Source organism: Antechinus flavipes, chromosome 3 (genome assembly GCF_016432865.1).
Source record: "Antechinus flavipes isolate AdamAnt ecotype Samford, QLD, Australia chromosome 3, AdamAnt_v2, whole genome shotgun sequence".
NCBI lineage: Eukaryota > Metazoa > Chordata > Mammalia > Dasyuromorphia > Dasyuridae > Antechinus > Antechinus flavipes.
In genome coordinates, this window is record NC_067400.1 from 632568325 (window position 1) to 632690220 (window position 121896).

The 121896-nt window shown below is 42.4% G+C and overlaps 5 protein-coding genes and 1 long non-coding RNA gene across 7 annotated transcripts in view; 3 read left to right on the forward strand and 3 right to left on the reverse strand.

Annotated features, from left to right (window-relative positions):
- Positions 1 to 2020, forward strand: part of LOC127556822 (zinc finger protein 271-like) — a 15312-nt gene extending 13292 nt beyond the window's left edge. The window contains exon 6 of the mRNA XM_051990266.1: positions 1 to 2020. This exon is cut by the window's left edge and continues 1906 nt beyond it. Coding sequence (XP_051846226.1) covers positions 1 to 593 — 593 coding nt within the window. The 3' untranslated portion in view covers positions 594 to 2020.
- A 6372-nt stretch (positions 2021 to 8392) lies between these two features.
- On the forward strand, positions 8393 to 23616 carry LOC127556823 (gastrula zinc finger protein XlCGF57.1-like). The gene is given in 7 exon segments (XM_051990267.1): positions 8393 to 8484; positions 9079 to 9160; positions 11323 to 11449; positions 11766 to 11861; positions 19960 to 20054; positions 20519 to 21859; positions 21861 to 23616. Coding segments are annotated over 7 exon segments (1992 nt in total). The 5' UTR covers positions 8393 to 8413; the 3' UTR covers positions 22041 to 23616.
- Positions 23617 to 34750: 11134 nt separating this feature from the next.
- On the reverse strand, positions 34751 to 37939 carry LOC127558236 (zinc finger protein 345-like). Its single transcript, XM_051991467.1, has one exon. The coding sequence runs from the start codon at positions 37716 to 37718 to the stop codon at positions 35145 to 35147; it is 2574 nt and encodes an 857-aa protein (XP_051847427.1). The 5' UTR covers positions 37719 to 37939; the 3' UTR covers positions 34751 to 35144.
- Positions 37940 to 60581: 22642 nt separating this feature from the next.
- LOC127556827 (zinc finger protein 664-like) lies at positions 60582 to 86845 on the reverse strand. The gene is made up of 4 exons (XM_051990279.1): positions 86217 to 86845; positions 72009 to 72135; positions 71154 to 71249; positions 60582 to 65548 (listed from the first exon to the last, which is right to left on the reverse strand). Exons 2-4 carry the CDS (start codon positions 72130 to 72132, stop codon positions 64419 to 64421), a joined length of 1350 nt encoding a protein of 449 aa, XP_051846239.1. The 5' UTR covers positions 72133 to 72135; positions 86217 to 86845; the 3' UTR covers positions 60582 to 64418.
- A 2407-nt stretch (positions 86846 to 89252) lies between these two features.
- Positions 89253 to 104594, forward strand: LOC127556828 (uncharacterized). Its single transcript, XR_007952529.1, has 2 exons — positions 89253 to 91434; positions 101120 to 104594. It is a non-coding gene; the product is annotated as an uncharacterized LOC127556828 (long non-coding RNA).
- LOC127556824 (zinc finger protein 665-like) lies at positions 104079 to 119217 on the reverse strand. 2 transcript variants are annotated; one of them, XM_051990268.1, is made up of 5 exons: positions 118463 to 119217; positions 117267 to 117385; positions 114653 to 114779; positions 113619 to 113696; positions 104079 to 106765 (listed from the first exon to the last, which is right to left on the reverse strand). In XM_051990268.1, exons 1-5 carry the CDS (start codon positions 119103 to 119105, stop codon positions 104628 to 104630), a joined length of 3105 nt encoding a protein of 1034 aa, XP_051846228.1. In that variant the 5' UTR covers positions 119106 to 119217; the 3' UTR covers positions 104079 to 104627. The 2 variants fall into 2 exon arrangements, with proteins under 2 accessions (XP_051846228.1, XP_051846229.1); XM_051990269.1 differs by lacking the exon at positions 118463 to 119217 and having other exon boundaries at positions 117267 to 117874.
- Positions 119218 to 121896: the final 2679 nt, after the last annotated feature.

A 121896-nucleotide genomic window follows, 5' to 3' on the forward strand; every position in this document is an offset into this window, starting at 1 on the left:
GAAAGAAACCCTTTGAGTGCACTGAATGTGGGAAAGCCTTCCGTTTCAAATCTCACTTTACTGTACATCAGAGAATTCATACTGGAGAGAAACCCTATGTGTGTAAAGAATGTGGGAAAAACTTCAGCCACAAGTCAATACTAATTTCTCATCAAGATATTCATAATGGAGATAAACCCTTTGAATGTAATGAATGTGGGAAAGCCTTCTACAGCAAATCTCACCTCACTGAACACCAGAGAATTCACACTGGAGCGAAACCCTTTGAGTGTAAGGAATGTGGGAAAGGTTTTCGTCAGAGAACTTCATTTATTTCACACCAGAGGATTCACACTGGAGAGAAACCCTTTGAGTGCAAAGAATGTGGGAAAAACTTTAACAGAAGGTCATCACTTATTTCACATCAGAGAATTCATACTGGAGAGAAACCCTTTGAGTGTCATGAATGTGGGAAAAACTTTAGTCATAAAGAAACACTTATTTCACATCAAAGAATTCATACTGGAGAGAAACCATTTGAATGTCATAAATGTGGGAAGATCTTTAGCCAGAGGTCATCATTTATTGCACATCAACGAATTCATACTAGTTAAACAAACAAAAAAACTTTGAAATGACATTTGGAAAGCCTTTTCTAAAAGAACCATTTTCTTCAATATCAGAAAATTCTCTTAGGGGAAAAGAAACTATTTTAATATAGAGAATATGGGGAAGCAGGAATTTCATTCAGATAACATCACTTAGCTTTCATCAGGCAATTCGTATTGGAAAGAAGTACTATGCATGTAGTAACTGTGAGAAAGCCTTCTCCTAAAGGACCAAGTTCCTACTTATATTTTTTAAATTCGTATTAGAAATCTATTAAAACTTATATTTAAAATATCTAAGACTCTAATAACCAATAAATGACATATTGCTAGAGGACCTAAATCATATCAATGTTCACATGATTGCTACTCAAAGCCAGAAGAAAGAAGTAGGTTGCAGCGGAATGAAATGATGACTTGTGATGACCGCGTTAGTACCCTGGATACTTTAGAATCAGCTGGAGTCAGGATCAGCAAAAGTCCTTGATCTTTCTTCTTTTTGGACGTGAATTGAATGGCGATACAAAGTGAGAGAGATCTCAACACAAATCCGGCCAGGAGTCACTCTGGCTTTCTCACTCCACCCCCTAAATCCTGCCTCAATCTCTCTATAGCCCAACAGATCAAAGCCTGCACAGAGTAATGGGCAGGGCCATTCTTTCTCCAAGCATATCAAGCATATGCTAATAGAGTATTGACCAATTGGTAATTAGCCTTACATGCTTGGACCTCACTGCATCTGCTCAGTTTCAGCCCATTACAATGACTTACATATGTTCCATGGAGGCAAAGCAAGGAGTTGGCAAAATGAGTTTTACTATATTCCCCCAAAGTTACAAGAAACATTATTTCATGGGACATTTGTATGTGTTACTAATAATAAAATATTTTTCCTATGTAAACCAGCATTATTAACAGTTGCTGTGAAGTGGTAGACAAATTTGATTAAGACTCTACAAATAAAATTGATACTTAGTGACTTGGATGAAAATTTAGGGAAAAGTTTGGATGAGGAGAACTATATGGATAAGTATGTCTCAGGGGAAAGAAATGTGATCAATTCTGCAGATTATACAGAAGCTTCACATAAGTATGAACATTTTCTTTAAAAAAAAGAATTAGTAGAATTAGACCTGGAGAGAACTAAACAACATCACAAAAATTCAAATAAGACTATATTTTAGCAGACAGGAAAATATATTATTGATATATTATTGATGTAAGAGTTTTCAAACCATCTGTTCATGAATGTAAAGATTGTACTTTATAATCAACCAGAACAGTAATAATGAGAAAATATATAATGTAATATTTTAAAAGATTGTACTTTATAATCAACCAGAACAGTAATAATGAGAAAATATATAATGTAATATTAAAAGATTGTACTTTATCATCAACCAGAATAGTAATAATGAGAAAATATATAATGTAATATTTTAAAAGATTTAATCGTGAGTCATTTAAGCAAGCAAATGAAAATTTTCATATGGGAAATGGAAAGCAGAAATTATACCAGCACTGACTATAATACTGATTTCCAGAAGTTAGGTCAACATCAGTTAACTGGTACAAGTGAAGAGGTTGGGGTGCCCTCGGTTCCAGTCAGGGAACCAAAAATGATGAGGTTTGGTGCAGGGCAGGGAGTTGTGGGAACCCCCGTCTGGTCGGGGCAGGTCCTTCCTAACTGAATTTCCGAACCCGAAAAGTTAAACTGGCAAAAGTTTATTATTTTCTGCAGTGGCCCTATTATGGCAGCAGCAGCCCACATCCCCCATGGTGCGCTCCCCCACCATGGCTCCAGGGACTCCTGGGACCTGCTTAGTGGGCACACGGGACCTGGCGGGAGGGAGGTGCCAGCCCCAGAAGGTCCCCGCCCCCTAACCCAGTCCTATGGGAACAGCTGGGTAGACCCGCCCTGCCACTAGCTGCCCTCCGCTGATTAGGGATTCCCTCACAGACCTGCCTTGGCTCCCTAATGCTCCCGTGCTTGGGATGCCGGGCCTGCCCTCCCGGGGCTTTGGCCCAGCTCTGCCCGTGCATCCTTGGGGCTGGGTTGGCAGGTCCCCCGGGAGAGAGCAGGGTCACTGCGGGGCCTGGAGCCGGGGGTCTGCCTGGGCCGGAACAGTTTCGGGGAGTGTGGTGGAGGACGGCATGCGCTGGGGTGGCGTTGGGCACCACGCCCGGCCTTCTGAGGGGCTCAATTCATGCCGTCTGACTGGGGGCGCTTCGTGCCAGGCTCACTTGGGCCTTTCTTTGTGGTCCTATAATCAAGGACCCCTCCCCAACCCCCTCCCCCCATTCGCTTCCAAGCCAAGGTTGATCCCTCGTGAAAGAAGCTTGGGCAATTCAGAGGAGCTGAAGGGAGCCGTGGCAGACAAGCAGCCGGCTCTCCCAGAGTTCCTCTTAATCAGGTGACTTTGGGGGGAGCCGCTGTACCACACTCCGGGGTTCAGTCTTTGCTCGGTATCCGGGCCTTCCTGTGGGAAAGAGGCTCGGAAAGAAGTTCAGCCAGTTTGCCGACCTAGTTCAATACAGCTCTTTAAGGAAGATGCTCTGGGAGATAATAAAGGCGGGCACCTGCTCACGAGACTCCTTCCTGGAGCAAAGCCGTTACAAACCCCACGGATAGCCCCAGCCCAAGGGGAAGAAGTCCTGCTTAGTCATCACATCAGACTGCATCCGGGAGAGAAGCCGTGTCCCTGCAACAGCCTGCGTGGCCAGGGATGCTTTTTGCCCGCTGAGGAGCTCCTAGGGAAGAGAAGCCTTTAGAATGGGACAAATTGGGCACGTTTGGCCAGGACAGATGCAGATCCCAGGGGTTCCAATGGAGAGAAACCGAGTGTAAGATGTGGGAAAGCTTTTAGAAGCAAGGAGGAACTTGGAGCACTCCGAGAATTCCTAACGGAGAGAAGCCTTCGCGAGCGACCAAGGCGGGAAGACCTTCCTGAACGATTCTATTACATGTGCTCCTGTTTCTGTTCACAAACTCAGGGAAGGTTGAAGCTATGGAATGCTCAGGTGCTAGCATTTGCTGAGCGTCTATAGCCTGTAATGTGAACAAAAAGCATTCACTTAGCGCTTATTATGTGAACAAAAAGCATCCTAAGCGCTTATAATGTCTTCAAAAAGCATTCACTAAGCGCTTATTATGTGTCAACCCCGCTACACTCTGGGGATACAAATACAAAAGTGATACAACTCATTGCTCTCCGGGAGTTGATTTGGACTAGGAGGGGCAAAACATGTGGGTGTCGGAACCAGGGAAGGGAGTATGATCTAGGAAATCATAAACCAGTGAATAGGGCATCAGGATAGTCAAATTACATGCTTCCAGCGGCAGGAAAATGTGGCTGGGCTCCTCTCAGGAATGGGAGTTAGGAGAGTACGTGGGGGCCAGAACTGCCTTGTTTGGTAAGGAGCCTGTGGAAAGCAGGTGCTCCTGCAGCTGGTACCCAACTCCCTCCTTAGCACCTCAGGATTCAAAATGGAAAGAAATCTTGATTCTTATCATCTGGTAAAACTTCCTCATTTTACCAGTCAAGAAGATAAGTGAGTCATGGAAGACTGAGCTATTGAAGAGGAGTCCTGACTCCTACACTGACCTTCCAACTTCCTTTGGAAACTGTTCTATTACCAACACATTCATCATACTTTCCTGCTACTCTTTAAAAAAAAAAAATCTTATTTTCAATTCCAAGTCTAGCCCTCTCTCCAGTCTCTCCTCCACCCCATTGGAAAGGCAAGAAATATAATACAAATTATATATGTGTGTGTGTGTGTGTGTGTATGTATGTATGCGTGTGTATATAAAGTCATTTCCCTATATGAAATCATTTCTCTATTACTCTTACAACCTTAAGGCATGTTAGCCCTAAAGGAGTCCAAAGACTGAGGATGTCTACCAAGAGCTGAATGGGAAGAAATTACTTATTTGCAAGGTGACTGAATTCTAATTACTGCAGTGGCCGATAATGACTTCATAATGCTGAGAGAGCTTGCCTCCCACTTCTTGGCAGAAAGCATATATGCAAAATAAGACATTCTCTGACATCCCAGTGTCTTGATTATTTTTGTTCAACTTTATTTTTGGGCCACAAGGGAGGCCTTGACTTAGTGGACTTAGGGAATAATGATAAAGAAAAGAGAAAGAAAGAAAAGCACAGAAAAATGGAAGAAAGCGAAAAGTACAGAAGCAGACACAATCTTTTAAAAAAAATTTTTATTAAAGCTTTTTATTTACAGAACATATGCATGGGTAATTTTCCAACACTGACCGCAAAACCTGTTCCAAATTTTCCCCTCTTTCCTTTTACCCCCTCCCCTAGATGGCAGGTAGTCCAATATATGTTAAATATGTTAAAAAATATTAAATGCAATATATGTATACATATTTATAGTTATCTTGTTGCACAAGAAAAATCAGCTCTAGAAAGAAAAACCTGAGAAGGAAAATAAAATGCAAGCAAACATCAACAGAAAGCATAAGAATGCTATGTTGTGTTCCACACTCAGTTCCCACAGTCCTCTCTCTGGGTGTAGATGGCTCTCTTCATCACTGAAAAACTGGAACTGGTTTGAATCACCTCATTGTTGAAGAGCCACGTCCATCAGAAATGATCACCATATAATCGTGTTCTTGCTGTGTACAATGATCTCCTGGTCCTGCTCATTTCACTCAGCATCAGTTCATGTAAATCTCTCCAAGCCTTTCTGTATTCATCCTGCTGGTCATTTCTTACAGAACAATAATATTCCATAACATTCATATACCACAATTTACCCAGCCATTCTCCAATTGATGGGCATCCATTCATTTTCCAGTTTCTAGCTACTAAAAAAAAGGGCTGCCACAAACATTTTGGCACATACAGGTCCCTTTCCCTTCTTTAAGATCTCGTTGGGGTATAAGCCCAGTAGAAACGCTGGATGATCATAGGGTATGCACAGCTTGATAACTTTTTGAGCAAAATTCCAAATTGCTCTCCAGAATGGTTGGATTTCCCGCATCCCCTCCAACATTTAGCATTATCTTTTCCTGTCTTTTTAGCCAATCTGACAGGTGTGTAGTGGTATCCCAGAGTTGTCTTAATTTGCATTTCTCTGATCAACAGTGATTTGGAGCATCTTTTTCATATGACTAGAAATGGTTTCAATTTCTTCATCTGAGCATTGTCTGTTCATATCCTTTGACCATTTATCAATTGGAGAATGGCTTATAAATTTGAATCAATTCTCTATATATTTTAGAAATGAGGTCTTTATCAGAACCTTTGAATGTAAAAATGTTTTCCCAGTTTATTGCTTCCCTTCTAATCTTGTCTGCATTTGTTTTGTTTGTACAAACACTTTTAAACTTAATACAATCAAAATTATCTATTTTGTGATCCATAATGATCTCTAGTTCTTCTTTGGTCACAGATTCCTTCCTCCTCTATAAATCTGAGATGTAAACTATCTTATTGATGCCAGTGTGGTCCCTTTAAGAATTGATTTAGTCCTTTCTGTCTGATTCCCACCCCCTCCTAGTTGATGCATTATCAGTCCAGGACCTTTTGCTTCACAAATCCTGGTCCCTTTGAATTCCAATAGAAGATTCAGGCCTGTCCCCACCCCACCAGGATCTGAGCCAACTTGGGACTCCACCCAGGGGCCCCTTTAGCTAAATCTCTCATTATAAAAGAGCAAGACTGGAATCCTCTCTTTGCAGAGGTTCCAAACATGCCAGCCTTACGCCTGACATACCAGGACCCTCTGTCCCCTGGAATCCTGTTTCTGGTGCCCTTCTCATCTCTTTATCCTCACCTATTTCCTTATTTCCTATACTTTAACCTTACTTCCAACACCATAACAAACCTTTTTTGTCAGTCTAGCTTTTCGGGCCAATAAATTCCTTTATTGGGGACTGGCACTGCCACTAGACCCCATTTAGCTCCGTATCCTTGCCCCGAATCCAAAGGGGTTGCAGGGAAGCTCCGTTTGACTCCCTATACCCCGAACCTGCCACTAGACCTCAATTAAAACCTAATTTCATTGAGGTGCCTCATCACTGTTCTTTCTGATTTGTTTATAATCTCATTCTGTCCATCTAGGTCCTGAACCCATTTTGACTTTATCTTGGTATCCAGCGTTAGGTGTAGGTCTATGTAGGAATGTCACTTGGGCTTATTTCCACCACTGAAAGACAGAAAACAACGTCCGCCCACATTCTCCAGGGAAATCCGGGGTTAGACGGATTACCGGCTGGTCTTGTAACGCGCAGAAACCGAGCAAGATAGAGATTAGAGAGTGCGTAATAATTTATTACATGGAGAGAGATACTGGGATCAATTGGAGCCATGGTTTGGTCCCAGGGCTGAAGGAGACTATGGGCTCCAAGAATCCAGCCAGTGATGGGAGTTCTCAAAGACGTCCGTGCGCTGGCTCAGACGCAGGGGGCGGGGGCTGAGAGCGGGACTCTGGCAGGGGGGGGGGGCCTCCGGAGATGGGGGAGGCACCGGACATGGGGAGGGGGATCTCGATAGGAAGGTCTCTGGGACTCTAATAGGGGAGAGAGCTTTTATCCTTATCAAGTATTCTGATAAAGAGGGAGGGGAGGCTTTGCGGAACTGCGGAGCAGGGAAACGAGGCAGCGCGGAGTCAGGACAGTGAGAGAGAACTGCGGCAAAACAACCGGAGGAGACCGGGGACAGTTCCTGACTAGCCAGAAGACTGTGAACTGCGAGACTGCAGCCCTGGAGTGAAAGGGAGCCGCCCGCTGGGCCGCTGCACAAGGCGCCAGCCTTCCCAGGAGGCTCTCCGGCGGGGGGGGGCGCCAGCCTTCCCAGGAGGCTCTCCGGCGGGGGGGGGCGCCAGCCTTCCCAGGAGGCTCTCCGGCGGGGGGGGCGCCAGCCTTCCCAGGAGGCTCTCCAAGGGCCGGCTGCTGTTTGCTGTTCGAAGTCTCGGGTCCCGGCCGTTCTCAGGCTTCGGGCTTTTCAGTCTGGACCCCACCACTGGTAACGAGCGCCAGCACGCGCACGCCCGGGGGCCCGCCTGGAGCGGAAGTGACCCTTCCCGCAGCTCCCGGAAGGCGGAGGGGGCCGTCCCTCCCACCGCGGGAAGCTGAGCCCGGGCGCGGGCGCCCCTCGGGAAGCTCCTCCCCGTTCTCTGAGCAAGGGGACAGGGGCGAGAACAACCCATTTCCCAGACCCACTTCTCGTTCTGTGCCGCCTGCGGCTAGAAGGGCTCCCGTCTGTTCTGGGGGAGCCCCGAGCCCCGAGCCGTCCTCGCTTTCTACATTCATAAGGAATGGAAATCCTGCAGCTCTGCCCGAAAACGAAGGCGCTGGGACCGTAATTTGGGGCAAGAAGCAGGTTCACGTAACCAGAGAAAAAAGCAAGGAACGTAAAGGCACCACAAGGAAAAAAGGGAGAAATGCCCTCGGTTCTTGGAGCGAGTCCACTTCTCGCGCCCTGGCCTCAGACACCTCTGGATGAGAAGAGGGCGGACTCCATTTCCCAGGATTCCTAGTAGTGTAGGCCCCAAAGGAGCGTGCGCAGGCGCAGTGGCCCGTCCTAACCTAACGTGAGGCTGTTTTACATAGGGAACAACCATGCGAGAGGGAAGGTTTGCGCACGCGCCGCTAAGGCTTGCGGCCCCTGCACAGTCTCTTACTGGCCTCCATTCTGGCGTCATCATGCCGTGGCTAGATTCTATTTCTATGAGCCCACGGCGCCACATTGCATTCTGGGTAGAGTAGTTCAGCCGTTCCTTGTGCGCAGACTCAGTGAGTGGGGTCGGGCTTCCTTTCCTCACGGTGGGCTGAGAACCCAAGGCGGAGAGTACGCATGCGTCCTGGCCTCGCGCGGCCAGAGAGCAGCCTCCGCCGGGGCCGCGGGGGTCCTGGGAGCGTAAGGAGGTGAGTGCGGACTAGCGTGGACGCGGTGCCTTCTGGGAGGGGGCTGCTGGGGGGCGGGGCTAGCGCCCGCGCGGCACCTCCCATGCTCAAGAACCTTCCCGGAGTCCCGTTGGACTGTGTCGGCGCCGAGCAGGGAGCCGGGGGAGTGGTGTCCAGCCACGCCCCTCCCTCCTGGGACTCGGGGCCGCCCCTCCAGAGAGTCTGTGGTCCTCTTGGGCAAGGCCCTACGCAGCCTTCCCGGCACCTTGTCCAGAAGGGCCGTGAGCCCCCGGCCACATCCTGCCTCACGCAGGGCCTGATGGGTCATCAGCGGTTCCTTGGTGACTCCCCCGGCGTTGCAAGGACAGCGGCTGAAACCTGTCCTGAGCATTTATGCAGCACCTACAGTATGCAGGGCTGGGTGGGGGAGGGAAAAGAAGGGGAGACTCCAGGGTCGTTCGGGTCATTATCATTGGGGCACTCCTACCCCACCTCCCATTCAAGTGAACCCCACTCATGCCAGCGTCCCTCCCCCAAGGCTCACAGTCAGTACCTGGGGCAAAGGAGGGGACAATGGTCAGTGCCCCCGCTACCGGCTTCTCCACCCTCCTGCAGCCCCGCCTTCCCCGGACACAACCTGGCCAGCATGGAGGAGATGGAGGTGAGCACAGGCCAGAGCCGGACTGCAGGGCGCCAGGTGAGGTCCCTCCACTGGGCACGCCCCCACCTCGTGGCCCCTCCCTGAGCACGCCCCCACCTCGTGGCCCCTCCTCGGACACGCCCCCACCTCATGGCCCCTCTCTGGGCACGCCCCCACATCGTGGCTCCTCCCCAGACACGCCCCTACATCGTGGCCCCTCCCCAGACACGCCCCCACCTCATGGCTCCTCCCTGAGCACACCCCCACCTCGTGGCCCCTCCTCGGACACGCCCCCACCTCATGGCCCCTCCCTGAGCACGCCCCCACCTTGTGGCCCCTCCTCGGACACGCCCCTACTCGTGGCCCCTCCTCAGACACGCCCCCACCTCGTGGCCCCTCCCTGAGCACGCCCCCACATCGTGGCTCCTCCCCAGACACGCCCCTATCTCGTGGCCCCTCCCTGAGCACGCCCTCATCTTGTGGCTCCTCAGACACACCCCCACCTCATGGCTCCTCCCCAGAGACGCCCCCACCTCATGGCCCCTCCCTGAGCACGCCCCCACCTCGTGGCTCCTCCTCAGACACGCCCCCACCTCGTGGCCCCTCCCTGAGCACGCCCTCATCTTGTGGCTCCTCAGACACACCTCCACCTCATGGCTCCTCCCCAGAGACGCCCCCACCTCATGGCCCCTCCCTGAGCACGCCCCCACCTCGTGGCCCCTCCTCGGACACGCCCCCACCTCATGGCCCCTCCCTGAGCACGCCCCCACCTCGTGGCCCCTCCTCGGACACGCCCCCACCTCGTGGCCCCTCCCTGAGCACGCCCCCACCTTGTGGTCCCTCCTCGGACACGCCCCCACCTCATGGCCCCTCCCTGAGCACGCCCCCACCTCGTGGCCCCTCCCCAGACGCGCCCCTGTCTTGTGACACACACCCCTCCTGCGCAAGCCTTCATCTTGTGTTTCCTCCCCTGGTGACGCCCAGTCCCACAGCCCCTTCCCCCCTTCATCCCTTGTGACCAGGCCTCTGGGGCTCTGACCCTGAATCCGGCCTCTTACTTCGTTCTGCCACCCCCTCCGCCTTGGGAAGGTCTGGTGGGGGGAGACTGGGAGAGAGGGGCAGCAGTTTGCCTCAGTTTCCTCATCTGTCAGTTGAGCTACAGAAGGAAGTGGGTAGGAAAACCCTCAGTGGGGTCACGGATGACCAGACCACAGAAAGTGTTAGCCACGAATAGTCTTGTTCAGCTGTGAAGGAAAAAATGGATGGATGAATTAGTGAGGGACCAGGTGGAGGAGGGGCAGAAGGCCCGCTGTTGGGGCAGAGAATCCTGCCCAGAGCGGGCAGGGATCCCGGAGTGAGCTCGGTCCCTGGTTTTACATAGAGGGAAACAGCCCTGGAGCAGGGAAGGGCCTTGCCAAGGCCATGCCAGGCGGAGGTGTGGGGGCAGGGGTCACGGGCTCTGCCACTTCCCCAGGCTTCCCCTCCGGCTTCACTGCCGGGGCATCCTTAGGGACAGCCCAGGGCGCGGGGAAGAAGAGCTGAGTTCAAATCCAGCCCCGCAGATGCCCACAAGGTGGTGAGCTGTCTGGTAAGACAGCGACTGTGAAGCGCTCCTCTTGGGCACACAGTAGGTGCTGGATAAATGCTTCTTCCTGCCCACATGATTCCAGATTCCAGACTCTTGCCCCCGGCCCTCAGTGCCTCCAGGGCTGCCCCGGGGGAGCCAGAGCCGGTGCTGGCAGCGTCTCCCATTCCTGGACCCTGCTGACCCTAACCTGCCCCTGCCTCTCCCTCGGGGGTCACTGCCCCCTGGGTCTCCCGGCTCAGCCTCAGTGTGCACCGGGGAGCTCTCCCAGAGTGTGTGTGGGAGCATGAGATGGACACACAGAAAGGCAGGCGGCCCTTTGGTGGCTGGAGCTGGCCAGCGCTTGGGCCTCAGTTTCCCCTGCTGGCTTTTTAGCCAGCCCCGCCCCCCTCCCCCAGCAGGAGGTGTCGAGTTGCTAGGCTACAGCCAAACAGAAATCCGGGCTCCACTGGGGGGCATCCCGAGTACAGGCTCCCCCGCCCCTCCAGGGGTCAGTGGGAGGGGGCTCGGCCCCAGAGCCAGGACTTGCTGGGGGGCTTCCAGGAAGGACTGTGTCCCTGGGCCCGGGCTGTCCATCGTGGGCACCCGGCCGCCCCCTGGGTCCCCGGTAAGAAGGGCCCATGGGCCGTTTCAGGACTTGGTGACCTTCCGGGACGTGGCCGTGCACTTCAGCCGGGAGGAGTGGAGCCGCCTGGGCCCCGCCCAGAGGAGCCTCTACCGGGAGGTGATGCTGGAGACCTTGGAGCACCTGGCCGCCCTGGGTGAGCGCTGCCGGCTCCCCCCCACCTTCCCCCCCACCCCCACCCCGTTCTCCTGGGCCGGGGTCTCTTCAGCCATGTTCAGCCCACACGGGCTATGGGGCGGAGCCTCACTTCTGCCCTCTGTGCCTGAGGGGCAGGGCTTGGCCCTTGGTGGGGGGGCGTCCCAGCCTTGTGTCTCCCAGTCAATCCCGGGGCAGGGAGACCCGCTCTCCTCTGGAGGGATGGATGAGTCAGGCTGATGGAGGGGCCCGGGCCCCTCCCCCCGCTCCTCCCCACCACCGTCTCCTGAGCGCCCGCCTGTCTCTCCCGTGAGCAGGGCGTCCGGTTCTGAAAGCCGAGGTCATCTCCCGACTGGAGCGAGGAGAAGCGCCCTGGACGCCGGAGGGACTGGGGCCCGGAGACCGAGGCCTGGGTGAGCGAGGGGCAAGGGATGGCGGGCGGGGGTCGGCGGCCCCTTCAGAATGTGGCCGAGGTCAGGGCGGGGGTGGGATCGGGGGAGACGCGCTTCCTGGGGAGATGTTGGGCCTTCTGCCCTGGGGAACGATCCCTCCGCCCCGGGGAACGATCCCTCCGCCCCGGGGAACGATCCCTCCGCCCCGGGGAACGATCCCTCCGCCCCGGGGAACGATCCCTCCGCCCCGGGGAACGATCCCTCCGCTCCGGGAACGATCCCTCCGCCCAGGGGAACGATCCCTCCGCCTCGGGGAACGATCCCTCCGCCCTGTTTGGGACCTCGGGGACAGGCGGCTCCCTCGCGGCCTGCTGCGGGAAACCACAGGAAGCCCAGAAGCCGCCCCTCCTCTGGGCAGTGTGGCCGGGCGCTCACCCCCGGGTGGCCGGTGCCGCGCCTCCTTGCCCTGGCTTGGCCCGCCGGTGGCCTCCAGGGGTCAGGCACAGCTGGCAGTCCCTGGGCTGAGGGCTCGGCCCTTTCCCTTCTGGGAGCCTGGCCTCGGGCAGGGCGAGGGCCTTCCTTGCAGCCTGAACCCGACTCACGTGCACCTGCCCCGCGTGCTTCCTCGCCGAGTGAGCCCGAGAATGGCCGGCTCGGCGTCGCCAGCTTTCTGGGCGCTCTCAGAGGCTGCGGGTCCTCCCCTGCGCACTCAGAATCGGCTGCTTCAGGGGCGGTCAGTCCGGGCGAGGGGGTGGGGCCGGCCTGACTCCCTGTCGGGTGGGGGAGGTGTAGACCGGGAACCCGGGAGAGACGGGGCCGGGGCACCGGGTGTGCGCCGGGAGAGCTCGGCCAGGGACGCCGGCGCTTGCTGGGGGGTGCGCAGAGGTGGGCGGGCCATTTTCTAGGGCAAGGGCTGATTTTGCCCTGGGTATCCTTCCCTGGCCGGGACACCACAGGGGCTTAATCGGAGCTTCTGAGCCAGTGGAAAAGACCTCGGGAACGGGAGGGGCCTGAGTTTGTCCGGGGCCCAAAGGCCCTGAGCCATGAAGGGTGTTCAAGGAAAGACTCAGAAGGCGAAGGACACAAAAGAGTCATTTCTTTTCACCCTCACGACACTCCTAGGAGGGAAAGGTCATTATTATACCCATTTTACAGATGAGAAACGGGGCACACAACGGTTAGTAAGCGACAGGTGAATAAGGGTCAGACGGCACTCGGGCCTTCCCGACCAGGCCCAGTCTCTGTCCCACCCTCCGCCCTCAGTGGCCCTTTCTTAGCTTCGGGCTGCCAGCAGTTCTAACCCTCCGTCCAGCGGCAGCAGCGATCAGGGACTGTTTTACCCCTGATCTGTGGGGAGCCCCACTTTGGGGGTTCTGGTCTGGCGGGGAGGAAAAGCCTTGTTCTCGAGGTAGGACTGTCAGGGACGTTCGACTCGTCAGAGCCACCGGCGGAAAAGGAGAACAGAGGGGGAGAGAGGGGGCAGATGATCAGTGGGAGCACCAGAGGGAAGCCGCAAGGGAAGCGCTCTGCGCGGGGGGCACCGCTTATCTCGCCTTTCTACCCACAAGTTTAACTGAGGCACATTGGGGGCGGCAAGGAGAGCAGCGGCGCGCAGGGACGGGGGACGGGCGGCCGCTGGCGAGGGACTGGATGAGCTGTTGGATAAGCCGTTTCCCCAGGTGTTGGGCGCCGGGGTTCGGCGGAAAGCGGCCGCTCCGGAAGCTTCGGTTCTGCCCTTCCGATGTCTCAGGGAGAACTTGGGCAGAGGTTGGTTCAGATTTCTTCCAAAGACGCGTGGACCCATTTACTGCGCGATCCCTTTAATGTATTTGTCTTTCAGAATTCAGACTTGTTTCCTTTGCCGTTGTTGTTCAGGATTTTGAGCAATCTTTACAATGGTCTTCAACAGTCCGGAGGAAAACCTTTAGAACTCCGTTTGGGGTTTGGGGTCTGTGAGAGCTCTCTCATTGGAGCCAGCTAAAGTTCTGAGCCAAAGGGCCCAAAGTAAAAAGGATAGGCCGCTGACAGCGGGCTAGTTTCCAAGGAAATGTTACAATATTTCTATATATGTATATAAAATTTTACAGGAAAGAGAAACAAAGATTAGGTTGATAAGCCAATGGGACGGCTAGAGGTACAGTGGAGTTGTGGACCAGGGGTGGACTCGCTGGCTTACCGACCAATAGATTGTTCCTTGTTTGTGGCCCTTCCCAGGCGGGAGCCTCAGGGTTGCTCACACCTCGTCATCATTAGCAGATTGATTATATTTAGCCTCCCTGCTCCCTGAGACTCTCCCTCTCAGGACAAAGTCGCCTTTTTTTTTTTTTTTTCCAGTTTGGAAACAACCCCAAGTCCTAGGATTGCGATTAAGCATGAATTCCAAGTTTAGATGAGTCTTTAGTTATCAAAAAGAACAGAACTGAATTTGTCAGAGGAGCTGACACTCAAGGCTGGAAAAAGGATCGCTGCCACAAATTGGATTAGGAGAAGGGGCTTCAGTTCTTGTCTGCTCAGTTTCCATTGCTCCCCCAGGAGACCATCCTTCTGCCCTGAACTTGTACTTAGTTTCCCTTTCTTGTTGTTGGGGGACATGGTGCCGTGACTTGCATGGATTGGATTTAAGTGAGGGATAGCTGGGCAAGGTCTCCAGCCTCCCTCTGGTCCGGAGCCATCTGGGATCCGTGGCCAGATTATCAAACAGGGAGACTGGAGATGGCCTTGAACGCAAGGGGAAGCCCTGGCCATTTCAAATGGAGGGCTTTCCCAGACCTGTTTGACTGAGACAACATTAATTAATGCTCAATTATGATTAAGGCTAATAATAATCAATAATTAATGATTAAGGCTAGGTGAGAAAAGAGGCAGGTCATGGCCTTCGGTCCAAAAAAATCCTTCTGGGAAGTGAAGACCCTCACTCAGGCTTTCAGACCAAAATGGGAACAATTGTTGATCCCTTCAGAGCCTTTGGTCCCTAAGGTGACAGAGGGAGGCTGGATTAAGACTCACTGTTGACCTTTCTGGAGTGATTGGGTTTAAGGCATTGCCCTTTAATCTAGTTTGCTCTGATTTTTCTCTTGATTTTTTTCTCTCCCAACGTGATTCATAAAGCAATCTGTATATTAAAAATAAATAAAGATGACACGGTGATTTACACATTAAAAAAAAAACATAACCTGTGAACCCCAAGATATCTTGGGAGGGTTCGTGACCAAAATTTCTATTTCTCTGGCAGAGCATCTGCAGGTAAGGATGTGATTTCCCTCATGGATAGAGGGAAATGAGGGAGAGTGAGGAAGGAGGAAGCTACGTTGGCCAATTGGCCCTGGCCATTGGGATCCCCAGAGGGGCAGCTGCGAGTACTCCCAAATGGCTCTTTGTGCTTCATTCTCAAAGAGGACCATGGATGGCATCAGGGAGGGGATGCCATGACCTGCAAGTGAATTGGATTGAAGGGAGGGAGGGCTGGGCAACGTCACCTGCCTCCCTGTCCCCTCCAGAGCCATCTGGCTCCTGTGGCAAGTATAGATTCCTTCCCTCCCTCCTATCCCACACTGGCACCTCCACCCACAAACCAGAGGCTAGAATCAGGGTCAGGGAGGTAGAATTTGCATAGAAGCAAGTTTCAGTTGAAAGGCGAGGAGAGATCCTGACCGAGAGAGCTGTCCAAAAGGGGAAACGGACTGCCTTCGGAGGCGGCGGGCTTCCCTGCTCTCAGAGCCAACGCTGCATGGGGCATTCATTGCCTATGCTACAGTGGATGTTTCTTTCTGGGGATTCTTTATCAGGTGGCCACTGAGGCCCCTTTCAGCTCTCACACTCTGTGACTAGAATTTCAATTGTAGAAAATTGAAAAGCCTTTGCATGAATGAATTGAGAATAATGAATGTGGTTTGTGGGAGTATTAGCTGTTTGGGCTGGCATATTAAATCTCTTGAGGCTGTAATCCACAAAACTCCCCAAGTATTTTTCACCAGGATTATTGTTGTGATAGTTTTTGCTGTGCTTTATGTGTGAAGTTTTTTATTTGTTTTTTTTGTTTAGCCAGAATATACGATTTTTCATTTTTTCCTATTCAATTAAATATAAAATCTATTTTATTGATCTGTGGAGACTTTTTCCTTTTAAATAGTATTTTTTTCCAATTACATGCAAAGACAATTTTTAACATTCATTTTTTAAAAAAAATCTTGAGTTCCAAATTTTCTTCCTCCTTTCTTGACCTCCCTCCTTGGAATGATAAGCAATTTGATATAGGTTATATACATTCAGTCACCTAAAACATGTCTATATTCGTCTTGTTATCTAAGAAGAAACTTTTAAAAAGAGGAAAAACATTTTAAAAAATTAAACGAAAACAATATGCTTCAGTCTGCTTTCAGAGTCCACCAATTCTTTCTCTGCATGTGGATAGCATTTTCCCTCATAAGTCCTTAGGAATTGTCTTGGATCAGTGTATTGCTGAGGAGCTAAGTCATTCATAGTTAATCATTGCTATTATCGTGTATGATGTCCTCCGGTTCTGCTATTTCGTTTTGCAACAATTCATGTAACTCTTTTCAGGTTTTTCTGAAATCTGCTCATAATTTCTTATTCAGCTATTCTACTGTTGATGGATATTCCTTTTCATTTTCCTTTAGAAAGTGATGAGGATTTTTATGAAATGGATTTCAGGGTCAGACTGTATTCCTGGGCATGTATTTGATTAATCAACAAAAGAGTCTGCTTCATATGGTTTAATTCATGGGAATGGGAAAGAATTATTCTAAACATCTTTAAACAGATGGCAGAAGTTAGTCAAGTCTGCTATTAGGATTTTATTCAGACTTTTTGACAGTTTATCCATTGGTCAATGACTAGTCCTGATATGGATGTTTTCCCTTATTTTAACTGCAGTGATTTTGTTTGTATAAAAACTTTCTAATGTCATGAAATTGGGATGGGTCTTGTTTTATTGTATCCTTTTGAATTCTTCCCCTGGCCGTCGTTGTCATTGCCCACATCCCTTCTCTTCCAGTTTTTTAGGATGTTTATATTTAAGTTCATTTAGGACTATTCAGGTATGTAGTATAAAGCTGTTCAAAACCCTTTTAAAAAATGTTTTCCCTAGAATTTGTTTTGAATAAGAACTTCTTTCCAAATAATTTATCTTCTTGGGCTTATCAAATATTGAGTTGTTGTTTTTTAGCCTTTTTTTTTCCAGCATTTTTTCAGATCTATTGATGTTAGAGTTTGGAGGGGATACATGCATTATCTCCTTATATTTGAATACAGGTAGTTTATCCATCTTTAGTCACTTTTCATTCATTCTATTTTTTTTTCTGTTTCTCTTCATTCCTGTGTTTTGGGTTTTATGTTTCCAATACATGTAAAGATAGTTTTCCGCATTTATTTTTGTAAGATTTTCTGTTCTAAATTTCTTCTCCCTTCCTTATCCTCTTCTCTCCCCAAGACAGATATAGATTACATATTTCCAATCTCTTTAAACATATTTCCATGTTAGTCATGGAATGAAAGAAGAATCAGGACAAAAGGGAAAAAAGCACAAGAAAGAAAAAGACCAAAAAAGGTGAAAATAGGATGCTTTAATTTGTATTCAGTCCCCTTCATTCTCCCTTTGTATGCAATTGGCATTTTCCATCCCATCTCTATTGGAATTTTCTTGAATCACCCCTTTCTGAGAAAAGCTAAGTATTATAGTTGATCATCACATTATCTTGTTATTACTATGTACAGTGGTTTTTTTCTGGTTCTTTTCTCTTCACTCAGCATCAGTTCATGTAAGTCTTGCCAGGATTTTCTGAAATCAGCCTGTTCATCATTTTTATAGAACAATAATATTCCATGACATTCATATGTCATAACTTATTTAGCCATTCCCTCAATTGATGGGCATCTACTCCCTTTCCAACTCTTTGCCTCTACAAAAAGAGCTACTATAAATATTTTTGCATATACGGGTCCTTTTACTTTTTTTATGACCTTTTTGGGACACAGAATCAGTAGTGAGGATACTGGCTCAAAGGATATGATAGTTTGACAGCCTCTTGGACATAGTTCCAAATTACTCTCCATAATGATTAGATCATTTCATCGCTCCACCAACAATGCCTTAACGTCCAGTTTTTTGACATCCCCTCCAACATTTCTCACTTCAGCTAATATGAAAGATGTGAGATGATACTTCACAGTTTTTAAATTTGCATTTCTATTGTTAACAGTGATTTAAAGCACTTTTTCATGTGACTATAAATGGCTTTGATTTCTACATCTGAAAATTCTCTGCTCATATCCTTTGGCCATTTAATAATTGAGGGATAATTATATTCTTATGAATTTGACTCAGTTCTCTCTATATTTTAGAAATGAGACCTTTATCAGAAACACTGACTATAAAAATTATTTCACAGCTTTCTGCTTCCCTTATAATCTTGGCTTCATTGGTTTTGTTTGTGCAAAAACTTTTTAATACAATGTCATCAAGATTATCCATCTTGCATTCCATAATGGTTCCTGTGTTTGAAGTTCAAAAAATCTCCTCAGCTCTACTCTTTTTACCAGGAATGCTAGGAAGATCTCTCTCTTATTAAAGTTTCATTTATTTTTTTCCACTGTAAGATTAGATACAGTTTTGCTGGGTAAGTTATTCTTGGTTAAATGAAAAACCAGAACTTTACAGGATTTACTGAGAGGTTAGTTCATTGATCTCTAAGAATCCATCAAATCAAAATCCATCAAAAGCAAAGTGCGAGTAAAGATTGATTCTTGAAGTGGGATTCTTGGCTCATTAAGAAAGCAGATGAAATTCAGTTTTATGCTGATAGGAGCAATCTAGAGCATTTTTATGATGCCCTGAAGCCCGTTTATGGGCTAAAGATATATCAATCAAAGACATCGCAGTTACTCAGTGCTGATGGAAACACATTAATTAGTGATAAGAACATAATCCTGGAGAGATGGACTGAATCCTTTCCTGGTGTTCTCAACAGTCCATCATTATTTAATGCTGAAGCCACTGACTATACACTTCATGTGAGTCAGTCCCCCTTGGGCCAAGTTTCCAGTTGAAGAAGATGCATCATTAGGCTCCTCTTGTGGTTGATTCTTGTGCAATTGAGGTTAATAATAATAATAAAGATAATAAGGGTTACTGTTTCTATAAAGGCTGACTGAAATTTTCTGGTTTATATGGTAAAAGGGAGATTATCCCTCAGGATTTCAAGAATGCTTCTATTATCTGTCCCTATAAAAGAATAGGAAGTAGATTGCTCTGTGACTATCATAGGGAAGTCTTTGTCCTAGTCATTGGAAAGATTCTTGTTAGTCCTTCTTACTAGGCTGGTTCTTTATCTAGAAAACAGTCACCTGAGAGTCCGAAAGGACTGAGGAATGGTTGACATAGTGTTTGCTGCCTGAAAACTACAGGACAAATGCCAGGAGCAGAAAAGAAAGTCTATGCAAATGTTCATTCATCAGACCAAAGCCTTTGATACCATCAGTCATGAGAGCTTGTTGAAGATCATGGCAAAATTTGGTTGCCCAAAAACGTCCATCAGTATTGTGCTTCAGTTTCATGTTTGCATGCTTGCCTAGGTTCTGGATAATGGACAACAATGGGGGTGGAAGCTGAGAGACTTGCCAAGCCTCAGAGAGCCATAGGTGTTGGAGGCTGGTTTTGAATTCAGGTCTTCCTGACTCCAGACCCAGTGCCTTGACTTGATGCCTTTTGTCCACTGAAAGCTGTCCAGACCCAGTGACTTGATGTCTTTTGTTCTCATTTTGCTTTTATTTTCCAATTTGGCCTTTTTTCCATTCTTGTGCAAAATGTTAGCTCCTATAAAAAAAAAGAAGAAGAAGAAGAAGGAGGAGTGAAAGCACTTCAGCAAATGAACCAGTCTCTCTGTGAATGTATTTGAATATAATTTACTTAGTTCTGAAGATTGAGGTTTTCTCTTACCCTCCTCAGCAACTTGTGGTTTTAATACCCCTATATCAATGTTCTGGGTTTTGCAGATAATTCATTATTTTCCTTGATGAAACAGTCTCACACTTTAAATGTTAAACAGTTTTCTTTTTTCCTGATCAGATAAAAGTGAATATTGATTTTTTTGGTTTCCTTCAGGATCCATTTGTCAGGAACAGCAACATGACATCAAGGACTTACCTGTGCATCGGGCCATTTACCTGACAAAATCCTCCCAGAAGAGACTGCAAAAGGTGGGTGTTGGGGATGACAAAGTGCTCAGAGAAGCTGGGAATGTCATTCCATTTTAGGGAAGTAGCAGATAAAGAACAAAGAGAAATGGGTCAGAGCAGGGATGAGTCATAATTAATTACATGAAATCTTGTGGTAAGATGAATGTCCCTGAATTCAGTATTTCTGGGGAGAAGTTGCAGTGTGGCACCAATCATTGTAAATATGACATGTTTAGCCAGAGCTGCAAACAGTTTTTAGCTATAATGAAATGTCCTTAGGTAAGATACTTTGTAAGGCCAACAAATACAGAAATCCCTTCACTTAATACCCAAATCATAATGCATTTCATACACTTATGGACTAAAGAAAATCTTAAGTAAAAAGAGCATTTCTTTCTTTTAGAAAATACATGCTGGAAGAGAAATAATATGACTATAATGGATGTTGGAAAGCCCTCATTAATAATTCCTGCTCTCTTTTATAGGAAATGATTCATACTGGTGAGGAACCGTATAAGTTTAAAGAAATTGAGAAAGCCTTTAGTTATTTGGGAAGTTCTAATGATTATCAGAAAATTCATACTCCAAAGAAACTCCATCTTTTTAATGAATCAGGGAAAACTTTTCTTCTACCTGAGAAAGCACATGTTGGGAAAGAATCCTTTAATTCTAATGAATGTGAGAAATCCTTTCAGTGGGAGTGTAAACTTGCTGCACATCACAGAATTTACACTGAACAGAAACTCTTTGAATGTAGTGAATGTGGGAAAAATTTCAGCCAAAGGTCATCCCTTATTTCACACCAGAGAATTCACACTGGCAATAAACCCTTCGAGTGTAGCGAATGTGGGAAAGCCTTCTACAACAAATCTCAGCTTACTGTGCATCACAGAATTCATACAGGAGAGAAACCCTTTGAATGTAAGGAATGTGGGAAGAACTTTAGCCTGAAGTCATCCCTTATTTCCCACCAGAGAATCCATACTGGAGAAAAGCCCTTTGAATGTAATGAATGTGGAAAAAACTTTAGCCAGAGATCATCCCTTATTTCCCACCAGAGAACCCATACTGGAGAAAAGCCCTTTGAGTGTAATGAATGTGGGAAAAACTTTAGCCAAAGATCATCACTCACTTCTCATCTGAGCATTCATACTGGAAAGAAAGCCTTTGCTTGCAACGAATGTGGAAGAGCCTTCTATGACAAATCTCAGCTCATTTTACACCAGAGAATTCATACTGGAGAGAAAACCTTTTTGTGTAATGTATGTGGGAAAGCCTTCTATAGAAGGTCTCAACTTACTGAACATCAGAGAATTCATACTGGTGAGAAACCCTTCGAGTGTATTGAATGTGGAAAAAATTTCACTGTGAGGTCATCACTTATTCAGCACCAGAGAATTCACACTGGAGAGAAACCCTTCGAGTGCACTGCATGTGGGAAAGCCTTCTACAACAAGTCTCACTTTACTGAACATCAGAGAATTCACACCGGAGAGAAACCCTTTGAGTGTGCAGAATGTGGGAAAAATTTCAGCCTGAGGTCATCACTTATCTCACATCAGAGAATTCATACTGGAGAGAAACCCTTTGAGTGTAGTGAATGTGGAAAGAACTTTAACCAGAGGTCATCACTTATTAAACACCAGAGAACCCATACTGGGGAGAAACCCTTCGAATGTACCGATTGTTGGAAAAACTTCAGTTGGAAGTCATCCCTTATTTCACATCAGAGAATTCATACAGGAGAGAAGCCTTTTGAGTGTAATGAATGTGGGAAAGCCTACTACAACAGATCTCAACTTACTGTACATCAGAGGACTCATAGTAGGCAGAAATCTTTTGAGTGTACAGAATGTGGGAAAAACTTCAGTGAGAGGTCATCCTTTAATAAACATCAGAAAATACATGCAGGAGAGAAACCCTGTGAGTACAACAAATTTGGAAATTCTATCATTTATTGTACATCAGACAATTCATTCTGGACAGGAACCCTTTGAGGGTAACTAATGGGAAATATTTTACTACAAATTTCAGCTTTGTGAACATCAGAAAATTCAGAGAATTGTGCTACAGAGAAGTCCATTCAATATAATTATGGAGAAAGCCTTCACTTGAAAAGACCACTTTATTGATCATCAGAATTCCTACTTGAGTAAAACTCTTTGAGTCTTACAAATCTGGAAAACTTTAGCCAGAAGTCATCACTTACCAAACATGAGAATGCCACGGAGTCAACTAAGTGATCCAGTGGAGAGAGTTCTGCCCATGCAGTCAGGAATTCTGAATTCAGATTTAGTCTCAAGATTCCCTAGCTGTGGGATGCTGCACGAATTAGTTAACCTTTTCAACATCAGTTTCTTCATCTGTAAAATGGGGGATTTGGACTTAGTGGCCTCTAGGTCTTTTCCAGCTCTAGTCTGTGATCCTAGGAGGAAATCCATTTATGTAAAGAATGTAGAAAAGCTTTTCTACAATGAAGAAAACTTACAAAACAGAATTCATACTGGAGGGTAAGCCCTTCCAGAATGAATATGGGAAAGCCTTCGGATACGGCTCATGCTTGACTGTATTAGAAAGCTCATATTTGAGAAAAAGATATTAAAACAACGCCAGAAAGGATATCTTACTGATCAATTCCATTAATACAATTAAATATGAGAAAGCTTTTAGCACTAGTTAAACCTTTTCTGAGAAGGGGTCAAGAGAATTGCTACAGAATGGAAAGAATATGCAATCAGAATAGAATCCACTTTATTGCAATGTAGAAGACAAGTCAGTGAATGGCTTTATTTTGTACCTCATTATCTCCCATAGCTGTGTGTAACTAACAGAAAACACATAAAATGTTGAGCTCTCAACTGGTCAGCCCCTAGTTTTGGGGGTGAATTATATGTCAGGGGAGGGAATGCAAAGACTTTCAAATCTACTTTGCCATTGGACTTGGGAGTCCTGGGGATGCTCCATCTTTTGGTTGGCTTTGGAGAAGAACTGAGGGACGGGAAGCTCCCCATAAGGCTTTGCCATGACTACCCATTGCACTTGAAGTAGAACCACAGTCTAAAGCGACACTACACATGGCAAGAGATGAGCAATATGGTTCCCCCTTCTCTCTGCCGTGGCATTATGGTGGAGCACTGTGCTGGACTTGGAGCCAAGAGGGTCTGGGGGCAGATTCTGCCCCAGAAACCTCCGAGGGATCTGCAAGTCATACTCTGAGCCCCAGCGAGTGAGAGGTCCAACCTCAGTGACTTCTCGGGTACCTTCTGCCTCGAAATCTCTGATGGATTCATACTGAAGGTGACCTGCAAAAGTCTAACCCGCCATTTGATTAAGTGCTGAGCAATAACATTTTGTGGTATTTGGGGAGAAAAGTACCTTCATCTTCCTCTGGGCTTACCCCTTTGGTATACTGACTGCCTCTACATAGCAGCAAGTTACATTAGTCAGTGCTCTTGGGGTGATCTCTGCAGAATCAGTAGCAATTAGACAACTATTAAAAATGTTTTTTACAAATAAATTTAAGTATTCAGATGTATGTATATAAGCACATTTACATTTCATTAAATTTTACTGATGCCTTCTAGTTTTACATCATAATCATTTCTGGACAGAGCTCTTTCCCCATCCCACAATTTTCTCATAAAAATCTGGTAAGAGAAATTGATAAGGATCTGAAAGATCATTGTCAGTGTGAGCTCTTCTGCAAAAGGGAAATTATCAAAATATGTGAATGGGCAGTTTTTAAAAGGAGAAACTATATCAACAATCCCATGAAAAGATCATCAAGATCTCTGCTACTTGAAAGAATATAAAAGAAAATATCAGATATCATAACAGGGTTAAATTAAGAGACTTAGTCCTATCAGCGTGGTTATTGGCTCAGAGGACCACAAATTAGCATTGTCTCTATCGTGTTTTTATAATTTCCTAATTACATTTTAATCTGGTTCTCCATATTTCTGTGCTGCTTGATAGCTCCTTCCAGACAGGTAAGTTTGATTCCTCTACCCCACATAAAATTGACACAAATTAAGTACTGGCTTTGGCAAAACAGGCGTGCGTTTAACCCAGATTTAAGAGTTGTGAATGGCTTAAATGACAATATAACAAACCAAAAAAAAAACCTCTTTGTAATAAAACCATTGGAATGTTTTCTATTTACTTAAAGTGATTTTCTTTTTTATTTTAATATCATTTTTGGAATCAATTGAATTTCTATCCCTTTCATTTTCAAACAGAAAATGATAGACCTTTAATAGTTCTTTGCTCTGTTATGTAAGAAGACTAGGGCTTTCGGCTGGTAATGGTCAAGTTGGAGCCCCTTTGTTGATCCTCCTCGACTGGCTTGCCAGGGATTTTCCTAGAGCACCAATCTGATTGCCCTTCCCCATTGATTACCTCCATTTGATGCTGCCTCTTCCAACATTAAATAGGCGGTTTCTTAGTACTTAAAACTCTACCTCCATTTGATGCTGCCTCTTCCAACATTAAATAGGCGGTTTCTTAGTACTTAAAACTCTTCAGGACCTGATCCCCTTCACATTTTCTTCCGCTTTGCTTTCTTTCACACTCTAGGGCTTGGCTACACTGGTCTCATTACAGCTCCCATGATGACTCTATTTCCATACTCCATCCTTATCCTGGCTCTCTGCCATGTCTAGAGTACTCCCTCCACCTAATCTTGATTTCCTTCAGTATTCAACTCAAATCCCACCAAATGCAGGACTTTCCTACTGCTAGTGCCTTCTCTCTAAGATTATCTTTTATCTACACTATATTTTGTATGAATATAATTATTCACACAGTTTCTATCCTATTATAATATGAGCTCCTTGGGATGGGGATTTCTTTTTTTATTTTTTATTTTTTGCTTTATATCCCAAGTGCCTTGCACATAGCAAATAGTTAATAAATGCTTATTGGATCATGGATTGCCATGATTTCTGCTTATGCCAATTTTTTTATTGTATATTTGTATAATTTTTCTTGCCATTTTGGTGGGGTTTTCTGGTCTCTTCAAAATTATGATTTCATAGATGTGTTCACCTAGATGGAAATGGCTTTGTACACCTGGTTCACAAATATTCCTTGTTAAATTAGCTGGGGGCACCGCATTGCACAGAGTGCTGAGTCTGAAGAAAGACCTGAGTTCAAATGTGACCTCAGGCTAGATTCCTAGCTGTGTGACCCTGGGCAAGTCACTTAACTTGCTTCAGTTTCCTCATCTGTAAAGTGGGAATAATAATAGCATCTATCTCTCTTGAGTTGTTGTGAATTGAATGAGATGATTTTTGTAAAGTATTTAATTTGATAAATGTTTATATCCTTCTTTCTCAAGATATTTTGTGTAGTGATGGAAGAAATGAAAATTCAAATCTTATAGACATCCAAAGGTACTGTTACCACCCTCACCTATAGCCCCCATGAATTAATTTGATTGTAATTTTAGAGTTTTGTAATACCCTTGTCTGCAGTCCTCCTGGAGCCTGAGTTGGGTAGAAATATTTCCAAAAATGTGATTTTCTTATGTACATTTTGCATAAGGTCTGTCTCCTTTTCTCCTCCCTAGCATGGGGACTAATTTACCACAGAATTACTTGTTTAGAGAGACATCCAAATTTAGGAATTAAAATATTAAGTGTTAGAAACAAACTCACTCTGAAAGTCAGATAGCAAAAAAATTTTTTTGAATAAAGTCCAGAGGAATTGGACATTTCTGGCCAGAAATGGGCTCCACCATTCTAATGGAAAGAGTACTAGGTACCAAAGCAGACAAGTTTTATGCTGCTAGTTTGTAGCAGTTCCCTTCCCTCAAAGAATGGATTGGTTAGTTCCTCTTAAGGTTGCATCAGGTCTTACCTGTATTCCTAAACATGCTCCCCGTCCCTTATCATACATCCCTTGTTCTGTTAACGAGGTTCTAATTCTACATGGGGTGTGTCAGGTTATATGCATGAGGCTTATTAAGCAAGCGCAACAAAGAGAAGCCTTTTCTGGTCTTTGAACCTGGTCAGTTTAAACCAATTTCTAAACCTCATCAAAGGTTTGGAGCCAAGTCTCTTCTGAAAGTGCATTGGTCAGGGATGCTTATTATCTTACATTACCTTGAGGCTTACATCATTCCGTGGAAACTTATCTGCTCCTGGTTTTGGAGGAATCGAAACTTAACTTTGGGTTGTCTCTCATACTAAGGAGGATCAGAAATTATTTTTGTTTTAAGGGAGAAAATCTTATAAACCTAGAGAAGTATCAGTAATTCAATATTTGACCAATCCAAAGAAATTACTTACAGAGGGACTCGTGATTTGACAAGAATTGCTCAGAAAACTAGGAAGCATTTGAGCAGAAAATAGATATATCATATACTATACTATCGTGCAACGTTCCCAACAGATACATAATGAAAATGTCAGATCAGGTTTTTTTAAGAATGGAAGGAGTAACCATCTACATTTATGACCAAACAAAAAATAAAGGAGACCCCCACAACGTTTACTTCATAAATATGCTTGCAAGTCAGTATGTTATTTATTTCTATGTCATATTAAATATATGTAGGGAATTAATACAAATATCTAATAAAAATATTCTTTAATATATTGTGGTAAAAAGTATATTAACAGTTTTTGGTTTAATGGAAGGACAGATCTCTTTAATAATTAGAAGCAGCAAAAAATGAAATGGAATACCTTGGATATCCCCACTGAGAGTCTTCACACCAAAGTTGGATGACTACTTTTTTTAGTATATTATAAAGGTTTTTTGTTTTTTTTTTTTAACCTGTTAGGGATTGGGATGATGTCTTCCAGCTCTCTCCTGAGTGGGCAGATGCTATGATCTAAACATATAGGAATTAGAATTGAGATCAGTTGAAACAGCACCAATTCAGTTCTGCTGTCATAAAGCTTAATTTCTTCTTGGGGAAATAATATGCATATAGATAAAGATATTCAAGTAATTGGGAATGAGGCTTCAGTGACAGCTGAAAGATTTCAGGAGAGTCCTTTTGTAGAAGGCAGACTTGGGCTGAGTCTTTGAAGAACCTACAGATTCCAAAAGACTGATTAGAAATTCTCCAGAGCATACCCAGGAGGGCGCTGGAACCAGCTGTCACTGGCGTGGGAGAGATGATCAAATTTTCACTCTGAGCATTTAAACCTCCGAAATCAGCAACTGAGGCAAGTCAGGACTTGATTTATTGTTCTGTTGATTACATACACTTAGGAATGTGTTAATAATGAAGACTAAGTGTGTGTACATTTTTTTTTGTCTTCCAAAGAGCTTGGTTATTAAACATTTACCAGCACATCCCTGAATTGCTATATAAACATTGCTTAAGCTCAGCAGAAATGCAATAGAAACTTAGGGAATGAGATCATCACTGACTGGAGACCCAGTGATTGTAACAAGAGGAGGAAGAATAGGATAACTTAGCACTTTAAGATTTGCAAAATGCTTTTCATCCATTAATTTGTTTAAGGCTCACAGTAACCTTGAGTATACCTAGCATGGGGAATAGCTTTTAAAAGGCACAGGGATGTCAGTGGAAATGTTGTAGAAGCTGGGAAAAGCAAGTAAATCAATTTGGGTAGAATAATTCTGTGGCAAGGTCATGTTAATGGCCTTGAAAGTCAAAGATGGGAGGAGAAAGTGTGGTTAGAAGCTAGGACTTAGACCCAATTGTACCCCAAATCTCTCAAACCCTGTAAAATGAAGAATTAACTGGCAAAGGAGACTCCCCTGTAAATGTCACTCAGCCCAGAGACAAAAAGACCCCAACGGGAAGGTTCTGAAGCAAAGGGCAAAACAAGCAAAGGACACCTGGGGAGGGGCTTCTAGCCAATATGGAAGGAAATATCCCCAACTCCCAAATCTGGAGGAGGCTCTGGACAAAGGTCTCAAAGGAGCTGGGGGGAAGGAACCCAGAGCTCTGTAATGAGAGAGAAACCTGTGGTGGGAGATCAGCACTGGAGTAGCCTGGACTTGCTTGAAGGGGAAGCCCACACAGGATTAGGCAGGTCCTTTTCAGCTAGCCTCTGATCCAAGCCTAGTCCCTCCAATCTAGACTCCAAGACCGACAGAACCAACAAAACTCCAAGTCCAGTAAGCTTTGCCTTAACGCGTGTTGTGAAAACATAATTTGTCCCCATGCAATTGACATATTGGGGAACAATTTGAGCATAATCGTTTCATGTTTTTGGCACACTTTTGTCTGAATGCACAGCTTGAACCAAGCTTTGTAGAAATTCACAAAACACACATAAACACACATCTCATACTTTTACTACATACATGGATTATCCTATCAGGTTGTCTTTTGCTGTTCTTCTGCATTTGTAAATTTTCTTGTGTTAATTCCCTCCCTCCCCCGTCACACACATGCACACATTCATTCAACATCCCAAATGTCTCTAACCATCTTAGCTCAAAAATGCCAGGCAATGTATGCAAAAGGGAAGCATTAAGATTTGAATAGAAGATTGAAATAAAACATTTTGAAAAAAATGAAAGGGCATATAATATTTCTCAAACAATAGGCATGAAGGAATTATAGTCCATCAGAAACAATGTCACAAACATGAAAGAAATGTGACTGGAAATGTTGTGTCCCTAATTCCATTTCCTCTAGAAGTCCTGTGGGGTTTTATTGTGTTGTTTTATGTAGCATAGTGATTTAATATCTGAGTGCTGTCCCAGTGGGTAAGCTCTAAAGAAAAAAAAAATCTCATAAATTTAATTAAATTCTCAAGAAAAATATCTGAGCCACAGGGACTATGCGAATATTTGGAAAAATAAATGAGATACCAAATAGAATAGCTATGGAGAAAAGAATGGCCCAAAAAACTGGCAGTTGAAACTCTGTAATGGAAATCCTAACACAAGAACTGAATACTCAAGAAAATAGAATGAATACAAACAAATAACCCAATTAGACAATAAGAAATATTAAAACAAAAATATAAAATTGAAAAACTTAGAAATATAAAATTGACCTAGAACATAGATAAAAAAAGAAAAACTAATAAGTATTAGACTCTGAAAATCATGATAAAAATATTCTGGATACTATATTTCAAGAAATCATAAGTAACAACTACCCAGAATTCTTAAAACCAGATTAAAAAAAAAAAGTAAAAATAGAAAAAAATCCACTGGTTACCTCCTGAAAGAAACTCCAAAAATGAAAACTCCCAGGAATGTAATAGAGAAATCAGGACTTCCAAGTGAAAGGGGAAAAAGTCCTCTAGCCCAAAAGAAAATGTCAATACCAATGAGCCAAAGCAAGATTTGGCACCTGCACCTTAAAAGTGAGAAGAGCTTGGAACAAAAGATAAAGATTTAGAGCCAAGTATGAAATATCTGGCAAATTTAAGTATAATCCTATAAGGATGCAGTTGGCAAACGTACCTTTATGAGATATTTCCAAGCAATCCTTATGAAAAGTCAAGAACTGAGTAGATATTTTGATATGAAAAAGCAGAAGCTAAGAGAAATATGGATAAGTATAGACAATCATTTATTTGGAAAGAAACATGGGGATGAGGTATCTATATGCTAATGGAGGGATAAGAAACAAATGTCTTATAACCCTAATATCATAATAAAGAAAGGTAAAAAAAAATGGCAAAGGAACCAGGGCTATCTTTTTTTCTTCTTTTTCTTTCCTTTTTTCCTTTTTTCCTCAGGAAAAAAGATCTAGCCATAGAGGGGAGGAAAGGAGGAGGAAGAGGAATAAAAACACTATCATATAATAGTCAATAAACATGGATGAAATATCTACTTTGCTAACTCTGGGGATACAAATACAGATGAAAAGACAGTTCCTGCTCTCCAGGAGTTTACATTCAAATGGAGAATACAACTCAAAAAAGGAAACTGAAAAGTGAAGGGATGAGGGGCAGGATACAGAAGAAACCAGATACCCAGGATGAGGATGTGATGGAGCTAGTGGGAAGCTTACAATCTAATGAAGGTAGATGACACACAGAAGGAAGCTGAAGATGGGGGGGCTGTACTTGGCAGGGGGACATGATCTTGGTGGAGGTGAACCATGCAGTGCAGCTGGTGGGAAATGAAGCCTGGCAGAAATGTGTCTGCAGTTTGCTAGGAAACATTCCAGAGAGTATTTGGTGGATGGTCAAAAGAAAACAAGTAGGAAGTGATTTTTAACAACATGTATCCCACATAACCTGGACAGAACTAGATGACAAGTTTGGGGGACATCCCAAGCCTGGCACAGAGGCAGAGATGAAATAGGATAGACCTCTGAACTGCTATAATAGGATGCAAAAATAAGAGTCCCTTATTGGGAGCCCACTCTGTTCTTCCTCTAACTCTATTGTTCAGCAGGTTAGCTCCATAAGGTCTGGACTGATTTTCATATGAACTAATTACTGGAAGGCCAATCATTAGATTTTTTTCCAAGTGTTACTAAATTATATTAAATCTTATCACTAGCTTCCTTTAACACCGTTCCCTAGTGAATGTCCACAATTGACCTGGAACAGCGATGATGGTTGAAGAAGAATGGGGGCATCATGATAGGAGTTGGGTTCCTCCCTTGGATAGTTACTTGGAGAATGTCCAAAGACTACCTGTAAACACTTGAGAGGGGCACAGAAGGCACTTCCCAGACACCTGAAATCAGAGATTATAGAGACTGTGAAAGGACTTGACACTCCTAAAGCTACATTGGATCTCTTGCTATATACCTATTGTAATGTTGTTGGTTTCATTATTTCTTTATGTCTTATGGATTTATTATTTTGTGTGCTGTGCATCATTTTTGCTCAGATTGCTTTGGAAATTGTTAGAAAATCATGAAATTATTAGTCTTTAAAGGAAAAAATCGAATGGTTAAAGTTTGAGTAAGAGTATAACAGAATGGTTAAAAAAAAAAAAAAAGGAACATAACTCATTCTCTGTCTTCCCCCACCACTAAAGTTGCAAAATAGAAAAAGAAGGCAACAGGCTTGCTCATAAACTACAGATTTGCATGAAAGGAGGCATCTAGATGTTCTTAAAAATAAGGATAAAGATAAAAATAAATAAATGTCACGGTTATGTTAATTGGGGAACAATGTTCAGTAAAGAGAAGAAGGAGAGTTGATTGTTCAAGGATACATAATTGATGATTATTTAGTGGAATTTTGTAGACTTTCACCAGCTACCTTCATATTTATATTTAACCTACATGAGTGCATTAAAATTACTGCATGTGACAAAGTTCCCAATGATAAGTTTTTGTCTTCTGTTGTGACCCAATGCTTTTCATTCCTTCAAGACTAGTGAAAACAACAAAAAGGAAAACACTGAGATTTGATTTTTTTTCTTATTTACAGTGTGTATAAAATGTTGATTTTATTTTTTGTTTGAGAACGTCAAAATTTAAAATAAATTATACAATATAAAGCTAAGCCCCAGCTGCTGTGGAAAAAACCCACTATTTGACCAAAAATAAATAAATAAATAAATTGGAAAGTAGTCTGGCAGAAATGAACATTTACCAATATCTTATGCCAATACCAAGATATGCTGAAATTGGGTGTATGATTTAGAGAAATGGTCATAATCATAAGTAAATGAATGAAGCCTGGAAAAAAAAAACTACATCAGATCTATGTGTGGACAAAAAGCCCATGACTAAGCAAAAGATAAATTGATAGGAGATAAAATGGGTAATTTTGATTACATGAAATTTAAAAAGTTTTATACAAACAAAACTAATGGAGCCAAAAGTTGAAGAAAATTAGGAAATGAAAAAAAAATTTAAATAAACTTTCTCAAATATGTGGAAGACCGAATCAAATTTATATATTCTCTAATTGATGAACAGGCATTTTTTCCAGAGGAAAAAATCCAAGCCCTCAAAAATTATATTAAAAATGGTCTAAAATCACTATAATTAGAGAGATACAAACAAAATCAACTTAAAGATATCACCTCACATCTATGAGATTGACGAAAATGATAGAAAAGGGAAAGTGACAAATGCTGGTCAGGATTTAAGAATTTAGGTATGCATTGTTGGTAGAATTATGAAAGCATTTTTATGAAGTCCTTCAGGCTATTTATGGGCTAACCATCTATGGTGTTATTAAACTACTTGGTGCTGATGGAGCTACCCTGATTAGTGATAATCCTAGAGAGATAGACTGAACACTTCCATGGTGTTCTCAACAGACCATCATCAACCAATGCAGAAGCCAGGGACCATTTACCTTGGGTTGAAATCAATCTCTCCCTAGCTGAAGTCCCAACTAAAGAAAGGATTCTTTTTTATGGCAAAACACGGGGTGCTGATTCTATTCCAGCAGAGGTTTACAAGGTGGGGGTCCATTGCTCACACAAAAGTTGACTGAAATTTTCCAGATTATATGTTAAAAGTTTATGCACCAGGAGTTCAAGGATGCCTCCACTGTCCATCTCTATAAAGGTAAAAGGAATAAATTGTCCTGTGACAATCACAGGGAGTCTCTCTCTTGGTCACTGCTGACAAGATTCTAACCAGAGTCCTCCTTCATAGGTTGATCCTGCACCTAGAAAAAGGTCATTTACCTGAGAGCCAGTGTGGCTTCAGGAAGTGCCGAGGAACAGTGGATGCACGATATGTGTTGCTGCTTGTGTTTATTTGGGTTTCACAATTAACACCAAGAATACACATATATCACCCATATGTAGAACCATCAGTGATGGCAAATGGAACTTTGAATGGTGGGGATAAGTTCACTTATCTTGGCGGATGCTTTCCAGGGATGTCCACATTGATAATGAGGTTGACATCTGAGGTAGCTCAGGGTTTAGGGGGCTCCCAAGGAAGGTGTGGGAGAAGAGAAGTATTAGCCCGACTGCCAAACTGAAGGTCTGCAGAGCCATTGTACCGAGCCTATTCCCCAGCTCCGTGCCAGGCTTATCGCTTCCATTTGAACTGTCTTAGGAAGATTCTGAAGATCTCCTGGCAGGATCAGGGACCAGATATTGAGGTCTTTTCCTGAGCTAAACTGCCCAGCGTTCCAACTCTGCTGCAGAGAGCACAACTCGTTGGGCTGGCCAAATGTCAAATGTACACTTGCCAAAAAAAATCATTTTATGGGGAACTCACACATGGCAAGTGCTCACAAGGTGGTCAGAAAAAGCAATACAGGGACATTCTCAAGGTCTTTCTTAAAAACTTTAGAACTGATTGTATGACATGGAAGACCCTGGCCCAGGACCCCCAGCCTGATGTGCCCCCCACAGAAGGAGCTGTGCTCAATGAGCAAAGCAGAATTGAATTAGCTCAGAAGATGCGCAAAATTAGAGTCCACCCCAAATGTTAAGATGGACCGTGTCTGACCTGTGGCAGAGCATCTGAGCTCTTACTGGTCTGATTAGCCACAACCAGATACACGGTAACTCGACTCTAGCAGAGTCATGTTCTCTTTGAGAACAAAGGACAACAACCTACATTGTTTTGATGATTATAGATCTGTAATAGTTTTAGCTCTCAGAAGAGAACACATCTGCACTCTCACTTTCCAAACTTCCAAGTCAGCTCCCTAATATGATGAAATGAAATGAAGCAATTTGTCAGATGTACCACTCTTTTTCTAAACAAACATTACCATGTATTTTTAAAAGGCTACTTCCCTTCACATTTGTTCACTGATTCCCTTTTCTTGCAGTTACCTTTTTAGCTCTGATATCTTCTTTCATTTTGTGGCTGAGTTCATCACATTCATAATTTTAATTGCTAGCGGTGCACTTCTTTTTATCTTATTCTCTTCTATTTACCCTCTTTTTAATCCTGTCCCTTCTTCATAAGTGTCTTTTGCTTCTGGTCATTAACCTTAACCTCCCTGAATCTATACTCCCTTTGCCTCCTAGTTGTTCAACTCTGTCCACACACACACACACACACACACACACACACACACACACACACCTCCCACCTTTAACCAGTCTTCCCTCCCTTGTAAAATCTTTTCCTTTCACACCTTTTATGTGAAATGATTTTCCTCATTCTTCCTTTGTCTCTCTTATCCCCTTATGCCATGTCTTTCTCACTCTTCCATTTTTGTTTTGAGATCATCCTAACCCCAAAGCCTTATACTCATGCCTTCTGTCTCTACCCGCCCTAATGAAGAGGATGTATCATCTTCCCAGATATAAATGTGAACAGTTTAAATTTTTAAGTCCCTTATGATTTCCCATTCATTTTAAGCATTTCATGTTTCTCTTAAATTCTTTTTGAATGTCAAACTTCATATTCAGTTCTAGACTCTTGAATAGACTTCTTTACAATTCCAGCAACAATGCATCAGTGTAGCTTCATTGCCATTATTTTAAAGTTGTTTGGAGGGGGAGAGATCAGATGAATCCCAATCTTTACTGTGCCATCTTGGCTTTACTCCTTAGTATAATATTTTACAGATGGGAAAAACTGAGGCAGGAATAGATTGAATGTTTTGCCTAGGGTCACAATCTAGTAAATGTCAGAGACTGAATTTGAACTCAAGTCTTGTGGCACCAGGAGCAGCACTTTATCCACTGTGCCACCTATCAGACAAAAGAAACCATTACGGAAATAAAGTCCAACAGTTACCAAAATATTTATACCAGAGTTTGTGTGTGTGTGAGTGAGAATGAAGAACTGGAAACAAGTAGGGAATGATTGATGAAATTATGGTATATGAATGTTAGGGAATACAACTGAAGAGAAATGAAAAACAATAGTATTTTAGAGAAAAACTCATTATATTTATAGGGCTTTATCCCCTATATGAAATTTGGGACGTCTAATTACATATGTGCTCAAGCAAAAGGTCTTCTCTTGTTAATTAGATTTTTTTATTTCCAACAAATTTCTCCAATGTACAGTTAAGTATGACCTCCATGTTAAAGCTTCCCCATAATTTTGCTCTTATGAGCCTCCTTTTGACTATGGATATTTTGACATCTAGGGACCTTCATTTTCCATCACAAGGCATGTCCCATATAGTGCAATCATTATGTTTCTCCTAATTATGAATTCCTTGATATCAAGATGACCTCTGACTGAAATTTTCTCTTATTGAGTTATCCTAGAATGAATTTTCTGATGTCTAACAAACTCTATCCTCCAGCTGAATGTCATTCATTAGAGTGATAAGATTTACATGTAGTATGGATTCTCATATGGGAAATAAGAGATGACTGGTGCTGGAAGGTTTTACTGCACTGATTATATTCATAAAATTTCTTTCCATTGTGGGTTCTCTGATGATTTATGAGACTAGAGTGATGTTTAAAAGTCTTTCCACATTGATTACATTCAAATGACTTTTCTCTGGTGTGGATTCTCTGATGTTTAGCAAGACCCGAACTGCATCTAAAAGCCTTTCCACATTGATTACATTCATAAGGTTTCTCTCCAGTGTGGATTCTCTGATGTTCAGCAAGATTGGATGTACTTGTGAAAGTCTTTCCACAACGAATACATCCATAAGGTTTTTCTCCAGTATGGATTCTCTTATGTTGAGAAAAATTGGCCCTCTGTGTGAAAATCTTTCCACACTGATTACATTCATAAGGTTTCTCCCCAGTATGGATTCTTTGATGTACAGAAACACTGGAACTTAGTCTGAAAGTCTTACCACATTGATTACATTTAAAAGATTTCTCTCCAGTGTGGATTCTCTTATGTGCAGAAGCACTGGAGCTGTGTCTGAATGTCTTTCCACACTGATTACATTCATAAGGTTTCTCTCCGGTGTGGATTCTTTGATGTTCAGCCAGATCAGAAGTCTCTCTGAAACTCTTTCCACAGTCATTACATTCATAAGGTTTCTTTCCAGTGTGCATTCTCTGATGATTAACAAGACTAGAGTGGTGTCTAAATGCCTTTCCACACTGATTACATTTGTAAGGTTTCTCCCCAGTGTGAATTCGCTGATGTAGAACAAGACTGGAGCTATGTCTAAAATTCTTTCCACATTGATTACATTCATAAGGTTTCTCACCAGTGTGGATTCTTTGGTGTTCAGTAAGATTGGATGTAGTTGTGAACATCTTTCCACACTGACTACATTCATAAGGTTTCTCTCCAGAGTGGATTCTTAGATGTTTGGTAAAAGTGGTTTTCTGTGTGAAAACTTTTCCACACTGATTGCACTCATAACAGTTCCCTCCAGTGTGGCTTCTCTGATGTACAACAAGATTTGATCTGTGTCTGAAACTCTTTTCACATCGATTACATTTATAAGGTTTTTCTCTAGTATGAATTCTCTTATGTTGAGCAAGATTGGATGTGCTTGTGAAAGTCCTTCCACACTGACTACACTCATAAGGTTTCTCTCCAGAGTGGATTCTCTGATGTTTGATAAAAGTGGCCTTCTGTGTGAAAACCTTTCCACATTGATTGCACTCATAACAGTTCTCTCCAGTATGGCTTCTCTGGTGTACAACAAGATTGGAGCTATGTCTGAAAGTCTTTCCACACTGATCACATTTATAAGGCTTTTCTCCAGAGTGAATTCTTTGATGTACAGAAAGATAAGAGCTTTGTTTGAAAGTCTTTCCACATTGATTACATTTATAAGGTTTCTCCCCAGTGTGGATTCTTTGATGAATAACAAGACTAGACTTACATCTAAAAGTCTTTCCACACTGATTACATTCGTAAGGTTTCTCTCCAGTGTGGATTCTCTGGTGTATAGCAAGATAGTAACTCTGTCTAAAAGTCTTTTCGCAATGATTACATTCATAAGGTTTCTCTCCCGTATGGATTCTCTGATGCAGAACAAGATGGCTTTTCTTTTTGAAAATCTTTCCACAATGGCTACATTCATAAGATTTCTTTCCGATGTGTCTTCTCTGATGTATAATAAGGGATGATTTTTCACTGAAAGTTTTATCATCACGACACTCCTGAGATTTCTTTCTCGTATGAATTCTCTGGTGGGAGATAAGGGATGGATATCTCTTGAAAGTCTTTCCACATTGAATACAGTTATGTAGATTTTTGCTAGTATGAAATTTCTGATGGTGAATAAAGGATGACTGTTGCTTAAAGGCTTTACCACATTCATTACATCTATAATCTTTCTTTCCATTGTTGGTTTTTTGATGATCGCTGAGTTCTGAATTATGGCTGAAGATCTTCTTACTTTCATTTCTACTGGAAAGAATATTTCTAGTAGGAATCTTCTGAATTAAAGCTGAATTCAAGCTGAAGTCCATCTCACATTGATAAGTTTTATCTTCAGGAGGTTTTTCTTGAGATTCAACAACTTCTATAGGTTTGCTAGAGCATTTCCTCTCCTGACAACTGTTTTTCCCTGATTTCACTTTCTTACAGTGAATTAGAACTGGACATTGTTTGATATTCTTTCTGTATTTATCAAACGCACAGTGATTCTTTTGTTTTTTCTCTGTCTTGATATCAGAGGCACAGATTTCTCTCAAACTGAGGTCACAGTGATCATTATTCTTGAATTTCTGCTGTCGTGATTCTTCCACAGAAAGGCTCAGCTCTGAAGTAGTCTCCTTCATTTCATGCTTGGTTTCTCCATCTGAAGGAAACAACAAAACATATAGATGGGGAGGGGCCATACACACATACATCAATATAAAAACTTTCCTGAACCAATAGAAAGAAAACTGATTTATAATCTCCTTCATTAGAGAAAGAGAAGTTTTCAGTCTCAAATGGGCAAAAACAATCATTTGAAAATGACAGTTTACAAGCTCAGGTTGATTTAATTCAGAAAGAATTTCAGGTACAACAATACTGGATTCTCATAACAAATCTGCAGTCTAGGCAAAATCAGCCTTCTTGTTACATTCCCAATTCAGGCCATGAAGCTCAGAAAGGCAAGATACCTGATCAGCCATTCTGCAGCTGAGATTAAAATTCAGTGAGAAGACAAGCTCTGCCCATTGTTCTAAGTGGCCTTTCTCTATTGCACTTTTAAAAAATATAGCAAAACTCTTTTATTATTGCATGTTCATTTGTTTATATTTGGAAGGGTGAGTGCAAATTGTTGTATAAGCAGTCATTTAAACAAGTGTCCAGTAGAAATAGTACACTTACCATTTGTATAATATCATTTTAGAGGTATTGCTGAATAAATATGAGTTATTGTCCAACGAATAGTAAGAGAAATGTATTGTGAAAATTAACTTACATGAGTTTGGGCATTTTTGAAATGCAAATTTAGTTGGATGTTTCAAATGTATAATTTCTATCATATTCTGCAGTTATTATCTTTATTTAAGGTGATTGTTACCATTTTGCATTCAGCTGTTTGAAAAATAATTTCTTGGGGAAGACATTGCTTACTCATTGTAAGGAATAGACCAACATCTCACACCAGAATGGAAAGCTATCATTATCAACGAGCAGGACGAGACAATGGTCACTGAAGCAACCGGTTCCAGTCTGGTGGCCTAGTGATTATTTTACTTCTTGATGAGTGTATATATGTATGTATGTGCATATGTAAATATACATACAGACACATTGTTAAATAATTATTATATTATATTATTATTGGCCTTTTTATTATTGTCCTTCAATGGCTGTGTCAGAATATTTTGGGGGATTCCCAGAAGTTAACATTATGGTTCTCTACATTGATTGTAGAGATCATACTTGCAGTGTAAGGATGTCTTTAAGTAGAGTCTTAGATCTCTGAGACTCAGAACGAGACTCAGAAAAGGTAGCCAGCTTCTAAGTGCCATGCCATGGTTTAATGTTGTCTTTCAGTTCTGTCTGGTCCTCTTCATAATCAGACAAGCAGCCTAAGACTGGGGACAAGAGGGATTCTAGCTATAGGCAAAGGTGCTACAGATTTAGGAGATATCCCTTTTGCTCTGATTTTTCTCTCCCAACATGATACATAAAATGATATATATTAAAAATAATTTTTTTAATTTAAAAAGAAATTTTAAAAAGAGGGATCCTTTCCAGGGACTTTTCTTATTGGGTTGTGCTGTTTCTTGTTTCTCTTTATTAATTAGTTTTGATTGTCATAGTCATTCTCTGTAAATTTCATATACCAAGCTAAGAAATTATTCTGTTCTTATGTAACAATTTTCAACATTGTATCCAACTTTTCTTATATTATATTCAGCTCCATAGAGGTGCCATTTGTAGCACATATACCAACTATTCATTTTATTTTATTACCTGTCATGTAAATAAGAACAGTTTAATTTCCCTGATGATCCTTTTAATGTTGGTTTTGTTGCTGTTCTAAGACAACATCATGAATGACAACCCTGGTTTTTGACTTTCTTTTTTGCATTCATCTGAGACATACTATATTTTCTGGCCCATCACTTTTTTAAGGACAGTCATCTATTTATTTTTAAAATTTTATTTTTGAATGCTTCTGCTCCCTCATTAGAAAAAGAAAAGCGACAATCCCTGTAATAAATACAATAAAAAAATCCATCCATTTCCTATGTCCAAAAATATTTCCTTACACTGAACCTTAAATCTCTTATCCTTCTGTCAGGAACTGGACAGCATGATTCATTATTAGTCATATTGCAGTCTTTGTAATTTTCTAATTAGTGAATCCCTTGGGGCTTTACCATTCTAAAGGGTTTGAGCTAAAAATTATTTAATGGAATACTTGAGCATAAGCGGGGCAGAAAAATCATTGCCAAATTTTGTTATAAATATTTTAAGATTAAAATAAAACCAATGTAAATAGCCAAACATTTCCCACTGGAACAATAAGCATGTTCATTTCAAGCACAACAGTTTTCCTTCTACAGTGACTCCAGATCATCATGATCACACATTCAGTGCTTTTCAAGTTTATGCAATGATTATATCAAACTCTGGCCACTTCTAAGAGCAACATGTTTCTTCAGTTTCTCAATCCAACATCAAATTGTTTCCAAACAGCCAGAAAGGTCTGAAACTCAAATCCAAATCTATTCCCAAAGGATGATAAAGGACTTGACTTTTAGTCATTTGCTTTCTGTTACTGCACCAGAGTAGTTTCTTCATTCCCAGGTTATCTCACAAATCCCTCTCACCATCAGCGTAATCACCAGCTCAAGATAATAAAAACAAGTACACAGATGGCAGGCTCTTTGAAAACCTGAGAACATTACAAGCCATCTTGAAATCATCATGGACCATCACAACTGTTCCACAAAAACAGTCCTTATATTGCCAAATTTAGGTAACATCATCTCAGTTGGGCTCCCTCTGGGGCGAGGCAATTCTTTGACTTCTCCCTGCCCGACTCTCTCTCCCATTCACAACAGAAGGTTTTTATTCCTCCCATAAGACTTGCTCCCCTCCTCCTACCTTCTCAAAATCTGACCTTATATTTCAATAAAACAATTGAGCATTTATTTACCAAGTCTTTTTTAACGTCCTCGTCTCACATAAATCAGCTGCCTTCTTTTAATTCTTTATTCCTTTTTCATATGACAATGGGATCTTCTAACTGAGAAGGCAAATATGTCCTAATGATCCCATCCCAGCCCATGTATTTCTCCAACATATGCCCTACTCTATCATCTTCATTTTCTTATGAATTTTCGATCACTCCATTTCTACTGGTTCCTCCCCAACTGCCACAACCTCACAAATGACCACATCACTGCCTCTCAATAAGCTCCCAGGGCTCCTAGCACCAGGACAATATATAAAATTCCCTGTTGGGTTGGTAAAGGCCTTCATCACCTGCTCTTCTCCTTCCTTTCCAGGATTCTTTCACTTCTGTTCCCCCTCCTCATATGCTATAATCTGGTAGGAAAGGTTTCCTTGAATAGGACACACTATCTCCAGTCTCCATGGGTTTGCCCTGGATGTCCCTCTTGCCTAGAATGCTCTCCCAGCTTCTCTGAAACCCCAGATAAAGCCTACCTTCCACAATTTTTCTACTTTTTCTCCTCCTCCTTATTCTAAGTGCCTTCCCTCCCTTGGCTAGCTCCAGGTTACCCTGTATATACTATGTTTTACTTAATTCTATCCAAATAATTTTGTCCATGAGTCTGTGAGCTCCTTGAGAGTAGGACATGTTTTCTGACTTTCTCTGAATCACCAAAACTTATCATTCAGACTGAAACAGCAGACACCTAATCAACGTTTTTGATGTGAAAAGAGTCTACGAAAGAGTTTGTATCAGACAGAGTAAGCCCATTTTGGATGTTCCATGATCCAAAGTTCCAAACAATGGTTCTTATAGGATCATAATTTTACCACAGGAAGGTAAGTGAGGGGGCACAGAGAATTCAACCTATTCATTTCACAGATGGGGAACTTGAGGTTCAGAAGTTTAGTGACTTTTAGTAGGATTTCACTGCCAAAAATGTTTTAAAAAGATTAGCAAGTTAGGTCTTTCTATCCTGAGTCCAGCATTCCCTTCTCTGTGACATGTAGCTACCTTTTCTCTTAGCTGCTATCATACACCTGCTTTCATTTAATTCACCTGGACAGGAAGTTCTTGGGTCTTCTGGCTCTAGCATCCATGATCCTTCCTCTTGCTCAAAATGGGAAATCAGATTTTCTCTGGGAACTGGAACACCTATGCATAGGAAATCAGGGATTAGGATGGAAAAACATTTGAATTGTTTCTCTTTAGGGAAAGGAGGCAAGTAGGAAAGCTCATCAGATTGTTCCCAGGGCTTGAAGAATCATTTTCATTGTATTTATTGATGGGAGCTTGGATGAGGGGAGGAGGAGATAATTTGGAATCAGAAAATTGTTTCCTTTCATAAAAGATTTGGCCAATTCCATAGATTCCACTATCTAGAAATTAAGAGGCAGTTGGTAATACAACGGGCAGAGCCTTTGTTCTGGATTCAAGAAGTTCTGAGTTCAAGTTCAGTTTTAGACCTAAATACCTAAGGCAAATCACATAACCTTTGTTTACCTCAGTTTCCTCAACTGTAAAATGGAAGCTAACTCACAGGCTTGTTCTGAGGATCAAATTAGAAAATATTTGTAAAGAAAGCTTTTTTAGCAAAGTGGGACAGAGTAAGTATACATTAATACTTGTATCTCTTCCTACTACTTGTGCTAGGATTTGGAGGAAGTATAAAGCAGGGCCATGCTTACTGCATCAGGCTTCTGGGAATAGGACCAGGAGCAGTAAGCTACAAATTTATGCTTGTTATCAAGAAGGAGCTGCTCTAGGTGGTAAGGGGTTCCCTTCTCCGTCCATCTCCAAGGAAAAGCTGCCTGAGCAGTTTGCGGAGATTTGGCAGACTACATTCATGTTCAGGGAGAGCTCAGACCAGAACAACCTCTGAGATTAGTTCCAGTCTCATAATCTTCTCATTTTTTTTCTTCCCGTTGTCATATTCTTTAACATTGATTTGATCTTTGACCTCAGGCTCCCTAGAACCAGTAAGAGACCATTTCAGGGGTCATAAGGGAAACTTCCAACTCCCATGCACATGATGGGAAAACCAGACAGCAAGAGGACCCTGACTTTGGCCTTTCTAAGACCTGATAAATGCTCCAACTCCAGCACACAAAGGAAGAAACGAAGACAGATCCTTTGATGATACACTCATAGTTCTAGGGGAAAAATCCTTACCCAGGGAGAGCAGGTTCTGGGCATTTTCCAACATGACCTCCTTGTACAACTCCTTCTGAGGGCGGTCCAAGAGGCCCCATTCTTCTGGGGTGAAATCCATGGCCACATCCTTGAATGTCACCAACTCCTAAAGCACCAAGTCATAGGGCTTAGAGATGAAAAGGACTTCAGAATTCATCTAGTCCAATGCTCATCGATTTACAGAAGGAAACTGAAGCACAAAAAAGGGTTTTCCCCAAAGGTCATTCCTTTTGTATCAGAGCCAGCACTTAGAACCACAGTCATGAAAAGTCTAATGAAATATTGGGGAAAACTTTACATTTGCAGTTAGAATAAAATGAAATAAATGTGTTAATATGGATTGCATCTCTCTCTGGAATCAGAGAAGTTATGTGACCTATAGAGATATAGGAAGATTTCTGCAAGAGGAAGAGAAAAGGTGATGTGAAATTTCTCCCTCATCAGAACAGACATAAATGTGATAGATTGTAATGAAAACTCCATGAAGAGTTTTGATGAGATGATGGAAGACACTAAAGGGGAAAGGAAGGAAAGTATCTTGTGATTACTAAAAAGAGAATAAACAAAAAGAAAAGACCTAGTTTATTTCCTGAGTGGCTAAAATAAAGCTTTATCCAAATGAAAGCACGAAGAGAATCGTAAGAAATCTTAATCACAATCTGAACTCAATTAAGTGCTATGAAATTGTCTCCAGTTGAAGGGAAAGGAGCCATCAATTGCTATATTGAGGGCTTGAGGGAGCTCTGGGTGCCATATTTCACAAACGAAATATCTCATGCCTTTGCTTTATGATCACTTTCATTCGTTAAAGGCATATATTTCTTAATTTTGACATTTTTAACATAGAAATAAGAGAAATGAAGAAGGGGAAAGATTTCCTTTATTGTAAGGTAATATTTTATTAACAAAAGTTGGGATTTGATCTAATTCATGAAAAAGACATTGCCGTTTTCCTAATGAAATAAAGGATCTAAACAGAATTCTAGAATTTTGGAATTTGGGAGAAAAAGAATCAAGAGGATGAGTCAAGAGACAGTTGATAAATAATGTATGGGAGAGTTTGAACAGATCTGAAAATACATTGTTACTTAGAATAGAAATACCATTTTTAAAAAAATTTCATTTACTTATTTATTTATAATCAAAGCTTTTTATTTTCAAACATAGACATAGATAATTTTTGACATTCACCTCTACAAAATCCTGTGCTCAATTTCCTTCCCTCCCTTCTCTCACCCCCTCCCCCAGTCGGCAAGTGATCCAATATATGTTTTAACATGTGTAATTCTTTTATACATATTTATTCAATTATTGGGCTGCAAAAGAAAAATCAGATCAAAACATAAAAAATTGAGAAAGAAAACAAAATGTAAGCAAATAACAACAAAAAGGGAGAAAATACTATGTTGTGGTCCATATTCAATTAGTTCATCCATTTCTACAATATGCTAAATGTGGGACCCATGTTTGGCCAAGGAGCGAGGAATTCCACAGTCTGCCATCTCTATTTCTTCCATTTCCAATTATAGGGATATGAGTCACTTTTTTAGAGTCTCTTTTTGAGCAATTCTCTATCATGTGGATAAAATTATTTTGACTGTGTCAACATTTTGTTTTCTTCTTTAAAACAACAGATTTATGTTCTGTTTGAAATCTGTATTTCGTCTTTAACTTCTTTTATTTCTATAGGCAAATGCCTTATGTACAATTGAGGAATTGATCTTTTTTTCACTTTTTGAAAGTCTTTCCCTTTTGTTTCTCTTTCACAAATCTCTTCAGTCACTGTTTGTCACTTTATAGCATTTATTCCCATGTGGGCTCTCACTAGAGGAAGGCAGTCCTTGTCTTGATTGATAATTGGTTACCTAATTCACTCTCAACAGAAACATCTTTTCCTTCTGTTCCCAATTTCTTTCCTTTTCTATCCTCCCACATCCATCCTTTACCACTGTGGAACCCTGAAGACCCAATCTCCACTTAAGGAGAGACTCTGGCTGGCCCTTCTCATCTCTGACCTGGCTGTACAATTTTAGGATTTAATTTGATTGATTTATTCTTCTCCCAAATTTTTTTAACATCTCAGGGGCCTTTTGTATATAGTCTTCCCTTACTAGATAATCAGCAACTTGAGGGCAGGCCCGATCTTTTACTTTTTCTATTTCATTTCCCAGCCCTTAGCCCTGAGCCTGATACATACTAGGTACTTAATAAATATTTGACTACTGCCCCTTATATTCCTTTCACAATTAAAGCTCCTTTTCCTCCCTCTGCCTTTCAGAGGTTGCCAACATGATGTCCAGTAGTTCTCCTAACTCACCACGATCAAAAGAGACCTTAATCTCTTCTCTTTTCCTAGCAGTCTGGGAAGCCTCAACTCCCATTTCTGATCCCTCTTTTCCAATCGGCTGCCAATATCAGTGATTTCTACTTCAAAGCATCTCTCGGATACCCCCCACCTCCTCTGTAATCACCCTAGTGCAGGCTCCCACCACCTCACCCTCGGACTACTGGTCTGGCCTTCTGTGGAGTCAGTCGGCCTTGAGACTAGCCCCACTCCAAAGTATCCTCTTCTTAGTCCACAAAATTATTCTCCTAAAGTACAGTCTGATCAACAAACTAGTGGCTCCCCAATCTCCAGGACCTATTACAAATGCCCTTGCATTCAAGGCTCATCATGATCTAGACAGTTTTCTTACAACTCATTGATCTAATGACTGATCTCCTGGCTGTTCCAGAAAGAGACACCCCATCTCTAGGGTCAGGGAATTTTTTCTGATTATTTCTGGACACTATTTAACAAATGTCTCAGAATTTGGCCCCTAAAATTTCAGCATTGATCTGACAGACCCCCTTCTATTTGTGGATCCTCCAACCCACTTTTCTAAAGATTTCTTTAACAAATGAAAAGAGTGGGGAAATGATGAAATCCTCAATGTTGGGTGTAGTTAGGAGAGGAATTGATTTAAAAAATTGATCCCTGAGGCAGGCAGGAAGAAGACTCTGACAGAGATCATTTAGCTCCATGATCCCCATTAGAAGATGTTTAACACATACTTATTAACTGCCCGATAAAGAAAATACTATTATCTTTGGTCTGGAAAACATATGGTGCTAAAATCCTTCTAAACATTTAAGTCTCCTCTTTCTTGGTCAAAAAATGTGTCCTCAGTTTGCTTATCAATTTATGTTTATGATTCAGCTTGCAGGGCACCAGTATGGCTACATCCTGGGCTGCCTTATTCAGACCATCACCAGCAAGGACCCTGAGCATTCTGGCTAAATGAAAAATCATATCTAAGGCCTGTGACACCTGGCAGCCCCCATGCATCCAGCTCCAAACCCCATCCAGTCTTTTCACACTGTACTCCCCTTCTCCTCCTCCCTTGGCCTGGGACACCCTCCTAACTTTGTCTCTCTAAATGTTTCTTTCAAATGTATAATGTCCTCTCCCCCCCAATCCCCCATCCCAGGGTCCTTTCATATCTTAGCTAAAATCTCACTTTCTGAAAACAAGCTTCCCTGGTCCCCAAATGCTGGCGCCTCCCTATGAGAAAGCCTCCCATCTACACTAAGAGAGCTTGTGTGGACGTAGTAGCTGATTAATGTGTTCCCCATTGCTCCTCCAGGACAGGGAAAAACCTTCCCTTCCCCAGAGAAAGTTTGAATGGGAATGTGGGGGGATTCAGAGAGAGCCATTTCTGCTTGACAGGACCAGAGCTGCGGAAGCTCCCAGGCCTGCCCAGACAAGACTAAAGGGGGAAGGGTTACCAGGACCCAGGTCAGAGCTTGGCCACAAGAAACAAGAGGCAGAGGAGGGAAGTTGTGTGTGTGTGTGTGTGTGTGTGTGTGTGTGTGTGTGTGTGTGTAGGGAGTGTGTGTTCTGTGTGTGCACATTGGGTTTTAAAGAATAAATTTACAACCTTTAAAACCTAAACAGCAGAGACATGATGCCCACCGAGGGATGCCCACCGAGGGATGCCCACCGAGGGATACCCACCGAGGGATGCCCACCGAGGGATGCCCACCGAGGGATGTGCATCTTTCTTGTGCCTTTGTGGTCAGGAGGGAAAACTTTAGAAAAATAACCTAGGAGGGCAGCGATTGTGGGTTAGTGCTTGAGAAGCCAAGGTTTGAAAGAATCGGTTTGAAACAGAAAAGGGGGGGGGGTTGTCACTGTTGTATTCAACTTCACACCCATTTTTTTAAAGAAAGAACCGCCGGTCAGTTATGGGGAGCCTCGGACAATCCTTAGGTCTACATGAATGACTCTGGGGCGGACGCTGGCTCAGTCTGCCAGCCAAGCACACTCACCTGGGGCGAGGGTCTGTGCCTCCCAGGGGCCATGGCTGCTGGGGCCAGGCCCGGTCCTCTTCGGGCTGAGCTGGGAACAGCACTTCGGGGGACACTTCTTTCCCTTTAGAGCAGGAGGCCGGCCTATGGGGATTTACAGAGGGGGAACCCCCCCGGCATTACAAAGGTCCTACCTAAGGGGAGAGATTCCCACCAGCTCCAAGAGGGTCTCTGAACAAGAAGACTTCTTCCCTCTTTCTCCTAGTCAGCTCCTGCCCCATTCCAGAAAAGCAGGAGGTCAGGTTAATGAAGGCTCTGGGCGGCGGGACAATGTCACAAAGCTGGGGAGAGAAGGGTTCCAGGGGGGCAGAAGAGACTGGGAAAGCAGGCTGTGTGCTGGGGTGCACCCAGGGCTGGGGAGGACTCACGGGTCCCTCCGGGGAGCCAGGGCTATCGGCGGGACAACCGAAATCCCTGCTCAGAACTGGGGCCGGGGGCCAGGACACCTGGGTCCCGAGAAGGAGGTACGCGGGATCCCTTTGCGGGGGGGGGGTCTGAAGGTCGGGCAAGTGGGAGCCAATGGTAAAGCTGGGGATGGAGCCTCAGGACGTTCGGGATGGGATGGGGACCCTGGGCACAAAGTAGCGGGGGGGCAGCTGGGGAGCGAGGCGGGGCCCCCGGCGGCCTGGAGCGCGCTGCGAGAGCTCGGACGGGAGGAAGGCTCCCAAAGCCAAGTTCTGCCCAGAAGGCAAGTGCCTCATGGCTTCCCGGCTCACACCTACCTGGGACCCGCAAGCACAGGGTTGGCTTCCGGAAGTCAGCGCGAGCGCGGCTGGAGAGGGAAGGCTCGGGGCTCGCGGGGAGGAGGGACCCCGATCTCGGCTCCGGGGGAGGCAGGGGGTCCCCAAGGGCCAAGAAAGCTCGGGCTGAGCTCCCTGGAGCCCACTCTAGGTGGGGCCTCCCCGCCCCAGAGCCCCGCCCTCCCCAGGGCTCGGAAAGCCCAGGACCTTCCCTTTCCTCCAATGGCTCCCGGAGTCAGGAGCTCAGACCCAGCCCGCCTCCCCTCCCCGAGCCCTGCCCTCCGTCACACGGACTGGCCTGGCCAAGGCTTCTGGAGCTCGGCTCCTTCCCGACCTCCCAACTCCGCACCTGGTCTCAGAGAGCACCTGGTCCCCCCCTCGGGCTGCTTCTCTCGGAGAGTCTCCTCCCACAGGTCCCTCCCTTCTCCTCCTGACCTGAATCTCCCGCCCTTCCAGTTCTCCCCCTGCCACATTCATCACCTTCCAAACTGGGCCATCCAGACCCTCCCTCCCACCTGAGTCTCCCAAATCCCTCACCCACCCCCACCCCCAAGCGGGTGTCCATCCTCCCTAGTCTTTGGGCCCAGTAGTGGCCCCCCCACTCCGCAAGCACTCCCTAAAGAACAGAGAAGGTAAGACAGACAAGTCTCAGTTTAGGAATACAAAGAATTCTGGCGACTATTCTGGCCTAAGCATGGAACTTTTAATAACTGAGACACTCTTACATATCCCCGAAAACCAGGTTAGGGCAGAAGAGTTGATTCTTCCATCTTCACAATATTTGAAACTTCTTGGTTTTACTCTATTTCAGTTGGACCATAGCTTTTGCACAAAACTAGGAAGATTTTAAAACTGTGTACATTAGAGTTTTAGCTAAAAAAGAAAAGAAAGGAAAGGAAAAGAACAGAAAAAGAAAGGAAGAAGGAAGGAGGGAGGGAGGGAGGGAGGGAGGGAGGAAGGAAGGAGGGAGGGAGGGAGGAGGGAAGGAGGAAGGAAGGAAGGAAGGAAGGAAGGAAGGAAGGAAGGAAGGAAGGAAGGAAGGAGGAAGGAAGAAGGAAGGAAGGAGGAAGGAAGAAGGAAGGAAGAAAGGAAGAAAGGAGGAAGGAAGAAAGAAAAAAAATTCACAGAGAAGATAAGGACTGGAGAATATTTTGTAACACTTTGACAGTTATAACTTCTCGTTTCCTTCTACAGCAGAGAAACTAAGAATAAAACTATGGGACATTTCTGCTGTTCCTTAAAGGGCCCACTAGTAAAAGTGTGTTAGCACAAAGCTAACACATAGCTTACCAGTGTTTTACCTTGAGAGGCATGGTATTGAGTAATTTAATCATTTTACTAATAAGGCTTATTATTATTATTAATAAGGTTATTAATAAAAGGATGGTCATTTGGCACTCTCTCTCTCTCTCAGACCAGAGACAAACATGTTACACTCATCAGAAGAGCAGTAGCTGTTCAAAGAAGGGCTGAGAGTGACTTCATGCCATCCTAGGACAGAGGAAATTTCTTTATACTCTGCTCATCCCCTGTAATGTTCTCTCTAAAATGTAATGTTCTCTGTTTCAGTTTCCTCGGAGGTCTCTGGGAGCAGCCTTCCTTTTAGTGCAGAGTGATCACCACAAGTGTAGCCAGGTGTTAAAGTCCAAATGCTTTATTGTCTCCTTCAAAGTCTTGTCTCCTTTCCTGGGGCCCAGTTAGCTTTCTTAGCGGCCTATCTCTCTCCTTGGTTCTGAAAGCTTGAGCTCCTCCCTCCTTCTCTGCCCTCTGAATCTCTCCGAATCCAAAAGTTTGTGCTTCAGCCTCCAGCCACCACAAAGGTGGATGATGGAATGAATTCTCTGCCTCTGGCTGAGTTTGCTTATATGCTCTCTTATCATAGGTGTGAATCTTGTAGAATTGTAGTAAGTACTAAGTACATACAGAACGATTAAGTCAATTCCACTGACTTAACACCTTGTAAGAATCCTTTGTTTTAAGTTCAGAGTTCTGGCCCATAACAATCCCCAGCTTTGGGATATCTAGACAAGTGGATCTGTCTCTACCCAAGCTTGAATGGAACACAATGGACTTTCCCATCTAATATTAATTTCCTTGTCAGGTTGACTGAGGTCTCAACCTATGCCTTTTCTTTGGGTGTGATCAACCAAGGAAACAGACCCCTCAAAAAAGAACTTTCAAAGTCTAAGAGAAAGCAAATCATTCTTTACTCCTTGTTTCCAACATTGTCAATATTGGGAGGTTGCTGAGATGGAAGACATTTAGAATAAAACTTTTGTGAACTTAGATAATTTCACAACTCAGAATTTTAAAAGAAACACATTTGCTGAGCCTGAAGGAGTTTTATTTAGCCAATCTCTAAATGTGATGTTTGGGGTTGTCAATCTGTGAAATGAACAAGAGGGCACCAAGCAAATCCTGATTGGGACTCCCAGATTGAAGGTGAACTCCAAAGTGCTCCCAGAAAAAGAAAAGCTTGTTTTGACATCAGGAAACAAGTGAAAGTAAGCAAAATTTAATGACACTAAAACAGTTTAAATCAGTTGTTTAGGTAAATTAAAACAATGAAACTTGTGTTGAGGTCAATGGAAGTGAAAATAAGTTCAAAATTAGTAGAACTATAGAACTATAATAAAACTATAATAAGTTGGGGTAAAAATTATTGAGGATAGAATTGAGCATAGAACATAGGAAAAAACTGTGTTCGTGCACAACTGATCAAGGATGCTTAGATTACAGAAGATCAAATTGAAAAGAGTATATATATATATATATTATATATATATATAATATATATATATATATATATATAATGATTTATGATAGATTAAGAAAAACAAAATAAATGAATTTTATTTTTGAGTGATTTGAAATAAAATAGAGAAAAAGTTACACCCTGAACCCTTCAGAAAAGTACAGTGTCCATCAGATAATTTCCAGTTGTGCAATTCTCATTGATAATATGTAAAATAAAAATTCTCTAAATCAAAACTTTAACTCCATAAATAATTATCATACAAATCAAAAGCCAAAATGGAACTTGCTTTGATACATACTATTAGATCATAAATTGGGAAAGAAAAACAGTTAAACTATAAAGAAAACTGTAGCTAATAACTTACTACTGTGAGAATAGTAGGGTACCAATATTGGTGACATTCCTCTTCCATAATTGGGCTCTGGCCAATCCTCTTGGTCACTGCCGAAATAGCTGGATGAATGCTTTTCCAGCCAAAGAGAGGTTTATGAGGAAGCAGTCATCCTGCTTACTGAAATCTATGATACTTTACAATGGGGATCTAAGAGGAATCTTAAACTTTTCATTTGTGCTGAGTTGTATTTGGATGTATTTGTTACTCATAAAAGGTTATGGGATCATTACCAGTTTTGACTGCCTAAAATACGTCAAAGAAATCAAAATGAATTTTGCATTTGTAAATTTAAGAATTTAAACAAAGAATGACCATATATTAGTATGTGAGAATCTTACAATTAAAAAAAGAAATATTAAAAGTAACTTTTTTTCATATCACAATGCAATAAAAATTATATTGAATAAGGAATCATAGACACAGATTAAAAATTAATTGAAGATTAAATAACCTAATCTTAAAGAATGAGTGGGTAAAAGAACAAATCATAGAAACAATCAGTAATTTCATTAAAAAGAATGACAATGAGACATTTCAAAAGCAGTGATTAGACAAAAATTTTTATCATTAAATGCTTATACCAATAAAAGAGAGAAAGAACAGACCAATGAATTAGGTATGCAATTAAAGAAAAAAACTAGGAAAAGAACTGAAAATCCTGAATTCAACATTAAATTGAAAATCCTAAAAATTAAAAGTGAGATTAATAAAATTGAATGTAAAAAAAATTCATTCACTTAAATAAAATAAAGTTAGTTTTATGGGAGAAAAAACAATAAAATAGACAAACCACTGGTTAATTTGATTAGAAAAAGAAGAAAACCAAATCACTAGTATCAAAAATGAAAAAGTGAAAAAAACCACTAAGATGAAATTAAAGCAATTATAAGGAATTATTTTGCTCAATTATATGCTGATTAATTTGTCAATTTAAATGAAATGAAAAAATACATAACAAAAATACAAATTTCCTTGATTAGCAAAAGAAGAAATGGAATATCTAAATAGATTTATTTTAATTTTTTGGTTTCTTTAAATTTTATTTTTCCCAGCTACATGTAAAAACAATTTTTAGTATTCATTTTAAAAACTTTGAGTTCCAGATTCTGTCCCTTCCTCTCTCCCCACCTCTCTTCATTGGGAATTCCAGCAATTCAATATGGGTAATACATGTGTAGTCATGCAAAACATTTCCATAATAGTCATGTTGTGAAAGAGAATATTGTGGGGGAAAAACACTCAGGAAAAATTAAAGTTTTAAAAGTGTCCTTTAATCTTCATTCAGAAACCATCATTCTTTCTCTAGGTATGGATAGCATTTTTCATCATAAGTCCTTCAAAGTTGTCTTGGATCATTGTATTGCCAAGAAGGGCTAAGTCAATCACAGCTGATCATCCTACAATAATGAATGCTATTTCTTTCTACATAGTACATTTCACTTTGTGCCAGCTCAAGGAAGTTTTTCTTTTCAGGTTTTTCTGAGATCATCCTGCTTGCCATTTCTTATAGCACAATAGTATTCCATTACAATCACATATCACATTTTATTCAGCCATTCCCCAATTGAAGAGCAACTCCTCAATTTTCAATTCTTTGCCTTCAGAAGAGAACTGCTATACATATAGGACCTTTTCCTTTTTTTTTTTTTTTTTTTTTTTTAATCTCTTTTGGGATTCAGACCTAGTAGTCGTATTGCTAGTCAAAGAGTATGCATGATTTTAAAATCCTTTGGGTATACCCAAAATGCTTTGCAGAATGGTTGAATCCGTTCAAAATTCCACTAACAATACATTAAAGGAAACAGACTTATTTTAGAAAAAGAAGTTGAACAGGCTCCCTAAGAAAAAAGTACCAGGATTAGACAGATTTACAAGTGAATGTTATCAAACATTTAAAGATCAACTAATTACAATAATAAATACATTATTTGAAATAATAGGAAAAGAAGAAATCTTACTAAACTCCTTTTGTGAAACAAATATACCAAATACCTAAACAAGGAACAGTGAAAACAGAGAAAGAAAATTATAGATCTTTCATTAAATGAATTCAAAAATCCTAAATAAAATGCTTGCTAAAAGATTATGACAATATATTAAAAAAATTATACATTATGACCAAGAGGGATTTAGATCAGAAATTTAGCAATGGTTTAATACAAGGAAAAGTATTAATGCAATTGATTACGTCAATAACTAAAATTTAAAAGTCATATGATTATATCTATAGATGCAGAAAAAGCCTTTGATAAAGTACAACATTCATTTCTATTAAAAACACTTGAAAGTATTAGTATAAATGGAAATCATCCCTTAAATTGATGAGAAGCATTTATCTAAAACCATGATCAAGCATTATTTGTAATAGGAATAAGCCTGAAGCCTTACCAGTAGGATCAGGTATGAAACAAGGATGCCTACTATCATCAGTTTTATTCAGTATTGTATTGAAAATCCTATCAATAGCAATAAGAAAAGAAAAAGAAATAGAAAGAATCAGAATAGGGAATGAGGTAATAAAACTATCTCTTTTTGTAAAATATATGATGATATACCTAGCGGATTCGAAAGACTCAACTAAAAAACTATGAAATGACAATTTTAGCAAAGTAGTAGGACATAAAGTAAATCCACATAAACCATCAGTATTCCTATATATTACAAGCAAAATCCTGCAAGAAGAGATGCTAAGATATACCCCGTTTAAAATAAGTTGATAATACAAAATACCTGAAAGTATACTGCCCAAAACAATACCAGGAACACTATGAACAAAATTACAAACAAAACTTTTTATACAAATAAATTCAGACTTAAATAATTGAAGAAATGTTCATTATTATTTATTACTTATTTTGTTATAATAAAATTACAATTTTACTTAATTTATTTATTCAATGCCATCCCAATTAATGTACCAAAAATTATTTTACTGAATTAGAAAAATAATAGTAACAAAATTCATTTGGAAGAACATGAAATCAAGAATATAAAAGGATTTAATTTTTTAAAATGTAAAGGAAGGAGGTCTAGCAATTCCAGATCTCAAATTCTATTATAAGATAGTAATAATTTAAAAAAAAACAACTATCTGATACTAAGAAATAGAAAGATAAATCAATGGAACAGAGTAAAATTTATAGTAATAAGTAAATATAGTTACCTTGAATATGACAAGTATAAAGACTTAAATTTTGGGATAAGAATTCACTATTTGGCACACACACAAAAAATGGGAGAAATTGGAAAGCTTCAGTTTTATCCCCATTACAGTAATGCTTGCTTATGATTTTAGATAAATGCTTTTTTATCCGTTTAAGGGGGAAATCCATTTGTACTAATACTTTCAAGTGGTTTTTTTTTTTTTGTTTTGTTTTGTTTTTTTTTTGCTGAGGCAATTGGGGTTAAGTGACTTGCCCAGGTTCACACAGCTAGGAAGTGGTAAGTGTGTGAGGGTAGATTGGAACTCAGGTCTTCCTGACCTCAGGGCTGGTACTCTATCCACTGTACCACCTCGCTGCTCCTCAAGTGTTTTTTTTAATGGAAATTAATGTTGTGCTTTATCAAAAGCTTTTCTTGCATCTATTAATATAGTCATATGACTTTTATTATTGGTATAATCAATAATTTTTTTTCTTTTTTAGAAGTGACCTGTAGATTCCCTTTTATTGATAGTAGTTCCAGGATGTTTTCTTATATTATGAGGTTCAGATTTTTTGAGTTGTCATATTTATCTAGGGGACCTATAATCTTTAAATTGTTTCCTTTTGTCCCATTTTCTAGATTAATATGCTTAGCCCATATGGAAATTATACTTTCTTTTAACTTTTTTTTGCACTTCTAGGTTTTTCTCCCCGCTTCTCTGTATTAGCATTCCCAATCAGTTAAGCTTTCTTCTACCTTGTTGAGATTTGCCACTTCCTTGCCACTGCTGATTATTTCTCATCTAAGTTCACAGAGCCCCAGAAACTTACTTTTGGTGCCAGGTTAAGAACACCTAATTCTGTTCCATTTAAACCATTTTTACTTTGTCAATTTCCTTCTCCCTTCCTCTTTTGAGTTTTCTTCAAATGCTTGTAAATTCAAGCAGCTATCTAGTAAATTTCTAGGTCATATGACCAACAAGATAGAGGACTAAACATTTCTCCAAACCCTACAACCTTTCAAACTTCTCCAAAATAGGACAAATATATGAGAGATAAAGCAATTTCCATTGTCTTTGTGGTTTAAGAGTGATATCAAATTCAGATAGAAATGTGGACAATAAATCATATAGAAGGATTTCTATGGGCCACATACAATGGGCCCCTGGGCCACATATTGACTTAGAAACTCACATTAACATTATCTGTTTTCTATTTTTTATTTATTTTACTAAATATATTCCAATTACATTTTAATCTAAGACACCAAGAATCCTAGTGCCGAAATAACCTGCTGAGAAGACTGATCTTCACCACGTTCATTCAGCATGCTGATTCTCACCCCCATTTATAACACCCTTACAATCGGACAGGGCTGCCCAAACTTACAACAAATTCCTCTCTGCCCCCATGCCGTTTTCTTTTTATCTTGAGAAGACCAGAACTGAAGCTTGCTTTGCCGCAGAGCTCAGGCACAGACCTGGGGACTGGACGTCACTTGGTGTGTATGGCTCCACACTGCTTGGTGTGGGGAACAAGGCACGGCTGGGTTAAGGCGCGCTTTAATTAAGGCAGCTTTGTGTCTTGGCTAGAGGTGGAACACCTCCAACAAAAAGCTAAGAGTGTATGTGTCCTAAATGGTTGGTTGTTGTCCTTCGTGACCAAAGTCACATCACTGCCTCAGGGTAAAGGTTCAGTGACTAGTCAAGGATTAAGGACTAATGTGGAATGCTGTGGCTGACCACACCGAGGAGGTGGGAGACTCGAGCCCAGGCTGGATAGAAATCGTCTGCATGAACATCTGGAGTGGAGAAGCCTCTGCATTTCTGCATCTCACATTTCTTTTGAGCTGCTGTGATTCAGCTTTGCTCATAGAACGTGGTGCCTTCTTTTCATACCATGTTGGAGAGTCCAGTGCCAGTGTTTCCAGCGTCTCATGACAGGTTCTAAAGTTCTTCAGAGAGACCTTGAGACTGTCCTTGGATCACTTCTTCTGACCTCCAAGTGAGGGCTTGCCTCGTGTTCTCCATGAAATTGGTTTTTGGTCAAACATATCTTTGGCATTCAAAGATTGTGACCAGACTCTTCAGTAGAGTCTGAATTCAAGAAGGGATCTTAGTGTCTGGTACTTTATCTTGCCAAATGATCTTCAGATTTCTAAAATAATCCAAATACAAGAAGTTTAATTTTCCAGCGTGGCTCCGGTAAATTGTTTAGATTTCACAGGCACACAACAATGAGGTCAGTACAATGGCTTTGAAGCATTTCAGTTTGACAGGCAATCGAATAGCTCTTCACTCCTACACTTTCTTTGAGAGCCTACCAAACACTGAGCTGGCTCTGACAATGTATGTATCAACCTCACTAGCTCCATGCCTTCAGAGCACCACAAAAGGGCTTTGGATTGTTACGGAGCCAAGAATCCTGTGTCTCTCAAAGTTTTGATCATATGTCACTCTTGATGAAATAAAATGCTACGTTTCTGGAGACGGATGGCTGGTACATCCTGTGGAGAGAGCTTAGCAGCTTCTGAATTTCCTCATCATTTTCATCAAAATAGTCTTGATGTTTGCAAGTGTTCTGACCCAGATAAACAAATGCAGAGCTACAGTAAATTTCTGAAAGCTGCCCACTCCTTTTTCTGCTCTGCTGTTGCCAACTGTGTGTTGCCCTTCAGGTTGGCAACTGTTCCCTCTCAGAAAAGCACTCCAATCTATCCCACTAATTCTTCTAATAGTCTTTTTGCCTTGGGGCCGCCACGTTTGTTGAATATGATTTTAGCTTGGAGGGGAATAAGTCTATGGATGGTCCAGCACTCTGCACTACACATTGTCTCTCTCTCACTGTCTCACATCCTGTCTGTCTTTTCTCCTTACAATCACATAGTCTATTAAATGCCAATGTTTACCGTGAGGGTGCGTCTATGAAGTTTTATTGTGTTTAAGTAAACGTAAGGTAGTAATGAGGTCATAAGATGCACAAGACCTTTCTTGAACTAAACTGTCAAGCATCCCAACTCTTCTGCAGAGAGCACAACTCCATTGGGCTGGCCACATTGTTCAAATGTACACTTGCCAAAAAGATTATTTTATGGAGAACCCACACAGGGCAAGTGCTCAGAAGGTGGCCAGAAAAAGTGACACAAGGACACTTTCAAGGTCTCTCTGAAGAACTTTAGAATTGATTATAAGACATGGGAAATACTGCCCAGGACTGCCCAGTATGGTGTGCCCTCCTCAAAGAAGGGACTGGAGCAAAGTAGAATTGAATTAGTCCAAAAGAAACATGAGATGCACAAAATCAGAGACACCAACCTAAGTGTTCATAGGGACTATTTGTGTCCGACCTGTGGCTAAGCATTCCAAGCTCATATAAGTTTGATCAGTGACAATTGGACCCACTAACTCCACTCTAACCTAGTAATGTTATTTTGTGTTTTTCAAGTACAAAGGACAACAACCAATCATTTACATGGACATCCCTGGAAATTACTGCCAAGGTAAATGAACATATCTACAGCATGCATAATTTCTCCTTTTGCTTTAACTGATGGTTCCATGGATGGGTGGTATGGCTTGTTTTCTTAGTTTTAAGTGTGACATCAAACGTAGCCCAGAAGGAAGAAAATCAGTCCATACTGTGCTATATCTCAGCCTCAGAAGCTCCACAATCACCCGTGAACAAAAAAATCATGCACCAACTTTCCCTCCACTTTCATCTTGGCTTGTAATCTTTGCAAGTTAAAGGATTTACCATCTGTGTGGCAGCTGACCTTGATGCCATTTTTATTCTTGTTGAAGATATCTGACAACAACTCTGAAAACATCGTGCTAAAAGGCATGAGAGCAAGCACACAGTCCTGCTTCACTCCACTGGTAGCTGAGAAAGCGTGAGAGCATTATTCAGGTGCTGTGCAAGCATATCACCATGACATATTAATGAACTTCTCTGGGAAACCAAATTCTGTCGTGACCTTCCACAAGCCACTGACCCTATCAAAGGCTTTGGTCGGATGGACAAACATTGTATACAGGCCAGACCTCAGTTGTACTCCTGACATTTCTCCTGGAATTGTTTGCCAATAAATACCATATCGACCCATTCTTCAGCTCTTTCTGAAGCCACATCAGCTCTCAGATAGGTCTTTTAGGTGATGGAACAGCCTATAAAGGAGGACTCTGGCAAGAACCTTACCAGCAATAACTAAGAGGTTGTTTTTTTTTTAATTAAAAATAATCTATTAATTACCTCCTTTTCCTTTTTTTTTTTTTTTTTTTTTTTTTTTTTTTTTTTTTTTGGTGGGACTTGGAGTGAGAATACAATCCTAGTCTCCTTTATACTGACATTGTCTTCCATTCAAATTTGAAAAACAAACAAAAATATTTTAGTCCTTTTCCTTTCTTTGATTTAAAGGAATATGCCTTTTAGTGCTATCACTGAGTCAAAGAGAAGACACAATTTAATTATAGCAGCTTCACACCTTTACCCACAGGGAACTGAATAGCTTATCTATTTTCCCAAAACCCCTCCAATCCTGGTTATTTTTTTCTTTGTCATCATTGTCAACTGGCATGAGTGAGAGATAGAAACTCAGAGATACTTAAATTTACTTTTGTCTAATTATTTGCAATTTTGAGTGTATTTCCTTAAGCTTTTAAAAACCTTATTATTTTAAAACAAACATTTATTTCTCCCTTTGACCTCCCCTTTCACAAGTGAAGAGGAAAGTAAAAAAGACTCTCATAACAAATATACATATTTCTTCCTTCCTTTCTTTCTCTTTCTGGGATATAGACCAAGTAGCAGTATTGCTGGATCAAAAAGTATGTATTGTTTTATATCCCTTTGGGCACACTTCCAAATTGTCTTCCAGATTAGATGAAATAGTTCATAACTCAACCAACAAAGCATAACTACTTTCCCAAATCCTGACTAACATTTGTCATTTTTCCTTTTCTGTCATCTTAGGCAATGTCATGGATATGAGGTGGTATCTTAGAGCTGTTTTCATTTGTATTTTTTTAATTATTAGAGACTTAGACTATTTTTCCATATGACTACTGATAGCTTGAATTTTTTCTCTCTGAAAGATGCCTGCTTATTTCCTTTGACCATTTATAATTTGGGAAATATATAAATTTGGCTCAATTCTCTACATAGTTCAGAAATGAGACTTCATCTCAGAAGTTTACTAAATTAATTTTTTCTCAGTTAATTAATTTTCTTCTAATTTTGACTGCTTTGTTTTGGTTTATACAGAGACTTTTAAACTTTATGAAGTCAAAATTACCCATTTTATCTCCTGTCAACATTTATCTTTTATTTGGTCATGGGCTTTTTTTCTCCACCCATAAATCTGGCATATAGTGTCTTCCAGGTTCCACTAAATTTGCTTATGATTATCACTATTTCTCTAAATCATATACCCACTTTGAGCTTATCTTAGTATATGGTATAAGATATTGGTAAATGTCCATTTCAACCAGACTACTTTCCGAGATTCAAAATGGTCTTTATCAAACAGGGGCTTCTTTCCACAACATCTGGGACTTTAAGATTTATCAAACACTATATTACTATACTCGTTTGCTTCTATTTATAGTAAATCTGATTTATTCCATTGATCAATAAATTATCTAGTACCACATTGTTTTGATGATGATAGCTCTACAATATAGTTTGAAACCTGTTTAGAGAACACATCTACACTATCACTTTTCAAATTTATAGTACTCTAATATGACTAAATAAAACAATCACCCCTCATTTTAAAAATAAATATTACCATGTATTTTTAAAAGGCCACCTTTCTTCACATTATTTCACTGGTTCCTTTTTTTTTTTTAACCTTTTCCCCTCAAGATGAATTTTGTTACTTTCTAGTTCTATAATTCTTTCTGCTATCTTCTTTCATTTCATGGGTGAATTCATCGGTGTCAAAATTGTAATGGTTAATTGTGCATTTCCCTTCATCTTATTCTCTTCTATTTATCCTTCTCTTTTTAACTCTCAAAAGTCCTTCTCAAGTCTGTTTTGCTGCTGGTCATTAACCCTAACTTCCCTGAATCTACACTTCTTATCACCACACTTTCATTTAGCCCCTTCACCTACTTGCACAACTCTATACACACACACACACACACACACACACACACACTCTCACACATTCCCATCATTAACCAGTTAATTTTTCCTTCCATTGTAAAAACTCTTCCTTTTACACTTCTTTTATGTGAAATAATTTTCCTCATCCTTCCTCTCCCTTATCCTCCCTGTCAGTGTATCCCTCTTTTTCACATTTCTATTCTTCTTTTGAGTCGTCCTAACCCAATAGCCTTAAACTCACACTTTCTTCTCTAACTTCATGATTACACATTTCTTAGGGGATGCATGTATCATCTTCCCATATAGAAATGTGAACAATTTAACTATATTCATTTTAACCATTTCATGTTTCTCTTAAATTTTGTGTTTGAATGTCAAATTTCATTTTTAGCTCTAGACTCTTCAGGAATACTTAAAAGTCCCTATTTCATTAAATACCCTTTTTTTTTCCTCTGTAGGATTATGCTACATTTTGCTGGATTGGTTATTCTTAGTTTTAATTCAATCTCCTTTAACTTCTGTAATATCACATTCCAAACTCTATGGCTTTAAATGTGCTAAATCTTGTGTGATCCTGATTATGGCTCAATGGTATTTGAATTCTTTCCTTTTTGCTGCTTGTTTTCTCCTTGACCTGAATTATGGGTGTGTTTTTGTTTTTGTTTTATATTATCTGTGCCTGGGAGTTTTCACTTTAGAATATTTCATAAGTTGATCAATGGATTCTCTGAACTTTTATTTAGCCCTCTAGTTATAAAATACCTGGGCAGTGTTCCTTTATAATTTCTGGTTATATGATGTCTAAGCTCTTTTATTTTTAAATTATGGCTTTCAGGTAGTCCAATAATTCCTAAACTATCTTTCCTTGATTTTTTTTTGTGCTTTTTTTAATATGCTGTCTATTCTCCTGCCATGTTTTTCTTCCATTATGTTTATTTAATTTCTCAATTTTCCCTCTGTCATTCTTGATTTTAAAAATCTTCTTTTACTTTGTTTCCCTTCCCTCTCTTGAGCTCTTCCAGGAATTCTTGTTGGGTTGGTGTCCAATCTGCATTTTTCTTTGAGGTTTTGCATGCGTTTTCAAGTCATCTTCTGTGTTGTAGTTATGAGTTTCTTGTCACCATAGTTGTTACTTATAATTGTTCTTTTTTTACTTTGCTTATTTCTTTTCAACCTATTTCTTTTTTCTTTTTACTTTGGACTTTATGTAAGAGTTGGTCTCTGCTCATTTCTGGGATGACTATCTGGCCTGAATTTTTGTCTTTTATGTCCTGATGCTTTTACTGCTAGGACTATGAGTTTGTAAGTTTTTAGTGCTTCCAAAGTGGTTTGATTCAGGGAAAGATCTGATCATTGTCCTCTTGGTCAATGCTCTAGTCCTTATACAGGACTTCCCCACTTCCTTGACTAAACCTCTCCAACTTGAAACTCTGACCAGGAACTGGAAAGTGGATGACATAGCTACCAATTATCTCCAGATTCTGTGGCCAGAACTAACTCAGGGATCCCCTTGAATCCTTTCCCACCTCAATGCTGCTGCCTTTGCTGCTAATTCCAAAGCCCACAGCCAATGTGGTTTCCACTATACCATGTCTTCCTAAGCTGCCCTGGGCTACAAAAACAACTCACTTTGACTGTTTGAAGGCATTTTCAAGTCATCTTCTGTGTTTCAGTCTGTTTTCTGTCCCCATATTTGTTCCTTATAATCAGATTCCCTTTTGTTCATTAACTTATTTTTCTAATCTGTTTCTTGGCTTTGGACTCATGAGTACTTTGGGATTGTCTTAGATTACTGTATTGCTGAGAATAGCTAAATCATTTCATTGTACAATATTCCCGTTCCTATGGACATTGTTCTCCTGGTTCTGCTTACTTCACTCAGCATCAATTCATGTATGCCCAAGTTTTTCTAAAACTACCTTGCTCATCATTTTTATAGCACAATAATGTTCCATTAAATCATAAACCACATAAACCACAACTTCTTCAGTCAGTTCCCCAATTGATATGCATCCTCTTAGTTTTCAATTTTTTTGCCACCACAAAAAAAGCTGATATAAATATTTTTGTACAAATAAGTCCTTCCTTCCCCATCCTAACCCTTCCCCTACCCCCCCCCCCCAGCTTTTTAATCTCTTTTGGATACAGAATTAATAGCCCTTTGGACACAGTAACAAATTACTCCCAGAATGGTTGGATTAGTTCAGAACTCTATCAACAAAGCATTAGTGTCCCAATTTTCCCATATCCCCTCCAACATTTATCATTTTCCCTTTCTGTAATATTAGCAAATCTGATAGATATGAATTTGTACCTCAAATTTATTTTAATATGTATTTCTTTAATCAATAGTGATTTAGAGTATTTTTTCACATGACTATATATAGGTTTGGTTATCTTGTCTGAAAACTGCCTGTTTGTATTCAAAAGTTTTTGAAGGTGCTATTTTCATCAATATCAGTCAAACTGTTGACTCTTTCCATAATTTTCTTCTGTCACTTTCATTTCTTTTCATAATTTTTTTTATTTCTCTTATTTGATTATTATTATTATTTTTTAACCTTTCCCAGTAGTTCTATTTGGGCCTAAGACCAAATCACATTTTCCTTTGTGGCTTTGGATATAGCAGTTTTGACTTTGCCATTCTTCTTCTGGGTTCACGTTGTGATCTGCTGTCACAACAGTACTTTCTATGGTCAGGTTCTTTTTCCATTCTTCCCTGAGGGTTTACAAATCTCCAGTTCTTCCAAGATGGTATGATCTAAAGAGAGCCATGTTTACTATGCTCTGTGCTCTGATTTTTGAGTGACCACAATCATTCTTTTCTACCTTGTAACAATGTCCAGTTGTGCTATTGCTCCCTCTCACCCTCGGACAGCAACCCTGGACAATGCAGCAGAGTCCTGCACCCAACGGCCACAAAGGGCACACATCACATCACGTATCCAACATACTTAGCACCCGTGGCTGAGAACTCCTGAAACCCCTGCTGTTGCTGCTGATTCAGTCCACTCCAAGACCTGTTGTTGGCTTGGTGGGGCACAGCTTGCACTGGAAGGCACTCCACTCTTACCCCAGCGAGACAGACCTTTCCTGCCAACCTTCTAGGTAGTCTTGGGCCAGAAAATTATTTCACCGTGTCTTTTTGTTGGAGCTACCACTCCAGAATTTTTTAAGCTATTATTTTAAAGTTTTTTGGAGGAGAGTTTGGAAGATGTTAGGTGAGTCCCTACCTTTACGCTGCCATTTTGACTCTACCCCTTGGTATAATGAGAAAAACTGAGGCAGTAATAGGTTAAATGCTTTGCCCAGGGTCACAATCTAGTAAATGTCAGAAACTGGATTTGAACTCAGGTCTTGTGGCACCAGGAACAGCACTTTGAAACCCACCAGCCAAAAGAAATCATTACAGAAATAAATGTTCAACAGTTACCAAAATGTTTATACCAAAATTTTGTGTCAACAAAGAATTGCAAACAAGAGAGTATTAATCAACAGTGGAAATGACTAATGAAATTAAGGTATATGTATTTTAGGAAATATTATTGAGGAGTGCTGAAAAACTATAATATTTCAGAGAAAAATTCATTATATTAACAGGATTTGTGCCTTATATAAAATCTGAAATTTCTAATTACATCTGTGCTCCAGCAAAAGGTTTTCTCTTGTTAATTAGATTCATAAGTTTTATTTTCAACTTGATTTTTCCAATGTTCAGTCAAGAATAACCTCCAAGGCTTTCCCATGATCTTGACTTTCCTGGACCTTCTTTCCACCGTGGATATTCTGATGTCGAGAAACCTCCATCTTCCATCAAAAGACTTGTCCCATTTAGCACAATCATAAGGTTTCTCTTAAATACAAATCTTCTGATATAGAGATGATCTCTGATTGAATGTTTTCTCATATTGAGTTCATATTGAGCTCATCCCCAGAATGAATTTTCTGAAGTCTAACAAGTTCTATCTTCCATTTGAATGGCTTTTCTCATTCACTAATGATAAGATTTACAACTAGTATGAATATTCCTATGGAAAATCAGGAATGACTACTGCTGGAAGATTTTACTACACTGATTATATTCATAAGGTTTTTCACTAGCATGGATTTTCTTAGATTCAGCAAGATGAGAGTTGTCTCTGAAACTTTCTGCAGTGATTACATTCATAAGGTTGTGTGGATTCTCTGATGTAGCACAAGATTGGATGGATTGATGAATGTCTTTCCACACTAATTATATCCACAAAGTCGTTGTTTTTTTTCCCCATTGTGGATTCTCTGATGTTTATTAAGACTAGAACTGTGTTTAAAAGTCTTTCCACTTTGATTATATTCATAAAGTTTATTTCCTGTGAACTCTCTGATGTACAACAAGACTGACACTCTGTCTGAAAGTCTTTCCACATCGAAAACATTCATAAGGTTTTTCTCCAGTGTGGATTCTCTGATGTAGTGCAAAACTGGAGTGGAATCTGAAAGTCTTTCCACATTGATCACATTTATAAGGTGTTTCTCCAGTGTGGAGTCTCTTATGTTGAGCAAGATTGGAGCTTTGTGTGAAAGCCCTTCCACACTGTTCACATTCATAAGGTCTCTCTCCAGTGTGGATCCTCTGATGATTAACAAGACTAGAACGGTGTCTAAAAGTCTTTCCACATTGATCACATTCATAAGGTTTCTCTCCAGTGTGGATTCTCTGATGTTCAGCAAGACCAGACCTCTGTTTGAAAGTCTTTCCACACTGATCACATTCGTAATATTTCTCTTTAGTCTGGCTTTTCTGATGTACAGTAAAGGATGACTTTTCGTTGAAAGCCTTACCACTTTCATGATTGTCAAGAGATTTATCACTATTATGAATTGTCTTATGAGAAATAAGAGATGGTTCTGTCTCAAAAGCCTTTCCGCATTGTGTACAATTATATAACTTTTTACTAGTGTGAACTTTCTGATGGCAAATAAATGATGACTGTCCTTCAAAGGTTTTACCACATTCATTACAAGCATATTTCTTTCCATTATGAATTTCCTGGTCTTCAGTGAGCTTTGAATTTTTGCTGAAGGCCTCCTCACCTTCATTAGACATATAAAGCATTTCTCCAGAATGACTCTTCTGAGGTCTACTTAGATGTGAATTCAAGCTGAACGCCATCTCACATGGAAAACTTTGCACTTCAGAAGGCTTCTCATGAGACTTTATCACACCTATTTGCCCACTGAAGCATTCTCTAGATTTACTCTCATTTCCTGAGGTCATTTTCTTACAGTGAATTAGTACTGAATATTGTTTGTTAGTCTCTCCATCTTTATCAAATTCACAGGGACTCCTTTGTTTTTTCTTTGTCTTTATACCAGAATCACAGATTTCTCTCAAATTGAGGTCATAGTGACCATCATTCATGAATCTTTGCCATTGTGATTCTTCCATTGGCTTAGCAGTAGCCTTCCTCATTTCGAGCCTAGTATCTTCATCTGAAGGAAACAAAGAAATACATATATGTATGTATGTTTATATATATATAAAATAAAATATGAACATATTAAAAAATTCTCTTTCCTCCATTGACAGAAAGTTTACTGATTTTTCATCTATTTCCTTAGAGAGTCTTCGAGTTAAAATGAATAGAATCAATCATTTGAAAATAACCCCCAAAATGATTTAATTTATACAGAGATTTACAAACAATAACACTAAATCCTCACAACAAATTTATAATATGGGCAGGCTCAATATTCTCATTACATTCTCAATCTGGGCCAGGAGCTCAGAATAGTTAAGTGACCTGACCAACATCTCTGTAGCTGAGAATGGAGCTTAGACTCTGTGACTGGGCACTGTAGTACTGGACTAGTCCTGGACAGCCTTTCTCCACTGAATCTTTTTAAAAAGTAAAACTACTTTATTATCACATATTCACTTATTTATATTTGGAAGAGTATGTATAGACTATAGACCCTGATCCTCTCCCACAGAGAGCTGGTTAGCTACCTCTCTCCTCAGCAACATCCCCAAGTACTAAGGCACCTAGACTCTGGAGACCTCTTAGAGGCAAGAACCTATAGTACTGGGAGCCAAGTGACCCACTCCCCAGCCCAGCTCCTCCCCTCTCCACAGCCATTTGCAGGACCTCCATTACACTTTCAATAATTTTCAATTGTGGATACTTTTTATTTGGTTGTGGTCCTTTCCCTTTTTTTCTTTTTAATTGACCAGTTTTGATGCATTCTTCCAGTTATGCTTTAGAAATTTCATATGCTAAGTTAAAAAATAATAATGTTGTTGTGTAACAATATTCAATATTGTATTCAACTTTTCTTATCTTGTATTCAGATCCACAGATGTTGCATTTGTGACATCTATACATACACAGAAATAGAGAGAATATTAATATTATTTCTTTACCTATCACATCTATAAGTGTAGGTTAATTCCCTTGGAGATCCCTTTTATTTTTTCTGTTCTCATGTCTAAGACCACATCATGATTACCCACCTTGTTTTGTGTTTTTACCTGAGGAATATTATATTTTGTCCTAGTCCATCACTTTGTTAATATACTCATCTACTTGTTTGTTTTTAATTTATTTTTACATGCTTCTGCTCCCTAATTAAAAAAAAGAAAACCATGTAATAATCACAATTTTTTAAAAAAATCTATTTATTTCATGTGTGAAAATGTGTGTGTGTGAAAATATTTTGTCTTACATGGTACCTTACGTCTGTCATCCTTTTGTCAGGAAGTAGATAATATGCTTCACTATTAGTCCTATTGCAGCCTTGCCATTTTGTGGCTGATAAATCCTCTGGGACTTCACAATAAAAGTCTATAGTCTAAGGGTTTTAGCGAAAAATTCTTTTAATGGATCCTTGAGAAGAAAATAATTGCTCACGTTTGTTGTGAAAATATTTAAACAAAAACAAAAGTATATACATTTTCCTCTCAAACAACAAACATATGTGTTTCGACCACAGTAGTTTTCTTCCTGTCGTGATTCTAAACTGCCATGAGCAAATCTATAATGCTTTTATGTAAAGTTTATGTAATGTTCACATCAAACTGACCACTTCCAACTAAGTGCACCAGTTCCTTCAGTTTCTCAATCCAACAGCAGATTGTTTCCCAACAACCCAAAAGATCTGAAATTCAAATCAGAATTAATTCCCAGAGGAGGGGCAAAGGGAAGCACTTGTGGTCGTTTGCTTTCTGTCACTGCCCCAGAGCAGTTCCCTCATACCCTGAACGTCCCTCTCACCAGCAGGATAATCACCAAATCGAGACGTTACAAATCTGCCCGGATGGCAGACTCTGAAAACCACGAGCACGTGACAAGCCGTCTGGAAGTCACCATGGACCGTCACAATTGCTCTCCCTTTGCCTCTCGTGACCCTCTTAAGTCTCCTTCCTGCACTTGTTCTTCAGGTGAGCAGATTTCCAAAGGAATCGGTTGGCAACCAAGGTCGGCCACGCGGAAGTTTTTAAGAGAAGATAGCCAGTGTACCAATGGCAGGGAAAAGGTGGTGTTTGGAGAAATTCTTTCCTTAGAAAGGGTGGTTTTATGACATAAATATTGTTTTAAAAGAAAAACCAAAGCAATATGTGCAGTTGGCCTTCAAGCACAGTTATCGCTGAACACACTAAGCAAGAGAAAAGAAGCCCATTGCATGGTACCCAGCAATTCAGGCTGTTCTTTGGTTGACTTTATGGATTCCTGTTGTGGGCCAGAGCTCTGTACCTGAAACAAGGATTCTTACAAGGGGCTGACTCAGTGGAATTGGTGAGACAAGGGTTGTCTGGTTCAGCTCTTGGTGGGTAACAGTTCTCTAGTTCCGTCTGACTGATCTAACCTCACAACAAATAATGGTTCCCTAGTGAGAGAATGACTGGCCTATACTCCTTATACTAGACATGATCTAATGATAACAGAGCATCTACACTGGGACACACTCAGCCGGGGGCAGACTCGGAGGAGGGAGGCGGGAGCTCAAGCTCGGAGAGCCACGGAGAGAGATTCCCTCCGTCTCCCCCCACCGCGGTCACTGGCCTGTCCCCCCGCTTCCCCCCCCCTGAGACCAAGCCGGGCTGGGCCCCAGACAAGGAAACCAGACTGTGAAGGGGATAAAGAGATGGGCTTTATCTCCGGCTGTTCTCGCGGTGATTAATCTGCTGAGAGGAGGCTGCTCCAGAGACCTCCAGGAAGCGAGCCCGAACACGACAGAGAACAGACACCCCAAACAGCCTGACTCTCAGGAAGAAAACCGAGAATTCTCCCAGAACAATTTTACCGCATCCTGGTTATAAACACGGCTGGAGGCCCGATAGGTGGAGAGCCTCCTCTCTCCTGGCACTTACTCCTTCCCGTTTGTCAGCCCCGGTCACCATGTTCTGGGGAGTTTTCTGGGGAGGGTGGCCCGGGGAGGAGGGGAGACCAGCAGGAACCCCATTTGTCAGCCCCGGTCACTACATTCTGGGGGTTCCTGCTGGTCTCCCCTCCTCCCCGGGCCGCCCTCCTCCTCTCTCCTGGCACTTACTCCTTCCCGTTTGTTAGCCCCGGTCACTACATTCTGGGGAGTTTTCTGGGGAGGGCGGCCCGGGGAGGAGGAGAGACCAACAGGAACCCCCCAGAACGTAGTGACTCCTCGCACTCCTTCCCATTTGTCAGCCCTGGTCACTACGTTCTGGGGGCTCCTGCTGGTCTCTCTCCTCCCCGGGCCGCCTTCCTCCTCTCTCCTGGCACTTACTCCTTCCTCCGTGGAGCTGCCCCCAAAATGCCTCCTGTCTGGCCCAGCTAGGGCTCAGGAGGGGCGGCTCCTTCTCCCGCTGGACTGTGGTCCCTTCACCGCCAGGGCTCACTCCTGCCTTCCTGGGCAGCTCTGCCAGGGCCCACCATGTAATGGCCACGGAATCGGGGAGGGGGCCCAACGCAGCCCCTGGAGTCTGGCCCCCCTCCGCGGGCAGACACGGCCCCTTCTCTCGGCTACAGGGGTCCCTTCGCCCAGTTCTAACCCGACCAGAGCCCACAGCGAGGGGTCCCCAGGCAGCAGGGGTGTCTGTCCCATAACAGAGGCTGCAGTCCTGGCACGGATCCGGCCCGTGGTTCCCCGGAGCAAAGACTGGGCCACGAAGACCAGTAAAGGGGCTTAGGTGCATGGCTTGTGCTGGCCCCGGCTCCTGCTCACGGCCGCGGAGAGGGAGGGAACCAGGATATTGGGGTCCATGTAAATGCACGTAACAGAGCTGGGGAGGCCCCCCTGCGGCGGGCAGCCTCCCTCCCTGAGCCTCTGTCCCGGCGTTTCCTCGGCGTCCCTCCTCCCCACCAGGAACCACCTCACATGTTCCAGAAACGATCATTTACGGAGCTCCCTCACCCTCCTCCTCTTTCTTCTCGCCCCCCTTTCTCGTGGGAGGCCCTGCTCGCCCCCACAACCAGCCCCGCGGCCCCTCCATCCCAGCGCCCCTCCCGCGCCCGGCCCTCCCCGGCTCCATTTTCTCACTCATTTTCAGTCTCTCCGTTCCTGCTGCTCCCGCTGCCCTCCCAACTGCCGCAGATGGAGCAGCTCCTCCCCAGTCTTCAAAGCAACCTCACTGACTCCCCAGGAGATGTTGCTCTCCCAGCCCCACTAGCTTCCACATCCCCAGAACCGTCCAGGCCCCCTCCCCAATATCCTACAGGGACGCCGTCCCCTCCCCGTCCTCCCTCACCCATCCTCCCCTCCACTGTCCTCTAGGTCTCTCAGTGCTCCTCCTCTCATGTCCAAAACTAACCTCCTTATCTCTCCCCTGACCCCCCCCAGCTCCTCTCCCCCAGCGTGGCCAGTCCCCAGGTTCAGGCGCAGTGACCCCACACCCGCCGCTGGGTCTACCCCCAGCTCAGCTGTCCAAGTCCTCTCCTTAAGGCTGACCTCGGACCCCCCACAAGCTCCCATGGCTCCCCAGCACCAGGAGCACCATAAAACCCCTTGGGGGCCCCTTTCCCGGCTCCTTCCTCTCTTGCCCCCCTCCTCACACACTACCCTCTGTGGCAAAGGCCCCCTTTCTCTTCCCTGCCCAGGATGAACTAGCTCCAGTCTCCGTGGGTCCCCCGGCTGCCCCTCTTGCCTAGAAGGCTCCCCCGGTCCCCTCGGGCCCCAGCCCCAGCCCATCCCCCACAAGGAGCCCGTCCCCTCCTCCTCGTTCTGGGCGCCGTCCCTCCCTTGGCTCCCCCTAAGCCGTCCTGGGACCAGCAGCTCTCCATGCTCCGTCCCCAGTGTTTTCCTCACTGGTCACTGAGCTCCTGGAGAGCGGGGACGCCCCTGCCTTTCTCTGAATGCCCGCCGCACAGTAGGCCCGGCACACAGTAGGTCTGGCACACAGTAGGTCTGGCACACAGTAGGCCCGGCACACAGGAGGCCCAGCACACAGTAGGTCCGGCACACAGGAGGCCCGGCACACAGGAGGCCCAGCACACAGTAGGCCTGGCACACAGGAGGCCTGGCACATGGAGGCCCGGCACACAGTAGGTCTAGCACACAGTAGGTCTGGCACACAGTAGGCTCGGCACACAGGAGGCCCGGCACACAGTAGGCCCGGCACACAGTAGGTCCGGCACACAGGAGGCCCGGCACACAGGAGGCCCAGCACACAGTAGGCCTGGCACATGGAGGCCCGGCACACAGTAGGTCTGGCACACAGTAGGCTCGGCACACAGTAGGCCTGGCACACAGGAGGCCCGGTACACAGCAGGCCCAGCACACAGTAAGCCCTTAATTAATGCTGGATGACGGGAGGAAGGGCTCAGAAAGAGGCTGGGGGGAGAGCCTGCGGCCTTTTGGGACATCTTCAGGAGGGTTCCCTGAGCCAGAGCTCCAAAGAGTGGCTCTAATAACATCCCGGTTTTATCACTGGGAGGGAGAGAAAGGGAGGGCACCCAGCCCCTGCCTTTCACAGACCGGGAATCTGAGGTTCGGGCCTTTCCCACTGGTAAAAAGTGACTGAGAAAGAGCTGGGAATGGTGGTCCCACCCCGGTCCTGCCCCCCTCCCTGGGACTCGGGGCTGCCTCTTGGGAAACAGCCCTCACACACCTGCTTCCCCTCACTCACCTGGGCAGGGGTCTCTGGGGTCTGCTCGCTCAAGCATCCATGGACCGTCCCCTCGCTCAAAACGGGAGAGCAAATCTTCTCTGGGAAGAGGAAGTCCTGGGCGGGGAACAAGGCAGGGATGAGGAGGAGGGACACTTGTGCCTCGGTTCTCTTTAGGGCAGGGGGGCAGGCAAGGAGGGCACAGGGGTCCCCGGGACTCCCCAAGAACCTCTACGATGTTTATTGTTGGGAGCTTTGGTGGGGGATGGGCAGGAGATCATTGGCAGCTGGGGGGAGGGGAGAGAGCTGGGGCTGGATTCAGGAAGCGCTCGGGGTCTTAGGGGCCAAGAGCCAGGCCAGTCACTTAACCTCGGTTTGCCTGAGTGGGGGCAATAACGTCACTGACTCCGGGCTCCTTGGGAGAAGGTTTGTTTTGGGCACTTTCCTTCCTTGTCCCCATTCGCTCTGGGATTGTGGGAAGGAAGACCCGGATCTTCTGAGACCAAGAGGAGGAGCAGGAAGTGCAAACTTGTGATTTTTCACAAGAACCTTCCAAAGGACCAGCCCGAGCCAAGAGAAGGAACGACCCTGGCCCGAGGTTCCCCCACCGCCCACCTTCACGGACAAGCTCCTAGAGTGATTCCCAGAAATCCGGGACAAAATTCACATCGAGACCTCGGAGATTCACGTTCACTCTGCTCCTGGACAGGGAGAGGGGCCCGGCAGCCCCCGTCCCCAGGGCAAAGGCCTTTCCGGGCAGAGCGGACACAGGCCTCTGTCCGCGGGAGCCAGAAGGTCCCGCTTCGGCCTTGCTGAGAAACCCCTCAGGAAGCAGGAAGGCGGCCCCGAGGCGGGCCCAGGCCCCCGGCTCCTTACCCAGGGACAGCAGGTTCCGGGCCGTCTCCAGCATGACCTCCCTGTACAGCGCCTTCTGGGGGGGGTCCAGGAGCCCCCACTCCTCCGCGGTGAAGTCCACGGCCACGTCCTGGAACGTCACCATCTCCTAAACCGGCAGAAGCCGCAGCATTAGAATCGAAGGCGGATTTCGGGACTCACCGACTCCGGGGCTCGTCAGTGTACGGAAGGAAGCCCGAGAAGGGATTTCCCCAGAGGGGCTTCTCTGCTGGACATCAGCGCCAACGTTGGGAACCCCAGTCACAAAGAGCCCGATGCAACACCGGGGAAAACTGTCTAAATGTGCAGTTGGAATATGACGGAGAAAAGGGTTATCGGGAGTTGTTTGTCCCTATGGGATCCGGGATACACGAAGCTCTCTGGAGGAGAAAGGGAGAAGGTGAAGCGAAAAACCTTCATTATCAGAGCTGAGCTGAGTGGTCTATTTTAAAGAAAATTTCATGAAACGTTGGGCGATATGCCAGAAAATATTGTGTATTCTGGGGTGGGCGCATGGAGGGAAGTTTCCTGTGATCAGGAAAAGGGGAAAACTGGAAAAGATCCACTTTGTTTCCTTATCTATATGAAAACATGAAAACAATTCTGATTTTTTATTTTAAATTTTTAAATTTAAAAAAAAAGAAATTTTAATCATGACAATTCTACTGCTCTTGTGATGAAGAGAGCCATTTACACCCAGAGAGGACTGTGGGAACTGAATGTGGATCCCAACATAACAGTCTCACTCTTGCATTTTGTTTTCTTTCTCATTTTCTTTCCTTTTTGATCCGATTTTTTTATACAGCATAATAACCATAAATATGTTTGCACATATTGGATTTAACATATATTTTAAGATGCTTAACATACACTGGATTGCTTGCCATCTACGGGAGAGAGTGAGGAGAAAGAGGAGAAAATCTGAAACACGAGGCTATGCAAGGGTCAATGTTGAAAAATTATCAGTATATATGTTTTGAAAATAAAATGTTTTAAGTAATAATAATAAAAAAATTTCTTAATCACAACCCGGACTAATTTGAGCAGCAGGAGACTATTTCTAATCAAGAGGGAAAGAGGCACCGATTGTTATATTGATTGTTATATATAATCAATAAGATTATACTGATTATAACAGTAATCAATTGTTATACTGAGAGCCCAGAAGGGACTCTGGAAATGATATGCTCATGGCCAGAACCTCGGATGCATTGACTTTGCTTTCATTTGTTAATGCCATACGTTCAGTGATTCTGATACATAATTATATAAAAATACCTAACAAGGAGAAAGGAAGTTTTTATTTATTAATAAAGGTAATGTTTTCTTGACTAAATATGAGGCTTAATCTAAATTATAAAAAAGATACTGCCGGTTTTCTTGTGAGAATTAAAGCAACCTTGGAACTCTGGAACTTGGGAGAACAAGAATGATTTGTAGTAGACCGATGAACCACATTCAGTGCAGCTTGACCAGATCTGGAAATATATCAATACTTGAGAAAGGTCATGTATAAATATTGAAGATGTGTTTGGCCAAAGCGCTAGGAATTTGGTTAACTTCCATGCCATTTTCTTCCATTTCCATTACAGCGAAATGACTCCGTTTTTTAGAGCTTCTATTATTTTGGAGAAAATCTCTCTCATGGGGATAAAATCCCTTGACTTTGTCATCATTTTGCTATGTTCTGTTTAGAAGCCATATTTCATCTCTAATTTCCTTTATTTCTGTCATTTATCTTATGGACAATTGAAGAATTGATCTTTTTTTCACTTTCTGAAAGTCCCAAGAATGTACTGATGTTTCTTTCTCACAAGTCTCTTCAGTCACTGTTCTTCACTTTATAGAATGTTTCCCACGTGGGCATGGGAGCGTCCTCTCATTGGAGGAAGGCAGTCCTTGGCTTGATTGATAATTGGCTACCTAACTCCCAACAGAAACTTCTTTTCCTTCTATTGCCAACGTCTTTCCTTCTCCATCCTCCCACGTCCATCCTTCACCACTATGAACTCCCAACCTCCATTTAAGGAGAGAGTCCCTGTAATCTCTGACCTGGCTGAGCTACAATGGATTCTGGAAGATCCCAAGCTTTCCAGATTTCCTCCACAAACAAGACAAAGTGGTGCCCCAGGGTTCATGGAGACTGGCAAAAAGAAATAAGAATTGGAGCAGAACAGGGGTCCTGGGAGGACTGCTGAAGGAGGATCCCAGGACAGAGCTGTCCACTAAACCAGCAACTGGAGAGCCCGGGGGCAGCCTCAGACTCAGCCACGAGAATTCTCACCCCCTGGAAATTGGGGATGGGGGGAGCTGTGCATCTGAGCAGCTGGACTGCTGAGAGGCCATCCTGGCTGGGAAGGAACCAGCACACAGCCGGTGGGAGCAGAAGCTCTGGCGCCAGATGCTCCCAGCTCCCGGCCCTTACAGGGCAGGTGAGGTTTATGTTAGTTAGCTCCAGGCCGGAGGGGAGAAGCACAGGTTACAGCTCCCGGAGAGTCCTCGGGGAAGAAGAGCAGCAGCAGCAGAGTGGGTAGGGGGGCCCAATCTGGGGCTGGATGGGAAGGAATGAAAAGGTCTGAGACAGAGCTCGAAAAATGACAGTGAGAAGGACCAGAGGTACCATCCCCCACATTCTGGGCAATATGCTTTAAAAAAAAAAAAAAAAAAAAGAGCAGGCAAAAGAGACAGGACCCCGCCACAGAAAGTTTCTATGGGAATAGAGAAGACCAGAGTTTGTCTTCAAAGAAGGATAATGAAGCAAAAAAAAGAAAGAAAGAAAGAAAAAAGAAAAAACTCTCTCCTACCGAAAGAATGTCAAGTGGTTGCCTGCCCAAAAAGAATTTTTAGAAGAAATCAAAAAAGAATTTAGAAAATCAAATGAGAAAGACTGAGCAATTAATAATAATAAGAAGAATAAGAAAAACAATCCAAAAAACCCAAGAAGATTATGGGGGGGAAAATTAACCAACTGGAAAGAGAGACCCAAAATCTTAAGAAAAAACAACTTTTTGAAAACTAGAATTGGGCAATGCAAAGCAAAAAATGTTATAAGAGACCATGAAATTTAAAAATATATATAAAAAGAAATAGAAGAGAATGTGAAATGACTCATAAGGAAAATAACTGATCTAGAAAACAGATCAAGAAGAGAAAACACAAAGTGCCTGAAAGACACAATCAAAAAAGAATCTTGGAGCAACTACGTGGTGTAGTGAATAGAAGCCTTGAAGTCAGCCTTGAAGTCAGAAGGACCTGAGTTCAAATTTGACCTCAGACACTTAACACTTCCTAGCTGTGTGACCCTGGACAAGACTTAACCCCAATTGCCTCAGTCAAAAAAAAAAAAAAAAAAAAAAAAAGAATCTTGATATAATAATACAAGAAATAATTTTTTAAATTATTCTGAAATTTTAGAACAAGAAGGAAAATAAAATTAGAAATAGTCCACTGATCACCACCTGAAAGAAATCTAAGGGGGGTAATCCACAGAAATATCATAGGAAAATGCTAAAACCCCAGGTTAAGGGGAAAATATTATAAACAAGAAAATTCAAATGCAATGGAGCCACAATTAGAACTACACAAGGCTACACTAAAAGACCACAGGTCTTGAAACACGATATAGCTAAGAACAAAAGAAGTGGGGTTGCAGCCAAAAATCACATAACCAGCAAAATTAAATATAATCCTGAATGAGGAAGAAAAAAAGGATATTCACTGAATTGACAAACTTTCAGGATTTTGTCACAAGAAGACCAGGAATTAATAGAAACTTTGACTTACAGGATTCAGGAGAAATACAAGGTAAACATCAAAAACCAATTACAAGGGATTCAGTAAAGATAAACTGTTTACTTTTTATAAGTGGAAATGTAAATCTAAAATTCTCATTACTAATTGGTAGTTCAAAAGAAAGATTGGAGTAGAACTGAATATGATGTGGTTCTAAAAAGCAAAATGGTGGAGGAAAAGGTGAAAAGAATAATCACCTCATTACAAATGAGGATAAAAGGAAGAACTAATCCAGACAAATTAGATAGGGGAGAAGAGTTGGCAGTTCTGGAACCTTATTCATATCAGAAACAAGTTAAAGAATAATATATACATTTAGAAGGACATAAAAGTCTTACAAATTTATAAAGAAATAAGAGGATGTGGGAACAAGAATAACAGAGGATATAGAGAGGTATGTAGATCATTGGGAATGAAATAGAGAATATTACATATGTTTAGAAGGGTATAAAAGTGTTCTAAATTCAGAAAAAAACAAGAGCCCAAGAGGATAAATAGGTTGGAGGAGAAAAAAAGGAAAGGATTCTTGGAGGGGAGTAGATTAAAGAACAAGAGATCAAGATAACAGGTAGACATAAAACAGAGGGGAGGAGTAAGGAAGGATAGGAAAAGGGTGAGAAGGATAATGAGGAAGATATAAACCAAGTGATTATAGCTTAGAATATGAGTGGGATGAATTTCCCTATAAACGAGAAACTGATAACAGATTAAAATTTGAATAAAACAATATGTTGCTTTCGGGACATGCTATAAAAATGAAAGATCCACACAAACATAAAGATCAGGAGTAAAATTTATTATGTTAAAAAAAAAAAAAGGAGTGGTAGCAATCATGAATCAAAGTTAAACCTAAAATAAATTTAATCAAAAGAAAATTGGGAATGTATACTGTGTCATATTAATGACCATTTAAAATTACCATTTACATTAACTTGACAGTACCAAAAAAATCTAAGCATACCTGCTGAAACAAACACAAGAACAACGAATGTAAGCATAAAACATCTTTTGTACAAATAAAGTTCAATCTATTTAAACTGAAATAATTTTCATTATTCTTGAGTAGTTAATCAATATAGCCTTTAAAATAACAATTTTACCTTATCTATTTATGTAATGCCATCCCAATTAAATTACTAAACAATTATCTTAGTGAGAAAAAAATAACAGAGTTCTTCTGGAAAAACACAGGAAGAGAAGGAACTAGCTTAATAGTGTAAGATCTTAAATTGTATTATAAGGTGAGAGAATTGTTGAAATGTAAAATGGATAATTTTGAATATTTCAAACTTAAAATTTCTTGTATAAATAAAAGCTTAAGAACAAAAGGAATGCAGAAATCTGGGAAAAAGTTTCATGGACAATCTCTCAGATAGAATGTAACTGAGTTGGAATAATGTTCCAGTGTAGGAGATGATGAGCTGGTGGATTTAGAAAAATATGGAAATATGGAAAAGACTTATGAAGAAAGATGCTATCTACCTTCAGAGAAACAGATCACAAGTGGAAATAAGCATAGTAGGGTTTTCCATATATGTGTATGTTTATAAAAATCCATGTGTATAAACACACGTTCACACAATACACTTAATTGTAGCTTTCTGGGAGGGGGGAGGAGAGAAGGGAGGAGGAAAAATAAAATAAAAAAGGCACAGCAGGAACCAAAGAAAGCCTATAAAAAAGCAAAGAAAAAGACAGCTTTGAAAACAATGTGCAGTATTTATTATATATACTATATAGATCATGTTATTTATTACATATTTGTTGCTTTATTTTGAATCTACTCATATTCTTCTGTGTACATGACAATGTTTGTTTTTTCGTATTTTTTTAAGTTTAAAATAATTTTAAGGATTTAAAAAAAAAAGAACAAATTTTCTTGCAAAGTCCATCATGACCTAGACATTATCTAGTATTTCAGTCTTCTTACACCATATTTCCTGCTACCTCTACGTTGACCTCTTTGATACTTCAAGAAGAAGGCACTCCATTTCTTCAGTCAGGTAAGTTTCTTGGGCTGCCCTCCATTGTTCCAATTCTTTCCTCATCTCTGTCTACTGGCTTCCAGGAAGTCCCAACTAAAATTCCACCTTCTTCAGGACCTCCCCCACCTCCTCTCCATTCCGCTTCCGTCCACCGTAATTTCCGAAGCACACTGTCCATAGCTGGCTTTGTATGTATTTGCTCACATGTGATCTCGCTCATTAAATCGTAAGTTCCTTGGAGGCAGAGAATCCTGGAACTTTTCTTGTACAACCAGGGCTCAGCACCCTTAGCAAGTGTCACTGATTGATGATTTAGGCTTGCAACAACTTTGAAAGAGGGTTCTATTATCATCCCCATTTTTACAGATCAGGAAACTGAGGCAAATGGATGAAGTTCCCCCCTCATTCCCGGTGAGTATCTGAGGCAGCAAGTGCAGACCTGGCTCTCTGACCACTGGGCCACCACTGCCTGTAAGAGTGGACAGATGTCCAGTTTCATGGGAAAGGCGCCAGATGCTTGGGGATCACAAAAGCTTCCTGGAAAAAGTATCATCACTGGAGCTGAGTCCTGAAGGATTCTTCATTTTTTAAAAATATTCCAAATTTCATGAAATATTCCCGGTTAACTGAGTAGGAAAGAACAGCGAGCGGGGCCCATTCTGAATCACCACAATGCCCGGCTCTGTCTCACGGTAAATGACAACCACCGGCCCATTCCTGCCAGAGCTTGGCCCAAAGGAGCTCTCTCAAAATTCTCTTCCAAAGCACTTAAAATAATGCCTTGGGTCGAATTCAGGCAGGGCAGGCCAAACAAAAGGTCAGAGTGAGACTTCTAGTCGGAGAAGACTTCTCCCAGGAAACTGGGAAGAAAATTTTGTGGCAAGTCTCTCTGATGAAGGCCTCATTTCTCAACTATATGGGGAACTGAGCCAAAGTGATAAAAGTAAGATCCCTTCCCCGTTAAAAATGGTCACAGGTTTTCAAAAAAAGCAATCAGTTACCAACAATCACATGAAAAGTGTGCTCTCCATCGCTGAGGCTTAGAAAAATGCGTATTAAAGAGATACCGCCTCACACCTACCACAGAAAAGAAAAAGGACCAACTGGGAGGGGGTGGGCAGATGTGGCAAAATGGGAACACTGGGGCGGAACTTGTTCAAACATCCCGGAGAACACTTTGGAACGGTGCCCAAAAGCTACAGGACCGGGCGTGCCCTCTGACCCAGCAATATCCGGACCGGGTCTGTCTGCCAAGGAGATCAGGACAGAGGGAAAGGACCTGGATGTGTGTGTATGTGGCGGCAAGGAGTCAGAAGTCAGGGCAGTGACCCTCCGTTGGGTGTGATTGTGAGGGATGCTACAGGAGACGAGCAGGACGGTGTCAGAGAAAGTCTGGGGAGACTTACATGGCCTCGTGCAGAGAGGAAGGAGCAGAACCAGAAGAAGAAGAATATACACAATAACAGCAATATTTGAAACTACTCTGATCAAGAAAGTCCAAAGGACTATTTCCAGTTCCAAAGAGACAGCCTATGAACCTGAATGCAGACTGAGGAATACTTTAAAAAAAAACTTTCTCTTTTTTTGGTCTGTCCCCCCCCCCCATAGTCCATGTGGGAAATATGTTTTGCATCACTTCATATGCACAATTAATTTCAAATCAATTGCCCTCCCTCTCAAGGAGTGAGGGGCAGGAGGGAGAAAGTTTGGAGCACAGAAATTTTGTATATGAATGTTGAAATTGTTGACATGTAATTGGGGAATATTTAAGGAAAGAAACAACTGCAGGTAGATATAAAAAAAAAGTTGCCTCAGTTTACTTTTCAGTTTCTTTTCAATTATGACTGAGTTTACTTAATCATCACCTCTACCTCCCAAGGATGTGGCGAGAATCAAATTAGGTAATAACTGTAAAGTGCTTAGTGTAGCGCTCGGCCCCTGGTCCGCAATGAGAATCTGTTATTATTCTCACCTTCTCCTGCACAAGCGCTCTCCCGGGTCTTACCCAAACACGCCTGTGCCTGCCCATAAACACACAGGTACGCACATAAAAATAACTGCTGGTGACACACATTATCTGTGGGGCCGACGCCCCTTGGGCCCCTCTCCAGGGGGTGGCTCTCCCTTGCGGCAGGGCACTCTTATCCGGGCTGCGGGAGCCTCTGCACTGAGGGGCCTCCCGTTTATGCCACAGGAGCTTTGCGGCCCCCGCTGCTGACCGCCCCCCCCCCCCTCCCTCCGCGTTGGACCCGAAGCTCCCTGAGGGCAGAGAACGCTTTCTCCTGCCTCGGCCCCAGGGAAGGTTTGCACAGGGCCCGGCACCAGGAGCCGCTTTTGAATATCTGCGGACGAGATCTAAGAAACGGTAACTGGGAGGGACTCGGAGAGCCGGCGAGCAGCTCCGTGCCCTGAGGCGGCAGGAAATGGGCAGTGCCAAGAGAGCGGCTGCCAAGGACAGAGCTGGGCGAGCCTCGGGAGCTCCGGCCTGTCCAGGCAAGACTCAGAGGGAAGAGTCCGGGAGCTTGGCCGCAGGAAGCTGAGGGGAGGGGGAGGGAGGGGGGGTGTGAGACCCCTGTGAGGCGGGGACTAGTGAGAGCCCGTAACAGTCTGCCGTAATGGACAGCAGAGAACCAAAGAAAGCCTATAAAAAAGCAAAGAAAAAGACAGCTTTGAAAACAATGTGCAGTATTTATTATATATACTATATAGATCATATTATTTATTACATATTTGTTGCTTTATTTTGAATCTACTCATATTCTTCTGTGTACATGACAATGTTTGTTTTTTTCGTATTTTTTTAAGTTTAAAATAATTTTAAGGATTTAAAAAAAAAAGAACAAATTTTCTTGCAAAGTCCATCATGACCTAGACATTATCTAGTATTTCAGTCTTCTTACACCATATTTCCTGCTACCTCTACATTGACCTCTTTGATACTTCAAGAAGAAGGCACTCCATTTCTTCAGTCAGGTAAGTTTCTTGGGCTGCCCTCCATTGTTCCAATCCTTTCCTCATCTCTGTCTACTGGCTTCCAGGAAGTCCCAACTAAAATTCCACCTCCTTCAGGACCTTCCCCACCTCCTCTCCATTCCGTCCACCGTAATTTCCGAAGCACACTGTCCATAGCTGGCTTTGTATGTATTTGCTCACATATGATCTCGCTCATTAAATCGTAAGTTCCTTGGAGGCAGAGAATCCTGGAACTTTTCTTGTACAACCAGGGCTCAGCACCCTTAGCAAGTGTCACTGATTGATGATTTAGGCTTGCAACAACTTTGAAAGAGGGTTCTATTATCATCCCCATTTTTACAGATCAGGAAACTGAGGCAAATGGATGAAGTTCCCCCCTCATTCCTTGTGAGTATCTGAGGCAGCAAGTGCAGACCTGGCTCTCTGACCACTGGGCCACCACTGCCTGTAAGAGTGGACAGATGTCCAGTTTCATGGGAAAGGCGCCAGATGCTTGGGGATCACAAAAGCTTCCTGGAAAAAGTATCATCACTGGAGCTGAGTCCTGAAGGATTCTTCATTTTTTAAAAATATTCCAAATTTCATGAAATATTCCCGGTTAACTGAGTAGGAAAGAACAGCGAGCGGGGCCCATTCCGAATCACCACAAGGCCCGGCTCTGTCTCACGGTAAATGACAACCACCGGCCCATTCCTGCCAGAGCTTGGCCCAAAGGAGCTCTCTCAAAATTCTCTTCCAAAGCACTTAAAATAATGCCTTGGGTCGAATTCAGGCAGGGCAGGCCAAACAAAAGGTCAGAGTGAGACTTCTAGTCCGAGAAGACTTCTCCCAGGAAACTGGGAAGAAAATTTTGTGGCAAGTCTCTCTGATGAAGGCCTCATTTCTCAACTATATGGGGAACTGAGCCAAAGTGATAAAAGAAAGATCCCTTCCCCGTTAAAAATGGTCACAGGTTTTCAAAAAAAGCAATCAGTTACCAACAATCACATGAAAAGTGTGCTCTCCATCGCTGAGGCTTAGAAAAATGCGTATTAAAGAGATACCGCCTCACACCTACCACAGAAAAGAAAAAGGACCAACTGGGAGGGGGTGGGCAGATGTGGCAAAATGGGAACACTGGGGCGGAACTTGTTCAAACATCCCGGAGAACACTTTGGAACGGTGCCCAAAAGCTACAGGACCGGGCGTGCCCTCTGACCCAGCAATATCCGGACCGGGTCTGTCTGCCAAGGAGATCAGGACAGAGGGAAAGGACCTGGATGTGTGTGTATGTGGCGGCAAGGAGTCAGAAGTCAGGGCAGTGACCCTCCGTTGGGTGTGATTGTGAGGGATGCTACAGGAGACGAGCAGGACGGTGTCAGAGAAAGTCTGGGGAGACTTACATGGACTCGTGCAGAGAGGAAGGAGCAGAACCAGAAGAAGAAGAATATACACAATAACAGCAATATTTGAAACTATTCTGATCAAGAAAGTCCAAAGGACTATTTCCAGTTCCAAAGAGAGAGCCTATGAACCTGAATGCAGACTGAGGAATACTTAAAAAAAAAAAAAAAACTTTCTCTTTTTTTGGTCTGTCCCCCCCCCCCCATAGTCCATGTGGGAAATATGTTTTGCATCACTTCATATGCACAATTAATTTCAAATCAATTGCCCTCCCTCTCAAGGAGTGAGGGGCAGGAGGGAGAAAGTTTGGAGCACAGAAATTTGTATATGAATGTTGAAATTGTTGACATGTAATTGGGGAATATTTAAGGAAATAAACAACTGCAGGTACATATAAAAAAAAGTTGCCTCAGTTTACTTTTCAGTTTCTTTTAAATTATGACTGAGTTTACTTAATCATCACCTCTACCTCCCAAGGATGTGGCGAGAATCAAATTAGGTAATAACTGTAAAGTGCTTAGTGTAGCGCTCGGCCCCTGTTCCGCGCAATGAGAATCTGTTATTATTCTCACCTTCTCCTGCACAAGCGCTCTCCCTGGGCTTACCCAAACACGCCTGTGCCTGCCCATAAACACACAGGTACGCACATAAAAATAACTGCTGGTGACACACATTATCTGTGGGGCCGACGCCCCTTGGGCCCCTCTCCAGGGGGTGGCTCTCCCTTGCGGCAGGGCACTCTTATCCGGGCTGCGGGAGCCTCTGCACTGAGGGGCCTCCCGTTTATGCCACAGGAGCTTGTGCGGCCCCCGCTGCTGACCGTCCCCCCCCCCCCTCCCTCCGCGTTGGACCCGAAGCTCCCTGAGGGCAGAGAACGCTTTCTCCTGCCTCGGCCCCAGGGAAGGTTTGCACAGGGCCCCGCACCAGGAGCCGCTTTTGAATATCTGCGGACGAGATCTAAGAAACGGTAACTGGGAGGGACTCGGAGAGCCTGCGAGCAGCTCCGTGCCCTGAGGCGGCAGGAAATGGGCAGTGCCAAGAGAGCGGCTGCCAAGGACAGAGCTGGGCGAGCCTCGGGAGCTCCGGCCTGTCCAGGCAAGACTCAGAGGGAAGAGTCCGGGAGCTTGGCCGCAGGAAGCTGAGGGGAGGGGGAGGGAGGGGGGGTGTGAGACCCCTGTGAGGCGGGGACTAGTGAGAGCCCGTAGCAGTCTGCCGTAATGGAAGAACTTGGGAGCCAAACACCGAAGGGAGCGGTTGGTGCGGGGCGTCTGGCCGCTCTGCATAGGAGGGGGCGGGAGGGGGCGGGGTCCCCACCGTGCTCAGTTTCATACCTGGTACGGAAGGTACCGCCCGCCTCAGACCGCCCTTAGGTCCACATTAAAGGCTCTAGGGCGGCCCGGCCCGGCTGGGGGCCCAGCGCACTCCCCTGGGGCGGGGGTCTGCGCCTCCCGGGGGCCATGGCTGCCCGGGCCAGGCTGTCCTCCGCAGGCTCAGCAGGACTCTGGGGGTACCTTTTCCCCTTCAGGAGCAGGAGGCCGGCCTGCGGGATTTACTAGGGTGAGACCCCCGCATTACAGAGCCCCGGGCCCCGCTCTAAGGGAGGAGACTCCCACCAGTTGCAGGAGGGAGCCCGCAGGGGTCTCTGAACGGGAGACTTCTTCCCTCTTTCTTCTGCATCGCAGAGAAGCAGGAGGGCAGGATAAGGGAGGGAGAGTCTGGGAGGCAGGACGGTAACAGAGCTGGGGAGAGAAGGGTTCCGGGGGCAGCAGAGTCTGAGGAAGAGGCTGACTACGTGCTGGGGTGCACCCAGGGCTGGGGAGAACTCACGGGTCCCTCCGGGGAGCCAGGGCTATCGGCGGGACAACCGAAATCCCTGCTCAGAACTGGGGCCGGGGGCCAGGACACCTGGGTCCCGAGAAGGAGGTACGCGGGATCCCTTTGGGGGGGTCTGAAGGTCGGGCAAGTGGGAGCCAATGGTAAAGCTGGGGATGGAGCCTCAGGACGTTCGGGATGGGATGGGGACCCTGGGCACAAAGTAGCGGGGGGGCAGCTGGGGAGCGAGGCGGGGCCCCCGGCGGCCTGGAGCGCGCTGCGAGAGCTCGGACGGGAGGAAGGCTCCCAAAGCCAAGTTCTGCCCAGAAGGCAAGTGCCTCATGGCTTCCCGGCTCACACCTACCTGGGACCCGCAAGCACAGGGTTGGCTTCCGGAAGTCAGCGCGAGCGCGGCTGGAGAGGGAAGGCTCGGGGCTCGCGGGGAGGAGGGACCCCGATCTCGGCTCCGGGGGAGGCAGGGGGTCCCCAGGGCCAAGAAAGCTCGGGCTGAGCTCCCGGGCGCCTCCTCTGGGCGGGGCCTCCCCGCCCCAGAGCCCCGCCCTCCCCAGGGCTCGGAAAGCCCAGGACCTTCCCTTTCCTCCAATGGCTCCCGGAGCCAGGAGCTCAGACCCAGCCCGCCTCCCCTCCCCGAGCCCTGCCCTCCGTCACATGGGCCGGCCTGGCCACTGGGATCGCTTCTCAGCCTCCGAACCCCACCCCGGAGCTCAAATTCCCCCTGGCCCCCGACCCTCCGCTGGTCACCGGCCAGTCTTCCTTCGGCCGCCTCCTCTCTCGGGCCGCCGACCTTCCTCCGGAGCCGAAAGAAGCTCGGGGGCTGTCCCGTCTCTCCTCCCGAGATCTCTGTGTTCTTCCAAACCAGAACATCCAGACCCCCCACCCCTCCCGAGTCTCCCAACCAAGCCCTTCCCGGATCGCCTCAGCCCCGCCGGGCAAGTGTCACCGTTTTCTCGGCCCCCAGATCCCCCCCCCCAATTAACCCTCTCCCCCCTCCTCAAACATCTGAGCACCAGGACTTTTCCCTCTCTCCTTACTATTCCTAAGGGACATCCTTACAGATGGATCGTCTGGGAAGTCGGGACACCTGGGTCTCGGCCAGGTCTCAGAGGCGTTGTTAAAATAGCCAAGATAAAAAAAAAAAATTTAGTCTTGCCATCATCTTTCCAAATGATCAAGGAAAATCGCCCTGATAATCTAGCACCAGAGGGTAACATTAAAGAATCCAGCAATACCTTTCTTAAAATGAGAGCCCGTAGCAGTCTGCCGTAATGGAAGAACTTGGGAGCCAAACACCGAGCGGAGCGGTTGGTGCGGGGCGTCTGGCCGCTCTGCATAGGAGGGGGCGGGAGGGGGCGGGGTCCCCACCGTGCTCAGTTTCATACCTGGTACGGAAGGTACCGCCCGCCTCAGACCGCCCTTAGGTCCACATTAAAGGTTCTAGGGCGGCCCGGCCCGGCTGGGGGCCCAGCGCACTCCCCTGGGGCGGGGGTCTGCGCCTCCCGGGGGCCATGGCTGCCCGGGCCAGGCTGTCCTCCGCAGGCTCAGCAGGACTCTGGGGGTACCTTTTCCCCTTCAGGAGCAGGAGGCCGGCCTGGGGGGTTTACTAGGGTGAGACCCCCGCATTACAGAGCCCCGGGCCCCGCTCTAAGGGAGGAGACTCCCACCAGTTGCAGGAGGGAGCCCGCAGGGGTCTCTGAACGGGAGACTTCTTCCCTCTTTCTTCTGCATCGCAGAGAAGCAGGAGGGCAGGATAAGGGAGGGAGAGTCTGGGAGGCAGGACGGTAACAGAGCTGGGGAGAGAAGGGTTCCGGGGGCAGCAGAGTCTGAGGAAGAGGCTGACTACGTGCTGGGGTGCACCCAGGGCTGGGGAGAACTCACGGGTCCCTCCGGGGAGCCAGGGCTATCGGCGGGACAACCGAAATCCCTGCTCAGAACTGGGGCCGGGGGCCAGGACACCTGGGTCCCGAGAAGGAGGTACGCGGGATCCCTTTGGGGGGGTCTGAAGGTCGGGCAAGTGGGAGCCAATGGTAAAGCTGGGGATGGAGCCTCAGGACGTTCGGGATGGGATGGGGACCCTGGGCACAAAGTAGCGGGGGGGCAGCTGGGGAGCGAGGCGGGGCCCCCGGCGGCCTGGAGCGCGCTGCGAGAGCTCGGACGGGAGGAAGGCTCCCAAAGCCAAGTTCTGCCCAGAAGGCAAGTGCCTCATGGCTTCCCGGCTCACACCTACCTGGGACCCGCAAGCACAGGGTTGGCTTCCGGAAGTCAGCGCGAGCGCGGCTGGAGAGGGAAGGCTCGGGGCTCGCGGGGAGGAGGGACCCCGATCTCGGCTCCGGGGGAGGCAGGGGGTCCCCAGGGCCAAGAAAGCTCGGGCTGAGCTCCCGGGCGCCTCCTCTGGGCGGGGCCTCCCCGCCCCAGAGCCCCGCCCTCCCCAGGGCTCGGAAAGCCCAGGACCTTCCCTTTCCTCCAATGGCTCCCGGAGCCAGGAGCTCAGACCCAGCCCGCCTCCCCTCCCCGAGCCCTGCCCTCCGTCACATGGGCCGGCCTGGCCACTGGGATCGCTTCTCAGCCTCCGAACCCCACCCCGGAGCTCAAATTCCCCCTGGCCCCCGACCCTCCGCTGGTCACCGGCCAGTCTTCCTTCGGCCGCCTCCTCTCTCGGGCCGCCGACCTTCCTCCGGAGCCGAAAGAAGCTCGGGGGCTGTCCCGTCTCTCCTCCCGAGATCTCTGTGTTCTTCCAAACCAGAACATCCAGACCCCCCACCCCTCCCGAGTCTCCCAACCAAGCCCTTCCCGGATCGCCTCGGCCCCGCCGGGCAAGTGTCACCGTTTTCTCGGCCCCCAGATCCCCCCCCCCAATTAACCCTCTCCCCCCTCCTCAAACATCTGAGCACCAGGACTTTTCCCTCTCTCCTTACTATTCCCAAGGGACATCCTTACAGATGGATCGTCTGGGAAGTCGGGACACCTGGGTCTCGGCCAGGTCTCAGAGGCGTTGTTAAAATAGCCAAGATAAAAAAAAAAAAATTTAGTCTTGCCATCATCTTTCCAAATGATCAAGGAAAATCGCCCTGATAATCTAGCACCAGAGGGTAACATTAAAGAATCCAGCATCCCTTTCTTAAAAAGCTTCTCAAATGAAAATTCCCGGGAATATTACAGCCAAATTCCAAAGCTCCGAAGAGAAAATCTGCAGGAAGCCAAAAAAGAAACAATTCCAATGTTGAGGAGCCCCAGGCGGGAGGGACCCCAAAACTTAGCACTTTTCCACTGTCATTGATCACAGGGCTTGGAATAAGATATTGTGGCGGGTAAAGGAGCCAGGGTTACAACCAAGAATCACCTCTCCAGCAAAACGGAATATAATCCGTTAGGGGATAGGACAGATATTTAATGAGTTTCAAGTGTTTCTGAGGGAAAGATCAGAGCTGAATAGAAAACTTTGAGTCAAATACAAGACTCACAAGAAGATAAAAAAGTAAACAGTAAAGAGAATCATAAGAATTTCAATAGTTAAACTATTCGCATTTCTACATGGGAAAAGGGTACTTGTGATCTCTAAAATTGTCTCATTATTAAGGCAATCAGAAGGCCTATACAGAGAGAGCAGGACTGGGAGTTGAAAATATGATGGGATGATTAGCTTAAAAATAAAATTAAAATTAAAAAAGAAGAGGGAGAAGAGGAAAGGGAAAGGGAGAATGGGGCAAATGTCATAAAAGAGACATGAAAGAGAACCTGGGGAATGAGGCGGAAAAGGGGCCACTGTCTGAATTTTATTTTCGCTAAAATTAATTCAAATATAAAAACTTTCAGGAAGACTAATGAAACTCATCGATGAGGTTGTGGGTTCTCCCGACCCTGTTAACAAATGATATTATGCTGTCTATAGAGATCAATTCAAAGGAGTCTTCAGAATTAATCATTCTTCATGAAATCAAGTAACAGAGTTTACTATGATGGTCAAATTAATGTTAAAAAAGCACCCGGGTTAAAAAATCACTCTGCACCTTGGCAAAGTTAAACAGTTATACGCTAAAGTTAGGAAGGAAATATGCAGTAGAATGAAAAGTCTGGAATTTGACTGAAATGTAAAGGAAACTTGTATACTCTGAGTAACCGGTCTGGGAGAGTTGGAAAGAGAAATAAAGACGGGAGGAAAAATATAGGAGACATAAAAAGGTTTCGGTTTTTGACCATATAGAAAGATGTTTAAAAAAAATCAAAGAGAAAGTTTTAAGCATGTTGTGAAGATCTTAGAAAGTTTGACCTTGTAGAAAGATTGAGGGATATTATAGTACTGAAAATCTTGCGGCTTGATTTAAAAGCCACTAGATCTGGTTACTTGAATTTATCTTGGTCTCATTTTAAGTGAAAGATGTCTCTGCTAGATTTTATTATACTATTTGGCAGTGAAACAAATGAGGAAAATGTATGGATCAGGAAGTTTGTTAGTTATGTGGTTTTAAGCCAAGTGACCTCAGTTATTTGATGTGAAATGTGCATAAAGATAATGCTTAACATTAATCTATGATTAGAAATATTGTTAGAAAAGCAAACTTTTCTCTAATTTTTTAGGATTGTGGACTTGTGATGAGATTGACATACATGTGTTAAAAAAACTCTTTAGAAATATAAAAATAATAATGGTTTTCTGTTGAGTTGGCATCGTAAGGACCCCTTTAAAATGGCCTCATCTGTGAAAGGCAGAGTCCTAAAGTTATATTAGACCTACTAATAATTTAAAGTATCGATGAGTTGCAAGTCTTTGGCTTGGTTTGGTTTTCATTGACCAGTTGACAATTGACCAGGCAATTAATATTTTAAGACTTAAAAATCTAATCCCATACTCAAGTTAAAATATAATGGTTTGATTTTAGATGAGAACTAGAAATTCCAAAGGGAATTAATAAGCTTTTAAGAACCTAAAAATGATGACGAAAGTTGGAGTGTATTTGTACTGACAGTGTAAATTCAGGGTTTGAAAGTCAAGGGTTTGGGAATTTTGAAAAGGAGATTTCAGACAGGCTCTTAATAACCCTGAAATAAAGACAGAATTGAGGAATTTTAAAACACTGCCTCTTTGACAATGACTGCATGTCTTCCTTCAGCCAATTGACATAAAAATACAAAATAACTTGCATAAGATTTTAAGTATAAATTGAACAAATACATATTAACTCACTGATTGATAAAAGATTATTTCTTTCCTCTGGTTCCAATAATTATATTAAAGAATTAGTAATTTAGAAAATTTTAAGTTGATTTGAGTTTTTAGGTAGATCAAAGAAATAAAGAAGCATTGATGGGGGTGGGAGCATCACCATGGATTTTTAATATGAGTCAATTAAAAGTAATTGAACCGATAATTTATAACTTAAAAATGTAATGGTCTCGAACTTTAGTTTGAAAGCCACATTGTTGAGAGAAGCATATGGCTGCAAAGTGCTTAGCGTGTTGCTTGGCTTGTATAAAACGTCCATTGAACATATGTATTTTTTTTAACTGGTGTGAAATATGAACATTTTCAAGTACTACTGAAAACAGGCCTTTGCAATTCCTTAAAGAAATTTTGGGGTTCTAGACAAAGCCTAACATGTGGTCAACACTATAAACTGCCAAGATGGGACTAGTATGAAAATAGCAGGGGTAGAGGCGACTAAATGGTGCAATGGATAGAGTACTGACTGAGCCTGAAGTCAGAAGTTCAAATCTTAACTTAGAAAGTTAAGTATTTAGTATTTTCTTAATACTTCCTCGCTGTGTGATCCTGGCAAGTTACTTAACTCCAGTATACTTCTTGGTTGTTGGATGGTGTGGGGGCCATTGTGGCACACAAGAGATAATAGATTAAATGAAGAATACCCAATCTGCACAACAGACTAATGTCCAACTTGTGTGGTTTTTAATCAGCTTGTATTTCAGATCACATCCCTGGTGACTCTCTGTTAGCTTGCCTTCTTTAGCATTTAGAGAAAAAGATTCTTATTGTGCCTTAGGAGGACCTAGAACCCTAGTTCTAAAACCACAATTCCCTCTAATACCAAAACTTTCACCGCTGAAATTGTGTCCAGGAATAACCCACTTACCTTCACAAACTCTGATGGACTCTCATGTCACTGTATTCCAGAAATGACCCGATATTTCTCCTTTGGCTTTATCTGCAGGACAAGAAAGGAAACACGATGGTGAATAAATTTAATTTTGAAGATATGAACAAAAATAACAATAATCTAGGCCTAAGCTGTAATTGGTGAAATGTTGCTATTTGAGGAAGAGTCTCTTGGAACTTAAATTGGCTGTTCTTCTAAATCTTGAATTCAGGTATAAGTATCTGACCCCACTTAAGGCTGCCAGCCTATATATTTTGAGCCTGATTCTGATACCCTGGTTCTCATATGAACCCTTTCTGAGTGATTGGCTGTTCCTACAACTTACACCTGAAAGCAACTAATGCTTCTATGTCTTTCTCCTCACCTAGCAAATTGCATTGTTAAGAGCAAGGGTATAATGATGCCTCATTTTCTATAATAAACATAAGAAAATAAATCCTATTAGTGACTTCTGCCAAAATTGCTTGTGCTAGCATTGTATTACTCAAACGAGGAATCATTTTCCATTGCCATTTGAATCACAACTAATAAAATTCATAAAAACCTTACAATGTATAGAGTATTTAGCTTATGAAAAAAAAAAAGAAATGAAAAAGCATTTATTCAGTATTTCCCGTATTCAATGTCAAATACTGCACAAGTTCTTGGGATACAAATATAAAAAGAAATTTGTATTCTCCAGGAGCTCACACTGTAACAGGAGGAAACAGCATGAAAAGGAGGTTTCACTACAAGTGAATGGAATATGGAGCCATTTGGTCCCCTTGGGCTGAGGCCTGGAGGACCAAGACTGTTGTTGGGGTTGTGCAACCAAGCCCTCCTTCCTTTCATAGCAAATCTTTCTAACTATGGCAGGTAAAACGGTATTTTTATTACATAATGGGTCTTGTTACTGCAATCTCTATCTCTGAATTGGTATAAAGGGATGCAAAAAAATAAGGTCCCTTATTAGGTAGCCCACTCTGAGGTTCTTCCTCTATCTCTGTTGTTCATTGGGTTAGCTCCAAAAGGTCTGAACTGGTTTTCACATGAACTAATTACTGGAGAGCCAATTTGAGTGTTTTTTTTTTATCAAGTTTTACTAAATTACATGAAGTTTTATCACTATTAGCCTTTAGCAGCCTTACCTAGGGAATCTAAACAAGCAACTCGGAACGTGAATGATGGTTGAAGAAGAATGGGAAACATCTTGTTTGGAGATGGAACTCTTCTTTGAGATGCTCACCTGGGAAATGTCCAAAAAAGATCTGCACAGACATTTGAGAAAGGCACAGGAGATGCTCCCAAGACATCTGACGGAATAGATCATAGACATACAGACTGACATTTCTACAGGTACATTATCTCTCTCAATTCACTCTGTGAATATTGTCTGTTTGATTAGGTCTGTCTGTGATACGGACCTGTTACTGTGCATTATTTCTGCTCTGACTGATGCCGCTTTGAAAATTGTTAAATTTGGGGACATTAACACCAAAGAGAAAGGTTAAATTTTGCGTAAGAATATAAAAGAATGCTGAAAAAAGGGAGAATAACTCGCTCCCACTCCACCCCAAGTTGCAACATAGTCAGAGTTGCTGATAAACTGTAGGATGGCAAGAAAGGGAATATCTAATTGTTTTTTGAAAACAAGATAAAGAAAAGACTTGTCAATATTGTGTCAGCTGGAACACTGGTAAAGAGAGAGAACAGAGCTGTCTGTTTAGGTTATATAAATGATGAATTTTGTAGACTCTCACAGTCCACCTTCATGAATATATTCGGCCTACTGCACGTGACAGTCAATGAACTTTTCATTAGTTCGAGATAGTTTCTGCTTCCTGAATTTTGGGACCCAACATTTGTTATGTCTTCAAATTTAGTGGAAAGGACAAAAAGGAAGCTATCAATATTTAATTTTTTAAATGGTAAGAAATATATGAACCTATTATATATATATAATCACGATATATATATATATATAATTATATAAATCATTATATATATAAGTCATGAAACACATTTCTGTATTAAACATGTTCTGAAAAAAAAGCAAAAAAAAAAGAGGCAACTAGAATAGAGCACCAGCTATGGAATTAAGAAGACTTGAATTCAAATTCAGCCTCAGAGACTTAGTAAGTATATGATCCTGAGTGCTTCCAAAAAGAATTTTTAAAAGAAAAAGAAAGGAGCAGTGTTTTAATTCCTGCTCTGAGACTCTAGGTCTCTTTTGGGATGTGGATAGCATTTTTCATCATGAATCCTTTAGAGTTGTGGTGGGTCATTTTAATGTTCAACCGTTTTTAAATCTTTCACAATTGATCATTATTGCAATATTTCTGTTATTGTATACATCACTCTCTTTACATCAGTTCATATAACTCTTATCAGGGTTGTATTTTTTTTTTGAAAAGCATCTCTTTTATCATTTTGTATAGTGAACAAGCATTCCATCACATTTTTATATCATGTTGCATTAACCATTCCCAATTGAAGGGTATCCCCTTGAGTATCCAATTCTTTACCACTACAAAAAGATCTGCTATATATATTTTTGTATAGATGAATCCTTTACTGTTTCCTTTGATCTCCTTGTGGAATAGACCAAATAACCATATTGCTGGGTCAAAGATTATGCAAAGTTTCAAAAGTCTTTGACATAGTTTCAAATTATTCTCCAGATTAGTTAGACTAATTCACAATTCCAACTTGCATTAGTATACCTATTTTCCCATGTCCTCACCAGCACCTATCATTTTCCTTTTCTGTCATTTTAGATAATCTGATGCATGTGAGGTGGTACATCAGAATTGTTTTCATTTGCATTTCTTTAAGTATTAGTGATTTAAACCATTTTTTCATATGACTACTAGTAGCTTGAATTTCTTCCTCTGAAACTTACATGTTTGATTATTTGTCATCTAGAGAATAATCAAAATGGACTCAGTTCTCTAACATCCTTGAGAAATAAGACCTTCATCTAAGAAAGTTTACAAAAATAAATTTTTTTCTCACTTTCCTTCTAATTTTGGTTGCACTGGTTTTATTTGTATGCAACTTTTAAATTTTATGTCTTTGAAGTTACCCATTTTAATCTCCTGTCAACATTGATCTCTTATTTGATCATGGGATCTTCCGCTATCCATAGATCTGAAAAGTAGCTTTTTCTGGGACTCAGTAATTTCTTTATGAGTATCACCATTTGTCTAAATCACATATTCATTTTGAATTTATCTTAGTATTCAGGATAAACTGTTGCTCAATGTCCGATTATAAAATGGAGTTGGTTTAATGTGAGATCAAGAGATCTTATGAACAGTGATTCTGTCTTGTCCTGCCACGTGAATTCTCCTCCATCTTGTTTTTCTGTTATTCATCCAAGGAAAACTGGATTATATGGGTCTTCTGTTATTTAATGCACATGGATAGATTCAATTAGTCAACATCTTTTCATGTTATGAGTCTCAGAGGACCTTGAAACCTATCTGTCCCTTTTCCAACTCGACCAAAACCTACTCTTTCTTTTTTTTTTTTTTTTTTTTTTTAATTTTTTATTTAATAATTACATTATATTGACACTCATTTCTGTTCCGATTTTTTTCCCCTCCCTCCCTCCACCCTCTCCCCTAGATGGCAAGCAGTCCTTTATATGTTGGATATGTTGCAGTATATCCTAGATACAATATATGTTTGCAGAACCGAACAGTTCTCTTGTTGCGTAGGGAGAATTGGATTCAGAAGGTATAAATAATCCGGGAAGAAAAACAAAAATGCAGATAGTTCACATTCGTTTCCCAGTGTTCTTTCTTTGGGTGTAGCTGCTTTTGTCCGTCATTTATCAATTGAAACTCAGGTCTCTTTGTCAAAGAAATCATTTCCATCAAAATATGTCCTCATACAATATCGTTGTCGAAGTGTATAATGATCTCCTGGTTCTGCTCATTTCACTTAGCATCAGTTCATGTAAGTCTCTCCAAGCCTCTCTGTATTCATCCTGCTGGTCATTTCTTACAGAACAATAATATTCCATAACATTCATATACCACAATTTACCCAGCCATTCTCCAATTGATAAATGGTCAAAGGATATGAACAGATAATTTTCAGATGAAGAAATTGAAACTATTACCACTCACATGAAAGAGTGTTCCAAATCACTATTGATCAGAGAAATGCAAATTAAGACAACTCTGAGATACCACTACACACCTGTCAGATTGGCTAAAATGACAGAAAAAAATAATGATGAATGTTGGAAGGGATGTGGGAAAACTGGGACACTGATGCATTATTGGTGGAGTTGTGAACGAATCCAACCATTCTGGAGAGCAATCTGGAATTATGCCCCAAAAGTTATCAAACTGTGCATACCCTTTGATCCAGCAGTGCTACTACTGGTCTTATACCCCAAAGAGATACTAAAGAAGGGAAAGGGACCTGTATGTGCCAAAATGTTTGTAGCAGCCCTGTTTGTAGTGGCCAGAAACTGGAAAATGAATGGATGCCCATCAATTGGAGAATGGCTGGGTAAATTGTGGTATATGAATGTCAGGGAATATTATTGTTCTGTAAGAAATGACCAGCAGGATGAATACAGGAGGCTTGGAGAGACTTACAGGGACTGATACTGAGTGAAATGAGCTGAACCAGGAGATCATTATACACTTCGACAACGATACTGTATGAGGATGTATTCTGATAGAAGTGGATTTCTTTGACAAAGAGACCTAACTCAGTTTCAATTGATAAATGGTCAAAGGATATGAACAGATAATTTTCAGATGAAGAAATTGAAACTATTACCGCTCATATGAAAGAGTGTTCCAAATCACTATTGATCAGAGAAATGCAAATTAAGACAACTCTGAGATACCACTACACACCTGTCAGATTGGCTAAGATGACAGGAAAAAATAATGATGAATGTTGGAAGGGATGTGGGAAAACTGGGACACTGATGCATTATTGGTGGAGTTGTGAACGAATCCAACCATTCTGGAGAGCAATCTGGAATTATGCCCAAAAAGTTATCAAACTGTGCATACCCTTTGATCCAGCAGTGCTACTACTGGTCTTATACCCCAAAGAGATACTAAAGAAGGGAAAGGGACCTGTATGTGCCAAAATGTTTGTAGCAGCCCTGTTTGTAGTGGCCAGAAACTGGAAAATGAATGGATGCCCATCAATTGGAGAATGGCTGGGTAAATTGTGGTATATGAATGTCAGGGAATATTATTGTTCTGTAAGAAATGACCAGCAGGATGAATACAGGAGGCTTGGAGAGACTTACAGGGACTGATACTGAGTGAAATGAGCTGAACCAGGAGATCATTATACACTTCGACAACGATACTGTATGAGGATGTATTCTGATAGAAGTGGATTTCTTTGACAAAGAGACCTAACTCAGTTTCAATTGATAAATGATGGACAGAAGCAGCTACGCCCAAAGAAAGAACACTGGGAAACAAATGTGAACTATTTGCATTTTTGTTTTTCTTCCCGGGTTATTTATATCTTCTGAATCCAATTCTCCCTATGCAACAAGAGAACTGTTCGGTTCTGCAAACATATATTGTATCTAGGATATACTGCAACATATCTAACATATATAGGACTGCTTGCCATCTAGGGGAGGGGGTGGAGAGAGGGAGGGGAAAAAATCGGAACAGAAAAGAGTGCAAGGGATAATGTTGTAAAAAAATTACCCTGGCATGGATTCTGTCAATATAAAGTTATTATTAAATAAAATAAAATATTTTTTAAAAAAAGAATTGGCAGTTACCCCAGGGATTGGGAAAGTTGAAGTTTTGGTTAAATTTGTGCACCACCCCAGATTGAGGTGCCTCGTTTCCAAAATATATTTCCCCAAATTGAGGAAATATAGATTCCAAACCAGTTTTAGGTTTGCTCCATGAAGTGTGGAAGTTTTCAGTTATGTTTGCCTGAGGGAATAAGGTGGTTCAGAGTTCAGGTTTGTTTCAGGGACTGGGGAAATTTATGATTGCCCCAGGGACTGGGAAAGTTTGGGATTAGATTAAGTTTGCTTTAGAGATTAGGGGGAATGTAGAGTTAAATTTTGGGATTTTAAAAATTATTAGTGTCAGTTTTTTAGCCCCTCTGACCTCTCCAAATGACGTACTCCCAAATTTGATGAGAATTCTATGGCTGTTATATCCCAACATCAGGCCATTTTTAGAATAATGCTTCAACCTGGAGAGATGTTATGGATTTGCTAGAAACCCTTCTCTTTCCCGAAAAAAAGAACTGCCACTAGTAACATCTCCTGTTGGCCCTTTAGGTTCCTAATTGGCTGTTGCAAGACCCTCACTGGGACCCCAATGTCTCAGCTGACCTTGCCAGGCTACAGATGACTAGGGAATCTTTGTAAGGGCTTTGGAGTCACGCTCATGTTCCAAGAACCTATCTGGGAGAAAAATGAACTTCTTTCTCATTTTTATGATAGACTGTGTAAAAGTGCTCAGTAGGACACTGCGTTAGAGTCACTCAATCCAAGAGATCCTAGAATGATTAATACATATTTTGTGAGCCAAATTTTGCCTGAAAAATGAGGATATTTTCTGAAAAATTGTCGATTGGCATGGTAAGCAGGGAATTAAAAGTATCCCTCTTTATGTGTATGAGAGGATAGCAAAAGATAAAAGGCTCAGTTGACTATCCAGATCATTAGTTCCCTCTCAGAGACTTGACTGACTAGCCCTGCATCCTGGAAGCCAAAGGAGGTTTCCTGCCCAGCTAATCTTGACCTTCCCTCAAGTCCTTGCCCAGGTAACTCCTCCTCCTCCCCAGACTTGGCTTTCTCTTCAAGCAACTCCGACTCCCTTTCAATCCTGGGCTCTTGGCCAAACTGCAGCTATTCCCTTAAAATCTTGGACCCTGGTCAGGCAATTTCATTTCCCTCTCAAAATCCATTTCCTAATGTCTTTTGTTTTTATTGTAGTCAAGCAAGTTATGTAGCCAAGTTTTTCAATATGAATCAGTACGATTTAAGACACAATTATAGGGAAAAGTGGCTCTGGAAGACCCCAAGGAGGGGGTCTTTGGCATGAGGGTACATGGGAGGGACATATTTGTACATATTTGGGGACAATTGTTTCAGCTGAGGATAGTGATTATTCTCCTAACACTAATGAGCTTATGTGACCCTTAAGTGATACATTTTGTGATTGTTTACTGGATAATGGAGCTTCTAATTCAGATTTAGTGAAAAAAAAAACTCTATAGTCTGATTGTTCCACTGTTGGAGCCTTAGATATAAGGTTTTGGGAAAGCCCTTAACTGTGCCCAGGTTGCCCCCAGAATTGTCACTGGCAAACTAGCCCTTTCTCTGTATGCCATTAACCTCTTAGGTCACCATCTTCTCTGTTAGCTCAGAATTTTCATTTCCAGATGGATCTCTGGCCCTGCAAATGTCTGAATGTCTGAGAGACCAATGGGTAGTCCTAAAATCCCTTCAGAAATCCTTGTTTTCTGTGGGAACCTTTGTCCTCAGATGTGGAGTTGCTACATGACTATTAAGATTAAGAAATTGAAACTATTACCACTCACATGAAAGAGTGTTCCAAATCACTATTGATCAGAGAAATGCAAATTAAGACAACTCTGAGATACCACTACACACCTGTCAGATTGGCTAAAATGACAGAAAAAAATAATGATGAATGTTGGAAGGGATGTGGGAAAACTGGGACACTGATGCATTATTGGTGGAGTTGTGAACGAATCCAACCATTCTGGAGAGCAATCTGGAATTATGCCCCAAAAGTTATCAAACTGTGCATACCCTTTGATCCAGCAGTGCTACTACTGGTCTTATACCCCAAAGAGATACTAAAGAAGGGAAAGGGACCTGTATGTGCCAAAATGTTTGTAGCAGCCCTGTTTGTAGTGGCCAGAAACTGGAAAATGAATGGATGCCCATCAATTGGAGAATGGCTGGGTAAATTGTGGTATATGAATGTCAGGGAATATTATTGTTCTGTAAGAAATGACCAGCAGGATGAATACAGAGAGGACTGGCGAGACTTACAGGAACTGATGCTAAGTGAAATAAGCAGAACCAGGAGACCCTTATATACTTTAACAATGATATTGTATGAGGATGTATTCTGATAGAAGTGGATTTCTTTGACAAAGAGACCTAACTGAGTTTCAATGGATAAATGATGGGCAGAAGCAGCTACACCCAAAGAAAGAACACTGGGAAACGAATGTGAACTATCTGCGTTTTTGTTTTTCTTCCCGGGTTATTTATATCTTCTGAATCCAATTCTCCCTATGCAACAAGAGAACTGTTCGGTTCTGCAAACATATATTGTATCTAGGATATACTGCAACATATCCAACATATAAAGGACTGCTTGCCATCTAGGGGAGGGGGTGGAGGGAGAGAGGGAAAAAAAATTGGAACAGAAACGAGTACAAGGGATAATGTTGTAAAAAAAAATTACCCTGGCATGGATTCTGTCAATATAAAGTAATTATTAAATAAAAATTAAAAAAAAAAAAAGAAATGACCAGCAGGATGAATACAGGAGGCTTGGAGAGACTTACAGGGACTGATACTGAGTGAAATGAGCTGAACCAGGAGATCATTATACACTTCGACAACGATACTGTATGAGGATGTATTCTGATGGAAGTGGATTTCTTTGACAAAGAGACCTAACTCAGTTTCAATTGATAAATGATGGACAGAAGCAGCTACACCCAAAGAAAGAACACTGGGAAACAAATGTGAACTATTTGCATTTTTGTTTTTCTTCCCGGGTTATTTATACCTTCTGAATCCAATTCTCCCTATGCAACAAGAGAACTGTTCGGTTCTGCAAACATATATTGTATCTAGGATATACTGCAACATATCTAACATATATAGGACTGCTTGCCATCTAGGGGAGGGGGTGGAGAGAGGGAGGGGAAAAAATCGGAACAGAAAAGAGTGCAAGGGATAATGTTGTAAAAAAAATTACCCTGGCATGGATTCTGTCAATATAAAGTTATTATTAAATAAAATAAAATAAAATAAAATATTTTTTTAAAAAAAGAATTGGCAGTTACCCCAGGGATTGGGAAAGTTGAAGTTTTGGTTAAATTTGTGCACCACCCCAGATTGAGGTGCCTCGTTTCCAAAATATATTTCCCCAGATTGAGGAAATATAGATTCCAATCCAGTTTTAGGTTTGCTCCATGAAGTGTGGAAGTTTTCAATTATGTTTGCCTGAGGGAATAAGGTGGTTCAGAGTTCAGGTTTGTTTCAGGGACTGGGGAAATTTATGATTGCCCCAGGGACTGGGAAAGTTTGGGATTAGATTAAGTTTGCCTTAGAGATTAGGGGGAATGTAGAGTTAAATTTTGGGATTTTAAAAATTATTAGTGTCAGTTTTTTAGCCCCTCTGACCTCTCCAAATGACGTACTCCCAAATTTGATGAGAATCCTATGGCTGTTCTATCCCAACATCAGGCCATTTTTAGAATAATGCTTCAACCTGGAGAGATGTTATGGATTTGCTAGAAACCCTTCTCTTTCCCGAAAAAAAGAACTGCCACTAGTAACATCTCCTGTTGGCCCTTTAGGTTCCTAATTGGCTGTTGCAAGACCCTCACTGGGACCCCAATGTCTCAGCTGACCTTGCCAGGCTACAGATGACTAGGGAATCTTTGTAAGGGCTTTGGAGTCACGCTCATGTTCCAAGAACCTGTCTGGGAGAAAAATGAACTTCTTTCTCATTTTTATGATAGACTGTGTAAAAGTGCTCAGTAGGACACTGCGTTAGATTCACTCAATCCAAGAGATCCTAGAATGATTAATACATATTTTGTGAGCCAAATTTTGCCTGAAAAATGAGGATATTTTCTGAAAATTTGTCGATTGGCATGGTAAGCAGGGAATTAAAAGTATCCCTCTTTATGTGTATGAGAGGATAGCAAAAGATAAAAGGCTCAGTTGACTATCCAGATCATTAGTTCCCTCTCAGAGACTTGACTGACTAGCCCTGCATCCTGGAAGCCAAAGGAGGTTTCCTGCCCAGCTAATCTTGACCTTCCCTCAAGTCCTTGCCCAGGTAACTCCTCCTCCTCCCCAGACTTGGCTTTCTCTTCAAGCAACTCCGACTCCCTTTCAATCCTGGGCTCTTGGCCAAACTGCAGCTATTCCCTTAAAATCTTGGACCCTGGTCAGGCAATTTCATTTCCCTCTCAAAATCCATTTCCTAATGTCTTTTGTTTTTATTGTAGTCAAGCAAGTTATGTAGCCAAGTTTTTCAATATGAATCAGTACGATTTAAGACACAATTATAGGGAAAAGTGGCTCTGGAAGACCCCAAGGAGGGGGTCTTTGGCATAAGGGTACATGGGAGGGACATATTTGTACATATTTGGGGACAATTGTTTCAGCTGAGGATAGTGATTATTCTCCTAACACTAATGAGCTTATGTGACCCTTAAGTGATACATTTTGTGATTGTTTACTGGATGATGGAGCTTCTAATTCAGATTTAGTGAAAAAAAAAAAACTCTATAGTCTGATTGTTCCACTGTTGGAGCCTTAGATGTAAGGTTTTGGGAAAGCCCTTAATGTGCCCAGGTTGCCCCCAGAATTGTCACTGGCAAACTAGCCCTTTCTCTGTATGCCATTAACCTCTTAGGTCACCATCTTCTCTGTTAGCTCAGAATTTTCATTTCCAGATGGATCTCTGGCCCTGCAAATGTCTGAATGTCTGAGAGACCAATGGGTAGTCCTAAAATCCCTTCAGAAATCCTTGTTTTCTGTGGGAACCTTTGTCCTCAGATGTGGAGTTGCTACATGACTATTAAGATTAAGAAAGGATCCCACCATCCATTCCTCAATGTCCTTTTCAAGGGAGCCCAGTTATTGATTCTTTGAGGGAGCAAGGGGTTATTATTCCATGTGAGTCCCCTTGTAACTCTCCAACCTCCCTATTAAGATTCTCATGATAAACCCATTTATTTTGTGGTAGTTGTTCAGGATTTACCTGTCCTTAGCACTTGTTTCTTTTAGACACTCAGAAGTTCCAAACCTGTGATCACCATCTCTTCAGGTCCTCGGGAGGTTACCTGTGATCTTTGCTCCATCTTCTTATCCAGACAATCAACACTTCTGTGCTTTCATCTGGAATAATCCACGGTAGAAGGGGACCCACTGGCCTCAAGGGTCTATAGAACATCCCACCCTACTCTCTGTTTTACAATAAGACTTCACCTCCACCATCTTCAGAGGCTCTTCTCTGGAGTGTTACATTAATGATCTCCTACTAATTACAGCCAGGATTGAGATCTTCCAAGTCAACAATCACCATCTTCTTCAGCTCCATCTAAGGTTTCCAGGTCAGAGGTATGATGGTGTCTCCCCCAAAGTGAAGATGTTTTCTTCCTCCTGGCTCTCCTAAATCATATACAGGCTCTTCAATACTTGTTGATGCTCAAGACCAGCAAACCATCAAGTGCTATGAAAGGAACAGCTGGAAACTGATTCTAGTGGATCCTATCTTTTGGTGAGATCATCTAGCCCCTGCTATATTTTTTTTTATATCTAAGACTATTTCAGAACCTTTCATCCTAGGAGCCTGAACGTTATCATTTTAATTGTGACACATGGTACTGGTGATCTTTGCTGTATTAAGATATTTTCCCTCAATAGGGTTTGAGAATGGAGAACCCAGAAGATTATCTTCTTGATTTTTTTTTTGGCATATATAGCAGGGTTTTTAAAAATCTGATTACTGTATGCTATACCAATTGCTTTGTGCCTAAGGACCATCATTATTCTAGTGTGTAAATCTAGCCTTTCTTTAATTACCTATTATGTTCTTCTCCTGTATTTACTCCTTCCAGGAAGACTGGAAAAGAGTCAATACTGTTACTAAAATACACAATGAAGGAGGGCAAACTTGATATCACTTGAAAGTTATTGGGAACTGGCTGATTTTTGAGCACCCCTTCACATTATGACAGTGTAAGAGAATGTCTTAGATGATGGAATTAAGGCAAGGACTCAACTGAGCTCTCCCAAACTCCCTCAAAATGAATTCTAGACCAAGAGAATCAAATAGGATGGGGTGAAACAACGTCCAGCACAAGGTAATGTAGAAGGTTGCCAGGAAAGGTCTCACTGGACTGAGAGTAGAGCCGGGGGCAGCACAGGCCATACCCCAGCAAGCCAGCAGCAGGTCTCGGGCGGGGGTGACTGAACCGGCAGTAGGGGGCACTCAGCCAACAGATTGTACAGGGATCACACTACTAGTCAGGAGATTCCAGAGAGGGGAGCGCTAGAGCATGTGGAGCAGGGGAACAAGAACCCTGATCACAGTGCTCACAGCTCCAAAACAGAAAAGAATGGGATCACTCAGACCAGAGCCCGAAGCAGGAGAGTGGGGACCACACCTCTCCTTGGACCATACCATCTTGGAAAAACTGAAAACTTAGACGCTCAGAACTGGCTTTGAAAATCACACACACCTCAGAATTTGCTTGTAAATCCATCTGGTGCTGAGAATTTTCCTCTTAGGGAGCTCTCTTATGACTTGTTCAATTTACTTCCCTAAAATTGGAGTATTTAAATACTCTCTTTCATCTTCTAATAAACGGGCAATTTTTATTTTTGCAAATATTCATTTCCTCTAGTTATGAAGGATAATTAAATATCCATTTTTGCCCATAGAATGATACTGAGTTTTGCTGAATTGATAATTCTTTATTTTAATCATACTTCTTTTGCCCTCTGGAATATTGCATTCCAAACTCTCCTGTGCTTAAAAGTAGTGTCTGCTAAATCTTGGTGATTCTGATTATGGGTCCCTTTTTTTTTGGCCACTTGCAGTACATTCTCCTTGCCCTATGAGTTCTGGATGTTGTGCAAAATATTCCTAGAGTTTTCATTTGGGGATTTCTTTCAGGAATTGACTAATGGGCTTTTGAATTTGTACTTGACTCTCTAGTTATATTTTAATAGTTTTCCTTTATATTTTCCTGATATGATGTCTCAGGTTTTTTTTTTTTTAAGCTTTAAAGTAGTTCAACAATTCTTGACCTCTCCTTGCTCTCTTTTCTAGGCCAGTTGTTTTTCTTATGAAATATTTCACATTTTTTCTTTAACATTTTTTTTACTTTGCTTTATATCTTGATTTCTTCAGTTGACCAATTCTAATTTTAAAGATGTTATTTTCCTCAGTGAAGTTTTGAACCTCTTCTATCATTTGGCCAATTCTAATTTTTAAGGATTTTTTCAATATGTTTTATGGCTTTTACTAAGCTGTTTATTCTTGTCATAATTTTCATCAATTGCTTTTATTTCTTTTCCCAACTTTCCTCTAACATTTTTATTTGATTGTTAAAATTCTTTTCTTTATCTCTTCCTTGATTTCTTCCAAGAATTCTTTTTGGGTTTGTATCCAATTTGCATTTTACTTTGAGGCTTTGCTTATACTCAGTGAGACCAACTTCATTTTAGAGATGAGAAAATTAAAGCAAATTTCTTTATTGTTATGCAAGTTCTTTGTTCAGAGTTATACAAAAGGACTGAGGCAGGATTTGATTCCATCTTCCTGATCCTAAACCCAGTGCCCTATTATTACAGAACAATGTTTTACCCTACACTGTTTTGAATATCAATTTCAATCATAAGAAAAATGACTTAATTGTCTAAACCGTTTAACCAAAAACTACTTTGAGACTTATGATCCAAGAAACAGAGTAGCTAGCACTTAAATAATGATTTAATATTTGCAAAGCAATTTACAGATATTATCCAATTTGATTCTCACATCAATCATACCTGGATTATTAGCATACACATTCTACAACAGATGGGGGAAACTGAGGCAGCAATAGGTTAAGTGATTTGCCCAGATCACACAGCTAGGAAGTGTCAGAGACTGAATTTGAACTGAGGTCTTATAATTCCAGAAATAGCACTCTAACCACTATAATAGCCTAAAGAATTCGTTACATAAATCAGTGTCTAACAATTATCAAAATGTTTATTTCAGAATGTTTTGTGTCAACAACAACAACAGGAAATAAGTGAGCATCAATTGCCTGGGGGATGGCTGGTGAAGTTATGGAATACAAATGACATGAATTATTATTGAGAACCAAAAACCAATAGTATTTCAGAGAAAATTTTTTTACATTAATAGGGTTTTAGGCATAGTTTGAAATATGGATTATCAACTAAGTTTATGCTGAAGCAAGAAGTCTTCCCTTTTTAATTCAAGTTTTATCTCCAGCATAATTCCTCGAGTCTTATCCAAAACTTATCCTTGACTGTCAAGGCTTTCCCACAATCCTTGCTTTTACTACCCTTCTTTTCAGTGTGAATATTCTAATATTTTCCCCATGGAACACACTCATAAGATTTCTCTGTACTAATGCAAAGTGATGACCTTTGACTAAAGGTCTTCCCATATTAAATTCATACCGAGTCTGACTCCAGAATGAATTGTCTGATATCTAATAAACTCTATATTCTGTTGAAATATTTTTCCTCATTCATTACAGTAATAAGATTTCTATCTATTATGAATTCTTCGATGGGAAATAAGGGATGATTGCTGCCGGAAGGTTTTGCCACATTGGTTGCATTCATAAGGTTTCTCTCCGGTGTGGATTGTCTGATGGACAATAAGAGACGAACGATCCCTAAAAGCCTTGCCACACTCATGACATTCATGAGGTTTCTCACCAGTGTGGATCCTGCGATGAAGAACAAGTTTGGAGTTGAATCGGAAAGCCTTTCCACACTGATCACATTCATAAGGTTTCTCTCCAGTGTGGATTCTCTTATGTTCAGCAAGATTGGAGCTCTGTCTGAAACTCTTTCCACACTGTTTACATTCGTAAGGTTTCTCTCCAGTGTGGATTCTCTGATGTTTTCCAAGCCCTGAACTGCATCTGAAAGCCTTTCCACACTGATTACATTCATATGGTTTCTCTCCAGTGTGGATTCTCTGATGTAGAGCAAGACCAGATCTGCATCTGAAAGTTTTTCCACATTGATTACAATCGTAAGGTTTCTCTCCGGTGTGAACTCTCTTGTGCAGAGCAAGTTTGGATGTGTTTGTGAAAGCCTTTCCACACTGATTACATTTATAAAGGTTCTCTCCAGTGTGGATTTTCTGGTGTAAAGCAAGATTGGAGCTCTGTGTGAAAGCTTTTCCACAATGATTACATTCGTAAGGTTTCTCTCCAGTGTGAATTCTCTGATGATTAGCAAGACTAGAGCTGTGTCTGAAAGTCTTTCCACATTGACTACATGTATAAGGTTTTTCTCCAGTGTGGATTCTTTGATGTTCAACAAGACTAGAATTCTGTCTGAAACTTTTCCCACATTGATTACATTTATAAGGTTTTTCTCCAGTATGGATTCTTTGATGTTCAACGAGACTAGAACTCTGTCTGAAAGTCTTTCCACACTGATTACATTCATAAGGTTTCTCTCCAGTGTGAATTCTCTGATGTTCAGAAAGATTGGATGTGTTTGTGAAAGATTTTCCACACTGATTACATTTGTAAGGTTTCTCTCCAGTGTGGATCCTCTGATGTAGAGAAAGACTGGAACTCTGTGTGAAAGTCTTTTCACACTGATTACATTCATAAGGTTTTTCTCCAGTGTGGATTCTCTGATGTTCAGCAAGACTAGAACTCTGTCTGAAAGTCTTTCCACAGTGGTTACATTCATAAGGTTTCTCTCCAGTGTGGATTCTCTGATGTAGAGAAAGTTTAGAGTTACATCTGAAACTCTTTCCACATTGATTACATTTATAAGGTTTTTCTCCAGAGTGGATTCTCTGGTGTTGAACAAGACCAGAACTGCATCTAAAAGACTTTTCACATTGATTGCAAGGATAAGGTTTCTCTCCGGTGTGGATTCTCTTATGTTCAGCAAGACCAGACCTCTGCTTAAAAGTCTTTCCACATTGATTACAAGAATAAGGTTCCTGTTCAGTGTGGCTCCTCTGGTGTACAATACAAGAGGAGTTTTCACTGAAAGCTTTATCACATTCAAGACACTCAAGAGTCTGTCTAGTATGAATTTTCTGATGGGAAACAAGAGATGAATTTCTCCTGAAGGTCATTCCACATTGTATACATTTATGTAGCTTTTCACTAGTATGAAATTTTTGATGGTGATTAAGTGATAACTGTTGCTTAAAGGAGTTGCCACATTCATTATAGCCATAAAGTTCCTTTCTATTGTCAATTTTCTGGTGCTCAGTGAGACTGAAAGCCTTCTCACCTTCATCGCAGGTATAAAGCATTTCTCTGGTGTGACTTTTCTGATGTCTGGTTAGATCTGAACTCAAGCTGAAGATCATCTCACATTCATTACATTGGTAAGTTTGCACTTTAAGAGGCTTCTCGTGAAACTCTGTAACGCCTTCCTGATAGTTATGATCCTGCATACAGTTGCTCCCTGAGATCATCTTTTTACCCTGAATTAAGACTGAACATTGTCTGATACTCCTTCCATCCAGATCAAATTCACCGTGACCCTTTTGCTTTTTCTTGACTTTGATATTAGAGTCACAGATTTCTTTCAAAGTGAGGTCACAGTGACCATCATTCATAAATCTTTGCTTTTGAGATTTTCCCACAGAAACAATCAGCTCTGAAGAACTTCCCCTCATTTCAAGCCTGGTTTCTCCATCTGGGAAACAAAAAAAGAAACATCCTTATTTATTTTTGGACACATACACATCTACACAAATATATCCTCTTCCTTCCACTGAGTTTGGATATATTTAAAATCCAAATTTGGGTGAATTTTTTAAAACTATAATGCTTTTCACATCCTGTAGATAAATTCATTGTGCTTCTTAAAAACAAGGATTACCATTCTTGACTACTGTATGAAAAATAGTTTCTCTGGATAGGTTAAGTTCCTTGATTGTAGGAAGGACCAACATCTCACACTGGAATAGATTATTGTGGTCAAGGACTAGGCAATGATCACTGAAGCAATCGGGTCCAGTCACTTGGTAACTATTTTCCTTCTTAATGATTGGATACACCTCTGTATTATTGTCCTTTAGTGGCTGTCGATGTACTTTGGGGGATACCCAGAGGTTGACATTATGGTTCTCCACATTGCCTGTAGAGGCCATGCTTTTGGTGTAAGAATGTCTTATTTTATTTCATTTTTTATTTATTTTTTCATTTTTTTGATAAGGATGTTTTGAAGTTAAAAAAAAGCCTTAGCTCTTTGCCCTCGATCCAGATAAGGCACACAGCTCCTAAGTGCCCGAGGCAGGATTTGAATCCAGTCCCATCCAGTGCTCTTCACACTTAGACAAGTAACCTAGGGCTGACTTGGGCAACCAGGCCAGGGACCCTCCTACTCCGCAGGCACAGCAGGGGGAGGTACAGGAAATCTTGTCTAGGAGTCCCACAGAGAACCTCCTACTTAGAGTCTCTACAGCAGCCTCCCCACCCACCAAGGACCCTGGATCTCTGGGGACTTCTCTGAGAAAAGAACCACCTCCCCTCCAGCCCACGCTTCCCCTCCTCTACCTTCAGATATCACTGCTTTTCATTGGAGTTTCTTCCGGTTAATCTTTATCTGTTGCTTGTTTTTCTTTATCTGTTGCTTAAGATTTATTTGTTTGTTTCTTGTGAGGTAATAGAGTTAAGTGACTTTCCCAGGGTCACACAGCTTTGTCTAAGGTCACATTTGAACTCAGGTACTCCCAAGACCAGGACCAGTGCTTTATCTGCTCCACTTGTTTCTCTTTATTAATCAGTTTTGATGAATTATTACAGTCCTTTTTTGTAAGTCCTAGACTAAGCTGCGTGATAGTTCTACCGTTTAGTAATTTTCAGCTTTGCAAATAACTTTTATTATTTCCAGATCCAGGATGTGCCATTTGTGGCACGTACACTAAATATTCTTATTATTCCATTACCTATCATGCCTATAAGTATATTTTAATTTCCCTTCATTTTCATTTTTCTGTTCTCATGTCTAAGACACTTTATGACGGCCAACCTTTTTTTTTTTTTTTTTTAATTCACCTGGGGTACTTACTCTGGTCAATCACTTTTTTAGGACAGCTATTACCTATTTATTGTTTTAAAATCTATCTTTGGATGCTTCTGCTCCCTAATTTAAAAAGAAAAACTAAAAAAAAAAAAGAAAGAAAAACTAAAATCCTTGCAATAAATATTACTTTAAAAAAAAACATTTCTTTCTTATCCACAAAACTATTATCTCATATTGGACTTTGAATTTGTTATCCTGTCAGGAAATGGATGGTGGTCCCACTGCAATCCTTGCCATTTTGTAGCTGACAAATCTTCTATAGCTGGATCATAATAATGGTAAGGGGTCCAGTTATAAATATTTTAAAATAAATGTAAATACATAAATCTATTTAATATATGACTGTATATTGTGTTAACAAATATAAATATCTAATAAATGTATTCAAATGAATATGTAAATTAATTTAAATAAAATAAATATAAGTATATAAATATTTTCCTCTAGAACAACAAACATGTATATGTTTCAAGTCTAATAATTTTCTTTCTGCAGTGATTCCAAACTCTCATAATTAGGAATACAATGGTTTTCAAATTCATGCAATGATTGCATCAAACTGATCAATTCTGACTAAGTGCAACAGGTTCTCAACCTAACATCAAATTGTTTCCCAAAAGCAAGCAGGCTCTTTGAAAACCATCTTGAGTCATCTTGAAACCATCATGGGCCACAACCATTCTATAAAAATAGTCCTCCTCATCAGTTTTCAGAAGATGAAATTAAATTCATCTACAGTTATATGAAAAAAATACTCTAAATTTGGAAAAATGCAAATAAAAACAACTCTGAGACAACACTTCACACCTCTAAGATTGGCTAAGAGGACAGGAAAAGATAATGATAAATATTGGAGGGATGTGGGAAAACTGGGACACTGATACATTGTTGGTGGAACTGTGAACAGATCCAAAAGTTCTGGAGATGAATTTGGAACTGTGCTCAAAGGACTGTAAAACTGGGGCATCCCCTTTGATCCAACTGTGTCTCTATTTACTGGCCAAAGAGACCTTAAAGGAGGGAGAGGGACCCACATGTGCATGAATGTTTGTGGCAGCCCTTTTTGTAGTGGCAAGGAACTGGAAACTGAGTGGATGCCCATCAGTGAGGAATGGCTGAATAAATTGTGGTATATGAATGCTATGGAATATTATTGTTCTGTAAGAAATGATCAATGTGGAAAGACTTATAGGTACTGATGCTGAATGAAATGAGCAGAACCAGGAGATCTTTATACACAGTAACAACAAGAATGTTTGTTGATCAACTATGAAAGACTTGTTTTCTTCTCAATAGTTTGGGAATCCCAAGCAATTCCAAGAAACTTTGGACAGAAAATACCATCTGCATCCAGAAAAAGAGCTAACGAGACTGAATATAAAACAATACATGCTATGTTTACTCCTTTTTTCTGTTTTTTAAATCTCTCCCATGGTTTTTCCCTTTCGCTCTGATTTTTCTCTTCCAAAATGATTTATAAAGCAATGTGTGTTAAAAATTAAAAAAATAAAATTTAGCCACAAATAGGTAGGTATATACAAATGCAAAATTATTCTTTACATACTTCTACTTATCCAGTTTTTTACTCTGGATATAACAGATAGCACTTTTCTTCATATGCCTTTTGTAGTTAATTTGAGTATTTATAATAGTCAATATAATTTATTCACTCAAAGCCATTCTTAAAACAATATTGCTGTTACTGCATACAATGTTCACTTGATTCTGCTCATTTTGTTCTTCATTATTTCATGCAAGATTTTCCATGTCTCTCTCAAATCACTGAACTCATCATTTGGTACAGCACAGTACAATTTCATCATAATCATGTAATACAACTTGTTTAGCTAATTGAGCAGATTTTTCAAAAGAATTGGTTGACAACAGGAGTCAGTCATTCAAAAAAGTTTTTGTGACAGTATGGTTTGTGTGCCAGTTCACTTAAAATAAAAATAAAGAATGAGAAAGAACTCAAAAGTTTTAAAAACAAAAGTAAAAAACTTTTAAATGTAACTGGGGAAAATATATTAAATAAATCCAATGTTTAAAAAATAGAGTAGTTGAGAAGATGGGGGAGGTGGGAGCAGAGTGTGAATTCTATACTCATCAGAATTGGTTCAGAGAGGAAATAACGTACTCGGGTATAGAAATCTATTTTACCATGGTACATGGTACATAGAGGCATAACCTCTATCAGCTTGATTGCTCTTTGGGGGAGAGGGAAAGGAAGAGAGGTAGGAGAAAAAATGGAAATCAAAATCTTATAAAAATAAATGGTAAAAATGAATAAATTTTAACATTAAAAATTAAAAAAGGGAAAAAAAAGAAAAGAAATCTCTTATACAGGAGACTAGGAGAGAAAGGGGATAAGGGAGGGGCAGGGTATAGTAAAAAAAAGAGGGCAGATTGGGGAGATAAAAGAAGCAAAACACTTCAGAGGATGGATAAGCTGAAAGGAGAAAGAGAGTAAAAAAATGGAAGAAAATACAGTTAGCAATCATACATTTCAAAAAAACTGTTACAACAGGTTCTCTGATCAAGATCCCATTTCTCCAAAGAACTGATTCAAATTTATAAGAATAAGAGCCATTCCTCAGTTAATAAATGCTCAAATGATTTGAACAGGCAGTTTTCAGACAAAGTAATCACTTATTTATAGTCATATGAACAAATGCTCTGAATCACTATTGATTAGAGAAATGTAAATTAAAACAACTGAGGTGTGACTCTACAGCTATCAGATTACCTAAGATGACAAAAAAGGAAAATGACAAATATTGGAGGGGATGTGGGAAAATTGAGACACTCAGTGCACTATTGGTAAAATGAAATACTGATCTAACCATTTTAAAGAATTATGCCCAAAGGGCTATAAAACAATGCATACCCTTTGACCTAGAAATACCACTATTAAAAAACAAAAATGAAAAGTGCCTACATGAATAAAATATTTTAGCAACTCTTTTATTTTAATTTGTTATTTTATTTTTCTCCAGTTCCATGTAAAACTAATTTTTAACATTCATTTTTAAAACCCTGAGTTCTAGATTCTTTCCCTTCTTCCCTTCTTACTGCCCACCTTGAGAATGCACATGTCTAGTCATGCAAAACATTTCCACGATAGTCATGTAGTGAAAGAAAACAAAGTTAAAAATCCACCCCCAAACCCTCAAGAAAAATAAAGTTTCCAAAAAAAAAAAAGCATGCTTCAATCTGCATTAAGGAACCATCAGTTCTTTCTCTGGGTATGGATATTTTTCAACAAATCTCCTTCACAGCATTGTATTTTAGCAGCTCTTTTAGTGGTGGAAGGGAAAATCAAGAGGCTATCCATTAATTGGGAAATGGCTAAACAAGCTGTCAAATGTGACTATGATGGAATACTGCTGTGCTATAAGAAATGTTTTCGGAAAAACCTGGAAAGACTTACATGAACTGAGGCAAAGTAGAATGAGCAGAAGCAGGAGAACTTTGTATATAATAACAGCAATATTGTATTATAATCAATGATGAATGACAGTCATTCTCAGCAATACAATGATCAAAATTCTTAAAGAGTCCTTGTGGAAAATCCTATCCATTTCTAGAGAAACAAGTGAGAGTCTGACTGCAGAGAGTATACTTTTTCTTTTTTTTTTTCTTTGGGTTTTTTCCTTTTTTTTTCTTTTTTTTTCATTTTGCATGATTGCACGTGTATATTTCTATGAAATTGTTTGAGTTCTCAATATGAGGGAGGGGGCAGGGGAGTGGTAGAAGAGCATTTGAAACTCAAAAATTTTTTTAAAGAAATGTTACAAATTGTTTTCACATTTAATCGGGGGAAGAAAATAAAATATTTAACTTTTTTAAAAGAAAAGATGATTTGTAAGTATTGCTTAAATAAAAAACAAAGCAATATATGAAGTTGACCTAGTACTTTTATTATTCAATACACAACTTGCCTTTAGGCAAGAGAAAAATCAATCTTTTGCACAGTATCAAGCAAATTAAGTTGTTCCTTTTACTGACTTTATGGAGAGCTGAAAACAAATTCCCAGAACAAAGACTGGACCATGAAGATCAGTAAAGTGACTTAGGGGGATGGCTCCCGTGGGCCCTCGCTCCTGCTCACAGGCTGCTCAGTGGGGACAGAATCCCAGAGCCAGGCTACCAGGATCCACGGGAACTTAAGCATCAGAAGCTCGTGCTCCCCCTCCCCAGATCCCAGAGTAGCAGAAGCTCGTGGCCCGCTCCCCCTCCCCCTAGGCCCTCCAGCCAAGAACCAACCTCACATTTCAGGGAAATCATCAGACATTCACTAAGAGCTCCCTCAGCTCTCTTCCTCTGCTCCCCCTTTCTCACAGGAGGAGGGGGCCCTCCTGCCCAACAACACAAGCCATTGGGGTGGGGGGAAAAGGAGGGGAAAAAAGTGGAACGCAGGGTTTGGGGTGAGTGCTGAAAACCATCTATGCACATATTATTTAAAAATAAAAAGCTTCAAAACCCCACAAGCCCCAGCGAACCATTCCATGCACCCCTCCTCCATACTCTGTCATTTCTGTTTTCTCCCTAATTTTCAGTCTCTTCCTTTCCCTCCTGACTCCCTTCCAACTGCCACAAAGGGACTATTCTTCCCTCGTGCACCCCGTAGACAGTGTCCTGTATCTCTTCCCTTTCATGGCCAAATCCGCAGAGACAGCCGTCTACACCTGGGCTCTCCAGCTCCTTTACTTTTACTGTCCACAAAACTGCAAATTTGACTCCTAACTTTATTGTGCAATTCAAAATGCCTTCCTCCCACATCACCACTGATCTCCCAACTTCTGAACCAAAAGCCTTTTCCCAGGCCCCCTCCCCACTGTCAGCCCCCTCCCAAAGGGGACGCCATCCCCTCATCGTCTTCCCTCACACCATCCTCCCACTCCAGAGTCCTGCAGGTCTCTCGGTTCTCCTGTGGTGTCTAATACTGACCTCATTATCACTTCCCCGACCCTCCCATGTCCCCAGGACTGTCCAGGCCCCTTCCCCACTGTCAGCCCCCTCCCAAAGGGGACGCCATCCTCTTTCTCCACAGTCCATCTCCTGGAAAGTCCTGCTGACCCACCTCTCCCCCTTACAACTCCTCCCCCCCCCCACATGGCCAGTTTCCAGGTTCAGTCTCCCACACCTGCTGTCCAATTCCTCTCCTTAAGGCTTCCCTCGGACCCTGTCACTGCCCCCAGACACAAGCTCCAGGCTCTCTCACACCTATAAAATCCTCTGGAGGGCCCCTCTCCCCCTTTCCAGCTCCTTCCTCTCTTGCCCCCCTCCTCACAAGCTGCAGGCCTTCTTTCTCTTCCTTGCCCAGCACACACTTACCCCTGGTCTTCGGGACTTGCTCTTCTTGCCTAGAATATCCCTTCAATTCACAGATGGGGAAACTGAGTTCTGGCACTTCCCCAGGATAAGAATGACAGGTGAGGTCACCCCCTCCTTCACTCACCTGGGCAGGAGCTTCTGGGGTCTGCTTGCTCCCCTTGCTCAAAATGGAAGATGGAGTATTCTCTGGGAACTGGAACTCCTGGGCATGGGGAATGAGGAAGAGATGAGAAAGGAGATCCCTAATCAGCTCTTTAAGGAGAGGGGACATGCAAGAAGGGCCCAGGACAGACTCTAGGATTTCTTAAGAACTTTTCCTGTGATTTATTATTAAGAATTTTGGTGGGCAATAGGGAGACCATTTGGAAGCCAATCTGGAATCAAAAATTTCTGTTTCTGCACTTCCTTCCTAGAAAGATGGGCTGAATCCATAAAGTTCATCATCTGCAAATTAAGAGGAAACCTGTAGTGCAAAGGGCAGAGCCTTTGTGCTGGATTCAGGGACCTCTGAACTCAAATCTATTCTCAAACATTAGCTTAGTCACTTAATCGCTTTTTACCTTAACTGATAAAATATCATCTGACTCACAGGCTTGTGGTAGATTAATAGATAACTTTCCTACAGAAAGCTCTTAGCAGAGGGGACATAATGCTAATTGCCTTCTGTTTCCACCATTTGCCCTGGAATTCTAGGAAGGAAAAACAAGGACACACTTGTCTGTCAGACTTCTGAAAGTAAGAGCAGGAACACATTTACGCTGTTAACAAAAAGAACCTTCCAAAGGTCAGAGGCTATTTGGGACTGTAGGGGGTTCCATCCACTGGCAGTGCAGTTTTCAGAGATTTGCCAGCAGTATTCACGTTCAGGGACTAGAACAACCTTTGAGATGACCCCCAGGCTGAGATTCGTCATCGATGGTCAGATCTTTATACGCAGGCTCCCCAGAACCAGGAAGGGACAGCTTCAGGGCAACAAAGGAAAACTCCAGCTCACAGGCCCATACTGCAAAGGCTGTTTTCAGGAAAGCCAGGAGGAGCCTGTCTTTCGGACACAGAAAACCAGCCCTTTGGCCTGGCCTTTCTGAGAACTGACTGATGCTTCAAGCCCTGAACGTGAGGGAGGGGACAAAGGTGGTCGCTTGGAGGGGAAGCCCTTACCCAGAGAGAGCAGGTTCTGGGAAGTCTCCAGCATGACCTCCTGGTACAGTTCCTTCTGGGAAGAATCCAAGAGCACCCATTCCTCCAGGGTGAAGTCCACGGCCACATCCTGGAAGGTCACCAGTTTCTAAAAGACCAAAAATCATAGGACTTAGACTGGAAAGAGACTTCAGAATTCATCTAGGGGAGTTTCCTGTGATCCCCGAAAAGAATGTAAACAAAAAGAAAAGACCTAGTTTATTTCCTGAATGACTGAAATAAAATCTTATCTAGATGAAAACATGAAAAGGGTTCTTAAAGCATGTTAATCACAATCTGGACACAACAGAGCAGTATGAGACTATTTCCAATCAAGGAGGAAAGATCATCAACATTTTTTTAATAATAGCTTTTTATTTTCAAAATATATGCAGATAGTTTTCAACATTCTTGTAAAATCTTGTGTTCCAAATTTTTCTCCCTTTCTTTTCCTCCATCCCCATCCCCAAGACAGAAAGTAATACACTATGTTAAATATAGGCAATCCTTTTATACATATTTCCATGATTATCATGCTGCACGCACATACACACACACAAATCAGAATAAAAAGGAAAAAAAATGATTAAGAAAACAAAAAGCAAATAAACAACAACAAAAAAGGTGAAAATACTATGCTTTGATCCACACTCAGTCTCCCTCTTTGGAAGCAAATGGCTCTCTCTATCATGTCTATTGGAATTGATCTGAATTACCTCATTATCAATCGTTATATTAAGGACTTGAGGTAACTCTGGATATGATATGTGATGACCAAAACAACTCATGCCTTTGCTCTACAATTGTTTTCATCTGTTAATGTATGTATTCATTAATCTTGATATTTACTTAAAAAGAAATGAGGAAAGGAGGTTTCCCTCATTTATTATAAAGGCAATATTTTATTAACCAAAGTTGGAGTTTGAATAAATTCATGAGAAAAACATTGCCAGTTTCTTCATGAAAAATAAGGAATCTAAACAGACCCTCTAGAACTCTGGAATTTGGGAGGACAAGAGTCAGAGGATACAGAAGAGCCCACCTGGATTGAAAAAGGTGATACACGAGATAAGTCATCTCTTCCTCCAATCTACTACATGTGGAGCCCACCTGTGACCAATGGGCTATTTTAGAGCTTTCCAACTTATCTTCTTCCATTTGTCCTATAGTTATGTGGCTCATTTTCTTAGACTTTCTATTTTTTTAGCATATTCTCTATCACACAGATAAAATTCTTTTTTACTTTTCAGTCATTTTGATTTATTTGAACAAAACAGGTTTATGCTTTCTTGGGGATCCCCATTTCACTTTTTTTTTTCCTGAGGCCATTGGGGTCAAGTGACTTGCCTAGGGTCACACAGCTAGGCATGTCAAGTATCTGAGTCCACATTTGAACTCAGGTCCTTGTGACTCCAGGGCTGGTGCTCTATCTACTGCACCACCTAACTGCTCCCTCCCCCCCATTTCACGGTTAATATCCTTTATTTGTTATCATCTAAAAAAGGAAATAGTTGACCTTTTTTCCACTTTTTGAAAGTCCCAAGAAAGTACTTGGGTTTCCTTTCATAAGATTCTGTGGTCACAGTTCCCTACTTTAGGACATTCATTCCCATGTAGGAAAACCCAGGTTCTGGCTCCCTCCCCCAACCACTATTGTTGCCAGACAACTGATAGGCTAGCCTGTGGCTCCAAAATTATTTTCCTACTTCACAGTCCCCACCCCCTCCAGGGCCTTGCATTTAAGGCTCATCATGACTTAAGTCACTGGTACCCCAGTTTCCTTACTGCTCACTGAGCCAATGGCTGAGCTGCCTCAGAAAGATGCCCCATATTGGGTCAGGTGTTTTTCCCCTTCTAGACCCACCATGAATCTCTCCTGTCCTCCTTGGGGGCTGTCTGAACTTAGAAAGAACTGGGTTCCAATGTTGCCTCTGACACTTAAGCAGTGAAGACCCCGTCTCAGAGGGCCCCCCAGAGCCTGAATGGATGCAGCTGTTTCCCCTGTGACAGGGAGCCCATGGAGGGCAAGGTCGGGATTTTTCCTTCCTCTGTACCCGCGGTAGGGTAGACCCCAGGGTACCCAAAGGGCTTGTTATTTGGACCTCAGGCCGGGTGACTGGAGGGGATTCGAAGAGTCTAGGGAGCTTGGCCCCAGGCAGCAGGAAAGGAGCACCAGGAGGGCCATCTTTGCTCATTGCCACAGGCAAGGGCTGGGCGACTGGGGGGCTCTGAGCTGGGGGGAAGGGTCTGCGGGCAGGAGAAACAAGAGGTGGGGGGAAGGTGAGCAGGAGGAGGGCAGAGATTGGAGGCTCAGAAATGGGGAGGAAGGAGGAAAGTGGTTGCTGTGGTGACTGTTGTATGGAGGAGAACTGAATATGTACAGGAAGGCAGCAATTGGGGGCGGGTCTGTGTGTGTGTGAGGGGGCAGGTGGTGCTGGAGATGTCACGTTCCCAGCTCAGGCCGCGGCAGTTGAGGGAGGAGAAGCAGGGGTCACTCCCGTCCCCGTTTTCACCCCCACTTGTATAAAACCCGGGGTCGGCCCCACAATCCTCCGGGCCCAGGGAGACGGCCTGGGCTGATGCTGAGCGCACTCACCTGGGGCGGGGGTCTGTGCCTCCCAGGGGCCATGGCTGCTGGGCCGGGCCTGGTCCTCCGATGGCTGAGCCGGGAGCAGAACTCGGGCCGCTTCTTTCCTTCAGGAGCAGGAGGCCGGCCTGGGGGGATTTAGAGAGACCCCTCCCCAGCATTACAGAGCCCCCGGCCTCCCAGGGGAGGGGGGGAGACTCCCACCAGCTGCAGGAGGGAGGCAGCAGGGGTCTCTGAACAGGAGACTTCCTCCCTCCCTCTTCCTGAGTCTTACCTGCGCGCCCTCCTCCCCCTTCCCCCGCAGATCCCGGAGGCAGAGGGGGCTTGGGGATCCCAGACGGGATGGGAGCCTCGATGGCCCCCGAGTCGGAGCGCCCCCTCCCGACGGTCCCCTTTTCTGCTTAGCCCCCCCCAGAAGCCGGACTACACTGACAGCTCGGTCCGAAGGGGGGAGGTTGGGGATGGGGGAAGGGCTCCGGGATAGGGGGAAGGGGCTCGTGTTTGGGGCTTCCAGGAATGACGGGGGTCGCCTGGGGCTGGGAGACACAATCCTGTCCGGCTTGTCCGCAGGGGCCCAAGGGCTCTGGAAAAAGTGGGGGCAGGGAAGGAGGCGGGGGTGGGGGAGGGAAGGGGGGGCGGGGGGAGGAAGGAGGGCTCTGGGGGGCAGGACGTAACAGAACGGGGGAGAAGAGGGGACACCTGAGGGACAGAAGGGGGCAGTAGGATCCGGGAAGCGGGCTGGCCGAGCTGGGGAGGGCTCCTGGGGGCCTCTTTTGGAGCTCAGGCCTGGAGGGAGAGTGGCGACAGCGTGCAAACGTCTGGGACCGGGCGGGAGCCAGCACGAGAACCCGGGGCCAGTCAAGGGAGGCCGGGCGGGAGCTTTGGCGTCTGCGTCCTAGGAAGGTCCCCGGCTAGGAGGCAGGGCTCCTGGGTCCCGAGAGGGAGCCGGGGGCAGGGAGACACGTGGGCCAGCCCCGCCTGGAAGGCTGAAGGCAGGACTTACTCGGGGGTCCCGACAGGGGAGGCCGGAATGAGACTCGGTGGGAAAGCTGCGGATGGAACCCAGACCTTTGGGACTGATGGGGAGCCTGCCCGAGAGTCCGCTCGGGAGAAAGGCGGGGGGAAGCCACGGGTCCGCCGGGAGATGAGCCCAAAGGCCGTGGCAGCCAGCGGAGGGGCTGCGCGCCTTCCTGGCTCCGACCTACCTGGGACCTGCAAGCAGGGCAGCCTTCCGGGAGGCAGAGACCAGCTCCGAGGGAAGAAGGCGCAGTGATCGCGGCTCAGAGCCCGCAGCCCGACCCCCGCGGCCAGCGCTCGGAGAGCCGTCAGCCCACTGTGGGCGGGCCTTCCCAGTCCCAGAGCCCCGCCCCCCCGGGCCAGCCGAGAGCCCCGCCCCCCCGGGCCAGCCGAGAGCCCCGCCCTCAATGGCTCCCAGAGCCGGGATCTCAGACCCGGCGGCCTCTCCTCCCCAGCGCAGCCCTGCGTCACACACATTGGCCTTGGCCAATGGCGTAGCTTCTTTCCGCTCTGGATCCTCCCAGGCCTGTAAGCTCCACCCCGGGCCTCAAATTCCACGTGCGCCTGCCAGTCACCTCGGAGACCCCGCCTCCCTCCAACTCCCTCCTTCTCTCCCTCCCTCCCCCCTTCCTCCCCCGCTCCCTCCCCTTGGTTTGGGCTGAATCTCCTTGTCCTCGGGCTCTTCCCTGTTACACTCCCCTTCCTCCCTCCCTCTCCCCCCCCCATCCCTCCTGATTCTCCCGACCATCCCCTTCCCCCCCAGGCAGATGTCCCACTTGCCCACCCCAGTAACCCCTTCTCCTCCAGCCTGGAAACATTTGCGTCCCACATTCTGTCACTGGGAGACTCATGGATCCTCTGGGAGAACTGAGGCTGGGGCCCCAGCAGCTATTACAGAAGCTTATAAAATGAGCCCTTCTGCCTGGCAGAGAGACATTTCCCAGCAGAAAAATGTAAACCGTTATTTAAGTTTATTCGCGATTTATTAAATCCATTTCATATGGAAAAATCTGAATTCAATTTTAATATTTTATACACTATTGTTAAAACAAACAAAGCCTGTATATCCGAGGTAAGAAATAATAATTCACAATAACTTTATTCATCTCTGTATATTCATTGGATGTTTAGGAAGTTCAGGATGTTTAGCCTTATGCTTTATTACCTTCAGGATCAAACGAAAATGTAAATATACACCATCCAGGAACATGATATTTATTTGACCTTTTGTCACTATTCTCAACGGAAGCCGATTTTATGTATTTCAATTCTCAAGGAAAACAGTCTAACCTTGTTGCTTTTGTCCAGTTGAAGTTTACTGCTTCATTAAAGTTTGAAACTAAAATTTTTACCTAAAATTTAAAACTTTTACATTTGTCCTAGGCCCTCCATCCTCATTGAGGGGAGTATAGAGAGATATATGCCCATATTTATGTTTCTCATCAGGTCACCTAGAAAAGAAGTGACACTATTCAGACCTGACGTTACCCAACAATATACAACTCTTAATAAGGCGGGGCAAAACTCCTGGCTCTTTTTCTAGTTGCTTAGATTAGAAAAGTGAAAGAAGTGGTGGCCATCTATTCAGAACAGTAAAATAAAAACACTGTTTTTGCATACTTGAGATAATAAAGCATTGCAACATTAAGACTCCTAAAAAACAAAACAAAACAAAACAAAACAACCTTTACAATTCACCAGCCTTAGTTTTAGAAATTTGCTATGAAAGGAAGAAGGAGGGATATGTTGTAACCATATCAAGACTTTCCTTTCAAGGGCATAGACTGATCTGAAGAGAACAAAGACTCCTTAGTTCTGTTCACCTCCAGATAAGTCATAGGTGACTTTTTGGAATAAACAATCATATAGTAAAGTTCCACATTATTCACAGGGTATAATTGCTGGACTCTGGATTAATGAGGTGGAAAACATTCCTATTCACCAAAAAAAACCCACAACAGGGAAACTGAGTCAAAAGGATTCTGCCATCAATTTCATAATGCTGTTTCTCAGCCTTTCCAGGTATAGGCGGCAACCTGAAGCAATTTTCAAAGCATACTCACTTAGAGTAGCTCATGGCATTTGCCTTGAATGGTTGTTTATTGATGTGATAATTAAGACAATTATACCTAAATTCAGAACTCAAAACAATGCCAATTATATATGTGTATGTGTGTGTGTGTGTGTGTGTGTGTATACACACACACAAAGAGAAAGAGAGAGTGCCAAGAGATTTTCCCTCAAATAGCAAGTTTTACTAATTATCTGAGGGCAAGGTACAGTTATTGTTTCATTATTCTTTAGTCCTTATTAAGTAAATCCTTGCTAAATATATTCAAGATCTTAACTCGATCTCTTTCTAGTTTACTTCCATCTCAGAGCTAAAATCATTCAATAGGGGTGAGGAGAAAAAACACTCTATAGTTATATCCATATACACAAATACATAAGTATTCACTCAAAACCCAGAAAGTCTCCAGGATACAGATACACACAGCTTAAGGAATTGCATATTAACCACTTAAAGCAAAAATCTGGGATGTGTTGGAACTAAATTGACTCAAAAGTTTAAGTCTCTAGCTTCCTGGGAGTTCTCTAAATATGAGGTGACAGTTAAGAGTTGTTCTCATTTGCATTTCTTTCATTTGAAATGATTTAGAGCATTTTTTCTTGAGTGTTGATGACTTGGATTTCTTCCTTTGAACTTGAGATCCGAGGTATCAACAACCGTTTGAAAAAAATGTTCCACATCTATAATCATTAATCCAGACACTAATAACAAGAAAAATCATCAGATTGGCAAAGATGCCCCCCCCCAAAAAAAAAAAAGAATGACAAGGGTTGGCAGGTCTGAGGATTGTTAGCTATGTTGACACTGTTAGTGGAGCAGAGAACTGACCCTGTCGTTTCTGTAAAACAATTTGGAGCTGTGAACAAAAGCTTCCTAAATTGTTCATACACCTTGACCCGGAAGCCTCTCTTCACCTTAAGTGTCAGTCAGATAAGAGAAACAGGAAAAGAAACTAAGTGTTCCAAAATATTCATGGTTCTTTTTCTTAGAGCAAAGAACTGGAAAAGGGAGATACACACCTATGGCCATAATGGCTGAGAAAACTAGGACATTAATATGATGGAATATGATTTTACAAGAAGAAATTCTGAAAGGAACGAGATGGGAAAACGTATTAAAATTTGCACGAATTGCCATAGAGCAAACCAACAGAACCCGATATGCAGAGGGAACATTATAAATGCGAACAACTTGAACTGCTTAAGAACTCCCATAAATAATGAAGTAGCCAATGAGGAGAGCTGCTTCCCACCCCTTGTGGGAGGTCATGGACGAATATACTGAAGTAGGCTGGGGGATTTATTTTGCCGACTGTATATTTGTTACAAAGCTTTGTTTTTGATTTTGTTTTTCATTTTTACATATGGGAGGCCAGGTCAGAGAGAGAAAAAAAAATGGCTAATTTAAAAAGAAAATTGAGTTAAAAAAAAAAAAGCCTTAAGGAAAACATGTTTTATTATTTTGCATTATTAGAAAAAGCAAATCCAATAGCTCTAAGTTCTACTTTGACTACATACAATTGGCAAAGATGACAAGAAAATAACAGGCGTT

Excerpts from the sequence above, each read along its gene's own strand:
- LOC127558236 (XM_051991467.1), bottom strand. The coding sequence starts at position 37,718 with ATGATTGTTTTTGCCCATTTGAGACTGAAAACTTCTCTTTCTCTAATG.
- LOC127556827 (XM_051990279.1), bottom strand. The coding sequence starts at position 72,132 with ATGGTGACGTTCCAGGACGTGGCCGTGGACTTCACCGCGGAGGAGTGG. Across the intron at positions 71,250-72,008 it reads CCGGAACCTGCTGTCCCTGG|GACTTCCTCTTCCCAGAGAA; the intron begins GTAAGGAGCCGG and ends TTCCCCGCCCAG. Across the intron at positions 65,549-71,153 it reads CCCCAGAGACCCCTGCCCAG|ATGAAGATACTAGGCTCGAA; the intron begins GTGAGTGAGGGG and ends TGTTTCCTTCAG.
- LOC127556824 (XM_051990268.1), bottom strand. The coding sequence starts at position 119,105 with ATGTGGGACGCAAATGTTTCCAGGCTGGAGGAGAAGGGGTTACTGGGG. Across the intron at positions 114,780-117,266 it reads GGCACAGACCCCCGCCCCAG|AAACTGGTGACCTTCCAGGA; the intron begins GTGAGTGCGCTC and ends TTGGTCTTTTAG. Across the intron at positions 113,697-114,652 it reads CCAGAACCTGCTCTCTCTGG|GAGTTCCAGTTCCCAGAGAA; the intron begins GTAAGGGCTTCC and ends CCCCATGCCCAG.